We start from the raw sequence: 112589 nt of genomic DNA, 5'->3' as shown, positions 1-112589 counted from the left end.
CGGGCTGAACTGATCTTTATTATTAATATTATTATTATTACTAGATAAATCAGTATTATAAAATAAATAAAATATAGAGAACAGTGGAGAGCCCTGAAAAATATTAATAATAATTTAATATTTTTTCATAATATTTTCCAGTATAGTAATTATTATATATTAATTACTAAGAAAACTTTAAATTTTATTAATTAACACCAGCCGTATCTGTTGTTTTATAAAATAAATATATATAAAAGACATTATTATATACTCCTGATATATTAAAAATTAAAAAAATAAAATATTTATTTTATTATACAGCATAAATCTTCTTTAGCAAAAATATATTATATACTTATAAAAACAGCCTTGTTATTTTTTTATATATTTTTGTAATAAAAATATATAATATTTAACTAGATAACTTAGGTATGTAATAATAATAAATTTTAAAATTGTATTAATTATATTTAATAAGATAATTAATTAATAATTTTTAGAATTTATATAATTATCTTTATCTAGCTTTTAAAATATAATAATTATTCATATTTAAAAATATATATAATAGTACCCGTAACCCAGGTAAATATCAAAATTTTTTAATAATATTTACTTAATCTAAGATATTATCTGTTATAAAATAAGATTCAGAATATTATTAACGCTAAAAATCTTTTATAATATAATATATAATCTTATAAATCTCCTGTAAGATAATCTGTGATATATATAATAATAATTGATAATAATATTTTAAAAATATTATTAAGGTCTGCAGTACTAATCTTTAAAAAATATTTTTTAAAATAATCTAGCTTTTCCCATAGAATTATTAATTAAAACATTATTAAATTTATTATTAGAATCTTACAAAAGAGATATAAAGATAGATTTAAAATTATTTTTGATTTAGATTTACTATATATACTAGCTGTTAGAATTCTTGCATTAACTTATTATTTTTTAATTCATTTATAATATATAGTTTTTAATACTTTAGCAGTTATCTGATCTGCTATATAATATATTATATAAAATCTTTTTTTATTTTTTTTTAGATATATATTTTTATATTGTTTTATATCTGTTTTATTTCTTTATTTACTTTATTTCTTTAGTAAACCCCGGGCAGGATTACTGTATAATTTATTATTTTAAAATTATTTTATTAATTATCTCTTGAAGTATAAATATAAAATAAATTATAATAATATTAATATTATCTAAAAATATAATACCTGCTTCCAGGCAGGATATACATATTATTAAAATTTTTTTAAATAATCTCTAGTTAATAGTTGTCTAGTCTTATTATTTAATTATAGAAATCTTAATAAATTAAAAATTAAATTAAATTAATATAAATTTATAATTAATATCTTATTATTAATCTTTATAAAATTAATAATTAATCAGCCAATCTGTAAGCTACAAAATACTTTACATAAAATTAATAATAGTTTATAATTATTTTTCTTATATATAATAGTTTCTTTAGAAAGTAGAAGTTCTAGACTTTTATTATAATTTAAAATTAAATTAACTAGAATTTCTGTCTCAGAATCTTAATATTTATATTTTTATATAATTTAAATTAGATAATATAAATTAAAATTATTAATAATTAAATATTTTCTGTTAATTCCAAAAATTTTATAAAAAGTTCTTAATATTAAAATACCTTTCCACAGCTCAGGATTATAGATATTATATTATATATATATATATAATTTTATTTTTGATAAGTCTCTGGTCATGAATGGTCAGAGTATTAAAATATTAAAAATAATATTAAATAAATTATATTTTTAAATTTATATTTTTATTAATAAAAATGTAGATGTATAGCGAGTCTTTTCTAAATATATTATTTAATATTAATTATATAATTATACAAAAGCAGCCCTATAAAATCTATATATATAATTATTTAAAATATATAATAATTTAGGTATAGCTCCTGAATTATTATTATATTAATATTTTATTTTTTTTCTTATAAAAAATATATTATAAGTAGAAGTTATTCCTAGTAATTAATTTATAATATACTGAATTACTTACTTATTTATAATATTATGTATTAGTAATCTTTTTAATAAGATTTAATAGGTTTTTATTACTACTATTATTAGAGACTATATATTTATTATTTTAATAATATCAAATAAATTTAATTTTACTAATCTGGATAACCAGAGATTTTTTATAAGAAAAAAAACTTACTATTATTTATTTTTATTATTATATTATTATTAATTTTAATATCAGGAACAGGTACTTCCTAATAAGATTATTTATAAATTGATATTCTAATTTTTTTGAATAAATAGTCTTTTTTTAATCTTTAAATAGATATAATTCTGTCTAGTATATTATAATTAATTAAATTTTTAATTTTATAAATTATCTTAAGTTTTAGTTATTTCCTGGATATCAGTTATTAAAATATTAAATATATCATTAAAAGATTTTTTCTTATATATAATACTTAATTAGAAGATTAATAGAAAGTCTAGTAATATAGTTTAATATTATTTATAAATTATTTTTAATTAAATCTTCTGGTATTTACAGATATAGTTAAAGATATAATATTTTTTATTATAAAAGATATAGTAAATATAACTTTTATTATTTTTATAAAAATAATTAATAAATTTATAATTTTTTATATAATATATATATACAGCATACTTATAGTAATATTAATATATATATTTATAATTTGAATATTTAAAATACTATAAAATATATTAGTCTTAGTTATTAATTATAATATTAAAATTATTACTATTAAATAGAATTTCTATATAAATAATTTTATTAATAATCTTATTACTTTTAAATTATATTAATATTATAAAAAATTACTTTTTTTAAAAATAATTTATTTCCAGGACTTCACCTAGCTTATATTTATAATATTTATAAAATTAAATCTAATAATAAATATTTATAATAAATAGATACTTAGTCAGCTTATATTAATATTTTGAAAAAATTACTTTTTCTAACTATATTAATATCTATATTTATAAGAATCATAGTATATTTATAATATTTAAATATAATATTTATATTCAAGACTTTGACCCAGAAAATATTTATATATATATATATAATATTTTATATTCTCTATATTATAAATAATTAAAAATATATTATTATTTAGAAGAATCCTTCTAGCTGCTATTTGATTATTAAAATTATAAGATTTTTATATATAATAATATTTTTATTAACCTGGTGAACCAGGGCCTGATTCTTATAATAAACTAATTAAATTATTAAGCTAGTATTTATATATATATATATAATTCTAGATTTTCTGCTAGAGATTCTAATCTTATTAAAATTTCTAAAATCTTTATAAGAATTAACTGAGAGCTGATATTAGTATTTTTAGTATATATTTTATTAAATGAATTAAATATATATAATCTGGAGATTAAAATAATATCTTATTTTATTATTTTAAAATATAATTATAATATTAAAATAAAGGTACTGCTATCTTTATTATCCAGTATTATAATAAATTTAATTAATTTAACTTGATCAGCTTACTATATATATATAATATATTTAATCTTAATAAAATTCTTTATAATTATATTAAAAAAAGGTCTCTGCTATTCTTCCTGCTAATATAATTATAATATTTAAAAAACTTAGAAAAATATTTTTCAGAAGTTTATACCTATTATTACTTTCCTGATAATACTTAAAGTTATAGGTTCTCTAGATATGGTATTCACTTAAATATATAGATTTTTTATAATAATCAGATTAATTATTTAAGATTATATAGTTTTTTTAACAGATTTTTATAATATTATGGCTACATAATATCGAAAAATATCAGGAAAACAATGTAGATAATCATAAACGGCAGTTAAATGTAACCTTTTAAGGTATTTAGACCCCTAAAATTGTTAGGAGGCGTGCTTTTGCAGGGATGCTTAGGGACTTCTTCTCTTATCTATTTTATAATATTCAAGACAGTGATCACAGTAATTATAGTTATAGATATAATCATAAATACAGTAATAGCTATAAATATAATCAAAATTAAATAAATATTTTTATATAATATATAAAAAAAGTAACTCAATACTACTAATAAGAATATTATATAATATATTTTTTTATAAATATTACAAAAATTACTTTGTAAGCAAGTACTTATTAAATTTAAATAAAAAATAATTAAAAATATATAAATTAATATAATTATTATATTTACTCTGCCTGCATTGTTACCTGAAATATTGTTAATTAATATAATTAATATTAATTTTAATCCTTTTAATACTCATAATTTAATTTAGTATTATTATTATAGTTTAATTACTATCTAAATTACTTATATAATTAGATATACTTAACTTTAAAATAATTAAAATAATAATAAATTTTAGTTATTATTTTATATTTTTATTTTCTATATATGCACAGCTAAAACTATTATGAATGGATTTTTCAGACTATAAATTATAGTATTATTTTAATTAAATTAATAAATAAAATAAATTTTATAAATAACTAAAAACTAATTATATTTGATATATACCAGTATTCTTATATAATCTTATTTTATATAAATAACTAGTATACTAAAATATTTATATATATATTAAAACTAAAAAGATTACTGCTCTTATGCAATATAATAAATAAATTAATTTTATTATTATTAAAAATTTCTATTATTTTTTATATACAACTGGTATTATAAATTATAAGATGATTTAAAATCTATATTTTATAGTATCTAAATATATTTATTACTTCTTAATTTTATTATTAATAATATTAGATAAATAATTTCTTCATCAATTTTAATCTAATTTATTTATTATTATACCGTCTATATCTTTAAAAAAAGATTTATAACTCTATTAAATATATTATTAATTTTAAGATTAAAAAAAATATTTTACTAATATCCTATAAATTTTATTTTTTATACTAAGCCCTATAATCTTAATCTATATATTGAAAATCTCATGTATATATTTATAGATTATTATTTATATATAGCTAGACTAGTATATATTATACTATTACTTTTATTCACTATGTCTCCTGATACTGCTAGATATTTTTATTTAAAAAATACAATATATAATAAATTTATTATTTTATAAAATTATGTCAAACACCAGCTTAATATTAATATTAAATATATTTATAATAATAATTATACCAAAATATTAACTTTTTGTTTTATTAGTAAAAAAAATATTATTTAGAATCCTACTTTATATTTAAATCTTAATTTAATCACCGAGATTAAGAACTGTTATTTAATTAAATAATTAATTATATATAAAATGATCTTGTATATAATATATAATTAGATATTTTATAATAAAGTGCCCTTGGCTACAATTTTCAATTAAAAAATTAATTATAAATTAATTTTTAAAATAAACTATATTAAATCCTACAGATTAAATCAAAGTTTCTAATAATATATTATCTATAAATCAATAAATAAATAGAGATTATTAATTAATATATAATTTAATAATTTATTTTATTCATTAATTACTTCTAAGATAATTTTAGAATTATTATTATTAATTAATTTTATTACTATAATTCTGTTCCATAAATGTATTAAATTATCTTTATTTATAAAAAGACTATAAATTTTATATCTTATTTTAACTATATTTTTTTAATTAATTTATTATTATATATTATTATCTAAGATTAAGCTCACAAGTATATTTATTATATAAAATAAATCTAGATTTTTATATAAGATAAAATTTAGAAATATAAAATTAATAAATATAATTAATTAACTGGTTCTATTACTTTATTAACTTTGATATTAATAATAAAATCTATTAATATCTGTAATTAGAGATAAAGCTAGTTTTTATAATTAATAAATTTTTAAAAATTAATATAGCTCTGTACTTATTATTAATAGAATAAATAATATATATAAAATTTATTTATTTAATATATATATATATATATATATCTTATTTTTTATCTTAAGAAACTTTATTTATATAATATATTTAGTTTATTATTAAAATAAATTTAAAACGCTATTGTATCTATCAAATTTAATAATTAAATAGAATAAAAAATCAAAGATATTTTAACTAACTGTTTATAGTATAATTATATTTAATATAAAATTGAATTATATAATATCTGATATAATAAATTATATTTAATATTTAAAATAAAAAACATTAAGAATATCTTCTTTTAATTTTAGAATTATTATATACAATATTTTATTTATTCTAGATTTTTTAAATATTTTCTATAATAACTGGCAGCTGCAGAGACTGATAAATTTATATTTAAATATAAGAAAAATAACTTGTTATTAATTAAAAGTAGCCAGACTTAGATAAAAAAATAATATAATAATAAATAATATTCCTGGATTACATGATTTTTATTTTATTAATTTTATTTATTTATCCTGTATAGCTTATTTATCTTTATATAATTATATATTTTTTAAGCTTCTTCCTTTCTTTCCTCACGCTAGAAATTCTTGTTAGATAGCACCAAAATTGACCATTTGAACGGCTTCCACAAATTTAGTATCTTATTTATCCATATATAACACCATAAATCAGTATTAATCAATAATCTTGTATCTATATCTAGATATATTCAAAAAGTAAAATATATGATAAATTATAAAGCTCACACAACACTTCTATAGATCAATCCGACTCACAAACTTTTATATCCAAATATTCATAAGTTTTTTGTTTTTAATATATTTTATATGAAATATTGCAAGGTCTACAGGGCGGCTAATACTATAACATCTTATTGCCATCTTCTATCAATATTCTCTTTATAACTATAACTATTAAATCATCGTAGGGGGTTTTCTGAAAGATGGAATAGTTCCACATAACAGATATATCCTAATCTATAGTGTGGTTTAGATACTCCAATGAAACGAATAATAAACGGATAGCTTTCTAAAAGCAGAATATGAAAATTCGATATAGTATAGTAATCCGTCGCCGACCTTCAAAACACGACGGCCGTAGTAACGACTAACATATGACCCAAACATACTCAGTGAACTACGCTAACTATACAATATTTCATCTACCCGCTTGGAATTCATCGGTCAAGTCCGCGAGAATACATAGATATACGCGAACTTCTTCATCTCTTGTATATCATCCACCTGAACAACCTTCTCATCATTGAACATGACCCACGAAGTACCATTACTTCCTGGCACAGCTTTACGCACGATAGCGACATAGTGCCTGTTGACCGTTAGTTCAAACCCAACAAAGTAGCAGACATACATACCCAGCATGCACGGATGAGCCTTTATGGCACACTATTGACTGTAATTGGTATTTCGCTGGCGTGGCATCAGAGCCTTGACATTTATCACTGGGTTCAGGGATGTCAGAGTCTGAGCTAAGGTCCATTGAATCCTCCGGATGGGTGAACACCCAATCAATCGCCCTGTTGAGATCCCCGTCCGTTGCTGCCAATGCCCTCCTGGCATGACTAGAATTTATGCCCATTTCAGTTAACTGCGCAACCTTAGCTGGGTCTTGCTGGCTCCCTGAGGTGCTGGTAACCATCTTATCGAGCGGCTCATCGATATCAGGGTCTTCCATGTGAGCAAAGAGCCAATTCATGGCAGCCTCAACATCCGAGTTGCCGGTCATATACAGCGCCTTTTCGCACCTTGGGTTCGGAAAACCCATGGCAACAAGCTGCTCAATCGCGATTTCATTGGGCTTAAACACGTTTTCAGGTTCCTGGATTTCAGGCAGAAGCTCCTCATTTGGATCAGGCCCGGAAGAGAGGTAAGTACCAAATTCTATTGGCTTCTCATCAACTTCTACCGGAATATTCAGCTTTGTAGGTACCCAATTGATCAGCTCGAACCTTCGCGCATTGATAACCAACTTCTGCGGTAGGGTCTTAAAAGAAGTTTTCTTACTGAACCCTTCCGTGGAACCGCAGGACGGGCAGCTGAATTCAACGACCTCTTCGGCCGTGAATACATCCAGACATTCTGCTAGCGTGACACTCTCATACTCGTTTATGGAGTCAGAAGCATCTGCACCGGGGAGCCGACGAGCGGGAACAGGGATTGAAATGTTATCCTGGGCGTCCTCCCTGTAACGAACCTTCTTGCACCGTAGACATTGGAGACGCTGCTGCACAGAGAAGCCGAATGAGGTGATTGGGTTATCTAACCCTTCGGGATGCTTGGACAAGCTGATCTGCTTGAAGAGGTGAAGCATAAATTCGAACGCATCCTGTTGTCTCATCGTCGAGAATTCTTCATGATTACGGCCGACGAGATGTTTGAACATAGCGGGTGCTAAACCCTTCTGATGAGGAACTTCAGCTGAATCAGGTGAAGACCTAACTTCGCTATCGGGTCGGGAATATCTGCCAGAGAGGATGCCGTCGGCCAGCTTCCGCAGTTGGGTTTCAAGGTCCTCGGCTGGCCTCTGCGTGTGCGGCGGCTCGCTGTTGGGATGGTAATATCGTTTTTGGAACTCAGGCAAGGCGAAAAGGCATTGGACAACACTTGAGAGATAACAGCTGTTTCCTAAGTTAGTCAAGCCAGTTAAACCTGGTCCAAACACAGGTGTAAGTTCATGGCCGTCCTCAGAAGTCATCGAAAATTCCCATCTCATATTATGCTCCACTTGCATTTCCATAAGGCTCTTTTCTGTTTTCTCACGGCTCGCTAGATTGATGCCCCAATTGGCAAGATGGGTAGCCAGGTTAGGATCGGTTCTTTCTTCATTGCATCTGTAGCAATACACGTCAGCCGAACCATCTGCAGTGATAGAGCCCAGCTTCACTGCAACAGCATGCGACTCCTTGTCAGAATGCGCAAGTGCATGCGAGTTTCCTCCAACTCCGCCAAACTGACTGCGACCGCAGCCAAGGTTTCCGCATTCTAGACATAGCCAGAGGTTCTCTTTCAGGTTACACATGGAACACTGGACCAGCTCTGACGTGCAATTGTGAGCATTATAGTGAGGGTAATGTAAAATGAGAGGAGCAACGCACCCTTTGATTCAATCTGTCTTGACGCTCCCTGTATGAGATTAATGGTGTGTTCGCAGGGGATGAACTCTTGCTCCCAGGCCTTGACTTCCTCTCTTTTGGAGAAGGTCATCGCTTTCATCACGCCATCAATTACAGCTGGCAGCCTACCACTGGAAGCGTCGAGATCACTCTGACGGCAAGGATAACAGACAACACGTGTTTTCGTGTCATAGCGGTCCTCATCAGTTTCAGCTGCGATTGCAAGCTTCGAAATCTTCTGCGGTGGCTCATCTCGCTGCCATTGCATCTTGTCAATGACATGCAACCAGAAAAGTATGATCCAGACAAGTGATATTGGCACACACCTGAACCTTTTTACGTGATCTTCTGATGTTGAGCGCTAAAGGGTGACTGCAACGTTCATAATGGAGAAATGCATGATTTCTATCACCAGCGCAACCTCCATTGAAGCATGTTAAACAAACATTAAGCCCATGTTCATCGTCCTGAATCTTTTGTTAGGCGCCAAATTGATAGAAAAACAATGGGTACGCACTATTGAGTCGAAACACTGTGTACAGTCCTCTCGATATACAACCTGCGACGTAGCTGGTTCCCTCAGTCCTGCGATGTAGATAATGGTTAGAAACCTGTATGAGCACTGTACTTCAGCTTTGGCTATAGTCGCAACTGACCTTCAGACGCGACATGGCTACAAGAAGCCATCATGAGGAGAGCTGAAAGCTAATATAGAAGCCTGATACAACTTATTAAATGACAGCAATCAGTCCGAGTCTCACGATGCAATGACTTTCAGTAAGAGAGCATGCGTCCTCTCCATACATGAAAGTTTTGTATGAGCATAAGGCGGCAGGGGAAATTCTTCAATATTTGCTTTGTCGAGGCTTTGACTGTCAGGTATGTAGAAAGGTGGGGTAAAGTGGGAGAGATCTTCAACCTAAATACGTAGTGTATTGTGTAGACGGAGTACTGTGACGGGGTACCGGTTTTCATATGGATGTATGGTGTATTACGACATCTGCTCTGTACTACTAACCTTAGACCATCAAACACGTAATATTCGCATTCCAAAGTGGGGTGGGTGCTTAACGCGCTCCTACCGCGTACTACTCCGGGTCGCGTCTCCATTTGTTGTTCATGCAAATGTCCTTCAGCAGTAGCAGGATTGTACCAGTACCACCAAGACCGCCATTTGCTGTTCATCATTTCAAGCTCTAAATTACACCTCCCCGAGACATTGCTTGTATTTCTTTGATTCTGAGTCTGTAGGACGGCACAAGGTTACCTTGAAACTATTTCAGATGTCTTCAGAAGCAGCATCTCAGGTCTCCGTTGGGGCACTCAGGTCAGTTTCCTGGAACTCCTTGTGCATTATCTCACTAATGTCCCTTAAGCGCTATCTTCGATGATACAAAGCCTCAAACGCGTGAGCCTATTGTTCAATGTGTCCAGATAAAGCAATTGCCATCTCAACAGAGCCACCCGGAACGCTACCGAGCGGTATTCAGTGACATTTCAAATTATGTACAGACGATGCTTGCGACCCGTAAGTGTGCCATAAACCTGATGACTTGCCTAAGACACTGCTACTAACCTTGATCTTCCAGAATTGAACCCCATGGTGTCTAGTGAGCTATTACGGAAGGGATGTTTTGTTCGCCTGAAGTCGTTCCAAGCGAACTCCGTGAAAGGCAAAAAGTAAGTGACTACTGACGTCTTCACCACCAATGATATACCTTACATACGAGACAGGATCCTTATTATTCTCGACCTTGAAGTCTTGGAGGGACTGGGAGTGGCCGAGAAGATTGGCGAACCAAAACCACTCGAAAGCAAAACAGATGAAGACGACAAGCACCAACCCACTACAATCTCCAGCAACGGTTTCTATGGATCGAAGATGTCAGGCGCACAGGTCCAGTCAAATACCGGAGTGCAGTCAGCACGACCTGTCTTGGCCGCAGCGCATGCTACTATATATCCCATCGAAGCTATTTCACCATATTCTCACAAATGGACGATCAAAGCACGCTGTACGAGCAAGACAAATATTAAGACTTGGCACAATAGGAATACCGAAGGGAGGCTCTTCAGCGTCAATCTACTGGACGACAGTGGCGAAATACGAGCTACTGGATTCAACGACCAATGCGACATGCTGTATGACGTCTTCCAGGAGGGCGGTGTATACTATATCTCCAATTGCCGCGTGCAAATTGCCAAAAAGCAGTTCACGAACTTGAACAACGATTATGAGCTGACTTTTGAAAGGGATACGGTGGTTGAAAAGGTCAGTCAGAGTGCTCGGTTCGCATTGAACTCTTAACTTACCATGTCGCATCAGGCAGAGGATCAGAGTGATGTTCCCCAGGTTCGATTCAATTTCACTTCTATTGGTGACCTCCAATCGGTAGAAAAAGATACTACGATCGATGTGATAGGCGTGCTGAAAGAGGACATGGGGGTTTCACAGATCACATCCAAAACAACGAACAAGCCCTATAACAAGCGCGAGCTGGTCATGGTTGACAATACCGGGTTCTCTGTTCGCCTAACTATCTGGGGCACTACAGCTCAGAATTTCAACGCCTTGCCCGAGTCTGTAATAGCTTTCAAAGGCGTGAAGGTCTCTGACTTTGGCGGGCGTAGTCTGAGTTTGCTGAGCTCGGGTTCAATGGCGGTTGATCCTGACATTGAGGAAGCCCACAAGCTCAAAGGCTGGTATGACGCACAAGGCAGAGCCGAGAATTTTTCTTCACATGCTTCCTTATTAGGCGCAGCCTCATCAACGATGAAGTCGGACCAGTTCAAGACAATCGCCCAAATAAGAGAGGAGCAATTGGGTATGTCCGAGGAAGCGGTTTACTTTTCGCTGAAAGCAACGGTTATCTACATAAAGCAGGACAACATGTCCTTTGCTTATCCTGCTTGTCTCTCAGAAAAATGCAACAAGAAGGTGACCGAGCTTGATCCCGGCCAGTGGCGCTGTGAGCGCTGCGATAAGACTCACCCCCGACCAGATTACCGCTACATAATGCATGTTAATGTTAGCGACCATACCGGCCAACTTTGGCTAAGCTGCTTTGACGACGTGGGCAAATCGATGATGGACATGTCAGCCAATCAGTTAATGGAACTGTTCCAGACGGATGAGAAAGCAGCTGGCGACGCATTCCAGGATGCCAATTGCCGGACCTGGAATTTCCGATGCCGTGCCAAAATAGATCATTTCGGCGAACAACAACGGTAAGGCAATTCGTTCCATGGCTCAGATGGCACTGCTAATATTCTCTCTACCAGTATACGGTATCAGGTATCCTCGGCCAACCCGATAAATTATTCCCAGGAGGCTTCACGCCTTGCCGATCTTATTGAATCTTACAATGTATCTTGAATATGCTTTCAGCATGCTGAAGGCTTCTTGAGACTCCCCTTGCAAGCATTGTGCATCTTTATTTTTACAAGACTGTTTAATGAAATTTTAAAATTTGTGGCTTTGGGATTGCGTGACATCGGCTGCTGTCACTAAGATAGGATGCATACCTGAAACGATGATGGATCTTAAAAGGTGCTACAAACTGAACAAAGAAAATATAAGCCAACGTTGATTCTGTGATACCACACTTGACTAGCATTAGCTGTCGCTTGGACTTACAAGAATAGCCACGCTGAATTGCACCCGCATAGACTTGCCAAAGAGTTCGAACGGTAGTGACTTCTGGCAGATAGCGTCAATTCTTCTAGATTTGTACATATGAAAGCAGGTGAGTCCAATGAACACAGATAGTATAGGCAATTTCAACGGATATAGTGCTGTTATCAATGTTCATAAACTCCTTACTGCTGTATAATTCCAACTCCAGCAGTGTGCCCATACCTCCTTTAGGCCTTTATGATCGGTTCCTGAATCTACACACATGTGACGCCCGGAGCACGCGAGTATGTGGGGTTTTGAAACCCGTTACATTCTCTTTGAGATTCCGAATATACATAGTAAACTGCTAAAGAGCATATGACAAATATCTGAGCGCTATCAACTTAGATCACGGTGAATCAGAGTGGTAGATCAGCTTGTCCTGCAAGTAAGCAGTTAATCAATTGTTGGCCACGTATTTAGTTAACAAGCATAGTTATTAGTTGATCTAGTTACAACTTTGTCATTATGACTAATTGCCCTCCATTTGATGACAAATGATGACGCTGGATGCCGTACTGCATAACCGAGACAAATAACCACAGGGCAGAGTAAAGTCGATTTAGAAAAACTTGTAGTCAATCCATTAAAAGTGTCAAGCAAAGATGGGAGGCATCATGAGAGCCATTGGTAAGTTGCATTGCTCAGACTCTCGAGCGTGATATGCTAAGAACACCCAGGTATCCAAGGGGGCAAAGGAAGTGCCGATGCTTTGTTCGTTGACCAGATCCCAATACCGAAGCCTAGTCCTGGCCAGGCTTTGGTCAAGATCAAGGCATTCGGGCTGAACAGGATGGACTTGCTTCAACGCGAAGGAAAATATCCTCTTCCTCCGCAAGCTCCTAGCACCATGGGGGTCGAATTTTCCGGGGTGATAGAGGAACTTGGTGAGAATACAAGCAATGGCTTTCAAATCGGCGACAGTGTTTTTGGCCTAGCCTATGGCGGTACGTGGCATTCTTCTTGATGGAGTGTGTAAGTATTCATTACATTTTGTCAGGGGCCTATGCGGAATACATCGCCGTGTCGACCAAGATGTTGATACACAAACCCTCGGGTTTGACATGGGAGGAGGCTGCGGGAATACCAGAGGTATGCTTGACCTTCAACTTCTAGGGAACCAATGTGTAATAACCATGGCACCATCTCCTTAGACCTGGATAACTGCAAGCCAGGCGCTCTATCTGATTGGCGAATTCAGCGCTGGAAAGTCCGTTCTTTGGCATGCAGGGGCTTCATCCGTATCAATTTCCGGGATCCAACTTGCGAAGATCGACAAAGCATCTGCTGTCTATGTGACTGCGGGTTCGCAAGAAAAAATTGACTTCTGCGTACGTGAACTAGGGGCTACTGCTGGGTATAATTACAAGAGTCAAGACTGGGCCTCCGAGATACTGAAAGAAACGAATGGTCGTGGAGTCGACATTATTGTCGATTTTGTGGGCGCCGCACATTTTCAAGGTAATCTTGACGTGGCCGCACGGGATGCACGTATTGTCCAACTAGGACAGATGAGTGGTTCTGTCCTCCCTGCCAATACTGACATCAGTGGAATCCTAAGGAAGAGATTGAGGTTCGAAGGCAGCACTCTTCGCAGCAGGGATGAAGATTATCAGGGGAGACTACGTGATCTTCTGGTGGACCATGCTTTACCCAAGTTCAACGACCAAACATTCAAAGTCTTCATCGAGAAGGTTTTCGCATTTGAAGAAATCGCTGATGCCCATAGGTTGCTGGAGAGCAATCAAACCAAGGGAAAGCTAATTTGCACGATTAATTGAATGCAAACTAGCCCGGTTGAGAAGCCAACCACCGACTTGAAGGTGGAAGCGGAGATGGTCAGCGTACATACAAATAAACAACAACGAGATCACTACGAATGGCAGCCATGGTAGAGAACGCAGGTTTAGTATAGGCATAAAGTAGTGACGAACGTATCCCAATGGATGCCCGCAAGTTTCGTAGATTCTTAAAGACGCCCTGATCCTGTGATTTTTTTCTTTTCGAGTGCTGGCTTTTTCTGAGCCTACCTGATTCGGCGCTCTTTTTTAAGAATACTAGACTACATAGTATATCAATATACTACTAGGCTGCAACTACAACTACGACGGAGTAAGACTCCGTAGACTCGTCTGCATGTAGGACACAAAAGGCTAGATTGTTCCGCGGCGCAGACGGTACTAACTGGATTAGGATTAAGGAGCGGGACGGAGCAGCACTAGGGCAAGAGATTTAACCATATGGAGTACTTTATCCCGAATCAAAGTTTTGCTCCAGACAGGCAAGCCCAAAAAGAAAATAGCGAAAATAAAAAAAAAATAAAATAAAAGTATTCTAAGGGCAAAAAGAAGGCGCCTCAGAACATTCACTGTTATTTCTTCGAGACGCAGCCGATTTGCTTTACGATTATTCTTCTTTCTTTCTGTTACAAAATCTCTTACACATATTCTCCACTTTTGAATCTGAGAAAGTTCGAAGCAACAAAAACAACATGGCCAAGCGTGAACTCCAAGATAAGGGTAGCACTGAGCATAGGGCGAAAAAGAAGTCAAGAAACGAAAAGCACACAAAGAAGGCCGAGGACTCCAAGGCTGGTGCGCAGGCTTCTGAGACGCAGAACACTGACCTGAAAGAGCCTTCCCCAGCAGTCATAGAGAAATTCCTCGAAGAAAATTCCGTCAAGATCACGGATACCTTGGAGGGAGCAACGAAGCTTCATCCCATTACCTCTTTCTCTCACCTACCTACCTGCAACAGTGCACTGTACCGTCCTCTTGAGTCGTTCAGTTCCCCGACTGCTATCCAGTCAGCAACCTGGCCTTTCCTATTTGCTGGCCGTGATGTAATTGGCATCGCTGAAACCGGGAGTGGTAAGACGCTCGGCTTCGGCTTGCCCTGCCTGAAAAACTTACAAGACTCGGCGAAGAAGGGAAAGCCTTATAAGCCGACAGCGGTGATGATTTCCCCAACGAGAGAACTTGCAATGCAAATACATGATCAGATCTCGAAGTTCGCAGAACTCGTGGATATCAAGGTAGCTTGTATCTTCGGGGGTGTGAATAAAGATGAGCAACGCCAGGCCTTGAAGACTGCTGCTATTGTCGTGGCGACACCAGGAAGATTGAAGGATCTTCAGAATGATGGCTCAGTCGATCTAGGAAAAGTCAAGTATCTTGTTCTGGATGAAGCGGATCGCATGCTGGATAAAGGTTTCGAACAGGACATCAAAGATATCATCCGCCCCATGCCGGTGTCAAAGCGTCAAACTGTTATGTTCACTGCGACCTGGCCCCCGGTCGTTAGGGACCTTGCTGCAACGTTCATGACTTCTCCTGTGACGGTCACAATTGGTGGAGAGCCTTCGGCTGATCCGCGCGCAAACACTAGAATCAAGCAAGTTGTTGAAGTGGTGAAGCCGCACGAAAAAGAACAGAGGCTTGTACAGTTATTGAACAAATATCAGAAGGGCCCACACAGCTCGGACAAGATTCTGGTTTTCTGCTTGTATAAGAAGGAGGCTGTGCGTGTTGAGAGACTTCTTTGGAATAAAGGCTTCAAGGTTGCCGGAATACACGGCGATTTGGGCCAACAAGAACGGTTCAAAAGTTTGGATTCCTTCAAAAAAGGCGTCTCAACTGTTCTTGTCGCAACTGATGTGGCAGCTCGTGGCCTCGACATACCTTCAGTCAAGCTCGTCATCAACGTTACGTTCCCCCTCACCGTTGAGGATTACGTACATCGAATTGGCCGGTTAGTAAAGTACCTCGTTCTGTATGTTTTGTCTCGCCGACTAATTGGCTCAAAGAACTGGCCGTGCTGGAGCTGAGGGCCATGCCATCACTCTATTTACTGAGGTTGATAAAGCTCAATCCGGAGCGTAAGTAGTCATTGTCTTGGAAGCATTCCGATCAAGTTTTAACCGAGACTAACATGTTATAGTTTAATAAATGTTCTAAAAGCGGCTAACCAGGATGTACCCGAAGATCTTCTCAAATTCGGGGCAACGGTCAAGAAGAAGCAACATGACGCATATGGCGCTTTTTTCAAGGATGTCGACACCAATAAGACATCAACCAAGATCGTTTTTGACGACTGATGATGACTCATTCGCCTTTGGACTTTGGAGTTCGGGACGTTTTGCTTTTCACCAGCTCGCGGGCTTTTGTGTAATATATGAACAAAGATTTTCTCTCGAGATAAGACCTATACACACCATTAGACTGTGACTTGCATGTAAATAAAACTGTGAGACTTACACGATAAGAATGTACATAGCTCCAAGTATCAGTGCATCTCTCGTGCTATAGATATCAAGAGCATATAGACCCTTTGAGGTAAGGACTATAGACATCGTGACACTGGCGATACAGGTAAGCGGCCGTGGGCTAAATTCGGCAATAGCCATACCGCTTCCGTGTCGAGACATGAATTTCCGAATGAAGGAAAAGCTCCAGACGATGCGAACTGCCATGTTGACAATATTGGCATATACCATTCCGTGGGCACCGAGAGCGCCGACTTTCAAGAATAAGTACGCGGCAGATGCAAAGCATGCTGAAAACACTCCCATCCATACCGCTTGTCTGCGTAGTTCTGTCGAGTTTGCTGCCGATGAGACAAATGCTTCACTTATACCGTTGAAAGCTAGAAATGGTATATAGTAGCAATAAAGTGAAAGCAGGCTGCTGATCTTGGGTGAAGCCCAGATGCGCCCGCCTAACAGACGTAGCAATTGAGGTGCCAGAACTGGACCAAGGGGGAACCCCACAATAGCCATCAGACTATATGCATGGAGAACTTCTGTCAACTGAGTTTTAGCAGCATCGATGTTTTTCACACGTAAATGTCCGCTCCCGCCAGAGTTTAGCAGTGAGGAAAAGAGCGTTCGACTGCTTTCTTCAATGGGCTGAAAGAAAACGCGAGCTAGGAGACCGCCGTAATTAGAGGCTAGTGCGTATATGCCTTGGTCTTCTAAACTCGTCATGGTTGCCAGCATCATTGAATCACCCTGGGTGAGAAGATGTTTTATCACCGATTGAAAGAACACATTTGTGGAAAGCCCTATCATCGGCCATGAGAATCTTCCCATGAAATACTCTGATCTGTCCCTGGACATTTTTATCAGATAGGATATTGTAAGTTTACTTTCCCATGGCCTACCTTGACTTTATCTTTGTGGGAAGCATAGAAAACTTCTGCGCGTCCGTAACCCCCGACAGGGCTAGCATATAGCCGCATATGAGAGTGGAAGAATAACAGAAATAACCAATTGAAAATGGGAGCACGCCAATGCTGTGGCCGGCTCTGGAAGCCCACGCACAGGCAAGGCAGGTTGTAAGGCTTTTTACAAAGGCTGCACTCATTTCAACCACTGCACGTTGTCTGTGTAGCATATATTGCTGCACTACAGTGAAGAAGGGCTCAGTGGAGAGCTCCATAAGGGATGCAATGGATGTGATTATCACGCTTGCGTAGTAGTAGGGTAACTCTGACACCTCTCTCGATGCTAGCTGTACATAAGATGCAGCAAATGCCAGAGCGAACAAGAACCCCAAGGCAAGGCTCAAGTAGGACATGTTCACTACTGACTGCGAGGCTATGGTTCGGGCTTCAGATACATCATTGCTCTTTTTGGGAGATGTACCAGTGCTGTCCTTGTGGGAATACATGGTGAGGGGCTTGAGTTGCAATGGCTGTCTTTGTATAGCCATCCTGATACTTTCCCTGGAGAAAAATAATATCGAGATGAAGTATAGCTCCAGTTGGGATGCAACACCCATTATGGCCGGAGGTAAGCTCCTCAAAACCAACTGATTGGCGGTGAAAGTGAAAATCCTCGAGGCCAGTTGAACGATAATCATCATCGTCGTCCCAGATGCTGATGATGCCAGCATTGCGCTGACATTCTCATCTACTCCTGACATGTAGACAGGATAAAGCCCGCGGGCATCAAAGGCTCTCTTATCTAAGGATCTCTGTGTTTTCGTAAAGCTGGCCCTGCAGCCCGGACTTACAGCAGAGGAAATGAATCTCACTGGTCGACCCCCTGTCGGAAGAGGGAGAAAGGATTAAATAAGAATAAGCTCGGCGAAAGAAGTCCGAATATTGCTCAGCAATTGGCAGGAAGTATATGGGTCCCGCCGAAAAGGCCACGTGCTTTCTGAGTACTAATTTGTGGTAGTTCCCGTTCCCGTGCTCTGGCGTTTATCTGCCAGTGTCTAAGCTCCTCAATTCGGTTTTATAGCACAGGCACAGTTCAACGGCAACATTGGCTAAGTGTATACAACGAACCGTAATATATGCGTTACGCTCACGATTAATTGTGTACCTTTTGTGCTGTGAAACTCAGTGTTCTGAGATGCTTTTGAAGAACGTGTGTGCAGGTTTTCAGCACACGGGAAGAGTCACATTATTACATTCTGGTAGTTACTTGCAAACACGCAGACCTCGTACTCAATCCGAAGTTGATAAGAAAAAAAAATAAAAGAAAAATAAAAAAAAAACCCACGTGTTTTAACACCGAGCTACTGGTCATTGGGTTTTCTGCATAAGAAGGATTAGCTACATAAATTCACACTGCCTGCATCCAAGGAAGCACCTCGAGAGTTGGCTGTAGCTGCGGCTATTTTAGTTCATGTCGACACACCGTGCGAGGTTATTGGAGTTTGTTCCTTGTGTGTCTAATCGCACGTTCAGTCCATACTGAGCTTTAATAGTTCTATGTGAGAATTGCAGAGTTTGGTGTGAGCATGCCGCTACTACACTGGGCTCAGCAATGTCACGATAACCTTTGAAACCTCAGACTCGCTTGCAATGGAATTGCAGATGAGCCCACTGTAGACCCGGCCTTTAGAGCATACGATTGATGCCAATTTAGCAATAAAACTCTCGAGATAACTAATTTGCTGCCCTTTTCGCCATTGAGGTTCACCACATCGGCCCGACTAATATGGAAATTAATGCTGAATACAGGGTTCCTAGCTGTTCACCTTTGAAAGAAGAGTTGTTCCGCCATGTACTATATAGTAAATACACGATAACGGAGGAGCTGGACGAAGAAAAGCAGTTCAAAAAGTAGTACACAGCTACTGCCCGAGAATAACCGCCAACCCGCAGCAAATGTGCTCACACCTGGTCGGATGGAAAGCTCATGTTGATAATATACATCGGAAATCCTTTAGAATGGCGGAAGGAAAAACGGGTATCCTCCATTCTTCGTCTTGAACACACTCAGAAGGAAGCTGTACATACCAAGAAGTACGGAACCCCAGATGATCACAGCTACCTGCTGTGCCTTGTTGTCTGCGATACGGGGCACCTTCATTGCCAGGGCAATTGTTGCAAAAGACAGGACGGCATCTGACGACACGATTAGCGAATTGGCATCAGATCCACATATGAGATAAGAAGTATGCATGTGATTGAGGGCAACATACAAATGGCAGCAACAATCTGCGTTTCCATGCCGAACTGGTTTGAAAATCCACCAGCGAAGTAACTAATACCCCCTCTACCGTCTCCGGCAACATATGGCACTTTGCGAATATGATTGAACATGTGGCCACTTGTGAATAGGAGGATGGCAATCAGGCTGAAAGCAGCCCACAAGTTCCGGTTGCGAACAATGGGAAGAACATAGGGTGACAAAACCGTGAAAAGCGTCACAGCACCCATCAAAATGGTTATGCCGGAGACAAGTCGCATGTAGTTGATCGGACGAACAAGTGGCGGCTTCGGGCCCTCTGGAAGCTGACGGTTCATCCATGTATATAGCTGTTCAGCAGAAATCGGGCTGTAGGTCGAAATCAGTGATAATCAATCGACTAAAAGATTCAGTGTATAGTTACCCGCTGAAGTCGAATCGCAGGGGTGCGTCATCAATCTTGGCGAAGGGGCCAACGGTAGGAGGAAAGACCAGGAGGACAGGCGCAGTTTGGAGCATCAACTACTCAATGTCAGCTAAGATGATTAGATTTCTAGGCCATATTTTTGCTAAATACCTTCTGAAAGGTGCCTTTTCCATCGGAAAAGTCAAGGGTCCCAAAGAGCATTTGAAGTCCATCGGGCTTGGAACCTTTGTTCCAGCTTCGTGCTATGAGCTCCCATTCAGGTTGAAACTCGCGACAAAGGATACACCCATAGCGAGCATCTGCGGCTGTCAAAAGCACTGCAACATGATAGTCGCGAGGCTTAGATGTTATGTCTTCGTACGACGAGTCGGTCAGTTCGATTGGGGCGGAGCGAGAGAGTGAACGATATCTCTCAAATTTGTCTGTGTCTGCGGCGCCGCAAGAAGCGGAAGTGACCATGCAGAGAAAAGAGACAAGAAGGTTGAAGAGCTTCATTTTGGCATGACAATATAATCGTCAGTTTGTGCGGTGAAAAGGAGGCGGATCAGCAATCCGCGAAGAAATTGGCCATGTACGTAGACAGTTCATGGATGGATAGGCAGCGGAGCACTACATATCCGAGAAGCCTAGGATGATAGGTGTCCACAACGCGTACCGCTGAGCGGGTCACTATGCGGGTACTCCATACTTCTTACTCCTACCAAGTAGGGCGCCAATACAACATAATTACCCGATAGTAGTGTTGTAGATGGTTTTAGTATGCCACAAGAGTGGATGAAGGTCTATACATCAAAGATATTTGTCTCAGCAATACAGTAGATGACTAGTTAGAACATTCTATGTTCACTGACTAAATAATAGTCACTGATTTGTGGTACTGTGCCAGCCGCTATCGATGATGAATGGCAGTAACACCGAGTCCCGCCCAATCTACCACTTCCGCGGGAGCGCTCCGGCATCCTTCCGCACATCACTCATTTTTATTCCATCCAACTTTGCCAATGTTGCAACCATGCTACTCGTTCCATCTGTTAAGTGTTCGCCTGCAACACAGGGCATTGGCCTCCTTAGTTTTCAGATCCTGAAGCGATTTTCATCCTCAAAACGATGGCAAGCCCGTCAGCTCAAGGACCGTTTCACAAGGGAAGCAGCAGTGCAGGGCCTGAAAAGCCGCGCGGCTTTCAAGCTCCTTCAAGTACTTAACCAACATGACCCGCCATCCTATACATCCTGATAATTTCTTTGAATAGATAGACGAGAAATACCACATATTTGAGAGCGGACAAACGGTTGTTGATTTAGTATGATAGCCACAATCAAGGTGCCTCAACTCGGGCCATGTTGATTGACAGTATGATCCATCCAATTTAGGGTTATGCTCCTGGCTCTTGGTCCCAAGTGCGTTAGGTGCAGAGTGAAGACTAAGCCAATTGCACCTTGGCTAACACCACACCAGGTAGCAGTAGCTAGAACGCAACCACACGGCCGCGTCCTCGGCGTGGACATTATCCCGGCCCAGCCCCCTAAAGGAGTATCTACGATTCAAGGCAACTTCCTCGACCCGAATATACAGGCCTATGTTCGAGAATTTGTGCGCGACGCCAATAGGGGTAGGCCAAACCCTCCAAGTACGATCTTGGATGCCGATTACGATGACACACAGCTCAAATCGGAGGAGAACGCGAGCTCTGATAAGCAAACAGATCCCAAACAAGGGGATTGCAAATACTCGGTAGATGTTGTCCTAAGCGATATGTCCGCTCCCTGGTTCCAAACGACAGGGTTTGGGAAAAGAAGTCTAAGTGATCCGTATAACAGGATGATGAACACAAGCGGCATTAGTTTCAAAGACCATGCAGGTAGTATGGTAAGTTGCTGAGCTTGCCCTATGCTTCGATGGTTTCCCTCAGCTGATGGATGATAGGATCTTTGCCACGCAGCTTTGCAGTTCAGCCAAGAAGTTCTCCGCACTGGAGGGCATTTCGTCTGCAAATTCTACCAAGGAGCCGAAGATAAGGCCCTGGAGGAACAGCTCAGGGAACTATTTCGGAAAGTCCATCGCCTTAAACCGGAATCGTCGCGCAATGTAAGCATTCACTCGCCTCGTCAAACACAGCATTAAACAGGCCTTCAGGGTTCTGAACATCTGCACAGGAATCCAAAGAATCTTTTTTCATTGGTCTCAGTCGAAAATAGTACACCGAATAAGGGATCCTGCGGCAATTGATAAAACATGGTATGATGCGGTGCTGAAATTTCATGGCATTTGCAAACTAACATGCACAGCCCCCCTTCCTTAGAATCAAGCCGGGCTCAATTATATCTCCTCTGCTGATTCGGAGTCCTCATCCCATTCTACATCAGCAAGTGAAGCCTCTGCTGTAGCATGCACCTTGGGATAGTGTCAGTAAATTTCTTGAATCCGAAAAGACAGGGAAATTTGGAGGTGGCTAGAGATCGCATAACATAGAACAAGGAAACAAGGAAGGCGCAATGAAGATAATGGACTAACGAACCTCCTTGAGACCGCTCAGTTCTTCAACGTATCCAGGCTCATTCAAAGCCCTCAGAACGAAACTCCAACCGTCCTCCTTATAAGCGCGGGTGATGTTATCTGAACAAGCGCTGCAGTGTTTGTAGCTTCTGCCTGTGACTGAAATATTTTCAAATGTCGCAAGGAATCCCCTGACTTGATGTGGCACGAGCCCCAGTGGATGGTCTCCTCGATCATCACTGCGCGAGGTCGGGGCCGGTGCTGCAGCACCCAGGGGATGTTGAAGAAGGGAAACAAGCAACTCTACCAGCAAAGCCGAAGCTATAGCCGCCACACCAGGCCGAGTAACGGTGCACTGCTGATCAAGTGTTTGATCTTTGACAGACTTTCCAACTCTTAGCATAGTGATCTATAGGCCGGAGTGGTTTTACTTACGTTCATCGGTGCAACGACATCGTTGCAAAAGTAGCACCCGAGTTCTGCTGATGGCTCTGTAATCGCTTTAATCCCATGCCGCATGACCACATACGAATCGAACCCGAGAGCCGCATTCATAACTATCTTGCCAGCCGCCTTCCCCATGACAGTTGGCAGCCAGCGTGCTTCGCGCGTATCCATTAGGAGAAAAATGGCATCATGCTCTTCAACAAGTCTCTGGAGTACATCAAACTCCGCCCGAGACTTTTCAGCATCAATGACAGGATGTCCAACCATGGGAACAGAGAGGACATGGCCCGTAGAGTTGACTCCCGGGTATATCTCCAACAGGGCCTGAGACGCTCGAAGAGCCTTCTTCACCCCGCCGTCTATACAATCGACAAAATTGTAAAGTGGTTGCCTCACAGGGTTAGAGAACGATACGGACCCATTATCCACGAAGGTGATTTTAGACACCCCCCAACCCTATTCTCATTGTCAGATGCCGATACATAGACTCAGATCTCCTGCGGTTTCCATACCATCAAATTCCTCGCAACATAGCTCCCGAGGGTTCCTGCCCCCAATAGGAGGCACTTGGTGCGCTTGATCTTATCAAGGTTAAGATTGGGGCTGATACGCCATTTCATGAGTTTTAGATTTAGATCGACCGACTGGTCGGCTAGTCTGAGGATTGTATCAGTATATGATACAAGAGTCTCAATAAAAAAAGATGGTGTCCCTACCTCTTAGGATCCAAGTACTCTGTGAGGTCGACGAAGCGACCTGTCAATTTACCGGCTGGATTACGCTCCCAGCCGGTCACCTTCGGCATGTCTTTGGTCGAACTTTGCGACTCTGCAGTAGCCGCTGCTTGCATGTCATCCGATTGCAGAGTCAACACTGTGCTTCTGTAATGACCGGGGCTGGGATGCGGCTGCATGTCACGGTATCTCAGTACCTGTATCTTATTGAGTCCCCACCGTCGTTTTACAAGTACCAGAAGGTTTCTCAGCATCCATCCAGGTGCATCCTCATAGTTTGAAGGATCAGCGAAACAGACGAAGCAGTCTTCAAATCTCGCACCTCTGAAAAAGCCATCCTCGTAGGCTAGGAGAGGAGCAATCCTCCACCGTGGGCCATCGTGATTTATTGATTCCGTAAACCCGTCGGTAACTTCTGAGTTGCTTTCGAACATTGTTCCATTTCTGGCACCATGAAGTCTCCTGGCCAAGAAAAACCCTCGCTGGCGGTCTTCTACACTGTAGCTCCATGTCTTGACCGTTTCCACGAGATTTGATAATTCAGCATCTTCTAGACCCCTAGCCGGTGACACCGCTCCTCTAGTTTGACAGGAGTTGGCATTTTCCTCGGTCCTCTCAAGAAGGGCCCAGGAAGGGCTCGAGTGCAGTGCCGGGAATGCGAACCAATAGTGAAATTTGTATTTCTTTAGATCCGCGTACGACAAAATGAAGAATGACGCAAGCAAAGAGGGGCACGAATAAATAGTGCCATCGCATATGGCATCCCAGACCTAGTATGTCTACAAGTCAGTATGATCCTGGTTGATTCAAAAGTGCGTGCCTAACCGTTTTCGCGGACTGCTGGAGAATATGTGCCTTATCGATGTTTGTATACTCCTCAAGTGTATTGACATTCTTGATCAATCCTTCAGCTCGATAAAACCCAGCCGGTGTCCTGGTAGCCAGGCGGCTCGTCAATATATATTATTGTTCGTAAACACCCAGACCCGTAGTAGATCATAACTCACTCATCTGTTGTCAGGGCGTTCCCATGTATCTGCATTCGACAGGAGGCATTAGGGAGGTCTGTAGATCGAACCTCATAGAGACCTAGCACTTTACGGGCAGCATCGTCAAGCTTGTCGTGATTAATCTTAAGTGAGGATAAAGCCGTATAGAATGGGAACTCTATATCGGAAGCGAACGGAGTGTAGCGCATTGTTGAGCTCATCTCCTTTTAGGGTAGGGTATGACGTTGTTGCGTTCCTCGAGAATAGAGGAGCTATGTAAGTAGGACCATATTCCACGGTGCGTGAACTGATCTTAAGAGTGTGGCGGTCTCAGAACAGCGTCCGCAAAATTACAGTGCTTTCGCTATATACTCGAAATATTGTAGGGGTGAGGGGACCTTAAGTGTGTCTGCTGGGGAAGAGGGGGTGATCTATTTATCTGTGGTGGGGCAAGTCACAGGGTATAGTCATTAGTAACTTAGTTGACTACCCCACCCTTGGAATTAAGATACGTACGTTCTAGCCTTGGTACGGCTTGTTGTATTTGATTTCTGGGAGTTTGCGCTCCGCTACCTTAAAAGCTACCAAGAACTTATTACTTGTGTAGTAAGGTACATGATACAGTGTTCCTTACTACTACATCGTAATATACTTGTTCTCGCTACGCAGGGGTTCTACTATATTTTGCTGCAGGAACCTCAATGGTATCAACCCTGTCTCACATCAAAAGTATATTGGCATGCAAAACACCTCTGGCGGTGGTTTCTACAGAATTCCCCAAGACAATATCATAGTGACCACGTGTAGACTTCATATGAAGTATTCGCTTTATGTGAGATTACTCGATAATTGAGACGTCCCGGACTTCCGCTAACTACGTCATCAGTTGCCCATGGACGTTCCTGACCACTGGCCTTTAATAAACAAATTCACTTTCATTATAGAGGTCTCACAGATAAGATGTGGAAGGATAAATGCATATTTACAAAGATCCGTATGAGGACTAGCGGATGTGAGCCTTGTGACGCAAGGCCGCAAACTTCCCACTATGAACGCCTACCCTCCTCTGTTGGTGTAAAGACATTCGTAAAAACACAGATGCTAGCCAAGCGAGATAGCAGATTCAAAAAATAGTATATTCACCCACCCGTAGGTGCCGTGTACATATGCAGTTGAAGTCAGTTAAGCAGAGAGTTCAGTATTCGGATAGAGTAAGTCATCCGTCAGACGCAAGGTCCTTTCGGTAGACCGAGTATGTCAGTTTATTAGAAAACAGAGCGTGCTTATGTAAATTGCAGGCTGTCTCGTGCACAACGAATATTGATGTGGTTAAAAGTCTCATGATGAGTTAGAAGCATAACTCTAATTGCCCACTTCAGGCCTGCGGACAAGGAATCCTCCATTGTCCAAGTGACGTTTGACATCGCTGACAGTATATTCACCTCGGTGGAACTGTAAAAGGGTGGAGAAAAGATCAGTCACCAGGACAGGACGGGTTCTCGTAAGGGTTGAACGAAATACTACTACTTACCATGCCAGCGCCTAGGGCAGCATCAGTCGTAGTGTTTTGGAAGACTTCTGCAAAATGTTCGGGTTTTCCAGCACCACTGGAGGCGATTACTGGTATCTTAATAGCGGCTTTCACGTCATTGATCAATTCCAGATCAAATCCGCTGTTGCTTCCGTCCTTGTCGATGCAATTAAGCAGAAGTTCACCGGCACCCATTGCTTCGACCGCCTTCGCTAGTTGTCGGACGTCGAGGTCTCGCGACTCTCTACCACCTTTAATGGTACACTGGTACCAACAAAATGCCTGACCGGCGGCATTTGGGTACTTTGTCCGGATTGTATGATGGTTGGTATCTTCTGGGCTGTCCACATAGACACGTTTAGGATCCACACTCACGACCACAGCCTGGTTACCATATGCTTTGGATATAGATTCTATAGCCGTCTTGCCTGTCAGCTTTTCGCCTCCTTCATAATATTCCTCTGCTGCGATAACGGCATCCGAACCAATGCTGACTTTATCAGCACCGGATTTGAAATACATCGTCGCAACATCAAGAGCTGAGACGTGAGTGCCATCTGTATCAATAGTGTCCTTGATACCGCCCCCGATAGTCAGCGGCACGAAAACAGTTTCTGAAGTCCTCCTGAGAATTTCCAGCATGGGAGCATCTGCAACAGGACAATTCCTGAAGGAAGTGATGTTTAAGAACGTGACCTCATCAGCTCCTTGCTCGTAGTACTTCTTGGCCATGTCCACGGGCTTCCCCAAGTTTCTGACTTGGCCTCCTGTATCCACCCCATCCTTTTCACGGACATCATACTGATCTCCTTTCGTGACGACGAGGTCACCAGAATCATTGGTGCGCACATCAAGACAGGCAATGATTCTACGTGTCAGCCCATCTTTCTTGTCCAAGGAGAGCGACGCTTGCGGGGTAAGCGTTTGGAAGCGATCACCATTCAGGAAGGCGCTAATAGTCCGTAATCCAGCCTGGCCACTTTTCTCCGGGTGAAATTGAGTCGCGAAAATATTCTCCCGCGCAATAGCACCGATAAACTCTTCTTCGCCGTAAGTAGCTGTGGCGACTGACCAGCCGTCCTTCTCAAGGAGCCCTGGGGTGTAAAGAGCTGCGTAAGAGTGGACATAGTAGTATTTGCTGTTTGGGCTTAATCCGTAGAAGCTCCGATTCTCCGCAGACTCAAGCTTGGTGTCTATAGCAGAGTTCCAGCCTATGTGTGGTACACTCTTAGTGTCGGGATTGAATTTCTGCATCCGCATCGGAATCAATCCCAGCCCCGGAACATCGGAGTCCTCCTCAGACCCTTCAAAGAGTGATTGCAGACCAACGCAAATCCCCATGAATGGCTTTCCAGAAGCTATGTGTTGCCTGATAGGATCCAAGAAGCCTCCCTCTGATAGTTGAGATAAGCAATGGCCGAAATGACCGACACCTGGTAGGATGAGTTTCTGCCAAATAGTCAGCGCTACACTGAAAAAAAGAAAAAAAAAGTATGTATCATCATCCTGGTTACCTCCGCATTCTTCACATCACTTGGAGACTTAATCCATTCCACCTCGTAGCCGACTTTGTTGATCGCATTGACCAGGGAGCGGACATTTCCGGCGACGTAATCGAGCAGATGTACTGTAGGCATCGTGGCATGCGTTCTATCAATGTCTTGTGTAAGTAAGTCTGGAAACGATGAGCATAAGTATAGGTCTTCGCTGATTTAAAGGCCAATATTCCTGCGGCCACTCCCAGCAGTAAGTCTTCGGAATAATTGCCTTGACAATAGGAGAAGTCGCAATTTGACTTGGGAAGATTGTTCTTCTTCACCCCACCATGGCTGGCGATGCCGGGCTGAGTCATTCGCAACAACCCACTTTGAGTTACGTTAATCCAGTAGGTAAGTATGTCTCCAATTGTGATCTTGATCTCCATTAGTACCATGTGTACGTTCATTGCTCCTATCCTCTATCTTGCTCTTCCTTCCTTCTTATGACTTTCTTGCCCATATATGCCCCTCTCAAAGTAGTTTGTAGTTTTACCTCTAATCCCTAGTTCACTTCTCTTTACTCCCTAAACCCTATTCGCATGTGCGGTTTTTGGTACCGATTAATACATTATTGCCGGTAAATCGGAGGGTGGGACCTGATGAACGTTGACCGCCTTTGCTATGAGCATTGAAAGAAGGCCTTAATTACCACTTAGTCTATACTTACCCCTCCTCCCGCCGCTGTATGTTTCCGTAGTACCTATAGGCACATACCAGTGGTTACTTACTCCTAAACCCAGTTGGCGCCTTGACCTCTGAGCAGCCACCAGTTTACTTATAATATTTCCTTGTTCTACTACGACATGCACCGAACAGGAGCATCGTGGGGTTCTTTCGTGTTATACCAGGTGACTACGGAGCACAGTACGTAAACAAACAACCGGAGGATGACTGTATGTTAAGCCCAAACATCTTCGTTATCGCGTCGCTGGGAGTACGGCGATACCTGAACTCCATCGGAGCCGGCCGCAAATATAGCCGGCAATATACATGTATTCACTGCATAGCGCCTTAGTACTGCAGGTGGACATGTGCTAAAGCGGGACAGAGTCTGAAATATGAGTTCCAATACACTCATAATCAGCTCATCTCCGGACTTGTTAAGTTCCATGACTTAGGAGTATGTAATTTGGAGAGATAATCAAGATTATTCTCGAATATATTCGTCCGAGTAGCACCCATATCAGGGCCGTACAAACCTAGTTAGTACCCCCAGAGCTCTCAAGATAAATGAGCCCCTTTCGAGGCTGCCAACAATATATTAGCGATGACTGGTGAAGCGTCAAGGGAGTGCCCGTACCGGAGAGAATTGCCTAAGTTTTACCCCGGCCGCTTTTAGAATAGCAGCGCTCTTATCTGGTCAGCAAAATGACAAAGTGTGGACAGCAAAGGACATACATCGTTATCCATATTATACCCTTGCGAGTATACGACTTCTGTTATCCCGACTTGTGTAATTTTGACGGTACATGTCAAGCAAGGGCACCTAACCGGCTTAAGCAATGTGCCGTGCATCTTCAGAAGTTCGGGGATTGACGTACGTGTCACAATAGAGTATTGCGCCCTCTCGTATGCGCTCTCTTCCGGCCTCCAGCAACGCATTCTCTTCGGCATGGAGGCAGAGGCATGTTGATAAACCCACACCTCCACCCTCACCACGGTTGCACCTTGGACCTAGTCATAGTAAGTGCCTGTACATTCAATCGATAGTACAATGTGTAATCTTTAGGTTTCGTACAGCCGCCCTCATTGCAATTTCTAATGTGCCTGGGGGTTCCATTATACCCTGTGCTTATGACACGACGATCACGGACAAGCACGCAGCCCACCCTTCGCTTCATGCAGTTACTTCGCTGAGCGGCTAAAGATGCCAGCTCCATGAAATACTGATCCCAATTAGGCCGTAACCGCTCCTCGTCGGCAAGATTGAGGGCTTTGAGAGCCGCATGCAGTTCATCAAATGAAGAAGAGGAATTGAACAGCCGTACTTGTGCCCGATCAGTGAGGTATGCGCGTCCAACATTTTTGTCGTAGAGATGTCTGTCATTCCATAATACAAATTTCTCCAAAGGCGGTGGTTCGACCAGTCTATCCCGGCATCTACAGATGGTGCGTTAGCTTAGCTACGATGCTCGTAAGGTTATCAGGGATCCAGACCTGTCCACAAATCGCTTCCATCTCAAGCTTACCGGCGCATCAACGCTAACTAGAAGGAAGAAGGGGCGTTGAAAGAAACGGTCTAAAATAGTGACATCCCAGATGTCTGTTGTAACCCAATGTTCTTGCCATCGTTTGGTTACGAAGTCTAAGAGGGCTTTAGAGTCCTCAAATATAAGGTGCGGTGGCGGACTACTTTCATCCTCTGCAAACTCCACTGCCTGTAATTGGCGATCGCCGTCGGCTTCATCAGTTACTCGAAGGGAGCTAACATCTTTCAATTTGAGAAGTCGAAAGCCCTCCTTCTGTATCAGATAATCTGCGACAGCATGCTTCCCAGAACATATGGCTTTGCCGCATAGTATTAGCATATATTGAAGACACCAAGACACGCTGCTTGATAAGATGCTAACCTCCGCATAAGCCTAACAACATGATTACCTGCTTGGTAAAGCCAGTGTAAAGGTCAAAGGCAGGAAAAATTGATAAGCGCGCGTCCCCGAGTTCGGGGAAGAGGGGCTGGATCCTGGGTTGGACAGGAGGGCATGCAGAGGTCGGATTAAGTTGGGCGAATGGCTAAAGTAGGGAATTTTTCACATGTACATCTAGGCACCAGGTACGGAGTGCCAGGAACATGTAACTTATTAACGGATTGATACCACATAGATAATTACCCGCTCACCTCCCCCCCACTTTCGCTCAATAATTTTGAGCAAACTGCGGGCCATACTTTCAGCAAGCTTGAAACAGTAGCGGCTCAAGTAGGCCAACTGGCATGAATTGCTCCAAGACATGGGAGAACTGTAGTTTCTGGCCAGTAACAGGCCTTTGCTATGCACCTCCGTAAGGCTCTTGTTAATTACCCTATTATTGGTTACCCGGTAGTTACTGCATTCACTCTTTTAAACAACTTCATAATTTTGATGCATGGCAGGCTGGATTTAATGAAGAAAGCGCACACTTTCCCTCAGAAACCTATTTAAAACGAGGTTCCTGTGGTATTCAGTACGTATTAAGTTGTGTAATAAGCCGTGGTTGATTCTGGCACCTAGTTATCTATCTATACGAGCAATGCCAAGTTTTTTCTACTAAAAAGAAAAGGTAAATGCTAATTAACTACTTATCTACATTGCTGGCCCTTATACTCCGTACTTTTAGCGCATTTCCAATCGGCAACGGTGCTTCTTACAGCTTTCGCCCTTTAGGAAGTTTGCAACACATACGTTCAGTTTACTTCCTGAGCATCAAAAAGCACGTACCAGAAGATTATGTTAGTACTATGATTTAGGGAAGTCAAACTATCTCTACAGAGATAGGCAGGCAACCTGTACTTTCCACATCTGGCGCAAAGTCACGTGACCGAATGCGCTAGCTCGCCACCACGAAGACTGTTCCCGAATCGCTCTCCAGGCTTTGATCATACCCTTGCACATGTCCTGGAGAATGCACTGATTGTTTAAGATTGCCTTGTTTCTATCCAGTTGCTTTTCCTCATCTTATATGGCTCTATCTCCTTGAATTTATACTGGTCAATTCAAGTTTGACGCCGTTGTCTCCCGCACCCAAACCTGCACGCATATCTCTCTTTCAAACGCCCTCTTACCTTCGCTGCGTCTTTGCTTCCCCAAGTCTCGTCCACTCTGGTCGTATATACTATTCCATGCCTTGATTGCCCAAAGCTTGTGGAAGTGCCCCAAGGCTGTTCTCAACGAAGATTACATGAACTTATATCTCTTGAGCTCGGTCGCAAGCGCGAATTAGATGGGTTGCGGCGTCTGATGCTGCTTGTTATACTGGCAAGGCCCGCGGAGCTTTTTATAACTCACATTATCTTACTGCAGACTAGTTGGCTTCGTCTCTGTATCCACCGGACCTGACACCTTGTTTGTATGCAGTGATTCGAACACTTGCCGCGCAGCACTCAAGACGCTTCTTCAATCTACTGAGTTCGAGCAAAGCCCTCGATAGATACTGGGTTTACGATCTCTAAGCATTTGAGACAGGAGTGAGGCTATACGTCATACTGTCATCTGCAATTTGCCAACCGTTCCGATTGTTGCTTGTTATCATTTGTCTGCCTTTGTTCTCGTGTATCTCTTGTGAAAGTGGCACCCCTCTATTGATCTAATTACATTCGCAACACCATCATTGACGTGCAATTGAATACAATGTCATCCTCTGTTCACTTCAAGTTCAAGTCTCAAAAGGAGCCTTCAAGGGTGACTTTTGATGGCACCGGTATCTCTGTCTTCGAATTGAAAAGAGAAATTATCAATCAGAGTAGACTGGGTGACGGGACTGACTTTGAGCTTTCTATCTACAATGAAGATACTAAAGAAGGTTAGTAGCTTCTGGAAACTGATTGCCTTGGTTTTACCGTTCATATCCACCTTGGTCCGCCCAACCCGTATGGCAAAGCGGGAACAGGTCGTGGTTGAAGTTAAGAGAAAAGATTCTTGGGGACTGACCGTTTGTTTTTATGGGACAGAATACGACGATGACACCAGCATAATACCGCGTTCTACGTCCGTCATCGCTCGGAGATTGCCTGCATCACGCCCAGGGAAGGGTGGTGCTGCTCGTTATGTTTCCGGGAAAATGCCAGTCAATGCGCGCAGTGCCCCCCGTAATGAACAATTTCCCTTGACTCGAGCATCTCCCAATACTAGCAACGGTGTTCTAGAGCTCAACAATGCCCAGACGGAGGAAGAGAAGATCAATGCACTGTTTAATCTGCAAGCAAATCAATGGAAAGAACAGCAGCAGGAAATGGCAAAGTAAGTGTGTCTATATGTAGTAAGACTTGTTTTTCTTCTTTTCTCCTCTACTGGTACTGACAATTCGTCTCCTGTATAGCGCTACCCCTGTTCCATTTGGCCGTGGAAGGGGCAGACCTGTGAATGTTCCTGATCACCCCCCTCCCCCCGGCTACTTATGTTACCGCTGTCGTGAGAAAGGCAAGCTGTTCTAATATAATCATTGAAAGCTAAAACTAACGGTGTATTATCAGGACACTGGATCCAAGCTTGCCCCACAAATAATGACCCCAAATTTGATGGGAAGTATAGAGTAAAACGATCAACCGGTATACCCCGTTCATTACAAACCAAGGTCGAAAAGCCGGAATCCCTCACCCTGGACGGCTCAAACGAGGATCCGAGGAACACAGGTGTCATGGTTAATGCCGACGGCGATTTCGTCATAGCGAAGCCTGACAAGGCAGCCTGGGAATTATACCAGGAGAAAGCCAAAGCCTCCGCAGCAGCCGCAGCAGAAGCAGCAGCAGCAGAGTACAGCAAAGAACTGCAAGCACGTGGTTTAGAGTGTCCGATTGACAAGCGAATGTTTTTAGAGCCCACTAGAACTCCGTGCTGTCAAAGGACATACTGCAATGATTGTATTACCAATGCATTAATCGAAAGCGATTTTGTATGCCCTGGCTGTGGAACGGAGGGAGTATTACTCGATAATCTTACTGTTGATGATGAGGCTATCAGCAAGATCAAAGAGTACGAAGCTGAAAAAGCGGATTCGAAGAGAGAGAAGGACAAGCAACAGGCAAATGACAATGGTCCCGGTATTGACAAATCAGCCATGCAAGGCAAAGGGCCTGTTGCAAATACGGAGTCTTCCCCCCCAGTTCCGCCTAGTCAACCAGCTTCGAACAAAAGACCTGCTGAAGATGAACCTTCCCGTACTGCCACTGGTGGATCAAGTCCTAGTTCGTTATCCAAAAAGCTGAAGACAAACGACAAGGCCGATTCACAAAATACACAGGCTACTGGGCCTGTGGCCAGTTTTCCAGCTTTCCCTTTCGGCCAGCAGATGCCATTCGGGAATTTTGGATTCATGCCGAACCAGGGGATGCCTACGATACCAATGTCTGATCCTATGAACTCTATGGGTGTTCCTTCGTCTGGTGGTTTCCCACCTAACATGGATCAATCGTGGAATCCCATGAATGCTATGAATTTTAGCCCTGCCCCAGGAATCTATGGCGACAATGTGAACAATTATGCCACACCGAACCTTTACAACGGCGTCGGAGAGCCATCTATGAACATGTTCCACATGCCTCAAATGATGGGACTTCAACCGAATCCTGGTCTTGCGCAAGGTCCCGGAATAGGTCGATTTTCAAACCAGCAGAGAACAACGTTCAGTACGCCATTTGCCAGGGAAGAAGATACGGCTTATTTTCGGCAACCTGTTAATCCACAACGGCACCAAGCGAGACACAGGAGGATACGACCAAGTGACTATCGAGAGCTCTGAGGTGGTAGAGAAGGTCACTTCGACGTGTCCGCGGTTGTTAGGTCTCAGGTCTCCCTTTTTCCGTTATGTCTTGCTGTTCACCCCGTCATGCTCTATTCTTTCTATGTTCATCGGCGTTCATAGCTGCTACCTGATTCATTGTCATGTGGGCATGTGCATGTTGCAGGCTTTGCCCCTTTGAAATTTGCACATTGTTGGAGTTGAAAGGAGATGGTTCCGGCTCTGACGGGCTTGTTATTTGAAGGTGCAATTGAATGTACACAATGTAATATTAGCGCCACATTAAGCAACTTGCCAAATAAAAAGTCTAGCGACTACCGATGCGTTTATTAGTTACAAAGTGGTCGTAGATAGTAGTAATCTTCATGAGAGATCAAAGCCGCTCCGCCATTGGGTATCCACATACGGGAATTGCCTTCGTGAAATCAAGATATAACATCCATCAAAACCAGAGCTTTATTAGAATGACACGTAAATTTCGATACATTACAATGTTTAGGGGGCATATCAGATACTCATGTATATATAATTGTCTGTGGGCAATGGTATTCGTCGTTATCTACATGCATAACCACCTGAGGATCCTGCGACGTCCCACATAGACGACCTCGCACATGTAAAATTCTATGTGAAGTTACGACTCTCTAAGCAGCAGAGATGTAGAGGTTATTCAAACAGCATCGGGCATCTGATCAGATAACAAGAGTAAACTCAACTAGTTGGTTAACTGAAAAAGCTATAGATAACTACTGGGCACGCAATAACTTAACTAGTTATGTTCCGGCCTGACTAATGGAGCCCCACATGTCATTTTAGTACTCCGTAGTAAATAGTCCCAGGAAACCACCCCAGTTTATCCCATCCCTATCTAATTACCATCCAACCTCTAGTACACCTGCACCACCTTTCTGCATCGGTTGTTATTGCATCCTAACGTTATCGCGGCTGTCAGAAGGTTATTACAAGATACCTACCCAGTGGACCCGAAATTTTATACGTATTCTCAAGCCGCGCCCACCTGTCCCGGAAGATAGCACATCTGATCTTCAACTTATAAGATCCATCCATCATCATGGCCAAGTCATCGAATCACAACAGTAGCACCCGAAATCAGTTGCAGTGTACACTCGACAAACATCCCCAGGCTAGCGTGCTTGCCAGTTGTTACAGCGTCAAATCATCCACTTCCGTGATCGATAGTTTCCACTACTGCACTACCGCGGGGGCCGGTACGATGCCCCTTTCCGCAATCGATCATTATGGTCTAAACTTCGTAACTAACTGCTAACTTCTGATCATCTTATTAGGGACACAGTGGTATCCCTGAGGTCCCTTCGGGGTCAAAGACATCTCCAAGTCCTCCCTTTGGACTCTCCATCGCTCCAGGCATGGGGGTTAGTTGGCCGGGCAATATATTACCGGAATATAAAGGGGAGGCAATGCATACTATCCCGGAAGAGTGTGAGAGGCTCTTCTGTGACACATTGTCTGCGATCTTTCTTGGTGAGAGGAGCTTCGCTGGACAAGAGTCACTTGGGGTAGGTGCGTCTCAAAGCCGGCCGAACAATAGTATGCCGATTGCACAGTGGTTCGAGCTGTTGGATTACACCAGCGACACTATACACCGTGGTTTTGTAACCAATGCGAGCGGCGAACCGACCTTGTTTGTTTTCCTTGCAGAGAACGCACTCGGTCACGGTCTGAAAACAGGGTATGTGCACCAATGTTCTCGTCTAAATGTAGACGAGGTATAAACCCGTGGATATCACTAACATACTGTCGTGTTTGTTCCCCATAAGGTTAATTGCCCTGTTTGAACTTGCTAATATATCTGCTTTTGGGTGCCCCCGAATTGTGGCATGTGTACCCCGTTCGCACGATGCAGTTGAACTAGAAGCTGTACGGAACCTCGGTTGGTGCGGATTCAGTTTGACTACTTTGCAACCGTGGAGTGGTGCAAGAGACGTCGAACGCTCGCTTAGCACTAAATGGCTTTTCTTGGATGCGGAGGTTTAGCTATAGGCAACCAAACAGCTAGTTCACTTATTCTAACAAGGAGCAAAGGCCAAATGATATGAATAATCCTTATATATGTATTGATTTTGGGTTATGCTTCCATTCCCTAGTCAGGCCGAAAATGGCCTCACATTTGTATTTGGCACATCAGCCGGGATCCATAACTATCATTATTTTGTCAGATGACCATGTCATGACTCGTTCCGATCACTAGATCGCCAAGGAACGGGTGATGACCTCAGTATGATACCTACCCATTTCCATATACCTCACTGTAACAACTGCATCTTCTATGCTAGAGATACTAGAATTATGATAAAAACTAGTAGCATTCTTTGATGCTCTCGCCATTTGGTTGCTACACATGCCCCCCTATTCACGTACTTCACAGGGCAAAGATCCTATATCCAAGGCTCTATGTTTCCTAAATTCTTGCTCCAGCCATCTTTCTTCCGAACCAAACAGCGAAGCGTGAGGTCCAGAGTGCCATCTTCGGAAGAAGGATCCGGACAATTTCTGAAGCCAAGTGACGCCGGTTATCTGGAGGGCCATGTTTCATGCATCCGCTGTTCACACTGTGCAGCAGATATATGCCTGACGTCGCAGATAATCAGCAAAGGATTCACCGGTCGCTATGGCCGTGCCTATCTTGTGTCCGGCGAGCCTGCGCTCGCTAGAGGACCTTCACCAACCGATACACTTCTAAATACGATGATACAGCAGCCCGTGCCGCGGAGACTGGTCACTGGTGCGCACACAGTAGGCGACATCAACTGTTCCATTTGCGGAAATGTGCTCGGCTGGAAATATATAGCTGCTGAAGAAGAGTCGCAACGTTACAAGGTCGGCAAGTTCATTTTGGAGACCGAAAGGGTTATGACATCTTCTTTTTGGGAATCGCCCGCCTTTGTTGAAACAGCATTACTCCCGGCGTATACCAGCTCTACCGAGGTTGGACATGACCAACCTTCGAACAGTATAGAATTTGATAGCCAGAACGAAGATGAATGCGAGGACTTATTCTCTGGAATCTGGTCCCCTGGGTTGGCTGTACGCCGAAGAAATCGCAAACTGCCCGAACGCCGGTCTTCTCTATTCGGAATCACAGCTCTATGATAATGAGTTATGCTCTTGCGCCTAATGAAGCTTCATGAGAATCTCCATGTTTGATGAAATGAAGTATGACCCAACGGCCCCGCAGTTTCAGACGGAGCAAGGTGGGGTTGTTTGCTACGAAACCGCCTTGCTTTGTGCACCAGACGGCTCTGATTCTTTGATTCATTTTCTCCTTTTCTCCCTTATGGTTCGTTGGGAGCTACCTTAATCAGTAATAATAATAAGTGGTATCACAATAGAATTCACAGATAACTTGGTGGCTATTTCTGTATAATGTATATTTATTTCTGCGGCCTCGCTTCATTGGGTATCATATCCGAATTAACGCTCTAAACCTTTGAGCAAATGCTAGCATGATAGAGCACTTCCTCAGGTGATCTCTAGCTGCTACAAAGGGTTGATAGACAGAGCACCAGACACGTTGATGCCTCTGGCGATCAGTATACCCAGGTTCATTCAAGGTTATCGCCTGCTCGTGCTCTCTTTGTATCGCCTCCCGCGCCCTCTTCCGGAGCCGATCGTTTTGGTACAGTCTCACTGTTCTGGGGTGGCTTCTTGCTCGCAGGTTTTCTTTTGATAAACGCAGAAAGGTCATTTGCTTCTTTTGTGACAGCATCGAGATGAGCCTTTTGCTCCGAAGGGGAATGCCCCATGATTTGACCCAAAATACCCTTCAGCACTGTGTTATCTGCATCGCTTTTCTCAATAGCAGATACTGGCGGGCGTCGAAGATCGACGAGCTGTCAATGTTCTTAGTAACTGTAGCCGAAACAAAGGAAGTAGGAAGGGTATGCGATGAAGGGATTTGGAAAGAAGGCTGTTGCTTACCCTTTGCTCCATGTCTGCTATAATGTCTTTGACATTTGCTATTCTTCTCTTCATAGCGGTCACCTTGTCCTCATCCAATGAAGTATCGGCGACCAACTTCTTCTGTTCTTGATCCATCCTCAGACGGCAGCTTTCAATAGCCTTTTCCATTTGAGCTGCGGCCTCTTCCCTCATTTCCTCGTCGACCGGCCCTTTGAGGGTACTGTCCTCTTGGGAGCTGTCATTCTCATTTTTGACGGAGCCAAATTCTAGGGCAAGAGAAAGCTTGTAGTGACATTCTGCAACAGAAGGATCTTCAATCGGAAACAGAGACTGTCTTAAATCCAGAGACGTCCTCAAGTCCGTCACCGCATCTAAAAACCTTTCTGCCTCCAGTGAGATCTCCGCTTGTAAATCGTACGTATCCGCGAGACGTTCTTTGACGTGTCTGAGATCTGGAGGCAAATCTGCGGATTTCCCTTTGCCAATTCCCTCCTCTAACGTAGTCATCTTTTTGTGGTATAGCACGCGCGCCAGGTCAAGAACTTCGAAGGCATTGGCAAAGTCGTCTTCGTCATCGGCCGCAGCTTCCTCACCGTCGGCCTCGTCTTCCGAATCCGAGTCGTCAAAGTTCTCATCACCAGTGAATTGGAAGTATGGCTTAGCTGGAACATCACCAGTATTTGACTTCTGGGCTCCCGCGGACTTCTCAGGTGGGCCCTGGGCGACAGCTTTCTCAACGATACCTGCGGTTGTGCCTGTTGCCGCAGCGGATGGCCTCTCGACAGATGCGCTGCTCGGCTGTGATTCTCCAGCTACCTTGGACCCAAGCACATCGCTCTTGCTGACGGCAACATTATACAGGGCTTTTCCGTAGGCGAATAGTAAATCTGCATTTTCCAGCGCTAGTTCTCCGTTGAGCTCTGCTTGAAGTTCCGTGGCCTCAGAATATAGCTCTGCAGCGGCGTTGTAATCCTTGATGGCATCTTTGGCGGCAGCTTGCTTGATAAGGTCGTCCAAAGCTGTTCGAGTCTTTGTACTATCGTCTTTCGGGGATGTACTTGGTTCCATTATGGATGTGTGTGGTTGATGGTAATGTAATGGATGAGGAACGAACCAGAACCAACCCAACAAGGAAATCCCTCCAATAGGCGGGGGGAAATATTTGATAATCGGGGGTGGAAAGAGGAGTATCACGAAAAGAGGCTACTCTGGCGAGATTTATGGTGCCTTTGATCAAAATAGGTCTGGTGTGATGATCAGTGCATGAGTACTGAGAAAGATCAAGGATAATGGCCTTGTAGGTTGTCGCAAAAGTGGAACAAATCGCGTGGGGGACGCGCGTGCCGCCATCACCACCGCCACGACGCGTTCTGCTTGATCTACTCCATACGTCAATGCCTCATCCAGGTAGGTAATGGTTAATCAGTCAACCGGCGTTGGCAGGATCACCTTGTACTGACAGCGGTTCTCAGTTCTTCCCTCGCTCTCTCCATTTCCTTGAGTTTTTCCCTCTTCACCCATTCCGAGGAACTCTACGAGTTTCTTGTCGTGACATTCTCCCCGCACGATATCCGGCAGTTAGACGCGCATTCGACCAAGAGCGGATTTGCAGTACCAGTGTCGCAGTCACAATCTACTATCTGAATTATGGACTCGGACCCCGTACCTTCATCGTCACCCGGATTTGGAACTCCCGCCTATCCATTCCGAAAGAACAGACCCAATGCGCTGCCTACGAGGACATCGGTCCTTCCCATACTGCTCCCTCCTTCGACTCTGCGGCCTGTGGCCTTCCGTACCTTCACGCGCAAGCATAACCTAACGATATCCTCTTCTGCGCTTCAAACACTAGCCACCTTCGTGGGGAAGAATTGTGGCTCGGCATGGCGCGAAGAAGGTCTCGCAGAAAGAGTACTTGATGAAGTGGCCAAAGCCTGGAAGAAAGCTGGCGGTGGTGTCATTGTCGATGAGGGTAAGGGCGCCTCACTGAAAGCCATCCTCCAGGCTTTAGAGAGCAATATGAGTGGGGGAAGGGTAGTCTCTGGGAAGCACGCCACGTCAGATGAGGTCCCATCAAGAACGACAAGCCCCGGCCAAGGAACCAGACGCTCTAGGGCCGATCCGCCATTGTATGCAGCGGCAGGGCTGGAAGGAGAAGGTCCAACAGAAACTTCCGATGTCCCCTCACACCCGAGACATTGGGTTAAAGTTATCGAGGCGTTTGATATACCGCGATTGACTTATAATGCGGATAAGAAATACTTCGAAGTCGCAAGATCAAGGCCTACCCTATTCCCCCCATCCTCTCACAGAACGAATTTGTTCAGAGATCGTTACAATGTCATCCATCAACGTCTACTTCGGCATGAGTCATTCCAATCACCGTCCGGTCCCTCGCGTATCTTGCGCCAACCATCATCTTCTTTAGCGGTTACCCAAGGCTACAAGCTCACACCAATCGCGAATTTACTCGGGAGAAATGGCACATCACACCTTATTCTAGGTTTACTCTCAACGTCCCCAACGGGCGACTTAACACTGAGCGATTTGACGGGGAGTATTTCCTTGGATCTTAGACACGCGCGGATGGTGCCTGAAGATGGAGCTTGGCTCGCTCCAGGGATGTTTGTCCTCGTTGATGGGATCTATGAAGAAGAGGAAAATGTCAGGGGGTCCACTCTAGGCGGCAATTCCGGGGTTGGGGGTGCCATTGGAGGAGTTTTCGTGGGCGTTTCCATATGCGGTCCTCCCTGTGAGCGGCGGGAGACATCTCTTGGGATGAACAACCAACAAAGTGGCAGGGAGGTCAGTTCTAGTGGAGGACTTGGATGGATTGACTTTCTGGGAGTCGGAAGTGAACGTGCACGTGGCCCGCGAATGAGGCAGATTGAAACCAACTACCTGCGGGATGTAGCTAAAAGCGAGCGCCGGTTAAGGGTGGTTGCTTTGGGGGAGGTCAATCTGGATAACATGCGGACCCTGGACGCGTTGCGGAAGGTCTTCAGCGTCTATCACCATTTGCCTTCGGAGGAGCGGCCAAGCATATTTGTCCTAACGGGGAATTTCGTGCAGAAAGCGATTATAAACAGCAGTGGCCAGGCGGGCAGCATTGAGTATAAAGAACATTTTGATGCTCTCTCCTTGATACTGTCGGAGTTTCCTTCATTGTTGCAGCACTCGACATTCATATTTGTTCCGGGCGACAATGATCCATGGCCGTCGGCTTTCTCAGCTGGCGCCGCTTCCCCAGTCCCCCGCCATTCGATTCCAGAGTTATTTACTACCAGGGTGAAACGTGCATTTGCTACTGCCAACTCGCAGTCGGACTCCTCACAGTCATCTGGGCCTCCTGGGGAGGCAATATGGACTTCAAATCCTTCCCGCCTTACCCTATTTGGACCTGTCCATGATATTGCGATATTTAGAGACGATATCTCTAACAGATTAAGACGAAACGCTGTAAACCTCTCCCACGGCGCCGATACCGCGATGGCTGAAGACGCGCACGCATCTCCTGGGGAGCCTACCGACCATCTCGAACCTCACAGCCAGAGCCCACAGACAGGCACTGATTCTAATCCAACCCCGAGTACAACTCTTTTCGCTCGAAGGCTTGTGAAATCGATTCTAGACCAGGGCACTTTGTCGCCTTTCCCGCTTTCTTTGCGGCCCGTTTTGTGGGATTACGTCTCTTCCTTACAGTTGTATCCGCTTCCAACTGCAATCATTCTTGCAGATCCAGAGGCCGCACCGTTTTGTATAACGTATGAGGGCTGCCATGTGATGAATCCTGGCCGGCTTGTTCCGGAGGGCGAACTATCGTTTGTCCGGTGGATTGAGTATGATGCCGTCAAGAATCGAGGCAGGATACAACAGGAACGCCTGTAGCGGGGGAATACGTGACGGAACTTATGCACTAGGTGCTAGAAAAATTCTGATTTCTTGCGAAGTTAACGACTTGGTGTTATATAAATATACAACTGTGTTTTGACGTACGGTGAGCGGTTATATTCGCATCATGCAATGAACGGGTATTGTTATAGGACACAATGGAAACGATTTTCCTTTTTTTGACCCTCCGACACCCGAGGCATATCTCCTCACCTCATTAGACTATAATCTTCCCAAGACATTAGAATTCAACCACAAAGAGCACCTGCCAAAACGTACGCATGCGTTCGGCTACCACGGCAGCTGGCATAATAGGGAGCCTCTAATCACAAAGAGCTCGACCTGTAGACACTGTACAAGACGCAAAAAACGATGGTCAAGAAAACAAATACGTTTCAAGTGAAAAGAAAATAGATGCATAAGATGCACTAGTCCAGGCAGTGGTCGTGAGCGGTTTCAGTCGATCATGATTATGTCCTCTTTCTGCGCTGCCGTGTCTGCCTGGGAAAGATTGCTTTTGTCGTTCGGCAAGGTTGTAAGCGGGTCTGAGAGGGAAAATTTAGCACCGTCTGCTGTCCCTTTTTCGGTTTCCGAGGCCGAGGTTCCTGGATTGTTCGATCCATTAAAGTTGGCAGCAGAATCAGCAGGATCGTGTTTGGGATCAGCCCGAGAGGCAGCAAAGCACTTCTCAAGTTCTCGTAAGAGGTTTCCGACTTTATTGACTTCTGCCACGACTCCAGTTTCAAGCCCTTTCCAACCATCGCCCTTCGACGTATACAGTGTCTGTCTGAGTCTGGCTGTGATACTGTCATCGTTCTTACTATTTCCTTGGCTGTTTGCGTCCTTGAGTACCCAAACCGACCGGTTCTGGTGCGAAGCAGCCACCAATTGAAACCGAGCCTCGTCCCCAGGGTAGTGAATTTGGTACGTCCTAGCGTTGCGCACTGTTACGTGCAGTCTCAAAGGCCCACTGTATGAGGTATTGGCCATTAGCTGGTCCAAAGCCCTCATCAGGGGAAGCGTAAGCGTGAGAAGCTCAACAACGGTCTCAAGTCCCGCCTCGGTGGAAGAGCGGTTAAGACTAGACGCAAGGGATTCCTGAATTCGGCGGTGCGGGTTTTGGAGACCGAACTGTATGCCTAAACGCAGGCCAAATAAAGACTCGGACCTAGATGCCAGCTCAGTAGGGCTGAGCTCCATGAGAGATTCGTTCCTTGACAGATGTATATTGAGGCTAGCCGCAAGATCTCTCTCTGGACCATAAACAAAGGATATACTCGATAGCGAGAAGGTCCGAATCTCTACCTTTTTCCGTTGCAGTGACTCAAGAACGGAGAGCACACACTCAAGCCTCTGCAGATTCTCAAGAAGGCTGGCGATGACCGGGTGACCAGCAGGTGCAAGCAAACGCATCGCAAAGCCACTGCCTCCCTTTTGAAACACTAGTGAGCGATCCCAGCTCGAGATAAGTGGACCTAATGTAGCCGTAGAATCGACTAAATTGCCATAAGCTACCATGATAGCACATTTTTCACGAGGATCAACTCCATGGAAAGCAAGACGAATAGTGTCTCTAATGAGACTCTTCTTCTTTGCCTTGATGGGCATGGCTGCCCTAAAAACACTAGGAAGAGTTGATACATCGTACCGGACAAGGATATCTGGCACCCGGAGATCAGGTTCGACCTTCAACTTATGTGGGGGAGGATGGAACTTGATAGACTGCAAGTCCGATAAGTAGCGTGCATTGGAATGAATGGCCAGAATTCCTGAAAGACTGTGCCCGAGGTTCGCGAGGTATGCATCGTCCATATCATAACGTGCGGGGAAGAATGAATCTGTGACAACCTGAGCGGAACGGAGAACAGACTGGCCACGGCCGCTTCCATGAGGGACGGGAGGACCCTTTGCAGGCACCGTTGGGCGAAGTTGCACAACCCACCAAGAATCGCCATCCATGCTGCTAGTTGCTGCCACAATCCAATTCCGTCCCCAGAGCTGATGAGAAAAGAGTGTGAAGCGTAGCACGTTCGGTGGGAAGATCCTTCGAATATCAACTTTCCATGCCCTCGGATTGAGTGGCACGAATCCTAGCATTTTGACCTTGGATTCTATTTCTTCTATAGCTGCATTGCAACGGATTCGAGCAACACGGGAGACAATGTCCTCAACAGAGGATCTTTCAGGATTGCGCTCCAGATCAGAGCGGTCCGAGACAGTCGGGGTGGCTGATAAGATACTCATTCCGGACATGGGTTCAATGGAGACTCGAAGATGCCTAGTTTCCGTGAGCTGGGCATCGAGTTGGCAATCACCGGGCTCAATTCTTGTTAAATGAGCACGCAAGGATAGGAAGCCAGTTGAGAAAAGCGAGCTTTGTCTTATCTTGTTGTATGCCGAAGAAAGGATGTGGGAGACATGCAGTGCGATGACACTTCGCAGGACAATCTCCATAGAGAGATTTTCTGCATCAAAAGCAATATCTTCACATGGCACCTCCCCCCCATCCCTCATCCAGCGGAACTTCAAAGACGGTAACCCAGGGCTTTCGCTGTCTGACTTGCGATGGCCTCTCCTGATTCCGATCTCAAGCCAGCTTTTAGCTCCAGGCTTCAGTGTCCAGTACTGAACGACAAGTGTTCGGTGCAGCAACTCAACCCGCAAACCTTCAGACCAGGAACCTCTAGCCAATTCAGTAGCTTGCTTGAATAATGTGTTGACTTTATTAGTCAACACCAGGTTATGTAACAAGTCGAAGCACCCGGTCAAGCCACTATTTTGAAGCACGTCATTAATCGTCATTTCGAGCTCGTTCAATAATCGGCCCTTCAAAACTGGTGGTGAAGGCGAGAAGAGGAAACGTATATCGACAAAGAAAAACTGCGAATTTTCGTTCTCTTCGCCAATGGAGAGGTCAAGTTCGAATTCGCCGGGGACGCTAAATGTGACCCGGCCATCATGAACCCGGTAATTCCTGAATGGAGGAGGAATCTCTTCTTGCACCACGAGTCGTGCACCGATTAATCGATTGATTTTCTGTAATTTCCTGAGCGTTCCTCGGACGGTCAAGCGCCGTGGGGGTTTGTAGCCGAGCTAGAATTCGGCGCAAACAACATTAGAGAGATGGTCAATATTGTAGAAGATAACGAAGCTTACATCGGACATTGACGCCACCTTGCCCCTCGACAAAACTTCCAGTGCGGTCTTCAGATCAGGATTTGCTACCTGTGCCTGAACGAGGTCTCTTTTCATGTCTCCAACCCATTGTAACGCATTCATATACGCTTGGTGCCGGGTGCGAATGAAATTCTGAATGTCGATCAATTTACTAACATCAGCTGCTTGTCGACTCCATTGAGAGAGGACGAGCAGTTTTATGAATTCGGCTCTTTTAGCGTGAGAAAATTCTAATATTCGAAGCTTCTTCCGTATGTTTCCAGGAGACTGATTTCCAGGCGACTTGCCGGTAGTTGGAGCTGTCGAGGGGTGAAATTCATGAGAATTCACCTGCATCTCCGCCATTTCAGTAATCAAGTCCGATAGATCGTTCCAGCACTGCTGTACGGACCTATTGACCAATTTCGCGAAAGGGAAGAACCCTTGTGTGATATGGGGCAATTCAGGTGGTCCTTTAGTTACCCTTGATGCATGATTTGCTGAGACTATCTCCGCGCCTCGAGTTTGACTGGCGTTCTTTTCGACGCCATTAACATGAACAGGACCATCTTGCGCATTGGCGCCATTGATTTGAGCAACTTCTCCCCGAGGATGTGACAGTCCATCTTGAGGATAGGTGTTACCTGGCCCGTGTCTTAGTCCGCCAATGTTGGCATTGTCCATGACGACTCCCGGCATGTTCCGTGCATAAACGTGCTCCTTGTATAATTAATCCCTCCCCTCCTTTACCCCTCGCACAGCACAGAACGAGCGGCTCAATATGGGGCCTTTCTGATACCGGAGAAACTGGCACCGGGGTAGGGAGGGAAGCTGACTATGCTGGGTAGGTCGGCCGAAGACTTCAATGTAATGCCATTTATGTTCTCTTAACCAGAGCGCAAACGGTTGGTTTGTGGTTAGCGACCGGATCGAGAAACTGTAACTGGCGCGTTATGCGCTCAACGTAGGGGGGCGGTTGACGACTGATTGAATGAACTCAGACCGAGGTGTCAGGGTCTCGTTGCTCTGGGGATCTCAGATTGAGGCAATGGGCCAGCGCATAGGCTTGGCTGTGCACAAAAGTGGCTTGATAGATATGACTTTTGAAATTTGCCTCGATGGGACAGAGATGCGACGCTAATTTGGAAGAAGTGACTGCCGTGTGATATGCAGGGTATCGAAAACCGAAGGCGGGGAGCTAGGTGATGTCAGAATAACCCTTTAGAAGAATAGGAGACGTGTAAAAGACATTCGCAAGATGAGCGATTGAAAGCGTAAATACTGTGGGATCAAAGGTGGCGGGATGGATACCAATATGCTTGCAGAAGCGTTGAGAATCTGTGAAAGTACTGGTGGATGATCGAAAGATGAGGCCTGCGCGATGCGATGCAAATGCATGAGCACGGGATCAGCCAGTAGCTAGGTTTTGGTGCCTTTGTGCCTTAATTTTCTGCCCGGCTAAAATTACAATACCATACACTAAATTCGTTGAAGTCTATCTGCCGAAAAGCTATATGACAGGTAATATTGATACCACTAAGTTACAGTTACACCGCATTCCAGAACCAAATGGTTAGGTTCTCCGAAGCCTCCACCCGCAAGTTACCTACTTAGAGAGAGCTCCTCAGCGCCCTAGATAAGTAGATAAGTACTCGACCCAGGTCTCCAAGCTTCCTCCATCCCCGGCCGCGCTATACGGTTGTCGGACCGGAGAGCTATCAATCACCCTACTGCTAAAATTCTATCAATCAATTCCTGGACAGAGAACATCATTACGCCCTTCATTTGTTGCTCTTGCTGACGTCTCCTCCCCTTTTTCGAGCTCTGCCTCTTACTCGCTTCCAGCCTGACCGTCATCAATAGCACTACTACTATTATCCAGCCAACATCTTTCCTGCAGATTCCGTTTCACAGCAAAGCAAGCACAATTGTAAGTAGCAATTTCCTATTCATTTTTAGCTGTCATTATGCGTATAGCATACCTATAAATCTACTACCAATTTACCAAAGCCGCCGTTTGTACGACTTGTTCCAGCGTATACGTTAACCAGCTTCAACAACATTCTACAGACAAGCGTGTTCGGTCTAGCTGTTCTCGTTTTTGGATATGTGAGCAATTCATAATGCAAAATTGCACCAATTCTTTGGAAGTTCAGACCGCTTCCATCCGTCCTCCACCTCCAGATTTCCCTGGAGATGACACCAGACCGACATCTAAGAAGGAGCTCGCTGGATGGTACAGCTATGGCTGGGCTGCCGAGGTTTTTACAGTGTGCGCTATGGGTATGCATCTCTCAAACAGGCCGAGAAGTACACTTTGTACACCTCCTAATATAATCTAGGATCGTTCCTCCCCATCACCCTAGAGCAAATGGCTCGAGACCGCGGTGTACTTCTTTCCGATAAGACAACACCGTGCAGTGCTTCTTGGAGCTCTCTAGAGCTGACCTCACCATCGAGGACATGGAACACCATCTTTGATACCGCTGCATCTATTAAACCAGGCTCACCCAGAACAAGCCAGTGCATTATCCATATTCTCGGCGTTGAAGTCAACACTGCAAGCTTCGCTATGTACACATTCTCACTGAGTGTGTTCATACAAGCCATCTTGATAATATCAATGTCAGGTGCTGCGGATCACGGAAGCTACCGCAAAATGCTGTTGGTCATCTTTGCACTTATCGGGTCCGTTTCTACAATGCTGTTCCTTGCAGTCGTTCCAAGGCTCTACCTTCTAGGTGGGTTGTTAGCGATTATAGCTAATACATGTTTTGGAGCTTCTTTTGTACTATTGAATTCTTTTCTGCCTCTGCTGGTTCGCTATCATCCCATATTGCTGGGTGGACATGGTGAGGAGGATTCACCCACCGAGCCCAACCATGATTCGACCTCTACAGCCGATGGCTCGGGTCAAACCGACGAAACTGAAGTAACATCATTGCTTCGGCCAGAACAAAGCCGCAATGCCTCTACTACGGGCGATGATACTCAAGTGTTTGCCTCGAAAACTTCTCAAGAATTGAAGCTCTCCACAAAGTTATCCTCAAACGGGATCGGGATCGGATACATAGGTGCAGTGATACTGCAAGCAATTTGCATCCTGGTTGTTGTCGAAACTCACCAGACAACATTCTCGTTACGCCTAGTCCTCTTTTTGATTGGGCTCTGGTGGTTTACCTTCACCATACCCGCGGCAATGTGGCTACGTGCCCGGCCCGGCCCGCCCCTTCCATATGGGAAGGAGACTCGTACATGGACTAGTTATATGGCATACGCTTGGAAATCTTTGGGCAGAACAATAATGCGCACTCGACATCTGAGAGATATCCTGTTGTTTCTGGCAGCCTGGTTCCTCTTAAGTGATGGTATTGCGACAGTCAGCGGGACGGCCGTCCTGTTTGCAAAGACACAACTGGGAATGCAGCCAGCCGCTTTGGGGCTGATAAACGTCATTACGATGATTGCAGGAGTCTTTGGAGCTTTCTCTTGGAGCTTTGTGTCGCGAGCATTCAATCTCCGAGCTTCACAAACGATAGTTGCTTGCATTATATTATTCGAGCTTGTGCCGCTCTATGGTCTCTTAGGCTTTATCCCCGCAATCAAAAGTCTAGGGTACTTAGGCCTCCAACAACCATGGGAGATGTACCCATTGGGCGTCATATATGGTCTCGTCATGGGTGGGCTTTCTTCATACTGTCGGAGCTTCTTTGGGGAATTGATCCCTCCGGGATATGAGGCCGCATTCTATGCTCTGTATGCCATCACTGATAAAGGTTCCAGTGTTTTTGGTCCCGCCATTGTTGGCATCATCACCGACCGTTACGGGGAAATCCGACCTGCGTTCGTCTTCCTGGCTGTCCTGATTCTGCTTCCTTTACCATTGATGCTTTTGGTCGATGTAGAGCGTGGAAAGAGGGACGCGCTTTCACTTTCGAAGGAACTCGAGGGAAGAACCAGACAGGAGGTGCCGGCCTATGGAGCTGTCACCCAATGCCCGTCTCATAGCGAGGACCTAGTGGAATAGAGGCGATAGGATGACTTGTAATTCATGTTTTTACTCGTCTGAGTAGATGTGGCAATCACCCGAATGTGTTACTAGGTGTGGCCGAACAATGGCCCTGTTTGTACTGCCCCAGGTCTAGGGGACTGGATTGTTTATTTTAATAGCGCTTAGTAACTATATAGGCGGCATCCGCTGTACCTGATGTCCACCAGTACTTGCACTCAATTACCCAGCATAGTAGGTAGACACAACGTGATTACTATGGTTAAATAGAAGTAATTCGAGACCTTGCCATGGAATGTGGCCCAGCTGGAAGGTCCGCAGGAGTAGGTTCAACCCTTGGAGGGGGGGAGGGAAGGGTAAAGGAGGAATGACTGAATACCAAGTAGTATCTAGTTAGCAACTACGGAGTAACAGCAAGTAAATAACTAATTTAACCTAGTAACTGAACCGTTACTCAATTGAGTAATAAAGGGATCCAAATTGGTCAATGTAGGGGCGGTACCTCGGTACCACTAAGACAAAAGTGGGTAAGTAGCTCCCCAGGGGAGATACACTATGGTCTCACAATAAATAACTAGTCATCATCATCATGGATACTGGTGTCCCATGTGCCTGAGCATGCATCTATGTCTACCATCCCTACCGGCCAATCGACCAAGTCGCTAGTAGCCATCGGTTTAGGTGTCTACCTGGTCACTACGTACTACCCTTTCTTAAGTGAAGTATGCCTAGATTACCAGTCCCTTGGTATGAAGGTCCCTTGCTGTCCAGGGCGGGTCCGGTTGAGCCAGTCAGAATGCTCAGCAGGCCAGCTGACTGCAGAAAGAACAGACTGTCCTCATCGCCTCTTCATAGCTACAGGAGGAGTGGATTAGCTAGTTAATTCAGGCGGATCAGCCTATGATACTACTGTACTATTTATTTAAGAACTATTTGCCTTCCCATTCGCCCCCATCGCTCTTTTCTCTTTCGGTAGCTTCTGCTCTACGCATCACCTGCCTTCCTCTCCCTCCCCTCTCCTCCCTCTACTCCGGGCGGTCTATTGTTTATTTTCATTGACTTTCGAGCTTCTTCGAAAGCCAACTGGGGAAAACGCAGACATCCATCGTGATACCCCCTCCCATTGCCCCCGACTCCGCTGCTATCTCTTCTGTATTCAAAAATGCGCTCCTTCGCGCCCTGGCTCGTTAGCCTTCTCGGAGCATCCGCGGTGGCTGCGGCTGCTGATACCGAGTCTGATGTTATCTCGTTGGATCAAGACACATTTGAGAGCTTCATGAACGAGCATGGTCTCGTCCTTGCCGAATTCTTTGCTCCTTGGTGTGGCCACTGCAAAGCCCTCGCGCCAAAGTATGAGGAAGCAGCCACGGAGCTGAAGGCGAAGAACATCCCTCTGGTGAAGGTTGACTGCACCGCCGAGGAGGATCTCTGCCGGAGCCAGGGAGTAGAAGGTTACCCTACTCTCAAGATCTTCCGGGGTGTTGACTCTAGCAAGCCGTACCAGGGCGCGCGTCAAACAGAATCGTGAGTTCAAGCCTCAAAAACAACGCCGTCATGTATGTGATGTGCCACTGACCCATACGGTGTTTCCTAGTATCGTTTCCTATATGATTAAGCAGTCACTTCCTGCAGTATCCTCAGTGAACGAGGGGAATTTGGAAGAGATCAAGACCATGGACAAGATTGTCGTGATCGGTTATTTCCCGTCCGACGACCAGAAAACTTATCAGGCATTCGAGAAATATGCTGAGTCTCAGCGGGATAACTACCTCTTTGCTGCAACGGATGATGCGGCCATTGCGAAGAAGGAAGGTGTCGAGCAGCCCTCCATCGTGCTCTACAAGGACTTCGATGAGAAGAAGGCTATTTACGATGGCGAGATCGAACAGGAGGCCATTCACAACTGGGTGAAATCCGCTAGTACTCCCCTTGTGGGCGAGATTGGCCCCGAGACCTACTCTGGCTATATCGGGGTAAGTAGGATCTATTCGTCAACCTGACATTCTCTTGCATCTCGGCTTGACTTTCGATGCCAACTTTCTGGCTGGACTGGCTAACCATTCTTGCACATAGGCTGGAATCCCATTGGCTTATATCTTTGCCGAGACCAAGGAGGAGCGCGAGAAGTACACCGAAGACTTCAAGCCTATTGCCCAGAAGCACAAGGGTGCCATCAACATTGCTACTATTGACGCTAAGATGTTTGGTGCCCACGCTGGAAACCTCAACCTCGACTCTCAGAAGTTCCCGGCATTCGCCATCCAGGATCCCGCAAAGAATGCCAAATACCCCTACGACCAGGCCAAAGATTTGGATGCCGAAGAGGTTGAGAAGTTCATCCAGGATGTTCTGGATGGCAAGGTTGAGCCTAGCATCAAGTCGGAACCTATTCCCGAGTCTCAGGAGGGTCCCGTCACGGTTGTTGTGGCTCATTCCTACAAGGATCTCGTCATTGACAATGACAAGGATGTCCTGCTCGAATTCTACGCACCTTGGTGTGGACACTGCAAAGCGTATGTCTATACGACTCTCCCAGGCTTACTGTAAGAGCGCAACCAACTAACGATCAATATATAGTCTTGCTCCGAAGTATGATGAGCTCGCAGCTCTCTACGCTGACCACCCCGATTTGGCGGCTAAGGTTACCATCGCCAAAATCGATGCGACGGCCAACGATGTCCCGGACCCGATTACTGGATTCCCTACCATCCGACTTTACCCCGCCGGTGCCAAGGACTCTCCCATTGAGTTCTCTGGCCAGCGCACTGTCGAGGATCTTGCCAACTTTGTGAAGGAGAATGGCAAACACAACGTCGACGCCCTTAATGTCGCTCCTGAGGAAACCCAGGAGGGCGGTGATGTGACTGAGGCTGCTCCCTCCGCTACGGAGGCCGAGACCCCGGCTGCCACAGAGGACGAGAAGGCAGAACATGATGAACTGTAAACGGTCTTCCGGTTATGATCCCGCTTAGTACTGTGCCGTATCAATCACTAATTATCTGAAATATTGATTTTCCATTGTTGCCATTTGTAATTTCTTGACCAATCCGTTATTGGTTGACCTTGTTAGCTAAATTGACCAATTTCTATATGGCCAATGTGGTGAATATACAATTTGCTCCACACTTGTCTACCTCATTCCATGGAATGAAACTCAGGCTTGTCCGAAACTGGAGTCCACGGAAATCCATGTGTAGCATTCACAGGTGAGCCCGATGACTGAATCATACTCTTACTATAGACAAAAGGCTGGGTTGGCACGTCAATGACTGCTGCAACAGTTGTTAATCCCGACACCGTGACCCCAAATCCAAGCGAAGTGTGTACCAGGGTCGAAAGAGCAAAAGAGCAATAAGACTCTGACATCTAAACCATACATCATCACCGTCTCAGTCTCATGCAAGCGGACACGGTGAGTAATACCGTGATTCATGACCCAGAAAGGTGGCTCGATTTTATCACGACTTCACTCTATTAGCTCCCTCGGGTTATGAGCAGTGGAAATAGAGATGCAATGAGGGAAAGAGACTTGGAATTTTTACGAAGTACCCAGTGTTAGCATCTACCTGGTCACTTCTGCTGCTGCTAGGGCTTCCAGCGCATCGAGATCGTCTTCAAACTCGTCAACGGCCTCGGTAGATTTGGCAGGCTCTGTTGTTTTGGAAACCTCTTCCTTCACCAAACTAGCATCTGACTCCTTAGCGATAGATTTTTTCGGGGCACCAGTGAGAGCAGGGCTTTGGATGGTGGTAAAAGGTGAGCTGATTTTGCTCTTCGAAGTCAACGACCAGTCAATGACTTCGTCGGCACCATAACGTTCAGCAAGCCACTCATTGCATTTTTTAAAATGTTGGTTTCCGAACTGCAGAATAATCCAACGTCAAAATCATATGGCCAATAACCGATGGTAACAAGAATCTACTTACGAATCCTCTTGACGCACTTAGCGGGCTTGGATGGACCGATTGCAAAACATAATGCTTCGCTCTATTGATGCCTGTCACACGCTTCCCTGCGGGTGTTCCCCATGCAAGAAAAACAACTCCGCGCGTCCGTACTCGGGCCACCAAGTCTATGGCTTTCTGCGTGAACAATTCCCATCCCTTGTTTGAATGGCTAGCGGCCTGGTGTGCGCGTACAGTCAAGCAAGTGTTCAGCATTAATACACCACGCTCGGCCCAGGGTATGAGAAGGCCACCCTTGTTTGCGGGTCTTTGGAAAGAGGGATAGTCATTCTGAATTTCGTTGAAAATGTTGACGAGGGAAGGCGGGGCAGGAGTTGGAGGGCGGACGGAAAATGCAAGACCATGAGCCTGGTTATAATTATGATAAGGATCTTGGCCGACGATGACCACCTTCACCTTGTGGAGAGGCGTATGACGAGACCTAGTATTCAAGATTAGTTACCCCGATTGCTCATATAAATGATAGCGTCAATTTGGAAGACGATGGCGATTTACCATGAGTAGATATCTTCTTCGGGAGGAAAGATTTTAGCCCCCGATTGCTTTTCCTTCTGGAGGAAGCGCTTCAGCGCTAGGAACTCCGGCTTGACGACTTCCTCCTTAAGCTGTGCCAGCCAGCTCTCGTCGAGAGTGTCAATTTCAAGTTGGAGGAGCTCCTTTTGTTCTGGAGTCAATGAGTCGACCCATTTCTGCTTGTTGAAGCTCGATGAAGACGAAGTGGGCTTTGGGTCGCCGGGTTTGCTTTTGGGGGCCCCAAAGAATGAAGTGATGCTTCCATTGGCCTTGGGTTTCTTGGAATCGGCCTCTGGTGTCGTCAAATGATTAGCATCACGTTTCATGCCCGCTCTACCGGCCATGTTGCCGACAATCGTATGTCGCCTTTTGTAGGTGATTGTGAGAAAGTATGTCTCCAGAGAATAAGGGCCAGAAAAAATGGATTGGGAAGAATCAATGGGAAGAGGCAGACGATGAAGGAGCGTAAATGAAGCTGGGAAGGGAACTTGACAGATTCCAAAAGTGAGGCGAGGGTAAAGAAGAAGAACAAGAAAGAGACAGGATGAGGAAGTGAAAAAGGAGGACAGGGAAAGCCCTTCACAAGAGCAATGGACTCACCTGGGTGAGAGTATCCTTCGAACAGGTCGAATCGTCAGGAGATAATGCATAGGAATGGATACTCAAGAAACCCTTCCAGCCGCAGCGGAGCACTGGCCGGCAAACGCGTCGCAGTTGCGCGAAACCCACGCGTTAATTGGGCTTCCATGACAGGTCCGGACCGTCTGGGAGGAGGAATATCAATTCTCCGTTCGATAAGAATTGGATGTCGTCACAGCGTAATCTTCGTGGTACGCGCTATCCAATACTTCCCCCGTAAGTTAGAGCATAAACTAGTACATTGTAATGACTACTAGTAGGAAATAAGTTGATCCTTGGAGATCTAGACCATTGCGCTTTCCTTGCCTGTCAACCAAGGTACGTGCAAGTCAACCCGGGAATATCCTTAATGGCCAGAATACACGTTACTTACTCAAACTAAGGTAGTTGACCTGGTTTATCGATTAATTACCGTTTTATCATGAACTAGTCGTCGACTTACACAAAACGCCACCTGGCATGGCGAGTCATTACTTCTGAGTCATTAAATAAAAACAAAAAGAAAAGCCATGGAGCTTACTTGGCTTGCCGATACCCCTCAATCTAGACGCCGGACGCGGGCGTTGCGAGCATGTGCGACTTGCCAACGACGAAAGGTATGTGATCTCCCATTTTGTGGTGGACTGGTGGCTAAATTCTGACGAGTTCATCTCATCAATAAAAGAAACGCTGCCGCCATCTAGACACAGCAAACGGCGTAAGCCATAATCACGTCCTACAGACAGGCGCTAGCAGCCATGTACCGCTTCAACGGCAACAACAGAGTACCGCGGTCACCGGCGATCAACCGGTTGATACGACCCTGGCCGGTAGCCTTAGCATTCCAAGCAGCGTGCCCTCGAGCACCTCCCAAACTGAACGGTTTGTTGGAGATCTGAATCCAGAAGCTGTGATCAGGGAGAAATTGGACTCTGCCAACGCAAGCCATCTGCGCGATCGAATCGGGCTCTGGATCAGCTCCTCAGACGTTCACGGTCATAGAAAACATGTGCCTAATACTGATCCTGAGTGGACCGGACACCGTCCCCAAAATGGGCCAGAGTTACAATCCGTCGCATCCGCGCTCAATCAACAATATTCATCTGGTATGGATGCCTGTGGCCGTTTGCCCCATTCTACCCGCCATCATCTGTTCTCCATCTATTTCAGCAAGGTCAACCATATCCTGCCCCTTGTCGACCAGGCATCTTTCGCCCAAGCCAGCTCGGATGGCGTCGCATCTGTTTTTCTGGAGAGAGCCATTTGCCTTGTCGCTGCTAAAGATAGGGCGGCTGGTCCTCACCTTCGCTTTAGCAATGATGGCCCCCTCATTTCCTCTCGTTCATTCTGCTCTAAACTATATCAAGGATTGGTAGTCGCTTTAAATGTCGGGCTGGAACCTGATAGACTTTGTCGTATCCGCATCTTGACCCTTATGTCACTGCATTGTGAGGGGTACGAAGGTGCAGAAGCGGCGTCTATGCACCTGTGTCAGGCCATTCATCAAGCTCAGACGGTAGGCCTGCATTTGGACCGACCGGGTCGGGCACCCGGCGATTCTCTATTCAACCTTTTCTGGTGCCTATGGGGCCTGGATAGGATGCATGCCTGTATTGGGGGTCGCCCAGTCATCCTCTCCGACTGCGATATCGGAATTGAGAAACCGAAAATTCAGGATATTTCTCCCAGATCCGCCTTTGATATCTGGTTTGCAATATCTGATCTTCTGTCGACCGTGATCTCGCTTTATCGGCCATCATCGGACCATACAGTTGGATGGGAGGGGGAATTCCCTGCATTTGAAGGCATTACAGGCGATAAATTGCAAGATGACCTGGACTTCACTACACTAGGTATGTCTCTTTAGCATGTCTTCCATCAATCCATGTCTGAGAAGAAACGGTACGGCCTAGCTCAGAGGGAAAGGGGGTTGATCTGTTTCCAAGAACGGTTTGCTAATCACGGAAAGAAAAGGTCTCCTTGAGCTCTACTATCATGCAGTTGCCATACTGTCATGCAGATACAAGGTTACCCACCGGTCGGATGAGTCCAGGCCTTCATATGTCCGCCAAGGTCTTGCTGCCATCCGAATCCACTCCATTGCTGCTATCGAATGCTCCCAAGAGTTACCGCCTTTGCCGATTGTTCCATACGCATTAGCACTTTCTATGGGTGTGTCATATCAACAATTTCGCTCAAGTAAGCTCATCACGCATCTTGATCGAGCCCGAACCAGCCTGGAAGCTTGCTGTACTCTGCTCGAAGAACTGGGCGGGCTCTGGTATTCTGCAGAAGCAACGGCACGACTGGGCCGGAAAGCGTTGCACCGAATTGACGAGGCCGAGCTTGGACATCACCAACATGGCCGGGCTGCCAGTCCCGCCACGCCCACAACCCAGAATCCGAGGGCGTTTCTCTCCCCGCCTCCGGATTCATCTTTCGATCCCGCCCAGGGTACTCAGAGTAATGTACGCAGTGGGGCGCCCTCGACTGCGCTAGGGCAGGAACTTCCGCCCCGGCCATTTTACTCGCAAGATATCAGTGCCCCAGACCCTGAACATGACAGCTTTACGGACATCGACACGTTGTTTGGAGATTTCCTCGATCTCTCCCTGCCCACCAATTTCTGGGACCCCTTGTTCATGGCAGAGCCACCTCCCGGGACCTAGTAGGACACCCCCTCAGGAATTCCAGGCTCGGCTTAGGGCGAGCGTAGTCCTGGCTACAGCATCTTCGGGGGGCCGGCATCAGGGTCTGCGCGCAGGTTCGCAAGACCGACGACAAGGATTGGCTCGAATTTGTGCCGATCTCTATTCGCTACCAAGGCTGACGGGCTCATCACTCGGCCAAGCTTACTTCATGTAGCACTTGAGTAACTCGTCGCTGAATATAGCGAAGTAGCCGGCCCAGACAGAGGTGAGAGCCCAACAAGCTTATCAGATCATCCTTTCGCTAAGATCAGGGCCAATGATTAAGGTAGCGGCAAGGCAGGCAGAGTACGCAGAGGCATGGCATGACGAGGGGGCAGACTATTTAGATGGTTCGTTAGGAGAGGCCGAGGGAGTCTAGACGTCGACCGGTCTTGACCGGTTCGTGTTGCGGCCAAGTGGAGTCGCCCGACATCAGATCGTCATCTTCCGACGATTCTCATTAAACGTCAGCCACTGGAGGACCGCCATTGGTGTCCACCGTCCGCATTGTCAATGGAATTATGCTTGTGCTAATTACAAAGTAGCCTCAGCCCCGTTTCCATGAATCCTGGCACTTTTTTTTTCGTGACTCGTAAGGCCCGGAAGGCCATGAGGGCTGCCTGTCGGCTGCTTGTAATTTTAAATTGTTGACCTCCACTTCCAACCAACTCCCCTCCACCCCCTTTCCAACCCGTCTAGTGTCTGTTCTACGTTTCATTTTTCTATAAACTGGGGGATAACCACTTGCCACCTCTTTCTTCCACAGCCTACTCCGTCTGTGCCTTGTATAAAGCTAGCTAGCTGTCCGGGTCCCCAGACTGGAGATAAACCAACCTCAGCCCTAACTAACATCGGCGGGGTCGATTGGGCGCAAATTTCCACTGATTGTTCGAACATTTCCCTCCCTCGCCTCGCCTCGCCTATATTGCTATCAATTTACTTCCTGCGGCGGTCCCACCACTCTTTTGACACATGTCACGTCTCCCATGCGCAATCTAATCAACAGCTGAAGCTTGCTCGTTTTCTTTCTTTCTTTCTTTAATTACCGAACGATCAAGCAATTAATCACCCTCACCCTCACCCCACCCGCCTTCCACTTTGTATCTGCACGGGCGTGTGTATACGTGTGCGTGTGCGTGTGCGTGTTTCCATTTATATACAGCAACGTGTACACGGAGGCCTGCGGACTCCGTTACATGTCTTCGCCACAGCCGTTAAATATTACTGTCGTTGCTTATATGCGCTCTTTGCTCGACCCGATAAAAAGATTTACTGCAAGGATGCTACTATGAGCAACCCCTTCATTAAGCCTAGATATCCCGCTGAGGGTTCGGCCGTGTGCAGCTTGATCGCGAGGAGAGGTATTTACCTGTATAATGCTGTTGTTGCGCAGGGCGAGCAATATCACTATAGCCCATCATTTACGGATTTGCATTTGAATTACGGGAGACGGAGAGAGAGAGTGTGTGTGTGTGCAACTAGAACACAAGGTCACGGATACTGAACTCCAGTCTTTACAACTATTTATGGCGTCTCCAGCGGAAAGGGAAGGAAGGTTGGCAGTTTCTGCCAATGCCCGACCAAGCGAGGGGATCAAACAAACCAAGGAACGGCGACCAGGCCAGTTCTCAAGGCACCCAATCTCTCAGCTGCAGGGACCCTTCGAGGAATCGATACAGGAAGCCATTGGCATTGGGAACGGTAGATGGGTAGCCAATATTGATGCTCAATCTCGGCGCAAAATCCTACTCGAAAGCCCCAATTATGAACGGCTTTGTGGCAGGAAATGGCGCCAGAGAGCCGATGAAAGGCAAGCACTCGGTCGAGCTCCGGTCCCTTGGACTCGCTCAGCAACATTGCAAACTGACTGCCTCTAGATATCACCCCCTATGGAAACTCATCGCCCAGATGTCCTTTGGGGTCCACCTACTAGTTGGAAAACTCGCCAAGTCCGACGTGGAGGTCTTGAAAATCCTTCAGGTTCATGTAGACGAGATGGATGGATTTCTTAAGAGGACCTCGGAAGATTTTTTAATCATCCAGATTGACGTGCGCACACGGAGTAAGTATCTTAGCCTACCTCTCGAGAATCTAATGGTTTTCGATGAGATGCTGGAGGATCGCAGTTTCCGTGGCTCTATGATCGAATATAATGACAGGATCGAACACGCCATTGATCGATTCGCAACTGCGATCGAAGATTCCCTGAAAGACATCCAAAAAGGCCGGGAGGCGGTGGGTGCGCTATGGACATACCTTCAACAGTCAGCCGAAAAGCATAGTCCATTGCCTGTTAGACTACTGGCTGTCTACCAGGCTATGCTCGCAAACGCGGAGGGCTGGAACATAGCACTTTCGAATCTCCGTCGGAAAGGTGTCGCTCTACAATCGGCCCTTCTTCAGCTTGGCCTAGCCACGACAGAACTGCAGCGACGTGTGGGAGTAGCAAGTCGAAAAGCTGTTGTAAGTTACCAGGGGACTGTTAAACTCATAATTTCGTGCCCGAGCTGAGATTTCGACAGGTGTCCTACATGCGAAGTACCAATGGATTGACCCGAAAGAAATCACTGCGGCAACGATTCATGGAAAGAGGCTCATTCGTTAGCGCGCCGGCCTCGACTCCGAACAAACCTCTTCCCCGTGCTCCGGACCGTCCGGCGACAGCGACCCTCTCCCGGTCGACTGACCGTAATAGGCTCACGCAGAAGAGTGTTCCGAATCTCAGGGCGGCCAGGGAGAATGACGAGCGTAATCCGCACACGAAGCTACCAGACCGAGCCAAGTCTGTCAACGGTACTACTGACGGCTTCGACTCGGAAGGCTTTGTGCTTAAGCTTCGCCGTCTCTCCCGATCCAAGCTCAGAACAAGGGAACTTGCAAGCGAACATCCTGAACCCCTACCAGTGCGCCCTTCCACTGCACCTTCCAGGGCGTCGAAAGCTCGAAGTATATATCTGGAACCACTGAAGTCCCTGCACAAAAGTAAAAGGGAACCAAGTCAGAAGGCTCATACTTCAATGGTGCCAGCTCAAACGGAACGTCTGGTTGCTGCTCAACCTTCAGCGAGACGAGAAACGATGAAAAACCAACTACTGCAGTATTTCAAATCCGACAAAGTGGTTGATGCTTGGGAACATGAAACGCAAAAAGAGAAAAGCAATCCTGAGGATTCCTCCCAGGCCAAAAAGGCCGGCCCTTGGAGCGAATTTTGTGCAGAGTCGTCCATCAATGACGATGGCTGTCTACAAATAAAATCGGACATGGTCGGATCTGATCTGAACAATGATATGGCATGGCTCCAGGAGGATGCTGGCGCGATGAATACTTATTCCTTAAAGCCAAAGAGGGATGTCGGACCCAGGATCCACGTCCTTTCGGTCCAATTTAGCCTTGCGCAGGATGATAACGAACTAGAAAACCAAGACCCTGAAGCGGAGCTTGAAGATACACAATCGGTCATAACAGCTCTTCCTTCCATACCAGCCGCGCCGGTGAATACGGAAGAATTTCATCCTCATTCGCTTTATCCTGGATACAATCTCGGACATTCCCCCGAACCTGCCACGGTCTTTACCTGATAAGGCCAGGATATTTTCAGGCGGCTTCAAGCCTGCCGGGCATGCCATCTGAAAGTCCAAGTTCAGTGTCACTGGGGCCGAAGTTCGCCACACATTGTTGCTTGAATAACTGATCGTTTGCGACGTGGAACAAGGCAAGCAGCAAGTCCTTGTGCCTTTCGGGCCCGGGAATATCTTGTAATAACCCCCAATACGGATACTACTCTGTACGACAAATTCTAGTTTCGGCCCTGTGAGCCACGCGGCCCGAACGCAAAGGCAGTGCAACCAATTCAACGACAAGAAGATAGGGTGAAGCAAGTGTATATCTATCTCTGTTGTATATGCGCCTACGTGATTTCGTGTTCACATTGTAGTCAGATCGTGGCGCTCCCATATCAGACGGAACCTTGAGTACCTCAGCAGCTTTGCGGCCATAGGAGCTCGTCTACTGGCTTACGCGCGTATGATGCACGGCGCGGTACATCTAGCTGGAACTAGTAAACAATATAAGGAAGAGACATATATGTCTCGATATTCACACCGGAATTAAATCGTATTAACGGATGCACCGATTCTCCTGGGCTGTAGTTATGAATAGCACACGAAGGTGTTCAGAAAATGATTACGGGCAGTAAACAACAGAAGGTAGAAAAAGGAACATAAATTTTTGAGAAAAGGCGGAGGGGAAGATTGAAGGACGTAAAAAAGACGAGTAAGACATCCCAAAGACAATCTTCTACTTGCAGCGTTTCTCGACAATATTCGGACCATGTTCGTCAAACTCCTTCTTGGAGATCCACATCTGATGGAAGGTACCCAAACTGGCGAGGATACTTCCACCGATCCAAGAGCCAAACTTCCGCTCCGCGGTGTTTCCTGGGGCCGATATACGAACGCGTGGACCTGGGAACATCTGCATGAGCTCCTGGTTCAAACGGTCGGTGAAACCATAGAGTAAGCTGGAGGCACCCGTGACAACAACGTTAGCCAACAAGTGCGGGCGGATGTCGACGTCGACGCCGTTCAGCGCATTCTTGATGAGCTCGGGCACAGTTTGTGCCGGCGTCGGTGCGGGGAATGCCGATTCGGGGTCCGGGATTGCAGCTTTGGCGTCGAATAGGGATTCGACGACCTTGTAGCGATCGACTCCGAAGACCTGGTTGTAGCCGTCGGGGAACTCGAAGGGCCGGCCGGGGCTGCTCTTGGCCAGTTCTTCGTTCGAGACGCCGTTGGGTCCTGTGGCGGAGAGCTTGTTGGGGCCGGGCCAAACTTGGACAACACATTCCTTGAACTCGGACAGGGTTCGCTCTTCCAGAAGTGTTCTGTAAGATGCGTCAGGAGCTCTGTCGGGGGCGAAAGTCTTGTATTTAGCTTGTGGGGGTTGGCCGGCATCAACTGCTGTCTTGGACGAGATCAGATAATGAGGAGTGATCGTTATCGGCTGCGGGGCGTTCGACTTGAAGAGAGCGCGGATCTGAGATGAGATATAATCACCACCGAGAGGGGAGTGCTGCACTCCCCGCTTCAGTATCATACCGTCGTGGACCGGAGTTACGGAGATATTAGAAGCGCCAATGTCAATCACAAGGGCGGAAGCCTTGCCGGCCGCAAAGCTTTAGGCGAGGAAGCATGTTAGCGAAATCTACAAAGACTCAGGCCATCGAAATGACAGGTCGGTACTTACGCTGAAAGAACACCGTTCCTGGCTAGATAGAAGGCCGGGGTTCCCCACTTCTCCATAGCAAGCTCGATAGTCTTCTCGCGCGACTTCGTGGGATTCCAGCCGGGCTCCGACATCAGCAGCGGGCTATCAGCAAGCAGCTTCTCCTCGGTTTCCACCCCTTCCATTTCTGTAGATAATTCGCCCTCCGGCACGTCGTTCAATCCGTTCTGTAGGGGATTTCCAGGCTTTGGGCCCGTCAGGCGCGACGTGAAGGCATATTCCCATACTTTCTCTGCCATGTCCCAGTCCTCCACGATTCCATCGCGACCCATTGGGTTGTGAATCGACAGACCGGGCCGGGGCGTAACAAAGATATCATCACCGAAGACCAACTTCGACTGGCCATCTGAAGAATATCTCCCGTAGTATGTCGGAATCAGGGATTTGGGTGTGTCTTCCCCTGCAAATCCAGCTCGTGTCGTCGAGAAGCCGGGGTCGAGCACAATCGCCGACACCTCATCTAGACATTGAAGGGTCAGAAGTGCTCACAAGAAAGTGTCGCGCAAGAAAGAAACGTGTCCTCAGCTACGCGCAACAGAGGAATTTACATACCTCCGCCATATTCAGCCGTGGAAGGTGGGATGGAGGGATTCATGGTCGGCGTAGACGAGCCAGGCGAAAGGTTTTAGGATGGTTCACTGCCCGAATTCAACCAACGACGCCGATGTGGGAGGGAAAGAGTAATCGAAATTGACGACGAGCGGTGGGGGGTCTTGTAGCCAACGGTTGCAGCGGGGCAGTTGGCAGAGGTAGTAGAGGTAGAGAAAGAAGCGATTAGAGCAGATGATTGATTGATAGTGGAGGAGGCACGGGTAACTACTAGTTAACTTGAGATGGCCGATGATTGAATGAATAATCGCGGCGCGGCGGGAAGAGCGCGCCGGACTCTATTATCTACTACTACCGCCATCGCCTCGGTTTTATCTCCTTGTTTCACTGCACAATAATTCCTTCTGACCATTCTCTTCGTATAAATTATCTCTCAGTACCAAGTGGAATCTTTATCTGTCCCGGGGAATTTCAGGGACTTACTTCATGGAGCCAGAAATTGACCCAGCCTCCCTCTTCCGGCCGGGCAAGAGGCGGAAGTTCCAGCGACGCCGGCCAGAGGACAACGACGAGGAATCGCCTTCTGCGACAGAAGATGTTGCTCGTGTTTCAGAATCATCTACACCTCCGTCCTGGCAGGATGCCCCAAGCTCTGTCCCCACAGCAGAGATTCTTCGTTCGCGACGGCTTCAGCGAGCTCGAAAGGGTGGCATCGAATTCTCCGCCACCTCGCGGCCATCGGCCGGTAAGAATAGTCAAACGGCCATTTCAACCGTGGCGGAGGAGGATCAAGAAAATGAAAGGTTGCGAGCAATGTGCGATCGATTCACGGCCCATACTGGCCAAACGGTTGATGTTGACAAGCATATGTACGGCTCCCCCGTCTCTGTTTCTGTGCTTCGCATGCGCCACAACTGCAATGGCGACTAACAAGATAAGGATGGATTTTATAGAGTCTGAAATGGCTAAGCGATACCGGCGTGACAATTCGACCGAAGTTACGACGCATGATACACCTTCGGCGACTGAACCGAAAGCGGCTGCTCTGTCTTCTGCTGACCTTCCCCAACGCGAGCCGGCGTCTCTTGGGAAACTGCACGAAATTGATCTTGGTCACGAGACAACGTTGCAGAATATTGCCCGTACAGAGGCAGCGACGAAGAGACTCGCCGGGGATGGCGATCAAAGCTCTCCCACCGAGCAGAGCTCCGGGCCCAAGATGGCCCCGGTAAATGGGGACCAGAAGACGTGGCGCAATCGGAAACGACGGACGAGTGAAGACATTGAACGAGATCGACTGGTGGAGGAAGTATTACGGGAAAGTAAATGTGAGTCTTCCATACGGTTCTTGAAATTGCACTGGGACCGCGTTATTTTTCTTTTTGGAGTTTTTCTTCCTTATCAAAAGTCCTTTGCGCTGACGTATATGTCGATATTAAGTGGATGTCTACGAGGGGCCAGAAGAGGAAGGTGACGAAGCAGTGGGTGAGGATGGGCAAGCGGCCGATGATAGGGTGGCAGAGCAGTTCAGAAGGGACTTTCTCGATGCCATTCAATCCCGGCGTCGTGTTGCGCGAGCAAGGAATACGAAGACAACCAAGCCCGAGGCTCCGCGCGGGCCCAAATTGGGAGGCAGTAGAAGTGCCAGAGCAGCGATGCGGGAGATGCAAGAGAAGTCTACCCGTAAATGAGACATTGAACGTTGACGGAGTTTGTATATATAGAAGTTCCCAAGAAAATACATTTGGGAAGCTAAAAGACTTGAGACGGGGCCAATCGGTATTTTATCTTTACTTCTCACTAAAATGAATCAAGCTCAAGATTCGACGTCTAGTATTTGGGGTGCAACTGAGTAGATTCAGGGACGGGGCCATGACATACATCAGTAATGTATGTACTACTAGTAGTAGTATCTCATGGGGGCATCAGTTTGGCTATGTCGGTATAGATAGTACTTAGATGTATATATTTATTCAACTCCACCGAGAGGAAACGCGGCATCGGTGGAGAATACCAGAACTGGAAAATATCTCCCCTCATCCACACTCCCTCTTTTCTCCCCCTCGCCATTTTTCCTTTGCCAATATTTTAATTTCTCTGCAGATTCATTTTCACAGATTTGCAATCCTCCAAGCAGACAATGGCTACACAGAAAGCTGCCCAGTGGGCAGCATCCCTATCGTATTCTTCGTTACCTCCGGACGCCCTCCAAGCGGCCATCCGGAGCTTCTACAACTGGGTTGGCTGCACTGTCGGGGGCAGCAATCACCCCGCTGCTTCCATTGCCCGGAACTCTTTGTCCCGCTTCTTCGGGTCTCCCACCTCAACATTGTTAGGTACTAATGGGCTCCAAGCTGATGCGCAGCATGCTGCGTTGATCAATGGAATTGCATCGCATGTCCACGACTATGATGACACGCACTTGGAGACTATCATTCACCCTACCGGGCCTGTTGCGGCAGCTCTTCTGAGCTTTGCGCAGTCCCTAGATCGGCCAGTATCTGGGCAAGAATTCCTCACGGCTCTCGCCGCAGGGATAGAATTAGAATGCAAGGCCGGTCTGGCTGTCTGGCCGAGCCACTATGATGTCGGCTGGTATGTCTGCTAGGCTTCTCGCCCCCACGGACCCCTCACCCAAAACAGCCCTGTTTGATGGACTGACACCATTCTTTAGGCACATCACTGGTACTACTGGTTCTATTGGGGCAGCAGTGGCGGTGTCTCGTCTCCTCGAATTGAGCCCAGAGAAGACGGCTCATGCTATCGGTCTCGCTGCTACCCAGGTGACTGGTCTTCGTGAGATGTTTGGCTCGCACACCAAGTCCTTTCACCCTGGGCGCGCAGCCCAAAATGGTCTTTTAGCGGCTATTCTTGCTGCAGATGGATACACCAGTTCTTTGCAGGCTCTGGAGGCCAAGCGGGGCTGGGTGAAGGTCGTGAGTAACGACGACAAGCTAACGCAGGAAATTGACAGCCTGGAATCCAATGGAAAGTGGGAACTTGCGAAGAACGCCTTTAAGCCGTTCCCGTGTGGTATTGTCATACACCCGGTCATTGATGGCTGTGTTTGGCTACATGGTGAGCTGCAACGGCGGGGCCTCAGACTACAAGACATCAAGAGTGTTCATGTCACAGTTCACCCACTGGTCCTGGAGCTAACGGGAAAAACAAAACCTAAAGATGGGCTGGAAGCCAAGTTCAGCGTTTATCACGGCGGTGCGATTGGCTTGATTCACGGAAAGGCAACACCGGCAGAGTATGAAGATGCCGTTGTCACAAATTCGGAAACGATCGAGGTACGAGACAAGTTTGTGGCAACGGCGGCAGAGAATATCCGAGCGGATGAATGCCGGATTCTCGTTGAATTTGAAGCCCCGGGGGTCCAGATAGAGAAGCATGTACACCATGCAGTGGGCAGTATCGACGCCCCCATGACCGACAGCCAGCTCACGGAGAAGTTCATTGGCCAGTGTAGTTCAGTTCTTGGCCCAAAACAGGCCATGATAATCAGCGATTGGTGCTGGAACTTGGAAACCAAGGATGACATCCGGCAGATTGGACAGTTCCTATAGGCCATCAAAGCCGCATCTGGGGATAGCGGAGAATGATCCTCCGTGGAGAAGATGCGGGGAAAGACGGTTCCCGTCTTGTAGGAGATAACAATGTGTGATCATATAGCCATTTTCCGTTTAAATTTGTACAAATGTGCGGGGAACGATGTCAAGAGCCTCGGAATTGTTTTGCTCATAAAGGCGATGGAAACCTGGAACGGAGAGCACGATTGAGGAGACAGCGATCTGTATCTACTATCTAGACAGCCAACAATCCAGCAACCATGAGCAACCGCACAGAGGATGCGGTCGAGAATCCTGACGTAAAGGCAGACATCTCAGAATTGGAGTATGTGAAGGGCAATGCTCCTGGGAATGCTGGCCCGACCTTCAGCATAGAGGATGAGAACCGCGTCTACCGCAAACTCGACTGGAATCTGATGCCCCTGGTCTTCGTCCTATATAGTCTCTCGGTCCTTGACCGCTCGAATCTGGGAAATGCGAAGATCGCAGGCATGGAAGATGACATAGACTTGAGTGGGAGGCGGTATGATTGGCTTGCCACTGCTTTCTATATAGCCTGTGAGTTATGAACCTTACCTAGACCATCAATTGCCTCTTGCAGCGACTTGAGAAACCTGCTTGATCTTGGTTAGAGCATATCCTAACAAGCGCAATCAGACATTCTGTCGCAATGGACGACAATCGGTTGGAAAGCGTTCCCACCGCACCGGTGGGTAGGTGTCACTGTGTTCCTATGGGGGTTTGTCTCGACGATTCAGTCAGCATGTACAAACTGGGCCGGCCTGATGGTCTGCCGAGTCTTTCTGGGAATAATCGAGGCGATGTATGGGCCAGGGGTGCCCTTGTATCTCTCCTACTTTTATCCGCGTGAGAAACTGGGCCTCCGGACTGGCATATTCTTGTCAGGAGCCGCTCTAGCGAATGCATATGGGAGTGCTCTGGCGTATGGAATTTCCCAAGCTAAAGGGTCAATCGGACCATGGAGAATCCTATTCATCGTGGAAGGTGTGCCGTCATGCCTTCTGGCCATAGTTGCTTGGTTTTGTCTGCCCGATTCACCCAAGACAGCAAGATTTCTAGATGAGCGGGAGCAAGAAATCGCGGTTGCACTCTCCTTACGACAACCTGGGGATCGAGAAACCCAGGGTCTGCAATTGAAGCAAGTGCTGGGGTCCTTGCTTGATTATACAAGTAAGTATCCAAAGGCACCCAGTCCTCCTGTGCCCCCTCTTCTAATGCATCCAAATAGGCTACCCCCCAGCACTAATGTACTTTGGATGCAATGTCTGCTTCGCCTCACTCCCATTATTCGTGCCGACCATCATCTCTGAAATGGGGGCTTTCACAACCATCCAATCAAACGGTCTCAGCGCTCCTCCATATGTCCTTTGCTGGATAGCCATTGTCATCAGTGCATTTCTGTCGGATCGCGTCAACTTGCGCGGGCCCTTCATCGTGGGTGGCGCACTCATAGCTGCCATCGGATACATTGTGCTAGCTACGCAGACCACGGTAGCAGTCAGGTACTTTGGCCTGTTCCTGGCGACCCAGGTCTTTGTGTCCGTAGCTCTCATTCTCACATGGGTTGGTAACACACACGCCACGGACTCCAAGCGCGCTGGAGCCTTTGCCATCCTGGCTACTGGCGGCCAATGCGGTCCGATTTTGGGAACGAACGTCTTCCCTGATAGCGACAAGCCATACTACCGCAAGGGGATGTGGATCTCGTGCGGCGCATGCCTGATTGTTGTGATTATGGGATGCTGGCAGATGTATCTGCTATGGGGGGCGAATCGGCATCTGGATAGGGAGTCTGAGCAAAATGGGGGCAATTTGAGTGGGGACCAATCCGAGGGGAAGAATGAAGCTGACAGGCCATTCCGGTATATTTTATGAAGTAATCAGATGGGGGTCTATTTTTGAGTAAGAAGGATTTACTACACAGGCGCACTTGCAGATTATACCAACCCTGGACCTGTGTATTCAAGTATGTACCTGATTGACCAAGTGAAACTTGTGGGATAGGAATGTAAGGAAGAGTATACGTATTCATATTAGAAAGCATCTTGATGTCGTGGATTGTTTTCTAGAACCATGGTCCAGGGACCAGGCAATGGATCCGCCCCGGGGTGAAACTCATTCCTTAGACGTCGAGACCGACCATCTGGAAGGGCCGTGAGCTTTGAAGAATGGGAAAGCTGAAGTATGGGATCTGAGCCGACAAAACGCAGAGTGTGGAATGTGGAGTCGGGGACCTGCTCCAAGACCATGGATAAGAAGACCAACATGTGATACTTGAGCTTGACGACGTTCTGTCTGTCTTGTGCCTACATATAGATACTTACATACTAGGATTATGTATCATTTCCGACCAGTAAAAGAATAAAAAACGGTTTGGACCGTAAGCACAACAATACGCAGGCTGCCATCAGGAGGCTATTAGATATCACTCAATTCATTTACTCTCTTCACTCTCACTCAAAAGAGTGCCGGAGTCCTAATTCCCGCCCCACTGCGTGGCTTCGGCAGAGGATTGGGCCACACGATTTGGCCCATGATGGAGCCATTTTCGCCCTGACCCCCCAACGAGGCAGGACGTTTGCCAACCCGCGTCTAATTATTCACTAGTTCTAGATGTTTGAGACTCCTCCCGTGTGAGTGAAGTGACGTGGGAGAAAGAAAGGAAAGGAAAGGAAAACAAAAATAAAAGAAAATTAGTTGAGTCGAGGTTGAAAGTTTGACGGTTATCTGTCCATGACAATGGGCTCCATGAAGAGAAAGCTAACTGATGATCGACCTTGCGAACATACTATCGACTGCTGACAGGAAGGGGAATACTTGGTTAGTGATTCTGCACTGCTGATGGATGTTGGCAGGGTAGGGCAGGGCAGGGCAGAGAGGGCCGCCAAGTCACTTCCCACGACCCCCACCAGGCAGCTTACCGACCAAGACTCAATTGATGGTGTGTAGGCGAGATGGTACGTCTGGAGTAGAATGAAGTAATTATACCAGGGTCATCCTTGCAATTTTATTTCGGGAAACTGGGAGATGAGAATAGTAACTCGAATAATCAACACGGACGGGAAGGTTGAAGGTCAAGCTTCTATCGGCTGGTAACTAGACCACTGACTAGTCTACTTGTTAGTTAAGAAAGGTCATTTCTCCCCCCTTCCTTGACCCATGATCTTTTGAGTTTGGAATCTTCACTAGGCAGGCCACTCCAAGTGCATAGAAAAAAAAAGTATGAAAAAAGTAGCGCAGACAGACAGAGAGAGAGAGAGAGAGACAATCAGTCAACTAGCCTATGTTAGTACAAGATTTTCATCGTATCTTTGCTATGAATAGTTCAAGTCTCCATTTTCAGGTTTCACAACGAGACTGACTTCATGTATCGTGACTGGGTTTTGTGCCAGGACGGTGGCGCCGGGAAAAATAATAAAAAACGATCGAGCCCAGAAATAAGACGACTAGCTTCATTAGCGGCAAGTCCAGACTGGCCCCAGCCGCCCGTCCCTGACCAACCCGCTGCTCTTCTGGGGCGGGGACTTGATTACATGCCCAATGAGAAGCTCGCATGGGGCGAATTTCGAGACACTCAGGGGCAACTTAAGTACTCCCAGTTTGTGTATGGTCAGAGTCTCGAACCACCTGCCGGGCCAATGGTCGTTAGCCAACAATAATACCCAATAACATTACCACTAACCTGGTACCTGACAGGAGGAAGTAGTACTAGACTACTGAGTGGTGGTAACGCAGAGTACGGGCTGTAAGTCGCAGGTAACTTTAGAAGAGAGAGAGAAAGAAAGAGAGAAACGAGACAGTGACTGACCGAGACAGGCAGCTACTCTACTATCCATCCCATCTCATCTTTCCTTTCACACATCACTTCCCCTCCCTCTCTTCTCTTTCCCCCTCCTCCACCCCCATTATCCTCGGAGTCTGGTTGTCTCCATCCAACATTCGTTCTGCATGGTTCTTTCGTTCTTCCCTTTTCGTCGCTCATCCGTCGGTTTGATCTGTTAGCCAGCATCTGTCCCTTTCGCGCGTTTCCACTTCTTACTCACAACCCTATCACTCACTTTCTCTGCCTAGCCGCGCGCTCTCCTCAACCCACCACCCACCCCCCCTTTTCTTTCAATCTCAAGAGTCGAGCGCCTATCCTCTTCTCTCGTGCTGGCAAACAATCTGTTTGCCCACAAGACTCTCGTTTTCTCAAACCTCTCTGCCCCCCCGCTTCATGAATCGCGCTCTCCTGCCTCCACTCCCTTAACGTTCGCGACGGACAGCGAGTGACAGAAGTCAGTGAGAGGGTGTGGGTGCGGCCCTCACACTTTTTGGAACGGCATCCCCTCTCGTGGCTTGCTTGGATATCTTGTATTGCGGTTCTGCACACTCTTTCGAGCATCTGTTTGCAGCTTCAACAGTTTGATTCACCTTCTCTAAGCGATTTCATTCTACACAGGTTGATCCTGTCAACAATCTCCGTATCATCAGGCGAGCCTAGTTGCTGCTTGATCTTGATCGGCGATTCAATCTTGCGCCCAAAAAATATACCCTTATAATCGTCGCCAATCTCAATCGAAAAGGAACTCTCCCTTACCTGCATAACCCCCTGTGAAGACTTTCTTGATGCTGGCACCTTGAACATTCACAGCCTTGAGTAACAACATCCATCAATTGTCAATATGCGGATCATTCCTTCTTTTTCAACCCTTACGGCGCTGGGTCTCCTGGCCACTCGAGCCCTCGCTGCCGATACCCTCAGCACCAATGGTCTGACAACTTGTATGTCAGACTCGGCTATCCAAGTCGACAAACTATCCGTTACCTACACCCGTTCTACTAGAGAAATCGTCTTCGATGTTTCCGGCACCAATGGGGTAGAACAGAATGTCACTGCCATTTTGACCATCTATGCCTACGGCAGTCAACTGTACTCTGAAACTTTCGACCCGTGCAGCAGCAAATACTACGTGGAGCAACTCTGTCCCGTTGCTGCCGGTAGCTTCTCCGCTACTGGCACCCAGACCTTACCTGAATCGATCGCTAGTGAAATCCCGTCCATCGCCTTCGCCATCCCAGATTTGGATGGCCAAGTGAAGCTTCAATTGCTGTCCAAGACCGACAATGACCAGCTGGCATGCATCCAATCGGAATTAACCAATGGCAATTCTATGCAGATTGCGGGTGTATCCTATGCTGCTGCTGGTGTGGCTGGTGCGGCATTGGCCGTGAGCGGGCTGTCAGCTCTGGGTGCTGTTGGCCACCCTGGTGCTGTCTCGTCTAGTCCCAGCTTCGGTGATGTCGTGAGTTGGTTTCATACTATGGCCACTAATGGAATGCTCAGTGTCAGCTACCCGACGGTGTACCGCAGCTTTTCGAAGAACTTTGCCTTTAGCACGGGCTTGATTCCTTGGGGTCAGATGCAGGAGTCCATCGATAACTTCCGAAAGTCGACCGGCGGAAACCTCACCGACAACAGCTACCAGTATCTGATGAATGCCACGCTCGTGTACTCTGACGGCACGAATTCTAGTTCCAAATCGAAGCGAGGACTGGATCTGGTTACAGGCTTGGCTAACCTAGCTGCGCGCGAGGTCTCGACCTCGTATAGCAGCAACACTACTTCGTCGTCTAACAGCACCAGCGATGACAGCAGTGGTTTCGAACATTTCGTCTCCGGTATTGAGGCCTATGCCGAACAGCTCACCATCCCTCAAGCCAATACCTTCATGACTGTTCTGCTCATTTTCGCTATCCTCATTGCCGCTATCGCCGTCGGTATCTTGCTGCTCAAGGTCATCCTCGAAGTCTGGGCTCTCTACGGCTCTTTCCCGGACAAACTTACCAACTTCCGCAAAGACTACTGGGGTCTCCTGGGTCGGACAATTACCAACTTGATTTTGCTGCTGTACGGCGTTTGGGTGATCTGGTGTGTCTATCAGCTCAGCAGTGGGGATTCATGGGCGGCGAAGCTCTTGGCTGCTGTGGCGCTCACAGTTTTCACGGCTGTGTTATTGTACTTTGGTCTCAAGATCATGTTCGTGGCTCGAAAGTACAAGAAGGCCGAAGGCGATGCGTCCCATTTGTACGACAACGACGAAACCTGGCGCAAGTACAGTCTTTTCTACGACAACTACAAAAAGGACTACTGGTGGGCTTTCGTCCCTGCCATTGTATACATGTTTGCCAAGGGTTGCGTTATCGCTGCTGGAGATGGTCATGGACTTGCCCAAAGCGCTGGTCAACTCATCGTGGAGGCTCTCATGCTTACTCTCCTGCTGTGGAACCGTCCTTACGTTGCCAAGTCTAGCCAGTGGATCAACATTTCAGTCCAAGTGGTTCGTGTCTTGTCAATCGCGTGTGTGTTGATCTTCGTCGACGAGCTGGGACTTTCGCAAACGACCAAAACTGTTACCGGCATTGTCCTTATTGCCATTCAGTCGGGACTGAGTGGTATCTTGGCCATTCTCATTGCCACCAACGCCATCATCCTCTGCATTCGCGAAAACCCTCATGCTAAACGGAAGAGGGAAGCTAGTAAGTGATCTAGTCACCGGGTTTGACAAACTTTGCGTTGCTGACTGTTGTGTTATTAGACAAAATGAATCGTGATCTCGACGATCTGACCCCTCTTGACGCCCGTGAATCTCTGCTCATGGAGCATCCTCCACGCAAGGATTTCGCTGAAATGAGCAAGTTTAACTTTACCGGTCCTTACGAACCTTACCGGGATCAACATGATTCGAAATCGCGACACAGCCCTACAGGTAGCACGGATCGGTTGGTTGATTCAAGCTATCCTCTTGAAGACATCAATGGTCGAAGTATAAGTCGAGAAAGCCGCCGAAGCCATGACAGCCATGAAAACCCCGAAAAGCACCATGCCACGACCCCGGGCTATGGGTTCGCTTACTGAAGCACGTTTGCGCTGGATGGCACTTGACGACGTACCAATATTTTCTTTTCTCGACCCAATATTCATCTTACATATTGAACATAGAATTTTTGTGTCAGGCAAATTTGACGAATTTAGCGTACTTGATTTGGTTGATGGTGGATACTGGTTTTCATTGCAATTTTGTTACGCCGCTCCTTTTTCCCTCTCTGACTCTCTTACTACCCTTTGTCTGCTTTTCTGTTCTGTCCCATCTGATTCCCACCATGCCATTACCATTCATACCTAGTTCTAGCTTTCAGGCTTTCTTGTAAATTGGCGCTCATAGGGGATTGCTCCTACGCATTGTCTTGACCCCGATATTGTGGATAGGCTGCGGGGAAATAATGCGTTGACAGCACGCGCAAGCTGCACTCTCTGCTCACACACTCAGCCGGATTTGAGGGTGCTGAGACCTACATCTTGTACTAGAAAGATAGAACTCCAAATTCAAAGCATTCAATCTAAGTTACTCATCCCTATTCATGATCATAGCGATTGCAAAACCCGAACTGGATGGTCAAGGTCATCTAATGTCTGGGAAAACTTGGTTTTGACTACGTAAGTCCTGCAGCTACGTTGCGATGAGCGCAGGATACGGCTTGCAGTTTGGAAAACGAGAACAGTGATTTTGGTTTTCGAACTGAAAGGTTGACATAAGAAGCACTGAGGGTAACGCCAATTTGGATTATATGCAACAACACCGACTCTTGGTTTTTCTGGTTCGATTCGAAACCTTCCGCCGAGGAGACTCCAGACTTCAACAGGGGGTAAAAAGCAGCCATGAGAGGGAAAATGAATGAAAGCATCACTCAGAAAGTTACATTAGACATCATCAATGATGGCAGGAGCTCGCCTCCCCTCACCAACCGTTGTAATGGTCATACTATGAGTATGAGATAAGATAGATCCATCCCCCCATTGATACGAAAGGCAGCAGCAGTTGCAATAGGGGAGGCGGGAAAACTTGATGGGAGGAGGACCAAAATCATGACAGTAACAAGAAACTGGAAAGAGACGACAGCAGAACGATACACCTATTCGCACACACAAAAGAAGGATACCGGCTTATCCCCGGGCATAGGGATGGAAGCCGCGGTGTCCTCCTCGTCCACCTCCACGATAATTGGCGCCTGGCTTGCCAGCGTTCTTAGGTCCTGTGGGAGCGTTCGCCGGGGCAGCGCTTTGAGGTTGCGGAGTGGGTCCTGCATCTGGGTCAGCTAGCGGAAAGGCAGACATCTATAATCATCACATACCGCGTCCCATGCTTCCAGCGCGATTCATGGCCTGGGGTCCAGTAGGAATGTTAGGCTGGGGCACTTCATCGTACATGCCTTCCCACGAAGTGGGCCCGCCCTGCTGGTACGGCGAAAAGGCCCGGTTTTCCATGGCTCGGCGTACCTGCTGCTGCTCATACTTTTGCTGTTCAAAAGCAATTTGTTCCTGGGCGTTATAACCAGGCCCCCCTCGAGGACCAGTGAAGTTCCCATTTCCATTAGCACTGCCTGGTGTTCCTCCACCACTACCACTACTACCACCACCACCACCACCTCCTCCTCCTCCCATAGCATTTCCCATTTGGGCCGGCATGCCCCCAACGTTGCTGCCCTGCCCTTGGCTCTGCATCTGCTGCATCTGTTGCATTTGCTGCATCATAGCGGGGTTCATCATGTTCGGCATGGCTTGAGGAGTTGCGCTCTGCGAAGGAGGACTGAGACTGCCTTGAGGCTGATTGTTGCCCATCTGCATCTGTTGCATCTGCTTCATTTGTTGCATTTGCTGCATCATGGCAGGGTTCATTCCACCCATTCCCATTCCGCCCATTCCCTGACCCTGAGCGGCGGCGACAGCCATCTGCTGTTGCATCAGAGCAAAATACTGCTGCATCCTTTGCCAGTACTGTGCCATCATTTGTGGTGTTAATCCACCAGCCATGTTGGCCTGTCCCGGTGCACCCGCTTGCTGCTGGGAACCATCACCCCCCATTTGACCACCCTCTCGGAAAGCGTCCCTGCCGCGGCGGAACCTGCGGTCTTCCTCATCACGCAAGTTGCCTCTTGGCTGAGCTTTCTTGACCTCTATGGGCTTCCCGCAGATCTCCAAGGGGCCCGACAGAGCGGCTTCCACGGCAGCCTCGCTATCGAAGGTCACAAATCCGAAGCCACGGGGACGACCAGTATCCTTGTCGATCATCAGGGTGGCATCGATGACGCGGCCAAACTGAGCAAAGAACTCTTTGAAATCATGTTCGTTGGCCTCTTGGCTGACACCACCAACAAAGATCTTGCTAGTCTTCTCTTGCTCGTCACGCGGGATCGCACGCTTAGGATCGATCTGTCATTCAAACATAAGCTTATAATTCGACAGTGGTCTGCATGTTGGAATGAAAGAGATTCTTACAATCTTCCCATCTAGGTAGTGCTCCTTGACCATGACAGTGTTCACTGTCTTCGGATCTCTGAAAGTCAAGAACCCAAAACCTCTAGAGCGACCAGTAGCACTGTCTCGCATCACAGTGCATTCCTGTACCTCTCCAAATTGAGAAAAGTAGTCCTTCAGAGATTCTAGGTCATTGTGTTAGACACGCTGTACTTGATTTGAATAGGACTGGTAGTGTGTGGGAAATACATACGATCCGTAGTCTCCCAGTTCAAACCCCCGATGAACATTTTCCTAAATCATACCAATATCAGCAAAGGAGGCCACGCCACGAGGGCTGGAAGAAAGCAGACAATGCAGAAGTAAAGATAAAAAAAAAAAAAAAAAAAAAAAAAAAAAGAGAGAGAGAGAAAAAAAGAATAGAGACACGAAGAACGAGAGAATAATCTTGATATCAGAGGCGGGCATAAGTAGTAGACAGCTGGACAGGAGCTGAGACTTGGCTGCTGGGAGGCGGGGGGCTGATGGCCCATGCTTTTTGAAAGAAACAGGCACTTGTTTGGGGAGGCTAATTGTGAATGCTATTAAGCTGATCCTGAAGTTCCGGTCTCCCTAATATGGGGGTATCTAACTCCCTGCGCTGATCGAGTAGAGTCTGTTGCGCGAAGGGCATAGGTTGTTCTTGAGCAAAGTCAATCATCGGACTGATTGTAGTGACAGCCCGTGCATGTGCTTCAGGTTTCCTTGAAACGGGCCGACTTCCGAGTTTTGTATACACCGACCGGGGTGGCCAGAGGGCGGCTGGCTAATGAGGACAGAGATATCTCTAGTCATTCGACCACTGGTTTACGGGGCGACCCAGTGGATAATAAAAGGCCAGGCGAGATGTATCCCACGACAGAAGAAGTGCGCGTGAGTGACACAAGCACCACGGGTTGGAGCATGGCAGGCGGATTAAGTCAACTTTCTTTTCTTTTTGTTCTTGTTTCCCTGGACCAAGGATCCTCTGCCTGTCTGTCTAATCATGTCCGAAGCTAGGTAATCTGATCGACATTGCCCAACCAGACAGCCAAGGCTGTTATTCCTTGCTGTGCACTATCAAGCTATATCGACAAGAAGCTATATAGTATCGGCTGTACTATAGTCGCTCGCGACAAGGGATCGCAGTGTCAGGAAACCGAAGTAAATCTCACCGCGGAAGTCATACCGACGGTGGATTGCTGAGATATAAACAAGTCGAGCACGGCCGAGGTGGATTTGCCTTCGCCCGAGTGATTTTGATATCCATACCCAAGAAAGAGCCTGAAAGCTGCATGTCCAAGGCTATCCGAGAATTCGTCCATCTAGCAACAACGATGACCCAACCGGATAAGACCTCGACTTAGATTAAGAACCTCATCCTTCTGCCCATGACGCCAAGCCCGTATATCTTAGTAGAGCCCACCCCAGGAACCATTGGCCCAGCCGCTGAAGATTTTGACGCGCCAGCTTCCAGCGCTCAACTCACTAGTTACGTTCACGGTGCACAACAGGAAAGGCGGTACGTGTGCGAATATCACCGGCATCCCCAACATACCATGAGCCATACCCCCCAAGAGGATAGAAAAAGAACCCAGCATAGGTGTGAAACGGGTCGATTTATATCGCGCATGAACACTCGCGTGTCCAATTGCAATCAAGGTACAAGCAAGGAAAAAGAAAATTGCACGAAGTCTCTAACAGAGGTAGCACTTACCCGTCTTCTTTAATACCAGTGCCTCGAGGCTCGGACTCACCACCACCAGACATGGCATGATGTGCACGTCCAGTACCTACATGATCCGTGCCGTTCTGGTGGACTCCTTGATACGGGTGGTGGTATGAAGTGTCCGTCTCAAATTCGATCGGGCCAGTTTCAACAGACTGAATAGGGATTTGGGAGGGATTGATAGGTGCAGCCGAGGGCACAGGATCAACAGATTTTGAAGTTTCCGTACTGGGTATGGTATGGCTTGTATTGTCGTCGGCTTCATAGCTAGAAAGAAAACATAGAGTTTAGAAACTGCCTAGACAATCCCAGTAGAATGGAGCACCCTACAGATCCGCGAAAAGATCTTCCTCAACGTCCTCGGGTTCAGCCATGGTGATCTTGTAACAGAGAAATTCAGGTAAGAATTAGGTCGCACGGAGGACAGGAAAGAGAGGTGATCAAGGTGACCAACTCTGAGATGGAGGCAACCGAGCCAGTCAAATCCGACCTAGAGAGGTATCAACGAACCGATGGCGACGAACTATTATCGCCAAAATATAGCCTTGGTGGAGATGGTAAGAAAAACAACTAGTTAAGTAAAGAGAAGGAAAAGAAGAGCGACAAGAGCAAGGGTGAAGTGGGTTAGTCGTAGAGACAAGGAGCAGAGAGGGAGGGAGGAAGAAAGAGGTGGAGGAGAGGAGAGGAGAAGCAGCTACACGGCGGAGGTTGAGGCGAGAGCGACGAGGAGAAAGAGAGAGTCAAGAGTGACGGACTGGCTGACTGGGCAAGTACGCTGTGCTGGTACTGTAAGAGATTCCCGTCGGCAATAATACGTATTGTACTGTAATGGATCTGGCAATCGGTAAGGAACCTTAAAGTACTAATGTAGTAGGTATGAAATTATGATAATTTTCAACCTGCAAGAGTAAATTGATGCATGTTGAAAATTTTTAAAATTAAAGACTACTTATTATTAATCACTATACGTGACTCTAGTATATAGATCGGCACTCTAAATATCGGAAGATATACTCTACCAAGATCTCTCCATTCTGGGAGGTACTGCTTCCTCACAGTACCTGACGAAAGCTACCAGGTGGGTATTGTCCGTAAGGGCTAGTATCAGTAGTCAATAGACCTTTTACGCAAGACCTTATCGAGTGTTATCCCCCGACCAGCAAAACATCATCAGAAGGAACTACTAAGTAGTATTATGGCATGACAGACCACCAACTCCTATTACAATTACCCTGATTTCCCCCGCGCAGAGAGGTCTCTGTAAGCCAAAAAAGTAGATCAATTCAGATCAACGTTGTTCTTCGGGGTGTTGTTGTTGTTGGGAAACCCCTGCCAGCTTTGGACGCAGCACCGAATCCACGTGCCGCAGCCCTCCCCGCACTCGGCTTCCGTGCTTCTCTCCATGTTATTCGATCCCCAAGACCTGCTCAATTGATGCTATCGTTGCCTCCGCACTCCTTAGCAACGCAATGGCTGCGAGGAAGGGCCAACAGGTGAGTCTTGACCTCAGCTCCATAAGCCCGATTTTTCTCAATTTTTATGCAATATCTAGCTAACCCAATCGCTTTTGAATCTCTGTAGGAGATGGTCCAGGTTGGTTCGTACCTCTCACACCCCCCCGTCTTTTGGGTTCCAGATCCAGTGGCTGATATAGCTCCCCCACTTCCAATGAACAGACCGTGCTGAGTATGTTTCACTCCCCATCGCTCAATTTCTCCCTGTGGGCCATTGAAGGCATCTCATAGCATCTATTTTTGAGTTTCTTGTGCTAATCCTCCCCTGAAAGGCGGGTGAATTCGCCGTTCTGGAAGGGAAGATCGGTATCCCATAATCAAGCGGCCTCGACGCAACATGAGCAGAACACGGTTGTTGGTGCCTCATACTCGCACGCTGACATACTAAAGTTAGTACATTGCATGTCATTTGGTTTTCTCCTCTCTTCGCGCTTGGCTCTTTCATTTCATTGACCTGTGCGCCTCCCCCAATAGAGGGATCTCGCAGCAGCATGCGCGCCCGCGGACACCGCCTCGGTCATCCTCTGCCAATATCCAACACACGTCGCTTTCACCCCTACGGTCGGGCGGGTGGTCTACGTCCCCTCATACTACTTCCTACTCTGACATAATGAATGGCGGGATCGATTCCTGGGGCCCCGACCGATTGGGAGAAGATTACGAAGATGAAGAGGGGGAGGAAGACATTGTCTACGATGACGATGAGGACGAGTTTGGTCTCCCTAGTATTACCAGCATGCGGAAGAAACAGTCGCAGCGAGCTGGCACTTCTCAGCTTAAGCCCGCTGACCCAGGTGGGGGGCTTGCTAGTACCGCCTCATCACTCGGGGTTGGTTTGGGAACCAATCGGCAACGGGCCAATAGTTCGGACATCGCTGAAGAGCGCGGCGTCCCTATGTATCCTACTGCTGGAACTGGGGAGGGTAAGATACTGCGACCTCAGTATAAAGAAATCCTGAAAGGTATGAATCTGTCCTCGTTATATCGCTGGGACGTACTAACCTCTGTTTTTCCAGACCCCGCCAACGCCTTGAACCTCATAAACCACGCGCCTCCTCCCAAAAATGCATCTCCCAAAGAGCTGGATATGTACAACAGCCGCATTTCGAGAATAAACAAGTTCAAACGTCTTCTCCAGACAAGCACCGTTCCCTTGTCAGACCTGAGGAATCTGGCCTGGTCAGGGGTCCCCGATGAGGTTCGCGCGATGACCTGGCAACTGCTCCTTGGATACCTCCCCACGAATAGTGAAAGGCGCATTCCTACCCTCGAAAGAAAGCGTAAGGAATATTTGGACGGGGTTCGACAAGCCTTCGAACGCGGGAGTGCGGCTGGTTCTGGAAATCCGCCTTCGTCGAGCGCTGGGCGTGGCAGGGGCCTGGATGAGGCAATATGGCATCAAATCAGCATTGATGTTCCTCGGACTAGCCCTCATATTCAACTTTACAGCTACGAAGCTACTCAACGATCGTTGGAAAAAATCCTCTATGTTTGGGCTATTCGACACCCGGCGAGCGGATACGTGCAAGGTATCAATGACCTCGTCACACCGTTCTGGCAGGTCTTCTTGGGCACGTATGTAACTGATCTAAATGTTGAGAGGGGCATGGATCCTGGCCAGTTGCCCAGGAGTGTGCTGGATGCCGTGGAGGCAGATACGTTCTGGTGTCTTACCAAGTTACTTGATGGCATTCAGGACAATTATATCTATGCTCAACCGGGTATTCACCGACAAGTTAGGGCACTGCGTGATTTGACGATGCGCATTGATTCTACACTGGCCAAGCACTTGGAGCAGGAGGGTGTAGAGTTCATGCAGTTCAGTTTCCGGTGGATGAACTGTCTTCTCATGCGTGAGATGAGTGTACAAAATACTATACGGATGTGGGACACGTATATGGTGAGGCAAACCAAGGTTATCCCTGTTGCGCCAGATGTAGATCAGGTATGCTGACCATATCATTAGGCAGAGGAGCAGGGTTTCTCGAGGTTTCACCTATACGTTTGTGCAGCCTTCCTTGTGAAATGGTCAGACCAGCTGGTGAAGATGGATTTCCAGGTGGGTATAATTTTAAAGGTTCTGGATACCGTACAGTCAATGCTAAACGACAATAGGAGATAATGATGTTTCTGCAAGCACTTCCCACAAAGGATTGGACGGATAAAGATGTGGAACTCTTGCTGAGCGAAGCATTCATCTGGCAAAGTCTCTTCCAGGACTCTAGGGCTCATCTTCGTCCGGCTGGAGAACGAACTCCAGAGGATGACCTGCAGTGACGACAGTCATGAGTCATTAATAATATCACCTGTTTCATTAGTATATGGCGTTCCGAAAAGGAGACGTAATCTCCGATTCCCAGGCTTACTAGCCTCAGCTGAAATGGAAGCCCTTCTGGTTGAAGGCCCACAATAACTTCAGGAAGTCGTTTTCATCGCACATCCTTGCACGCTTGTCGGCAAGGCGTGTTTCATCTTCCAACACCTGCCGTACCTTCTCCCGGACGAGCTCTGCCACCTTTCCCTTCTTCTTACGACTAGGCCGATTCTTAAGAGCCTCTTGAATACGCGCGTTGGTCTGTTCCTTGAAGAAGTCGGGTACATCGTCTTCATCGTCCACGTCCATGCCCTCGTCAGGCTCGTCTTCACCCTCATCATCTTCCTCGTCTTGCGCGTTGCCAATGTCCATCGCATCAGACTCAGCGCCTTCCGCCGGCCCATCCTCAACTGGAATATCGTTCTGCGCACACCATGTCCGATAGTTGGCTTCCAACATATCCATGACTGTGGACTTGCCAAGGAAACTTGACCGGATTGTCTTGTTCTTCCGGACGAATAGGATTCTCAGAAGCCCGTCCCACTCATCATAGTTGATTTGGGGCCTGGGGTTTTTAGGTACCAGACGGACAACGCTCGACTCGACCAGCGGAGGGGGCTTGAAATTGTTCTTGCCCACCTTCATAATGTGGTCGATCTTAGCCCACATTTGAGCATTGACGGAGAGTCGACTGTAGAGCTTATCGCCTGGCTTAGCGAACAATCTTAGAGCAAACTCTCGTTGAAACATGAGAACGCAAATGCGGGGCGCCGGAGACGTCGCGAGAAGTTTGAATGTGAGGGGAGAAGAGATCTAGCGGGTAACTAATTAGCCTTTCTTCCACTTTGAAGAGATAGATAGAGTATATAACGTACCTGATACGGCGTGTTGCTGATGCAAACATCGAAATATGGAAGGTCTGTTTTGATCACGTCTCCAAGGATAACGTCTAAGCGTTTCTGGGCAGGTGTGCCTTGAACACGCTTGGTGACTTCAGCAGCCATTCGAGGGTCGAGCTCCACGGCGATAACTTTCTTTGCCTGTTCGAGGATCTTCACGGTCAAGTTACCGGTACCAGGACCAATTTCGAGAACAACCTATACAAGAAAGCCCCACCCAGGTTAGACAAATCCGTAGAGTACATGGGACAACTATGTGGGCAACTTACATCGCTCTGTTTCAACTCGGCTTTGTCGACAATTCGTTGAGCCACGCCAGGGTTTTTCAGAATGTGCTGACCGAGATCGGTATTCATTTTGAAGACGGTGTTGGCGGCCTTCGTCTTCGCCGCCGCATCGGCATAGGGACTGGCCTTCGAAGCGCTATTGCGCTTCTGCTGTTTGACCTTAGGCATCCTGACAGATTGAGTCGCGAGGCCTCCAAATGAGCAGTCCAAATCCTCACGAGACAACCTTTTTGGAGAGGTATAGCCTAAACGGGTTATCACTTCTCTGTCTCTGTCTTTGGGCTCGAACAAAAAAAAGTGCGGAGGGTTTCTGATAAGATTAGCGGCTCGGAACTACGTTTCTGCGGCTGCCCGGCGTTTCGCTCATCGTCGGAGGGCTCTTGCCATCCGCATTGCTCTTGCGAACAGCTTTCCCAGCTCTTCCTCAGTCACACTCCCGGTTCCTTGGTCTGTATACCTCGTTCGCCATGGCGTCTGGGCGTAAGGACTTTTTGAGCCAAACCGCTCCCGAGAACTACGTCGCCGGTCTTGGTCGCGGTGCCACTGGCTTCACCACCCGTTCAGATCTCGGACCCGCGCGAGAAGGCCCCACGCCAGAACAGATCCAGGCGGCGCTGGCAAAACGGGCCCAGCTGCTTGGAGCTGCTCCTCCCACGGCTTATGGCGCAGGGCGAGAGAAGGGCAGTAAAGATGAAAAGCCGGACGAAGAGGAAGATGACGAGCGGTTTCAGGATCCGGACAATGAAGTTGGGCTATTCGCGTACGGTCAATTCGACCAAGAGGATGACGAGGCGGACCGCATCTACAGAGAGGTGGATGAAAAGATGGACAAGCGCCGGAAGATGAGAAGGTTAGTTTTCCGCCCTTTTGCCTCCCCTTCTGCTATTTTGATGAAGCGATTTGTTCATCCGCTTCTCCATATGCGGTTTGTTTGGACAGATTACCGACGTAATTCCTCCACCATTCACAGGGAAGCTCGCGAACAGCAAGAACGAGAAGACTACGAACGCAAAAACCCCAAGATCCAGCAGCAATTTGCAGATCTAAAACGATCCTTAGCCTCGGTCTCCGAGGACGAGTGGGCTAACCTCCCGGAGGTGGGAGATCTCACCGGAAAAAACCGACGCGCAAAGCAGAACCTTCGGCAGAGATTCTACGCAGTACCGGACAGTGTGATCGCGAGCGCAAGAGATTCGACCCAGTTTGAGACAACAATTGCGGAGGACGGGACCCAGACGGCAGCCAATGGAGCGGAGGCAGCTGATGGGACAATCACCAATTTCGCAGACATCAGTGCTGCGCGTGATAAGGTCCTGAAGGTCAGGCTCGACCAAGCCGCCATGGGATCATCTGGGGATTCTGCCTCTGGAAGCGCTACCAACATCGACCCGAAGGGCTACCTTACAAGTCTCACGCAATCTGAGCTGAAAGCTGGAGAAGTAGAAATCGGAGACATTAAGCGGGTCCGCGTTCTGTTGGAATCTGTAACGAAAACGAATCCTAAGCATGCGCCGGGGTGGATTGCGCTGGCGCGTCTAGAAGAATTAGCCGGTAAAATTGTGACCGCCAGGAATGTAATCGCTAAGGGTTGCGAATTGTGCCCGAAAAGCGAAGATGCCTGGCTTGAAAACATTCGCCTTAACGAGGGCCACAATGCCAAGGTGATTGCAGCTAACGCCATTAAGAACAATGACCGTTCTACAAGACTCTGGATCGAAGCCATGCGATTGGAGACTGAGCCTCGCGCGAAGAAGAACGTTCTTAGACAGGCGATTCTTCACATACCTCAGTCTGTGACGATATGGAAAGAAGCCGTCAACCTTGAGGATGACCCTGCCGATGCACGTCTGCTTCTGGCGAAGGCAGTCGAGATGATCCCACTTTCTGTCGAGCTCTGGCTAGCCCTGGCTCGTCTGGAGACACCGGAGAATGCCCAGAAGGTTCTCAATGCCGCCCGTAAAGCGGTTCCCACCAGCCACGAAGTCTGGGTCGCTGCTGCCCGCCTGCAGGAACAGATGGGTACCTTCGAGAAGGTAAACGTGATGAAGAGAGCTGTCCAATCCCTCGCGAGAGAAAACGCCATGCTCAAACGGGAAGAGTGGATAGCGGAGGCAGAGAAGTGCGAAGAAGAGGGTGCTATCCTCACCTGTGGCGCCATCATTCGCGAAACACTCGGATGGGGCCTGGATGAGGATGACGATCGCAAAGACATCTGGATGGATGATGCAAAGGCCAGTATTGCCAGGGGGAAGTACGAGACAGCCAGGGCTATCTACGCCTACGCGCTGCGTGTTTTCGTCAACCGTCGTTCAATCTGGATTGCGGCAGCTGAACTGGAGCGCAACCATGGTAGTAAAGAAGCGCTGTGGCAAGTCCTTGAAAAGGCCGTTGAGGCATGCCCACAGAGTGAGGAACTATGGCTGCAGCTGGCCAAAGAAAAATGGCAGTCCGGCGAGATCGACGATGCCCGGAGAGTGCTCGGCCGTGCCTTCAACCAAAATCCCAACAACGAGGATATCTGGTTGGCTGCTGTCAAGCTGGAGGCCGATGCCAACCAAACATCCGAAGCCAGAGAACTTCTTGCAACTGCTCGACGCGAAGCGGGTACGGACCGCGTTTGGATAAAGAGCGTCGCGTTCGAGCGACAGCTCGGCAACATCGATGAAGCGCTCGATCTGGTGAACCAAGGTCTCCAAATCTATCCCAAGGCGGACAAACTTTGGATGATGAAGGGGCAGATCTACGAAGCCCAAAACAAATACCCACAGGCTCGGGAAGCTTACGGAACCGGAACCAGAGCCTGCAACAAGTCCATTCCACTCTGGCTCTTGGCCTCAAGACTGGAAGAAAAGGCCGGTGCGGTCGTCAAGGCTCGTTCAGTACTTGACCGTGCTCGCCTTGCGGTCCCCAAGAGTCCAGAGCTTTGGACCGAAAGTGTGCGCGTTGAGCGCCGAGCAAACAACATTGCCCAGGCCAAGGTTCTAATGGCCAAGGCATTGCAAGAAGTCCCTACCTCTGGGTTACTATGGAGTGAAAGCATTTGGTACCTGGAGCCGCGCGCGCAACGGAAAGCTCGGAGTCTGGAAGCGATCAAGAAGGCCGACAACGATCCAATTCTCTTTATTACCGTCGCGCGGATCTTTTGGGGTGAGCGCCGGTTGGAAAAAGCACTCACCTGGTTCGAGAAAGCCATTGTCTCGGATAGTGATATGGGCGACGCATGGGCTTGGTACTACAAGTTCTTGTTGCAGCATGGCACAGAGGTATGTCTTGCATTTATGATTGAAAAGAACAATTCTTCCAGGGTGTACGTGACTAACGATCATTCCCAGGAAAAACGCGCCGATGTAATATCCAAGTGTATTTCGACCGAGCCCAAGCACGGAGAAGTCTGGCAATCCGTAGCCAAAGACCCCGCCAACGCGCTCAAGTCGACAGAAGAAATCTTGAAGATGGTCGCAGACCGTCTGACCTAATTGATGTCATGATGAGGCTTTGCCTTCTCGACCTCGCGTGTTCATCTTTCCTTACGATATCCAGTTCATTGCCTTGGAAGATACGTTGGCGTTTAGGCGAAGTGAAACAGTGGTTCACCAGCCAACCGCTCTCCGCTTGGTTGGTTTGGCTATATCTTTACAAACAATTATAACTATAAGGAGGAACCTCTGGAAATTGCATACAGGTCAATATCGGCCTTAGCCTTGCATTAAGAGTGGTGCAGTTGCAGATCAAACCAACCATACAACCAATTGGTCCTGCGCGTGGCGGGGTTGCTGAGACATTTCTCTTATAGAAGTCAGTCTCATGAGGTCTCTCTTTCTCTCTATCATGATCAGCCGGTAAAACGGTTTCCAGCAAGCATATGCAAGCCAAGAATGGAAGACAGGATAATGTACAGTAAACAAGAAACACACAACACGATTCTTCTTCCTTATCGTTATTCACCACCAGTTTGCGCCAACAAGCATGTAAATCCTTCATTTCCCCCCAGGTATATAGATAGTAAAGAGCGGGCGAACAAACTGTTCATCCCGACGGATGCCCGAGTTCGGGCTATAAGTAACGTCTTCCTCTAGTCGAGATGACGGTGGGGCCATGCACATCTGCAGATATGTCCAGCGCATGTTGCTTGGGAGGTTAAGATAGGTATGGTACCCTTGTCCTTTCCCTGGTTCTCTTCCACGGGCGGATATAATTCCTGGTTGCAGACGAATAATAATCCAGCACGTCAAGGGATTCGTACCGAGGGTACAAAGTGTCCGCATTGGACCACGACCGAAAACGAAACTTGACTGTGCCCGGTATGGTTGTGACAGCTCGAGGGTGAAAAAATAAGAAAGAGGTGAGGGGGGGGAGAAAGGAGAGATAGAGGGAGAAAGGAGAGATAGAGGGAGAAAGGAGAGATAGAGGGTGAGATAACTCGGACAGCAGGAAACAAAGAGGAAGTTTCAAAAGAGAGAGAAAAGAGGTATAAGATAAGAAGAAGAAAAGAGAAAATCGATACTCTTCGAACTCCGCGCCAGATGCAAAAATTGACGATAATGGCTTTCCCCCGATGACTCCCAAGACGCCTGTTTCACCTCCTCTGCGAGACCGGGATGATGCGGTGTTTGATCCTGTTTGGATCAAATAAGCAAGAAACCGGGGTAACAGTGAAGGGGGAAGGAAAAGACAGAAGGACAGAAAGAGATTTTGTAGAAAAGAGAGGCCAGCCAGGGCTGGAGAGGAGCGGAGAATGACTCCTCTCATGAGGCCATTGACAGACACTCATCCAGAAGGGCACCCAATTGCTCCCGATCCGTGACTGTCCCACCTTCCCAGTCGAACTCCGCCTCATCCACGTCCATTTCGTCCATGTAACTGTCGGGCTTTGTCTCGGGGACATCGATCACCTCCTCGACCCGGTCTTGCTTGTCTGTTTCTAACTCATCCTCGAGATACCCACCCATGATCTGATCCACGAGTAGAGGCATATGACTCAGGACACCTCCGCCGAGTTCCAGGGATAATCGGAGATCTCGCACGCCCAAGGGTTTTCGGGTGCTTGCCTCCTTGGCCTCAACTGGGAGAAGACCGGTCGCGCTATCCTTGACGATCTCTCCTCGTGTGAATGCCAGTTCCTCACTTTCGAGCTGCTGTCGGTACTTGCGCATCATCATGCCGTTGATTGTGCCTGAAGGGCCGTTCGATCTCGTCCGCGAGAATACCACGGATAGAACTTCCTTGACAAAAGTCTCCGTTGCGATCGCCATGAACTCGGCACAGGGAAGGCTTGCACCGCTGACGATTGATTCCTCGTAGCAAATGGGAACCATACGTGCGTGGATAGATTCGGCGTCCGGGAATTCGCCGGACTCTGACGCCAGAGGCTGTGCATATCGTTTTCGAATTTCGAGTTCCCAGTCTTCCAGGAACCAGAATGGTTAGCGACACTCGGTCGAGCAAAAGGAGAAAAAAAAAGCCGAGATGCCAGGCATGAACCTACTTGTCTTATTCAACCCGCCCGCACTGGCTGGTACTTGACTTGGCAACTTGATCTGTTTCGCCAAATGATATTCCTCCAGTTCGTTGGGTGCGAGTTCATGGGGGTCACGCTTTGTATAGATCCACCGTCAGCCTTGTACGCGCACATATCAGGGGGGAAGCTGTCGCATCTCTGGATCAGGTCGCATACCTCGGGGATAGCTTTGATTCGTCGACGATCCCGGGGAGGGAGTTGCATAACCTCCGTCTTGAGCCTTTGTTCAGCGGCATCGCCCGATGTCGGCTTTGACACGACGGACGGCTTGTCGTTTGCCGACACCCAACTTGCGACACCATGATCTGGAAGATCCCTTGTAAGATTGCCGATAATCGCGCATACGAAATTGTTATGTAGATGCTCAGTTTTTTGATCGGCGCATATTATATGATCGACTCGCGACGACAATTCGCTCTGGTTCAGTTGTCCTGTTCGTTGGGAGAGAAGGGCGGCGTCAGCATACGCATTCAGGGTAAAAGTGGGACCGAGGCTTATAAGAAGATAAGAGGAGACAGGAATGTCGAGAACAACAGTATAGATAGACCCTCGCGCAAAAAGAGAGTGGGATAGACGTGACAATGCACAGACATACCTAGAAGAAAGAGCGAGGTAGCTTCTTTGTAGTCGGCCCAATTGTCACCGATGGCGGCCTTCAGCTCGGTGTAGATGGGCTCGAGGTCCAGGCGCGGCACGGAAATGAGGGCTTTGGTAGACTTCTGCGTTGGCGGAGCATTTGGAGCAGTGCTTTTGGACGAGGCTATTGTAGTAGAGGCCGAGTCTGTCCGACTCAGAGCAGCCGGGTCGATCTGCATGGTTTGCGAGGGCTCGCCGAAGCGCGACGGGCTGCGCGAAGCCGGGGGTGGGGAGAACTACGCCTTCATGAAGCGCGAGTCATACCAGATCCAGGAAACCGGAGGCGAAAACGATCGGAGTAAAGCGTGTCAGACGGAGTGGTCGACACGCCAGATGGAGAGACAGTGACAAGCGGATCGATGGGCGATGGAGGGGGGAGGGGGGAGAGGTGGAAGGAGAAGGGAGGGCAAAGGCAGGCCAGACGGATGAGGAAGTTCGAGGTGGTTAGTTAAGTGGACGTTGGCTAAGTCTGGGGAAGATGGATTGGATTGAATCCCGCCGTCCATCCACTTGCACTCAAAAGGTCACCCGGTGGTGATTTTGCTTGCCCACAGACTGGACTTTTTAATTTATTATTATTTACTGTCGTCGTTTATTTACTTTGTGACTTCTTTTACTTGACAAGGGCAATCTGCTTTTCTACGGCATCCCCCGCGCGCACTTGGAGAGATGAACCACCGCGACTCTCTCTCTATACCTCTCACCGCCTTAGTCTCTTTATGAGTTATCACCATAGGCAAATACACCATAAAAAATTGATTTACAAACACAAGAATCAATCTCTATTAAATCTCCTCACTAGGAATACAGCTTCACTGCATCCTCATGTAGGACCCCGAAGAGCCGGCTGATCTCACCCATGATCGCTTCAATCTCCACCGAAATTTGCCCCGTCACCAGAACTGTAATCGCGTCTAGAGTCAGCCATGTTTCCTTTCATGATTCCAATGAAAAATAAGGGCTCCGTAACATACTATAAGCGTAAAGTAGGGCATAGTCTTCGTCCGTTGATAGCCGTGACGTTTCAATGTCCTTGCGATAATGAAAGAGCCGTGCGAGGAGCCGATCTCGAGCATGCTCCACGCTGGGGAGAACGTCGCTCAATGGATACTCCAGCTTCATCGAGGAGGCCATGACTATCTCAATCGTCAATTACCAAGATTCAATGGCTACATTCGTGAGACTTACCAGATAGCAGATGGCTAATTCTGGAGGATAATTGTTGCCTTTCTTTTACCGTATACCGAAGTATAGCGAGTTCCCCTTCCGATGCGGTCATATTCTTGACCAACTCCAGGTTGATGGCGACAAATGCATCCACCAGGCTTCGGGTGCGCCGCAAAATATTGCCATAGCTGGCATCCTGGAAGGCGCTTTTCAACTCAAACTCAGATCGCGCAGAGGCTTGGAGGGACTCCAGATGCGACAGGAACCGCTCCACCTCCAACTTCTCCCGAGCACTCATGAAGCCTGCAGTCTCTTGGGGGAAGGCCATGGTGGACAAAGGACCGCGCTTCCAGATCAGACTCATCCGTAGCCATAACAGGCTCAGGCCCTCTTTCAACCTTTCCCGGGCGCTGATCGGCCATATGACTCGCGTGATGATGATACCCCACACGCAGCCTGACAAAACCGCCGCCACTCGGTGAAGGGCGATTTCAGTAATGATTGGGCTATCGCCCCCTTCATCTTGGTCGTCCCTGCCTTCCTTCTGGGTAAGTGAGTAGGCGTATAGCACTGAGAGGTTGTAGGTGAGCATGATAAACCGGCCCATTGGACCTTGGCCGCGGACAATGATGAGGTAGAAGTTCCAAGTGGCCATGAGCAACCCCAGGAAAGCGAGAGCGAACACGTTTTCTGCACTCACGTACCATGAAAGGATGGCACACAGTGCCCCTAGGCATGTACCAAAGAACCGTGCATACCCCGTAGTATTGGAAGCACCAATCGTCATGGAACAGACCAACATGTAGGACAAGAGCCCCCATTCACCTCGCCAATGGGAATAGAAGGGCCGAGTAGATTGGAGGAATGATGGCAAGGCATATAGTGCAGCGCCTGCTCCGACTTTGATCGCGAATTTGGTATCGTCGCGGCGGAAGAACCCCAGCGACCTCCATATGCGATAGCCGAGACGCTTCTCGGCGGCAGAGGTAACTCTCTCGATCTTGGCCGGTGAAGGGCTAACAGATGACTCCGGTGAGCTGGTCATATCCCGCCGAGGTGCTGCGCCTGTGTCATCAGCCGTTGGAGCCAACGACTGCTCCATATCATTCTTCCTCGTTCCAGGGCCACCCCATCGCCAAAACTTAAGCCAGCTCCAAGATCTCCCTGTCGGTCTTTCCTCACTTTCCAGTTGTAGTTCATCCAATATATCTAAAAGCTCTTTTAATTGCTCCCCAAACTCCAGCAAAGAGAAACTGAAGTGTCCACAGCTTGCAGAAACCTCTTCTAAATCAGCTTCGACTTCTAGCTCTTGTACCCCGGTGAGCTCGCGTTGTCTATAGATGGTCTTGAGCGCTTCTTCGCGCGACTGTCTATATAGCTCAAGCGCACGATCTAGACTTGTCCGGTAGCGACTGTTGACGGAAACTCTAAATTCAGGCGCGGGAGTGAACGGGATGTCTCTGAATATTTCTTTTAGGGTAAACGCAAGCGAGCGCTGTGGACTATTAGCATTCACTGATCTCCGCTTCACCTATTGATATGATAGCTTACCATAGAAGGCCCTAAATGGCTGATAAAGAGAGCAAATATATCTGCCGGATGCAGAGGATTCGTTGGGTTACCATTGGTGTTGTTCATATCAGCAGCCCCAAGTCTGTCTTCTTCGTCTGGTTGCTCATCGATTCGTTCCAGGAACGGCCCATCTTCATGGAGTGACCACGGACTTATCAAAGGCATAGGGCCGGTTTCGGGAGTGTGACTCTGTAGCTGTGCGAGCTCCGTTGGTTTGAGCAACTGGAACTGCAGATGGGCTGCACTGCGTAAACCACCCATATTATGAGTGATGTCCTGCACCCAACGAACTAACTTCTTCTCCAACCGGTACTCTTTTTCCGTGCCTGCCACAAAATGCTCAAGCTTCGCCTCCCTTACAAGCTTGTCTAGCTGCGCATATGCTTTCTTATGACGCGCAGCCGTGTTGGTGAACTCTTCAGTCTGGAGTTCCTCTTCGGAGCCACTGAGGAAGCTTTCAGTGATCAGAGCTAACATTGTCGCCAAGCTTTCAGTGACAGTAGTCAAGTTGGATCGGAGCTTTTTGCGTGCGGATATGGGGAAGATCAGAAAAGACACGGCCATTGTGATGGTGACACCCATCACGACCATCTTCAGAACCTGAGAGATCTTCGCAAACGATAGATCCCCACTTTGTACTGCACCCTCCTTAGTTAAGACAGTTATGGTCGACAATGAAGCTAGGGAGCATGCGACGTTAACAAGCGGATCGCCGAGTCTCTGTTTCGTCCAACCAATGAAGCCTAGCCCGCCGCCGCAGAATACAATGAGCACGACGGCATGTCCCACGGGGAGCATATGTAAAGTGTCCTGAAAGAACATTGAGACACACATGCTGGTGAGAGAGATGAAGGCAGCATAAAGGAAGGCAAGAAAGGCACAAATCAAAGCCTTGTACATGCCGCCCTGCGATCTCGCTGGATGAAAGTAGACCGTGACGGTAGCAACCATATGTTTGCCATCTTGATGGCCCAGGAACGACGCAATGGCCGGGACAAAGGTCGCGAGTGATCCAAGCAAGTAAGCTAGACTGCACTTCAGAACGCCGATTCCTAGCTCCGACGAAACGAACTCATGCATCCATGGCCATGTATGTTGAAGTCCATACCAGAGCCGTGCTGGGAGGCTCTTGGGGCACTCGATGACATTTCTGGGGAGAAGTGGCCGTCGTTCATCGTTGTCGCTATCCCCATGTGGGTCAGGATATGGGTTTCGTAGATTAATGAGGCCCTTGAGTCGCTGGCCCGTTCTCGGTAAGACGAAGGTTGCGTAGCGTAACTGAGAAAAGCAATATGGATCAGCAACGCGACATAAGCTGCTTCTTTTCTCCGTGCTGACAGGCGATTTTTTGGCAGGGTCGGGGATGCACCGTTAACCCGTAGAGGTTGAGGCAAGGGGAAGAAGTCTAGGCCAAGCAACCTAGCTAGCTAGATAGTAATGCTAGCTAGGTAGTGGTTGGAGATAGCTAGCTATGCAGCTTACCTTCTTCGGGCGCAGAAAGCGCCGGGCACCGCTGCTCGATGAGTCGCCCGGCAGAGACATGATCTGTTTACCTCATTTTCCCTTCCCAGTTTCCACTCGAGCGTATAGAAGAGACTGCCGGAACTGGCGACACTGGAACAGGAACAGGAACAAGGCCTTGTTCCACCATGATCTTGTGCGCCGGTGGAGAGCTTGGGAGGTCCGGTGACCAATGCGAGCGGGCATTGCGACGAGACTCACGCACGGGTCACGCCCGCGTCATCCCAGCCCGCTTTCTACTACACTATGAGATGGCTCTCTACAACCTGATAATATCCGAACAATGACTTCAAACTCAGAAAGCCAAAGCCAGGAAAAAGCAAAATATATTGTGGACCAGCCAAAACCTCAAACGTTCACTATACACTTCGCATATTCTCTATAAGTCGACACCATCTCTCTAATTGAGACCTTCCACTTTCCATACCTTAACTGCCGCATCAGCACCAGCTGAGGCAATCTTAGATCCTCCGGCGATCCAGGCAACACCATTCACGCCTTCTTTGTGAGCGTTAGACACCTGAAGCCAGTCGCCGGGCTTGGACAAACTCCAGACGAAGATGTTGGTATCCAATGATCCGCTGGTCAGGTGGTCATTGTCGTCGTTCCAGGCAAGTGAAGTAATTCGAGAAGTGTGCGCCGTCCAACGATCCGTAACAAGGCTACCGTCTGCGACCTTGTAAACAAGGATGCGGCCCCGAGAGTCGCCCACAGCCAAGAGAGATCCGTCGGGGGAGAAAGACAAGGCAGACACCGCATTCCGCGTGGCCTTGATGGTAGCCTTGGGGGAAAGGCTCGAGGCCGCGATATCCAAGATCTGGACGGTCGCGTTTTCACCTCCGATAGCTGCAACGTTGCCATGGGCCGCAACTGCAGTGACTGGGAAGTCAGGCTTGAAGTCGCCAGTCTTCTGTCCGTCCTTGTAGATCTCCACGCTCTCCGACGCTCCCACTAACACCAAGTCATTTGCGGCTGCAACGCCCTTAGGCTGTCCCGACAGCTTAGAAGAGATTCCGGTATAAGTCTTAGCACCAATATCCACGGAGCGAATGGTGTCGTCCCAGGCGACGCTGTAGATCCGACCATTGCCTTCCTGTGTAGGCGCGAGACATGCGATGTAGGTCGTGTGGCTGTCGCCTTCCATTTCTTCTGCGGCCCCCGTGGGAACATCCCAGCTGCACACCCGGCCGTCAAAGCTTCCAGTCCACAAGGTCTCAGCATCGCTGCCAGAGCGAGACTGGGTCAAGGACGTGATATTCTTCTGGTGTCCCTGGACGACCTGTCTGGGCTTCGGGGTGCCTTCAACTAGGTAGTTAAGGTCGCCGCTCAACGAAAGACTGATCAGCAGACCATCGCTTCGTCCCTGAGGCCAGACCACTCCGACCTGCTGGTCCTTGACATTTGCAGCCCCTTCCTCTCCCATGTTCCAACTCTGGGTAACCTTGCCCGCTTCCACATCCCAAATCTTAACAGTCTTATCTGCGCTGGCTGTGGCAAATTTCCGCGAGTCTTTAGACCAAGAAAGGCCGAAAATACTGCCGTTGTGCTCTCCTTCGCCAATCTGGCCTCTGACTTCTCCCGTCTTGCCATCGTACAGCCAGATCTTGCGGTCCGCGCCAACACTGACCAATGTCGAGCCATCCGGGCTGAAGCCGACTCCATAGATGTAGTTGGTATGCTTGTCACGGATTCCGGTGTTGAATTTGAATGGTGCGCCGTGGTAGAAGACTAGATTCTTGTCATCACCCGCGGCAGCAGCCCGCAACGGCCTTTGCTGCCTGATCGAGACGGAATTGATCTGTTGCGTGTGACCATAGATCTCGCCGACAGTGTTACCACTGTCCCAAGAAATGCAGTGACCGTACCGCTGCTTTCCGTCACCGACAGCAATGATGCGCTGGGAATCGCCATCCCAGGCAAGATCATTGATCCGACCATTCACAATGCTGTATTCACCTTTGGTGATACCCTCTCCAACACAGTCCCAGACTCTCACTATACCACTAGCATCACCACTGGCAACATAGAAGCCCGAGGGTGAGAAGCGGGCAACAGTGGTCTGCGTCTTATGTTCGGTGTACTGCCTGGCGATGGCGGGGTTGTCAATCGAGCGGAGGAAAACCGATTTGTTTGCCTGAACATTACAAAAAAAAAAAAGGGACAGTAAGCATCGGAAGAAGCTTTATATGTGCATGAGTTCCAGAAAAGTATCAATGCCATACCGCATATGCGATCCGTTCGCCCTTGGCGTCCGCAGAAAGCTGGGTGGGCTGACCCCTGGTGGTGGAGGGGCTGGCAGCCCAGATGGATTCTAGGTGGCCTGTTAGCAATGAATGATAATCAATCGGGCAGTAGGTAGAAACGGACCATTCGTGATAGACATGGTTGTATTTACATGCAATGTCCGTCGCTAAATAAGGTCACAAGTAGAATCAACCAAAGCTAGAGATGTTGGGTGAGGGAAACAGGGGAAGGGGAGAAGCACGGCGATGTTTAGGTTGTTGACGTATGGGTGGGGTTTTCCGCCGAAACACATGGGCCGCGGATGCTGCCGTGGGTTGACCGGGCAGGTACTTATATAACTACTGGTATCGTCTTATCAGAGGCATTAATGCTCATTCAGTTCAGTCTAGATTGCTGCCTGAAATTCCCCTTCGGTCCCGGTCATTGCGCAATGTCATATAGTATTGGTTGGATTGAAATGAGGATAATGATGGTAATAGTCGTAGTTGTACATAGGCCATCCCGTCAAGGCTGTCTGGCTAGCAATAGAAGAACAGAGAAAAAACACCAAGGAATTCAAAAGCTGAGAATAAAGATGAAGTATCATATCGAAAGCAACCCGAGTCCAGTCCGTGACCCTACACCCATGTTATACAGAGGAACTCTAATCAATAACCACTTCCTCCCTCCATCCGCGACCTTGCTTCGGCCGCCAGAACTTCCGGGTGTCGGTGAACACTGGGCATGAGACCAAGTCCAACAGCTCTCCGAATGGCCTTGGAGATCTTGCGCTGGTTAACGGGCCGCAGACCCGTCATGTTCCTGTGCTTTATCCGACCCATCGAGGTAATATATTCCGACATGACAGAGAAGTTCTGTGGTGCATCAAATGTCAGAAATCCGCAATAATCTTTAAAAAGAACCATGCTCTTTTCTTTTCCAAGGGCTCAGAATGCGTCGGCATACCTTATACAAATCCAGAGGGTTCAGGTTCAGTGCGTCAAAGGCATCAGTCGAGGGACTGTAGCGCTTCCTCCATTTCTTCATCTCTGCCGGGCTGAGGTCATGAGGGGCATAGAGATCACCGGCTTTCCATTCACGCGTCTGGTACCTCTCCAAGGCCCTGCTCTCACTCTGAGCCCGCTGCTCCTCGAGGAATCGGCGGCGGTCCACTGGCCCACGACGGCGGTTGTACACTTTGGGAGCTGTGTCGAAGCCAACGATTAGCAAAGGAACAATTGAAAGGGATGAGATCGTGATAAAAGCGGGTAGAGATTGGGACTGAATAGTAGTATCACCTACACCGAGATCTGGGACCACGCTGAGGAGCGGGATTCGGAGCAGCAGCCGTCGAATTCCAGCGACAAGCAACACTAGCAGCAGCAGACACCGACCCAAAGGCCGAGCCAACGGTGCGCAAAGGCGACCACGAAAAGAGATGAAGAGCCATACTGGGACAGTGAGATGGCCAAGGAGTGGGGGAGGGAGAATGACAATCCGGAGAGAAATGATCGGGGGTGATGAAGCTGGCCGACGATGCGATCGATTTTCTTTTTTCGGCACGCGCCAAGAGCCGCCTGGAACTTCCGCCCGCAACTCCGTCTCCTCCATTTCATTCCCACCTCTCGATCCAAGGAAACACCCCTCGGTGCCATTGCGTCAATTGGCCTGATTCTCCAATCGGTCTCTGCATCCCTTGACATCGTGCATAGACCGTGCTTCATGGTGTCTGGCAAACAATTGTCTTATACTTCATACGTCTCTGCTGAAAAAGGGAACTAGACAAGAAACGAAATACTCGACTTCCCTTCACCAGGGAGCTCCTCGCATCGACACGTCTTGATCAACATGCAGTCCCACCTGACTAGAAGGGTCTTTCGGGCCATCTTGAATAATGAGCCTCTTTCATCATCACGCTGTCACTATCGCCTCCTGCATACTGCTCGTAGCCATCGATCCCGCAAGCTAGGTCCTCTCTGTCCATACCATGCCCAGCGACGCGGGCTTTTCGCTTTTGCGGCTCCAACTGCCGAACCTCAACCTGCGATTCTGCCCTCTGAAACTGGATTGAAGCCAATGCGAGACTTGCTGAGATCACTAAGTGACCAGAGCAGAGGCCCCGCCAATGGAATTCTGGCCAAAGCTTTCCAGGACTTTGTCGTTGCACGCGCGGAAACTCCTGGAATCATTACGAACTACCATGCGAAGCTGCTTGTTACTACCTGGAAGTACCTCAGAGCCCGCGAGGGGGAACTGGAACGCATGGAATGGCAAAAGGTCTTTTCCACCGAGAATCTCGAGAATCTCCTCTACGTCCTGTCGGAGGCAAAATGTTTGCCAGAGGCGCACGAAACCGTGCGAAAGATGGCCCGTCTAGCTTTCTTGGAGCTTTGTGCGGACCATGGATTTGGGAACAATCACGTCAGCCGTCCTGCGCTTCTATCTTACATTCATATCCAGGCAATGCTTGGTAACCCAGATGAGGCGCGGCATGTAGTCGAGAACTTCTGGAACCGACTGAGCAAGACCAGTCCCTCCCCTTGGCTCACAGTCATGAAAGGATATGCCATTATCAACGACAGAAACCAGCTCAGACGCACCACGGAAAAGCTGAACGAGCACGGCATTATGTTTGATCAGCATGCTCATGAAGAGCTGGTCAGCATCCTCGTTGAACAGGACCTGCTAGCGGCATTGAAAATGGTCTACGAGAGTCTCTCGCTTTCCGGAGAAGAACCCTCCGTTCCCGCGAAGGAAGCTGTCATCCGCTACGCAATCCTGAAGGCCGAGACAGATTGGGCAAGCTCGATCTTCGAGTCGCTTTCGCACGCACCGATTTCGGAGACCATCAATATCACGCTTCTCTGGGAAGCTGTTCAAACTAAGAGTGCTGCGGCCGTCCAGGAGAAGGCCAGAATTCTGACCTCCGGGAACCAAGAGGCCAGCGAATCACTCACCATCACATGCGTGAACGATCTGATGGAATACGCCAACTCTATCAAGAATCCTGAATTGACCGTAGAGTTCGCTTCTCTCGCCTCCCAGTGGGGCCTGGAGCCGGACTTGCAAACGTACCTACTGCGACTGGAAGCGTACATTCAAGCTGGGGATGTGAAGACTGCACTGAGCTCCATGGAAGATCTGCACGACCCAGAGACCATCATGCTCGAGAACTTGCCATTGATGAACAAGCTGATCACCGTCCTTTGCTACTCAAGCCAGGAGGATGCCGTGGTGGAGAAAGTGGGCTCTCTCACCGATCCGTTGTTCGAGAACAACGTCCGGTTGGAAGCAAACACTCTGGCAGCGCTGACACACATGCTATTGTACCGTCGTGAGTGGGAGGCCGTCTCCGAGCTCCTTCGTCCACGTCTCGGGCTCTACGACTCCGAAGAAAGAACCAAAGTCCGCAATACCCTCACCAACTTCATCACCGATCTGACCCAGGAAACCGATGACGCCTGGGAAATGTACAGACTACTCCAGCTCGCGTTCCCTGAATCCGGCGTCAGCCTGAGAACCGAGATCATGACCTCATTCTTCAAGCGAGACCGTAGCGACCTAGCCTTCCTGGTCTTCGGACACATGCGACAAGCAGAAGACTTCGCACGACGACCCAAACCCGACACCTACGCGCGGTGTTTCCAAGGCCTCGCGCGAACCCAAGACGCCAAGAACCTCGAATTGGTCCACAACATGCTCAAGCTCGACGTGGAAGTCGACCTCAATACGCGCCTCCTAAACGGCCTCATGCTGGCATACGCCGCCTGCGATATGCCCGAAAAAGCGCTGGACGTATTCCGCGACATCCTGCAATCGGACGAAGGCCCATCCCATAAAACCATCACCATCTTCTTCAAGACATGCGAAAAACACCACAACGGAATCCAGGAGGCCATGCGAATGATGAGCAAGGTCAAGCGTCTCGAAATCACCGTCGATCGCCAACTGTACATGGCATACGTCGAGGCCTTGGCCGCACAGTGCGAGTTTGATCTTGCCACTGAAGCGCTGGATAAGATGCAGGCTGAGACTGGATACCTGCCGACTCGCAACTCGTACGTTCCACATCTTCCCCATCATTCAGTGAGAACCCCCGAATTAGGTCTGAACACTTGTACTAACTTATACGAAACTACAGGATCGGATTACTCTACAACGCCATCCCGTATCAGTACTGGAAGGATGAGGTTGAGAAGTGGGCCAAGGATAAATACCCCGATCTGTGGGCGCAGTTGGAACAGATCGAGCGGACCGAGTATGAAGAAGGGCCGAAATTTAACATCAAGGACAATGAGGTGGTCGTCTAGTCACTACTTGCGTGTAATTTAGGCTTGTGACATCTGTACTATATTTCATTATTCATGTAGCATTCATTGTCTGATCCTGCAGCATTACATATCATTCATGTTTACTTTATCATTTCCATCTATCATGGTAACTACGCTTGTAGTCATTTATGCTACAAGACAGATTAAAGGGGATGTGGGTAGGAACTTGTTTGGCTGTGTCCTGTAGGTATGTCTCAAAAAGTCCAACAGTTACGAGAGGTGTAATTTTGCAAGTGTGGCAGCAGTTCATTTCAACCTGACTATTCTGGAGGTGTATTCAAGTTGCATAAACAGAGCAATCTACTTAAATGCCAAAGGAAAGAAAACGAAGATGATGTATTAGGTTTGTATTATTCATGTCTTTTTTGTATCCCATGCAATGGACATCGTCACAATTAGAACATCCGTAAACACTGCTGATGAGCAGTAGGTATGTATTTCCCGGAAAATGCATTTCACCAAACAAACACAATCATAAAGAAAACAGGTATATCCGTCTAAGAGTCGTGTTTCGCGTTGAGCTGCGCAATACGCTTGGTCATGCTGTAGTTATCATTAGAAATGTGCATCAAATGTTCTGAAGGGAAATGAACGACTTACAAGTCAAAGAAGGAGAACTGGCTCGGGCTGCTACCATACTCATACACGAAACGGCTAGCAAGGTAGCTGCCAAAGATGGCTCTCAGATAGTTCTCGGGCACCTATTAGATGGTCAGCATCACGTTGATGAACTATGTTGGGTTTTAAGTGATACTCACCCGCTGAAGGATGGTGTCGAGACCAATCTTCTGCAGAAGGAGGTTCGGCAGAGCATCGTGGAGGACGGAGCGGCGAAGCTCAATATTGTCCCACAACTCTGTCTTCTGGAGTTCTTCATCCAATTGAGTGATGGCAACACTGAGACGGTCGCTCAGGACGCTACGAAGCAATCCTGTCTGCTCATGTTCGCGCCAAATAGCTTCAAACTCGAGAGTAGCGTTCGACTTGATGACCTCCTGCACCTGCTTGACATATTCACTGTAGAATGTGGGCACGGTACCATCCTCGCGGATGCACATGTTCTCCACAAACTCTTCGTCGTCGAAAGACAGGGAAGCCAGGACCTCCAATGAGGAGGATGTTACACCTCCCTTGTTGGCAGATGCATCCTTGAACAGGATGCAACCAGCCCTCTCGAGGCGAAGCTTGCTGTCTTGTGTAATGAACAGGTTTGCACCCTCAACAATATACGGGATGGTGGCCTTTCCGTCCTTGATGAGTTTGCCAACAGTGGAGAGATCAATAGACTCCGGTCGTCCACCGCAAGGCACGAATGTATCATATTGCTGGTCACGACGCAGATGGAATAGGTTGCGGAAAATCATACCATTGTGGACCAGCTCGCCACTTGGCAAATGGACGTTACTTTCATCGACCAGAACCCGATAACCCTTGGGTGAGAGCTTCGACAGGTCGAACTCAGAGATGGTTGCCCGCTTCTTGGCGAGTCTGACAAGCTCCTCATGATTCAGACCCTGGGGATCAACGATCACACCGGACCCGTCGACAATGGCGGTATATTTCTCATTGGACAGGAGGATCTCATTAGAGCCCAGATCGCCGTCAGGCCCACCAGTCTGCAGCTTGCGGATGGTGCTCGGGTCGATCTTCAGCTTGCGGTAGATACCAAGCACATACTGACGGACCGACAGGGTCGTCATGCCATAGGTATCGTGAGGGATACCGCCGAGCTTGGGGCTCTTGCCCGTGAAGAACGACTTCCACCAGGGGGCACCGCGGTTGCGGGCATGTTCCGTGGCCCAGTCGACCAATTCGGCCGTGTTCTCGTCGGGTCCCATGAACAAAATCTCGTCCTTGCCATGCAAGTCCACAATCGGGTCCTTGATTCCCGGGCTGACAGGAGGCAGCAGCAGGTCCAAGATACTGTCGATGTACTTCTCGAAAGCCACGCGGGCCTTATCCTGGTGGTTAACGTCAAGCAGGATCACACCCTTTGCGCCACCTTCGGGGATATCCTTGTTCTTGCGTTGCTGGGTATTGGCAAGATTGTAGTTCTCGTCGAACAGTGAGCGCGCATTGATACTGTAGGCCTCCTTGTTCCGACTCTTGACGATACGGATGCCGCCACGAGCAATATCCCGGAATCGCAAGTGGAATCCACGGAACTCGGAGCTTATTACCAAGAACATACCGTAGAGGCGCTGGGGATACTCATGTTCCGGCAGGAAGTCGGGGTTGAGTCGGAAGCTGAGAGCAACCTTGGTTGGGGTGAAGAAGTTGGTCTTGAGGATGGAGGCGTTGAACACGCGGAAGGCACTCATGACCATTTCGTCATGTTCATTGGCCGCAGTACTCGAAATGAGCTGCTTCAGCTTGTGGCCGTCCAACACCTCGTCAACCTGCAGACGCAGGTAACTCAGGGTGGGGAGGAAGTCATCCTCGGCGGGACCCCGCGTTTGCACGTAATGCGTGTTGGCGAAGTCCAAGTAAAGTTTGTGGATGAGTTCCGGGTACTTGTTGACGATTTCCAAGATGTAGTCTGATGTGAACGTCTCGGTACGCAACCTCTTCTTGATCTTCGCCAACAGCTCCGCATGGACGCTGTTGTTCGAATCCAAAAGATCTGTGAGGGAGATGTATTCGGAGCCCAGTCGGTTCAGGAACTGCTGCACGAACACCCAGGCGCAGTGGGCATAGATCGTTTCCTGCAAGCTAAGGCGGCCACTGGCGAAATGGTGCTGGAACTTGTTCTGTGGAATGCAGTACAAAAGGGAGACTTCCTTGATGATCTGGTGAATGGCGGCCTCAATCGGGGGATACTTGGCGGCAATCTCCTTGTTGGGGAGAGGACGCAGGTAAAGCGAAATCACCGTAATGCCGTTGGAGAAGTTCTCCAGGTACTTCCGTGAGCTGGTCAGGCGGTAGTAGTGGTACAGATCGGAGAGCGCGCTGAAAAGCCCCATGGCAGACCCTTGGCGGTAGGCAATGACCAGTCTCTTTTCGCGGCTCTTCTCAATCTCAAACAGCTCAATCACTGGGCCAGAGCGGCTCACGGCATTGCTGATGATTTCCTGGTAGATCGCCTTGGTGTTAGGGGTGGCTTTCTGCAGGAACCTCTTTTCGCCGATGATATCGATATTGGTCTCGTACGGATCGGGATTAGGGTTGGCAAACTGGCACTTGTACACGAAGTAACAACGGAGCTGTTGCCCATCATCACCGGGGATAGGTGTGGGGGAACGGAAGGTCTCAACACGATAGCTGTTGCCTTGAGTTGAGGGGTTGATATACTTCTTATCAATCCGCTGTTCATAGCCGGGGCCTTCGACTGTTGCGATACCGGGCTTGCTGGTATCAATGTAGACAGCATGATCTTCTGCTTCCTTATCCAACCTGATTTCGAGCTTCTTGTCGTCACGGGCATAAGCTGCAACCTTGGCAGCATATAGTGAGAGAATCTGCGTGACGATAGCGTCCACAGACTCGGTCTGGAAGTATGTGTCGTCAATGCCGAGCTGGTTGTAGAACCACTCGGTTTCCCCGACGACAAATTCAATGGGAATGAAGCCTTTCTTCTCCAGCTGATCCATAACTAGCGAACGAGAGAGCAAAGAGTCAGATAAGTTGCTACCGATAGAACCAGACGGATTTCGAATTCCACTCACCTTGCTCCATTTGCTTTTCCTTCCCTTCGAATTTGGCCGCCACATAGCCGGGGTCTTCCTCTGAGAGAATGCGATGCTGCCCACCACCGGGGATAGCCAGATGCGTGGGCTGCGGCGATGGTTGGCGCACGCTGGAGCCGGCTACATTGTCAAGGATCTTGTTGTGGGGGTGTCTTTGGAAACCAAGAGGAGTTCCAGCTCCTGACTGAGAACCATCGTTGCTCCCGTAGAGTTTCGGCCCCGTCCGCATGGGAAGGGTGTTGTTGCCATTGAGGTGGCCGTCGGAAAGAGGCGACGAAGAAGGCGCGGGAGAGACCATGATGGGAGTGGAGTGGCAAGAGGAGTTTAGAGGCTCAATTGAACTCAGAAAAGAGGCGGCACTAGTGGGTTTTATATCTGCTACTTGGTGAGCCATGCATGGATAACAAAGACAGGAGCCAAGCTGCTAGCAATAATAAGAAAACTGGTTCGTGCGCGAGAATGGAGGGGGGAGAGAGGGAGGGAAGCTGAAGCCGGGAAAGATAAGGCAGCCACACAGCTGCATAAAGATGTGCAGGAGATGGCACCGGCACAGGAAAATATACAAAGAAGCAAGAAGGGAAAGAATGGAAATTCTAGACCACAAGCGACAAACTTACCTCAATGAGAGCGTCGATTGATGCAAAGGAAAATTGGTGATCTGGCGTTGCTACGGGCCAGGGCAATGACGAAAGCTCGAAGCTTATCGGGGAGAGCAAGAGAAATGAGCCAAACAGACTGAAACGGGGTTCACTTGTCGGTACCAGCCATCAACCGACACGTCACCAATAAAATGCACAGAGAAATTCAGTTGAGAGAGTTTTAGGATTTCACGAATGGAACGAAACACAGATAAGAGGGGAAGACGGGGAGAGAAGAGGGAAAAGTAAGTAGTAGTGGAGAGGATCCAATTTATCCAAGAAGGAAAGAAGGATGCGAATTCAAATCTGATCAGATCAGATCAAATCAAATCAAATCACAAGGGAGGTTATTCACTGTGATGGACACAAACAAAGCAGTGGAAATACGGTGCGAATCCACACGGCAGATGCTGGCTCTTTATACAAACTGGAGCTGAAGCCAGACGAAGTGTCGTATTCCCCCAAAGGTAAAACAAATAATAATAATTGAATAATAAACATTTCTTATTATCACATCGAAAGAAAAAGAAGAATTAGAAATTAAAAATAAAAATAAAAAATCAGAAATTTCCCAAAACGAAATTAATCCGAAATGGCACAGCCATTATTAAGTCATACCTGCAACACTTCTTTGGGAGGCCCAAATAGTTGTCATTCGGCCAGCCAGCCAAACCCAGAGAGCCGGTGCTATGCGATCGGCCAGGAACGGGGCCCGGTCCGGGGCAAGTCGTTGGACGGCCTGGCTGTTTCTGCCTGAGGATCATGGATGGCCCGCCCTTGTGCATGGGTCTCCACGTTGCCGTTGTGGTCTCCAACTGTCAAATTCATGTTTTTGTTCCTACTCAAGATACCGCGGTGGCTAGATACTTTATGTAGTACAGAATCAATGAGGCTTGTACGCCGGGAGTAGACTGTGTATATGAAGCGGTATTTTCATCCATGGAAGATTTTTATTTCTCTCCTTGCCTTACTCCCATGTACGTTCCCTTCTTTTCCCTTTTTCCTTTTCCCTTTCCTTCATTGATACTGGCCCGTCTGTGCAACGGCTCCACGGCGGATGACTCGATTCACGATGCCAAGTCGAGTGGGTCCCAGCTTCCTTTTTCGGTATCGCGAACCATTTTAGTTCAAATGAGGCAAGTGTGAAAAATACCGCAAGATACCGACGTGATTGGTAGCCCGGGGCTAAAAATGGAAAAATTGCCTCAGATGCTTTGGAACAGGAGCTGGAGTCATTGTGGCTGGTTTGCCGGTTCATAGTTACTAACAAGGTATGGAGTAAAAGGGAGTGTCACCTGAGTTCAGTCCAGGGGCGGCGGCGTCCAGGCACAAATTTAGAATAAAGTGAGTAGTCCTGTCGCGTGAGACTTCTACGGGATAGATCCAAATTGAGATCTATTACTCACTATAGATAGATAGTGTGTGAGTATGTGTCTGTGTGAGAAACTCGATTGAGATGGCTGGTAAGGTCTTTGACCACCTGCATGCAGTGAGGTCAGTCAGTAAAAGTAAGTACGTACTGTAAATAATCAGATAGTAGAAGGCCAGTTATAATTCTTTCCCCGTAAGAAACTCCGTTACAGCATCCATACTTGCCTCTAAATTCCCGGTTTAGTCAGCTGACCGGACCGGCTGGAGGGGGGCCAACAACTCCACTTAGTAGGGCTGTAGGTTTCGAAAGGGGGTTTTGGTGTGTCATGGTGGCCAGTCCGCTGCAAATCATCGCCGACGATGCCGAATTTTGCAGGTTTCTCTGCGTAATGGCGAGCATCAACGGAGGGAAAAATGCCGCACTTGATTGCTCTTCGGGCTTATCATATTAGCAACCGGGGTTTCTTATCGGATGTGTAGCAGATAGATAGCAGCAAGAATTCGAGTACTTTGTCATGGTTAATTGTGATCGGTAGAGGGTTTCTTCAATGTTACTTACCACTTTAGACTACTATAGATACAGAGTATCTCTTTTAGGAATAGATCAATCAACTTGGCCCAGAATCATTGGGCTCTTTTGTGTCCAGTCTGATAAACTGACTGATAACTAAACCTACTTGGTACTTGACCGCAGTGAGGGAAGGATGGATCACACACACCGCCATTACAATACCACTTTTGGGAGATTTGCACTGTCGGGGATAATTGATTAGTTGGAATTGGGTAACCACTTAGTACAAAGGAAGTAGTATTGAGTTAGCACGCAATTTCCAATTTCTTGAGTGTGAAGTCATATGTGTCCGTCGAAGTTTCCTCACGCATCTAGACTTGCGGGGGGAAATGGTCGATCGGTACCTGGAAGATGGCCCGTGGCTACCATTTCTGTACTATTCTCAATCCATTCCTAGTCAACTTGCGGGGAGGAGAGGGTTTGAGGAAAAACTGCCTACTAGTCTCCAACTCCCGCAGTCAAATGAAATGCTTCGGAATCCCCAGCCGGAATTCCCATTATTAAAATGGCTCAAGCCTACCCCGTGCTATTACCCCATAGAAAGTCCGTCCGCGTATCCTCTTTTCCCCAAAGTTCCAAACTCCCAACATTCCCCTCTTCTTCCAGAGGCGGGGGTGGATAATTGTCCCTTTTCCTCATTCTCTTTCTTTCCTTTTCGCCCCTTCCCCTTGGCTGGTGGAAGTGGAACGGATGGGGATCAGACTTCCAAACATGAGTGGTTTTGCTTTAACCCACCGGAGGCTCCACTTGCTCGTCGTCTCGAATGGTCCATATGAAGTAATGAGAACTCCTTCACTGGAAGACAAAAGAATACTCCCGGACCATGCGCCATCCCCGGTGGCTCCTATTCGCTGTCGGCTGCTTCATTCGGTTGCCGTGATTCCTTGATGCAATGACGTACAACCCGCCATTCGCTGCCCGGATGCCATGCACCGCAAGACTAGTAGTAATCCAGACATGCCAACATCCCAACGGGATGAGGCACGCACAAGCGGTGTCGCGCATTCTGCATCTTGTGACTCCCGAGTATTTTCACCGTCTTTGCTATTTGATTGCTCGAGCTCGGCTGCTGGTCGCTGATAGGTGCTTAGTCTTTAGACTTGTATCAAAGACTCAGCTGAATAGGCTCTCGGACAGCTTTGCATGAAGACACGGCTGCTGCTGGGAGGAACTTTATCCCGGCGACATATCATCCGCAAGTCCGATCCCGACAGGTCACATACCAAGGCCAACTCTGTCACCTGCATTTCAGAGTTTCGAATGGTTGGATGCAGTCAAGGCTGCTTGGTCGCTGCCATTGCCCTCGTGCACTGGAGGTAGTTAGGGAGCAGTATAATGGCTGATGAGCTGCAGACATCTATCATTTACACTCTGCAGCATCTGCATGCAAACCGCGTTGATCAGCTTCCGCTTGGTTTGCTCTCACTCCTGCATGGTGCAAGCTGCAATACAACCGGCTTGAGGAGCTTGTGGTCGTCTTCGCTCACAATGAGTAGGTCCTCCGATAAGATCCTACTGGACGGGATAGAACCCATCCGTAATGCACTCAGCGTGCTGCATGGTGAACTAGTTTACACCTGCAATGATTGTCATTATAAAAGTTCGAAGTTGATACAGTGAAACTTTGCTCTACCATGTGTACAACCAACCGAACAGGTAACGAGTGCAATGGATTGAGATATAGCTGGAGAAGATTCATGAGGGCTGATGATGGTAAGTACCCGTCACAGCGGACTTTACACTTTCCCTATTTCTCGCTGTTCAAATCTATGTGATCCGTTTCCAGGCTCTTTCATAATGCAAGGTACACAGAAACAAACACATGAGCGTCCATATCATGCATCCAAGGGTCCCACTGATCTGGCCATCATTAGCAGACCCAGATATAGAACGTCGAAATAACATACAGTAGAGGCTAATCCCTTTTGGTTTGCCAAACTTTTAAGCTAGAGAGGCCTAGTATGTCAGGTGACGCTGACAGCTGATAACCTACTGACTCCTCAGTGCAAAGACCACTCTGCATTAGGCAGTCTCCATATTACTCAGAAGGGAATCATTAGATCACACTATCAATCTCTAGTCGTCTACAAACAGCTACTATTGAATTCTGCCTGTCTGTCTGGTATAATTGAAACAATATGATACAACCTCCATCTACCGCTTCTTGATGCTCACGTCAATGTTACCAATTGCCCACGCGGCAACGAACACGGTGAACAGGCCAGCCGTGATAGTCACGGGCTTGCGCAGTCCATCCCACAGAGAGTAGTCGTAAGTGATCTATATCCAATGTGTGAGCTTGACTATTTCCGATATGTATCCGGTGTATGTAGGTAGTTACTTACCACAATCTGCGAATCACGGGCCTCATCCGTCAACTCCTCCACGGTCAAAGTCAGCGCCGTGCGTCCCAGGGTATCCATGAAAGTCTTGTGGCTGGTGAGCTCAGTCTGGATCTGGTTGGCACCGGGGAGGCCATTGCTGGTCGCCTTCTCGAGAAGCTCGTAGCGGACGTTCCGGGCACCCTCGGGGAGGATGATGCGCACGACAGCCTTCTCGTACTGAATACCCTCGGGGACCTTGGGGCCCTCGATGAAGGGGACCTTCAGGACGTAAGAATCAGCGCCGGTGACAGCCTTGCGAAGGAAGGCAGAGAGGTCGTTGTTCCAGCCAATGCGGAAGCTGTAGTTCCATCCGCCAAAGATGGGGAACCGGGGACGGAGCTCCAGGGAGGCGTCGCGGTTCGGGACCTTTCCGGGACGGTAGCGGCTCGTGGAGACGTTTCCAATGTCGTCAGTGAAGTAGGGGTCCACGGAGCCGGGCTTGAGGGGGATCTTCAGCTCGCGGATAGCGGAGGACGGCAGCTGCTGATAGCTGCTGATGGTCCACTCCACACGGTTGAAGTTGTCGGTGAGCTTGGAGCCGTTGTTGCGCAGCCAGTAGCGTTCCTCCGTCGCGAGGTTGCCGCCCCAGTGGGACACTTCCAGGTCACGCTCCAGAAGAGTGGCAGTGATGACGGGCTTGGTGAACTCGTACCGGACACTGGCCGGGTAGGTGGTCTCGGGAGCGACGTCGGCGTAGGGTCCGTAGGTGTAGGTGGCACCCTGGCGCTCCGGATCCGCGCCAGACGTCAGGTCCGTGGTGGTGTAGTCGGGGACATTGGTGCTGGGGAACTTGATCTTGGTCTTCTGGGTCGCAGTCGTGTACGCCGAGGGAGCGTAGGCCGAGAAGGCATAGGCGAGGTACTGGCGATCAGTCTGGCTGATGGCCGCAGGACGAGGCTTCAAGGTGTTGAGGGCGGAGTAGGAGATGCCCAGGGTGATTTGCGACGAAGGGGCGAGAGGCTTGGGGAGGTGAACAACGAAGTACTGGAAGTCCCTGTATGTTCAAGAAGACAAAAGGTCAGCAAGCCGTTCTAGATACCTCCACCATGCATAGATCAAGCAACCGTGGCTTCGTCCTCCACCAACCCAGCCATTGGCCGCCATTGCGAACGACTTACCTGTTCGAATCGAACTCGGTAGCTTCCACCTCGAAGCGACCCTGTTCAGGAGCCGATTTATCACGGACTTCTAGGGCACCGACCTTGTCGTAGAGGTCTGACGGGAAGGACAAGTAGTAGTCGGACTGCGGCTTCTTGTCCACATTCTCAACGACAACATTGACGGTCTCACGCAGATAACCCTTCTCCAAATTGGTGTTGCGGACGAGATTGTTGTTCTTAAACACTTGGGGAGGCTTGAAATCGCGAGGGAGAGCTACAGGGGAGCTCGAGGGAGTCGAGTCGGCATAAACCAAGCTGTTGCTGCTGGACAGGAACAAGCCGCACAGCGCAGCGAGTGCGGTAAACGGCCTCATAGTGGGCGATATGGGCGGTCTTTCAACGACCGCGCCTAGGACCTATACACTCGCCAGGAGATAGTCCCAAGGAGAAAGAAATGAGCGAGAGGATGAACGGGAAGGTGGAGGAATTGGGCGATAAGTCGAGGGGGAGAAAGAGACGCGCGGAGATGCTGAGGTGTCCCGATGCGGGATTACGAATTACGTACGGCGACCGCCGCGGCCAAAACTTCCTTCCTGCTGTTATCGCCGATAACCCGCGATTCTTCATCACAAACTCTATCCCCGCATTGTCTAGCTACGAAACTCTCGATTTTCTGCTTGTAGTTTACGGGTCCCAATCATCGTGGTCTCCATGCTCGCTTCTCGAGCTGCTGCTCGTTCATGCTGCCGGTCAGCTAGAGCCCCGGCACGAGCCGCGGTAGCAGCCCGGCGCTATCACGGTCTCGCTCAGAGCAAGCTCTTCAAGGTGTCTGAGGAAGTCCGGGATGCTGTTGCTACTGGGAAGCCTGTCGTGGCTCTTGAATCGACCATCTATACTCATGGTATGGTTTCTACCTGCTTGCTTGTTTGGATATAACTGACAGTTGTTGCAGGATTTCCGTATCCTGAGAGCGTTGCTCTGGCCGAGTTGCTAGACTCGGTCGTCCGGTCCAATGGCGCTGTGCCTGCTACGATTGGAATCCTCGGTGGTGAAGCACGCGTTGGATTAAGTCCCGAGGAGCTCGTCGAGCTAGCATCGACTGCGGAGAAGAAGGATGCGCTGAAAGTGTCCCGGCGAGACCTTGGTTACATCTGTGGCTTGGTGGGTGGAACGCATCCTTCATAACGATACACATCTGACAATAGTAGGGGCTGGCTGGCAAACGTCTTCATGGGGGTACAACGGTGTCCGGCACGATGGTGCTCGCGCACTTGGCGGGGATCAAGATATTCGGCACTGGTGGACTAGGTGGTGTGCATCGTGGCGGCGAGAACTCCATGGACATCTCCGGTACGTGAAGCCTTGGATATAACGAGAGTCCGGCTAACTGTAGCAGCCGACCTTACTGAACTGGGACGTACACCGGTGGCGGTCGTCAGCTCTGGGTGCAAGAGCTTCCTGGACATCCCGCGTACGCTTGAATACCTCGAGACGGAGGGCGTCTGTGTGGGAACATTTGCGGACGGTCGTCAAGGCTCTGTGGACTTTCCTGCATTCTACACCCGGGACAGCGGGCTGAAGAGTCCAAAGGTTATTCAGAACGAGGCCGAGGCCGCGGCTATTGTCTGTAAGTCTTACTGCATTTCTCAATCACGCTTTTGAGATCCTAACGAATACAGACGCCCAGTCGCAAATCCCTGTCTCGTCGGGCATTCTTCTTGCCAACCCGGTACCACTTGAGCACTCTATTGCAAAGAGTGATATGGACCATATCATCGACGAAGCTCTTCGCCTTGCCGACGTCGAGGGCTACCATGGAAGTGACAACACGCCCTTTGTGCTGGCCAAGATCAAGGAACTCAGCGGCGGAAAGAGCGTGATCGCCAACCGAGCTCTGGTAGAGGCGAACGTGAAGCGCGCGGCCAAGGTTGCCGTGGAACTCTCCAAACTGGAGCGGTCTGGAGGTTCGCTCAATGAACGGTGAGCTGCCACTCGTGCGTTCAGACTCGGGATATCCTAATTGAGATGGTGTGCGCAGACACATGCCAGCTTTCTCCGGGACCAGTAGGGCTGACCAAGCGACTGAAACAGAGCTGGAGCGTGCAACTAAGACTCCACTGGAAGCTGTCACGAAGGCGGATGTTCTCGTGGCCGGCTCCTTGGCCATCGATCTTTCCTGCGACTTTGCCCCGGCCGAAGCAAATACCACGACGCCCGCTTTGCAGACATCGAACCGCGCCGTCATCGGACAAAGCCTAGGGGGAGTTGGACACAACGTGGCCATTGCCGCAAGGTATCTGGACAGCTCTGTGCTGTTCTGCAGCGTTGTGGGTGACGACTTAAGCGGCCAAGCTGCTCTGTCCAGTCTCCGACAGGAGGGTCTCTCCACAAACGGCATCAAGGTGCTCCCTCCGTCCTCCGGAGCACGCACGGCCCAATATATCGCCGTCAACGACGCGAAGAAAGACCTAGTAGTAGCCATGGCCGACATGGCAATCATGGAACTGCCCGAGCAGGCACTAGACTTTGACAGCTTCTGGGAACCGATGATGTCCCGCGCACAGCCTCAATGGGCAGTAGTCGACGGCAACTGGAACGACGAGGTCCTAAGCAAATGGGTATCCCTAGCCAAGAAGCACAAGGCACGGGTAGCCTTTGAGCCCGTGTCCACAGCGAAAAGCCGTCGTCTATTCGGGTCCGCCATCAAACCATCTGACTGCGTTCCCAACAACACCGTCAGCCTGGCTGCCCCGAACCAGTTCGAGCTAGCAGCCATGTACCAAGCCGCTCGAGAGAACGGACACCTGGACTCAGAGGAATGGTGGCGCATCATCGACGCCATG

At 47.6% G+C, this 112589-nt stretch overlaps 36 protein-coding genes across 36 annotated transcripts; 18 read left to right on the top strand and 18 right to left on the bottom strand.

Moving 5' to 3' along the window:
• Positions 1–7120: 7120 nt before the first annotated feature.
• Positions 7121–9759, bottom strand: AKAW2_11255S (ubiquitin-specific protease UBP14; the record flags this gene model as incomplete). The annotated part of the gene is made up of 6 exons (XM_041683622.1): positions 7121–7265; positions 7312–8992; positions 9052–9325; positions 9396–9536; positions 9587–9654; positions 9726–9759. The coding sequence occupies 6 exons, from the start codon at positions 9757–9759 to the stop codon at positions 7121–7123; spliced, it is 2343 nt and encodes a 780-aa protein (XP_041537975.1).
• Positions 9760–10352: 593 nt separating this feature from the next.
• On the top strand, positions 10353–12445 carry RFA1 (replication factor A subunit protein RFA1; the record flags this gene model as incomplete). Its single annotated transcript, XM_041683611.1, has 6 exons — positions 10353–10396; positions 10446–10597; positions 10659–10749; positions 10804–11341; positions 11396–12297; positions 12352–12445. 6 exons carry the CDS (start codon positions 10353–10355, stop codon positions 12443–12445), a joined length of 1821 nt encoding a protein of 606 aa, XP_041537974.1.
• Positions 12446–13350: 905 nt separating this feature from the next.
• AKAW2_11253A (NAD(P)H-quinone oxidoreductase) lies at positions 13351–14526 on the top strand (the record flags this gene model as incomplete). Its single annotated transcript, XM_041683600.1, has 4 exons — positions 13351–13375; positions 13426–13692; positions 13746–13837; positions 13900–14526. 4 exons carry the CDS (start codon positions 13351–13353, stop codon positions 14524–14526), a joined length of 1011 nt encoding a protein of 336 aa, XP_041537973.1.
• Positions 14527–15236: 710 nt separating this feature from the next.
• dbp3 (RNA-dependent ATPase DBP3) lies at positions 15237–16841 on the top strand (the record flags this gene model as incomplete). The annotated part of the gene is made up of 3 exons (XM_041683589.1): positions 15237–16495; positions 16551–16622; positions 16685–16841. 3 exons carry the CDS (start codon positions 15237–15239, stop codon positions 16839–16841), a joined length of 1488 nt encoding a protein of 495 aa, XP_041537972.1.
• Positions 16842–16848: 7 nt separating this feature from the next.
• On the bottom strand, positions 16849–18669 carry RFT1 (oligosaccharide translocation protein Rft1; the record flags this gene model as incomplete). Its single annotated transcript, XM_041683578.1, has 3 exons — positions 16849–16948; positions 17002–17853; positions 17906–18669. 3 exons carry the CDS (start codon positions 18667–18669, stop codon positions 16849–16851), a joined length of 1716 nt encoding a protein of 571 aa, XP_041537971.1.
• A 1253-nt stretch (positions 18670–19922) lies between these two features.
• OST3 (OST3/OST6 family protein) lies at positions 19923–21090 on the bottom strand (the record flags this gene model as incomplete). Its single annotated transcript, XM_041683567.1, has 4 exons — positions 19923–20104; positions 20182–20537; positions 20593–20690; positions 20746–21090. 4 exons carry the CDS (start codon positions 21088–21090, stop codon positions 19923–19925), a joined length of 981 nt encoding a protein of 326 aa, XP_041537970.1.
• Positions 21091–21490: 400 nt separating this feature from the next.
• MRM2 (RlmE family RNA methyltransferase) lies at positions 21491–22791 on the top strand (the record flags this gene model as incomplete). Its single annotated transcript, XM_041683555.1, has 6 exons — positions 21491–21790; positions 21846–21896; positions 21967–21993; positions 22052–22462; positions 22520–22681; positions 22750–22791. The coding sequence occupies 6 exons, from the start codon at positions 21491–21493 to the stop codon at positions 22789–22791; spliced, it is 993 nt and encodes a 330-aa protein (XP_041537969.1).
• A 121-nt stretch (positions 22792–22912) lies between these two features.
• ATG7 (putative autophagy ubiquitin-activating enzyme ApgG) lies at positions 22913–25480 on the bottom strand (the record flags this gene model as incomplete). The annotated part of the gene is made up of 7 exons (XM_041683544.1): positions 22913–22987; positions 23112–23474; positions 23525–23992; positions 24049–24193; positions 24253–25040; positions 25096–25204; positions 25278–25480. The coding sequence occupies 7 exons, from the start codon at positions 25478–25480 to the stop codon at positions 22913–22915; spliced, it is 2151 nt and encodes a 716-aa protein (XP_041537968.1).
• A 1141-nt stretch (positions 25481–26621) lies between these two features.
• On the bottom strand, positions 26622–28427 carry HIS7 (imidazoleglycerol-phosphate synthase; the record flags this gene model as incomplete). The annotated part of the gene is made up of 3 exons (XM_041683533.1): positions 26622–26711; positions 26791–28239; positions 28305–28427. 3 exons carry the CDS (start codon positions 28425–28427, stop codon positions 26622–26624), a joined length of 1662 nt encoding a protein of 553 aa, XP_041537967.1.
• A 1100-nt stretch (positions 28428–29527) lies between these two features.
• On the bottom strand, positions 29528–30920 carry DCD1 (deoxycytidine monophosphate deaminase; the record flags this gene model as incomplete). Its single annotated transcript, XM_041683522.1, has 7 exons — positions 29528–29575; positions 29629–29679; positions 29727–29814; positions 29870–30002; positions 30067–30428; positions 30486–30834; positions 30899–30920. The coding sequence occupies 7 exons, from the start codon at positions 30918–30920 to the stop codon at positions 29528–29530; spliced, it is 1053 nt and encodes a 350-aa protein (XP_041537966.1).
• A 1733-nt stretch (positions 30921–32653) lies between these two features.
• On the top strand, positions 32654–34760 carry AKAW2_11245A (cleavage polyadenylation factor subunit MPE1; the record flags this gene model as incomplete). The annotated part of the gene is made up of 4 exons (XM_041683511.1): positions 32654–32825; positions 32974–33262; positions 33342–33442; positions 33496–34760. The coding sequence occupies 4 exons, from the start codon at positions 32654–32656 to the stop codon at positions 34758–34760; spliced, it is 1827 nt and encodes a 608-aa protein (XP_041537965.1).
• A 2433-nt stretch (positions 34761–37193) lies between these two features.
• AKAW2_11244A (yippee/mis18 family protein) lies at positions 37194–37892 on the top strand (the record flags this gene model as incomplete). Its single annotated transcript, XM_041683500.1, has 1 exon — positions 37194–37892. One exon carries the CDS (start codon positions 37194–37196, stop codon positions 37890–37892), a length of 699 nt encoding a protein of 232 aa, XP_041537964.1.
• A 452-nt stretch (positions 37893–38344) lies between these two features.
• Positions 38345–39770, bottom strand: AKAW2_11243S (SHNi-TPR domain-containing protein; the record flags this gene model as incomplete). The annotated part of the gene is made up of 2 exons (XM_041683489.1): positions 38345–38632; positions 38721–39770. The coding sequence occupies 2 exons, from the start codon at positions 39768–39770 to the stop codon at positions 38345–38347; spliced, it is 1338 nt and encodes a 445-aa protein (XP_041537963.1).
• A 579-nt stretch (positions 39771–40349) lies between these two features.
• Positions 40350–42590, top strand: DPB2 (DNA polymerase epsilon noncatalytic subunit; the record flags this gene model as incomplete). The annotated part of the gene is made up of 1 exon (XM_041683478.1): positions 40350–42590. The coding sequence occupies one exon, from the start codon at positions 40350–40352 to the stop codon at positions 42588–42590; it is 2241 nt and encodes a 746-aa protein (XP_041537962.1).
• Positions 42591–43049: 459 nt separating this feature from the next.
• RGR1 (mediator of RNA polymerase II transcription subunit 14) lies at positions 43050–46448 on the bottom strand (the record flags this gene model as incomplete). Its single annotated transcript, XM_041683467.1, has 2 exons — positions 43050–45686; positions 45750–46448. 2 exons carry the CDS (start codon positions 46446–46448, stop codon positions 43050–43052), a joined length of 3336 nt encoding a protein of 1111 aa, XP_041537961.1.
• A 1424-nt stretch (positions 46449–47872) lies between these two features.
• Positions 47873–49776, top strand: ATG22_1 (MFS transporter; the record flags this gene model as incomplete). The annotated part of the gene is made up of 2 exons (XM_041683456.1): positions 47873–48032; positions 48092–49776. 2 exons carry the CDS (start codon positions 47873–47875, stop codon positions 49774–49776), a joined length of 1845 nt encoding a protein of 614 aa, XP_041537960.1.
• Positions 49777–50920: 1144 nt separating this feature from the next.
• On the top strand, positions 50921–52702 carry pdiA (protein disulfide isomerase PDI1; the record flags this gene model as incomplete). Its single annotated transcript, XM_041683444.1, has 4 exons — positions 50921–51282; positions 51353–51731; positions 51832–52271; positions 52336–52702. The coding sequence occupies 4 exons, from the start codon at positions 50921–50923 to the stop codon at positions 52700–52702; spliced, it is 1548 nt and encodes a 515-aa protein (XP_041537959.1).
• A 618-nt stretch (positions 52703–53320) lies between these two features.
• On the bottom strand, positions 53321–54886 carry UNG1 (uracil-DNA glycosylase; the record flags this gene model as incomplete). The annotated part of the gene is made up of 4 exons (XM_041683433.1): positions 53321–53620; positions 53685–54144; positions 54219–54602; positions 54837–54886. 4 exons carry the CDS (start codon positions 54884–54886, stop codon positions 53321–53323), a joined length of 1194 nt encoding a protein of 397 aa, XP_041537958.1.
• Positions 54887–55962: 1076 nt separating this feature from the next.
• AKAW2_11237A (transcription factor domain-containing protein) lies at positions 55963–57523 on the top strand (the record flags this gene model as incomplete). Its single annotated transcript, XM_041683422.1, has 2 exons — positions 55963–56707; positions 56829–57523. The coding sequence occupies 2 exons, from the start codon at positions 55963–55965 to the stop codon at positions 57521–57523; spliced, it is 1440 nt and encodes a 479-aa protein (XP_041537957.1).
• Positions 57524–59070: 1547 nt separating this feature from the next.
• On the top strand, positions 59071–61122 carry AKAW2_11236A (uncharacterized protein; the record flags this gene model as incomplete). Its single annotated transcript, XM_041683411.1, has 3 exons — positions 59071–59354; positions 59422–60007; positions 60067–61122. The coding sequence occupies 3 exons, from the start codon at positions 59071–59073 to the stop codon at positions 61120–61122; spliced, it is 1926 nt and encodes a 641-aa protein (XP_041537956.1).
• A 718-nt stretch (positions 61123–61840) lies between these two features.
• ARP4 (actin family protein) lies at positions 61841–63422 on the bottom strand (the record flags this gene model as incomplete). The annotated part of the gene is made up of 3 exons (XM_041683400.1): positions 61841–62717; positions 62789–63287; positions 63380–63422. The coding sequence occupies 3 exons, from the start codon at positions 63420–63422 to the stop codon at positions 61841–61843; spliced, it is 1419 nt and encodes a 472-aa protein (XP_041537955.1).
• Positions 63423–63862: 440 nt separating this feature from the next.
• AKAW2_11234A (telomere length and silencing 1 family protein) lies at positions 63863–65067 on the top strand (the record flags this gene model as incomplete). The annotated part of the gene is made up of 3 exons (XM_041683389.1): positions 63863–64245; positions 64316–64704; positions 64817–65067. The coding sequence occupies 3 exons, from the start codon at positions 63863–63865 to the stop codon at positions 65065–65067; spliced, it is 1023 nt and encodes a 340-aa protein (XP_041537954.1).
• Positions 65068–65516: 449 nt separating this feature from the next.
• AKAW2_11233A (MmgE/PrpD family protein) lies at positions 65517–66948 on the top strand (the record flags this gene model as incomplete). Its single annotated transcript, XM_041683378.1, has 2 exons — positions 65517–65971; positions 66051–66948. 2 exons carry the CDS (start codon positions 65517–65519, stop codon positions 66946–66948), a joined length of 1353 nt encoding a protein of 450 aa, XP_041537953.1.
• Positions 66949–67211: 263 nt separating this feature from the next.
• AKAW2_11232A (uncharacterized protein) lies at positions 67212–68847 on the top strand (the record flags this gene model as incomplete). The annotated part of the gene is made up of 3 exons (XM_041683367.1): positions 67212–67509; positions 67609–68142; positions 68201–68847. 3 exons carry the CDS (start codon positions 67212–67214, stop codon positions 68845–68847), a joined length of 1479 nt encoding a protein of 492 aa, XP_041537952.1.
• A 2789-nt stretch (positions 68848–71636) lies between these two features.
• AKAW2_11231A (transient receptor potential ion channel family protein) lies at positions 71637–73870 on the top strand (the record flags this gene model as incomplete). The annotated part of the gene is made up of 2 exons (XM_041683356.1): positions 71637–73491; positions 73551–73870. 2 exons carry the CDS (start codon positions 71637–71639, stop codon positions 73868–73870), a joined length of 2175 nt encoding a protein of 724 aa, XP_041537951.1.
• Positions 73871–74956: 1086 nt separating this feature from the next.
• On the bottom strand, positions 74957–78388 carry AKAW2_11230S (heterogeneous nuclear ribonucleoprotein HRP1; the record flags this gene model as incomplete). The annotated part of the gene is made up of 7 exons (XM_041683345.1): positions 74957–75093; positions 75145–75175; positions 75290–76222; positions 76289–76452; positions 76521–76561; positions 78003–78281; positions 78345–78388. The coding sequence occupies 7 exons, from the start codon at positions 78386–78388 to the stop codon at positions 74957–74959; spliced, it is 1629 nt and encodes a 542-aa protein (XP_041537950.1).
• A 1095-nt stretch (positions 78389–79483) lies between these two features.
• On the top strand, positions 79484–81805 carry GYP1 (GTPase-activating protein GYP1; the record flags this gene model as incomplete). Its single annotated transcript, XM_041683333.1, has 8 exons — positions 79484–79507; positions 79596–79611; positions 79691–79700; positions 79801–79917; positions 80003–80490; positions 80545–81428; positions 81495–81587; positions 81644–81805. 8 exons carry the CDS (start codon positions 79484–79486, stop codon positions 81803–81805), a joined length of 1794 nt encoding a protein of 597 aa, XP_041537949.1.
• A 94-nt stretch (positions 81806–81899) lies between these two features.
• DIM1 (dimethyladenosine transferase) lies at positions 81900–83196 on the bottom strand (the record flags this gene model as incomplete). The annotated part of the gene is made up of 3 exons (XM_041683322.1): positions 81900–82655; positions 82718–82939; positions 83011–83196. 3 exons carry the CDS (start codon positions 83194–83196, stop codon positions 81900–81902), a joined length of 1164 nt encoding a protein of 387 aa, XP_041537948.1.
• Positions 83197–83495: 299 nt separating this feature from the next.
• AKAW2_11227A (U4/U6-U5 snRNP complex subunit PRP6) lies at positions 83496–86504 on the top strand (the record flags this gene model as incomplete). The annotated part of the gene is made up of 2 exons (XM_041683311.1): positions 83496–86291; positions 86361–86504. 2 exons carry the CDS (start codon positions 83496–83498, stop codon positions 86502–86504), a joined length of 2940 nt encoding a protein of 979 aa, XP_041537947.1.
• Positions 86505–87773: 1269 nt separating this feature from the next.
• HFI1 (TADA1 family protein) lies at positions 87774–89361 on the bottom strand (the record flags this gene model as incomplete). The annotated part of the gene is made up of 4 exons (XM_041683300.1): positions 87774–88432; positions 88514–88622; positions 88703–88977; positions 89142–89361. 4 exons carry the CDS (start codon positions 89359–89361, stop codon positions 87774–87776), a joined length of 1263 nt encoding a protein of 420 aa, XP_041537946.1.
• A 619-nt stretch (positions 89362–89980) lies between these two features.
• Positions 89981–93463, bottom strand: AKAW2_11225S (FUSC family protein; the record flags this gene model as incomplete). Its single annotated transcript, XM_041683289.1, has 5 exons — positions 89981–90084; positions 90157–90318; positions 90371–91844; positions 91901–93199; positions 93404–93463. 5 exons carry the CDS (start codon positions 93461–93463, stop codon positions 89981–89983), a joined length of 3099 nt encoding a protein of 1032 aa, XP_041537945.1.
• A 379-nt stretch (positions 93464–93842) lies between these two features.
• AIP1 (WD40 repeat domain-containing protein) lies at positions 93843–95825 on the bottom strand (the record flags this gene model as incomplete). Its single annotated transcript, XM_041683278.1, has 3 exons — positions 93843–95576; positions 95665–95753; positions 95810–95825. The coding sequence occupies 3 exons, from the start codon at positions 95823–95825 to the stop codon at positions 93843–93845; spliced, it is 1839 nt and encodes a 612-aa protein (XP_041537944.1).
• A 508-nt stretch (positions 95826–96333) lies between these two features.
• Positions 96334–97115, bottom strand: AKAW2_11223S (mitochondrial 37S ribosomal protein bS18m; the record flags this gene model as incomplete). Its single annotated transcript, XM_041683267.1, has 3 exons — positions 96334–96540; positions 96632–96870; positions 96968–97115. The coding sequence occupies 3 exons, from the start codon at positions 97113–97115 to the stop codon at positions 96334–96336; spliced, it is 594 nt and encodes a 197-aa protein (XP_041537943.1).
• A 398-nt stretch (positions 97116–97513) lies between these two features.
• On the top strand, positions 97514–99975 carry AKAW2_11222A (putative mitochondrial respiratory complex I chaperone (Cia84); the record flags this gene model as incomplete). The annotated part of the gene is made up of 2 exons (XM_041683256.1): positions 97514–99723; positions 99807–99975. 2 exons carry the CDS (start codon positions 97514–97516, stop codon positions 99973–99975), a joined length of 2379 nt encoding a protein of 792 aa, XP_041537942.1.
• Positions 99976–100493: 518 nt separating this feature from the next.
• Positions 100494–103980, bottom strand: GDH2 (glutamate dehydrogenase (NAD(+)); the record flags this gene model as incomplete). The annotated part of the gene is made up of 4 exons (XM_041683245.1): positions 100494–100539; positions 100597–100697; positions 100755–103588; positions 103662–103980. The coding sequence occupies 4 exons, from the start codon at positions 103978–103980 to the stop codon at positions 100494–100496; spliced, it is 3300 nt and encodes a 1099-aa protein (XP_041537941.1).
• Positions 103981–108416: 4436 nt separating this feature from the next.
• On the bottom strand, positions 108417–110120 carry OST1 (dolichyl-diphosphooligosaccharide--protein glycotransferase subunit OST1; the record flags this gene model as incomplete). The annotated part of the gene is made up of 3 exons (XM_041683234.1): positions 108417–108542; positions 108608–109640; positions 109765–110120. The coding sequence occupies 3 exons, from the start codon at positions 110118–110120 to the stop codon at positions 108417–108419; spliced, it is 1515 nt and encodes a 504-aa protein (XP_041537940.1).
• Positions 110121–112589: the final 2469 nt, after the last annotated feature.

This window comes from Aspergillus luchuensis, chromosome 1 (assembly GCF_016861625.1).
Source record: "Aspergillus luchuensis IFO 4308 DNA, chromosome 1, nearly complete sequence".
Classification (NCBI taxonomy): domain Eukaryota; kingdom Fungi; phylum Ascomycota; class Eurotiomycetes; order Eurotiales; family Aspergillaceae; genus Aspergillus; species Aspergillus luchuensis.
The sequence above is the reverse complement of the archived record's forward strand: the minus strand, read 5'-3'. Positions and strand labels throughout refer to the sequence as shown.